The 143,636-nt window shown below is 42.5% G+C and overlaps 4 protein-coding genes across 15 annotated transcripts in view; 1 reads left to right on the plus strand and 3 right to left on the minus strand.

Moving 5' to 3' along the window:
• Positions 1-3,870: 3,870 nt before the first annotated feature.
• LOC102573555 (glutathione S-transferase 3) lies at positions 3,871-22,300 on the minus strand. Of its 3 annotated transcripts, XM_059730347.1 has the most exons (9): positions 22,214-22,295; positions 17,687-18,124; positions 17,194-17,268; positions 16,960-17,066; positions 15,518-15,569; positions 10,581-10,713; positions 9,903-10,044; positions 8,449-8,580; positions 3,871-5,000 (listed from the first exon to the last, which is right to left on the minus strand). In XM_059730347.1, exons 4-9 carry the CDS (start codon positions 17,044-17,046, stop codon positions 4,854-4,856), a joined length of 693 nt encoding a protein of 230 aa, XP_059586330.1. In that variant the 5' UTR covers positions 17,047-17,066; positions 17,194-17,268; positions 17,687-18,124; positions 22,214-22,295; the 3' UTR covers positions 3,871-4,853. The 3 variants fall into 3 exon arrangements, with proteins under 3 accessions (XP_059586330.1, XP_059586321.1, XP_006262469.1); XM_059730338.1 differs by having other exon boundaries at positions 17,194-18,124; XM_006262407.4 differs by lacking the exons at positions 17,194-17,268; positions 17,687-18,124 and having other exon boundaries at positions 22,214-22,300.
• Positions 22,301-26,089: 3,789 nt separating this feature from the next.
• CILK1 (ciliogenesis associated kinase 1) lies at positions 26,090-69,048 on the minus strand. Of its 5 annotated transcripts, none has more exons than XM_019497256.2 (15): positions 68,908-69,047; positions 68,132-68,181; positions 60,406-60,590; positions 57,626-57,680; positions 56,387-56,508; positions 52,361-52,440; positions 49,550-49,682; positions 48,880-49,051; positions 48,194-48,361; positions 40,781-41,086; positions 39,010-39,200; positions 38,195-38,346; positions 34,557-34,685; positions 30,948-31,061; positions 26,090-29,003 (listed from the first exon to the last, which is right to left on the minus strand). In XM_019497256.2, the coding sequence occupies exons 3-15, from the start codon at positions 60,504-60,506 to the stop codon at positions 28,849-28,851; spliced, it is 1,878 nt and encodes a 625-aa protein (XP_019352801.1). In that variant the 5' UTR covers positions 60,507-60,590; positions 68,132-68,181; positions 68,908-69,047; the 3' UTR covers positions 26,090-28,848. The 5 variants fall into 5 exon arrangements, with proteins under 5 accessions (XP_019352801.1, XP_019352792.1, XP_019352817.1 ...); XM_019497247.2 differs by having other exon boundaries at positions 60,406-60,669; XM_019497272.2 differs by lacking the exon at positions 40,781-41,086 and having other exon boundaries at positions 60,406-60,669; positions 68,908-69,048.
• A 3,017-nt stretch (positions 69,049-72,065) lies between these two features.
• On the plus strand, positions 72,066-106,723 carry FBXO9 (F-box protein 9). Of its 4 annotated transcripts, none has more exons than XM_006262409.4 (13): positions 72,066-72,187; positions 78,064-78,141; positions 78,760-78,918; positions 80,316-80,373; positions 91,353-91,452; positions 93,934-94,064; positions 96,555-96,669; positions 97,654-97,772; positions 98,044-98,134; positions 100,602-100,697; positions 102,526-102,619; positions 103,544-103,698; positions 105,235-106,723. In XM_006262409.4, exons 1-13 carry the CDS (start codon positions 72,185-72,187, stop codon positions 105,341-105,343), a joined length of 1,308 nt encoding a protein of 435 aa, XP_006262471.1. In that variant the 5' UTR covers positions 72,066-72,184; the 3' UTR covers positions 105,344-106,723. The 4 variants fall into 4 exon arrangements, with proteins under 4 accessions (XP_006262471.1, XP_006262473.1, XP_019352786.1 ...); XM_006262411.4 differs by having other exon boundaries at positions 78,064-78,096; XM_006262410.4 differs by having other exon boundaries at positions 72,068-72,187; positions 91,353-91,449.
• A 16,567-nt stretch (positions 106,724-123,290) lies between these two features.
• The window catches only part of GCM1 (glial cells missing transcription factor 1), a 20,695-nt gene continuing 349 nt past the window's right edge, over positions 123,291-143,636 (minus strand). For 2 of the 3 annotated variants that reach the window (XM_014605353.3, XM_019497206.2), the window contains exons 2-6: positions 141,509-141,629; positions 139,242-139,494; positions 138,196-138,308; positions 136,944-137,072; positions 123,291-129,386 (exon numbers count right to left, since the gene is read on the minus strand). In XM_014605353.3, the coding sequence (XP_014460839.1) occupies positions 128,643-129,386; positions 136,944-137,072; positions 138,196-138,308; positions 139,242-139,494; positions 141,509-141,610 (1,341 nt within the window). In that variant the 5' untranslated portion in view covers positions 141,611-141,629 and the 3' untranslated portion in view covers positions 123,291-128,642. The remainder of the gene's footprint in view (positions 129,387-136,943; positions 137,073-138,195; positions 138,309-139,241; positions 139,495-141,508; positions 141,630-143,636) is intronic. The other variant, XM_006262412.4, reaches the window with a different exon arrangement.

Raw genomic sequence — 143,636 nt, forward strand, 5'->3', positions numbered from 1 at the left:
GGGGTGCTTATAGCCTGCTGCAGGCAGAGCCTCCTGATGGTGTCCCTGGTTGGCAGCAGGAGCCGACCAGATGTTGTTTGAAGGTGTGTGTCAGATCAGCTCCATGTGTAGCCCCCAGGTCTCAGGTGGTGCTGCATGTCACTGGGGGGCTTTGCAGGCAGCACACCATGAGGACCCCAAGGGCCTGCTGTTGGCTGCTGCTGCTGGTAGAGGCTGTGTGCCATGGGGGGGGGGTAGGTGGGGGACCCCTCCCACACAGTCCCCCTTACCTTTACAGTCCCCCTATATCCACACACAGTTCCCCCATGTCCTTGATTACTGGGGACAGAGCGTGGATCTCAGCCAGCTCTGAGCCACTGCTGCCAACCATGCCCTGCTTCCATTTCCTCCAGTGCTGGAGCAGCAGGGGCATGCAGCAGGCATAGAGATGCTCTCTACAGGTGCTAGAATGCCTCTTTGGTGGACCTAACCTCCAGTTGCTTCGAGGCATGCTGTAGGAGTGCTCCCTGCACCGCTTTTTTTCTGGTGTGTTTTCTTTTGATACTGGTATCAGAGTCTATGCTGCATAGTTGCAGTATGGGGAACATTTTTTCGTTTGTGGCATGCCTCCTGTGTCATTGAAAATTTGTTTGAGATGCTGAAACAGATACATGCTTGCTCGTGTGGATGCGGCCATGGAGGCTAAAGGGTAGATTAGGGGAGTTGTGTGTGTGTGTGGGTGTGTGCGCGCATTTGCACAAGGCAAAGCTTCTTGTAATATCTATTGTTCACAAACTGTAGTAGGTGCTTCTTATGAAAGGGCTCTGTAAATTATGAATAATAGAAACTATGCAAGATAAACTAGTAGTAGGGAATGCCGCCATAACCCTAACACCAGCTTACCTGCTATCTGGATTTTTGTTGTGGGGGGGAGGTTTGGCCATTAGATACCAGCAAATCAATGACCCGCTTCAGGTAATGGTGTTTGGTGTGGAAGAATACCACGCCCATAAATACCAGACCTGACATTTCATAGTAGGAAGGTACAATGGCATGGAGCTGGCATTGATGCTAGCTACAAAGGTGACTTATCTACTGGAGACATGGGATCCATCTGTGATGAACAAAATTTGAGATGAAGGAACGCATGCTGCATTACTATGACCTTTTAGCAGACCTTCTGGTCTGGCAGTAGTGGATTGCTCTGAAGTGAATTCAAATGGCCATTGATAAGAGCTGTAGGTTTATCATGTTCACAAAATAAACCGCCATTGATATAGTGATACCGGTCTCCTAGGACCAGGCCATTCCGGCAGGTAGAGCACGTAAAACACTTCAGATGATAGATGTTGGCTTGTGCCCTCATGACCAGCTCACTAGCAGGAATGGACTGTCCACAAGCACTGCAAGCACCACTGTTTCCAAATAACCCGATGTAGTCATTTTTGCACAGGATCATGCCGCTCTTGGGCTATTCCCCCTCAACAAAAACTCTACTTTGACAAGCTTATTTTTCACTACGTTTTGGCACACTCTTGACTAAAGTCCCTTGGGCCTGAGGCCTACCAACCTATGAGACGTTATGCATTTTTATTACAGCGTCCCTATGGTTAGCAGAAGCAAGATGTCCCTTTTGTGCCTATAATGAGCCAGTACTATTAGCATGTGGAAGTTCTTAATAATTTGAATGATTGTGGTCTTAAGAACAAAAAGCAAACTGCATGCTCTTAGCAGAATCATGTTTGCACCCAGACGTGTTACTTAGTATTCAAATCCACACTCATTACTCATGCTTATTAGTACTTACTCTTAAATTGGTTCTGATGAACCTGAGTCAAGCTACATAAATGATTAGTCAGTACGGCTAAAAATTTCAGCAATCTCCTATTTCTTCTGGCAAGGGGCATCACAGCAGTACATATAACATTTGAGTACTTCTGGACTTCTGGAGACAAGAAGTGAAGCTAAGATTTCTGTCACCAGAAGGACTTTACTGAAAGTAGCTCATTGGACAACGTGTTGAGAGACACTGCAGTCTGCTGAAGGGAAAGCTGGAGGTACTTGAATGTGTTTGCAGTTTTCTCCTATGTACTTCACTGACCATCCTCCCAGCCAAGTTTCCTTTTGCTTTAGAAAGTTGCAGAAACTAAGGACTGCAATATATTCATTTTACAGTCATAAAATCATCAAGGCTACCTAAAGTCCATTAATAATTACCACAAAAGAGCTGCACTAGAGTATGATTCATATGTCAGCTTTTGGTCAGTTATTAGGTATTAGAGAACTTGTAAACAGCAGTGACCTTCGGACTTGCTCTCCTCCTTGGCTATGTAAAAGGTTAGATTTAAATATTGTGGGTTTTATCAACTGGTCCTTCCAAATGGAGGGGACTAGAAGCTGGCAGGCCTGCGTGGGAACAGCACTGCAGTGGGGAATGCTAGCTCTGCAGTTCCCATCTTGCCCCTCTGCCCCCACCTCCTCTTCCACTACACTCTGAAGATTCCCTAGCCAAGGAGGCTGAAACTTGTGGAGAGTGACCCTGCAAACTTTCCTTGGAATGATACTTAGGACAGGTGAGCTCAGTTAGGACTGCAAAGGAGAATAAAACGAAACTGAAGTACAGCAGTATTCAGAAAAGCCTTGTGGCTCAAAGAAACAGTACTGCTGTCTCATCATTATTCCCAAGCCGACAAATGATCCTACACATCAGCTTCTTTCTGCACCTGTGAAGTTGGCACAGATGGTCTGTGGTCTCAGGGATGGTAGTTCAACAACATTTCCTCCTGCATCCCCCAGAATTATTCCAAAAGCTCCTGTTCCTCTCCATCTGTGACAGGCAACACAGCAACACAAAATAGATGCTGCGTATTCAGTCCTGAAGCCTTGGGCACATATTACATTTATAGCACTATACATGATCTTACAGCACTACAGAAAGCTAGTGTGCATACATTCACACTGTCTGCAGCACTACATAGAAGGCAGATCCACCACAAAATAGCACTCTTTTTGTAGCACTACAAGTGATCATGTGTTCAAGGCCTGAAAAACATCCATGGGAGGGGATTAAGGCCGGGGACAGGAAACTGTACACCTCACGTATACAACTCCCCTTCTCTCAGCAGAACACATTTATTTCTTTCAGATGATAATCTGCATTCTCCCATGAATATTTTTCATAAATATTGCTAAAAGACAACCTGTGAGCCACTGAGGCAGCAGCAGACCTTGGGCATTTGGTGAAGTATCCCAGAATATTCCAGTTCTAAGGACACAAGTCAATCTTCCTAGATTTCCTGGAACTCCAGTCTTGGGAAGATAGGTTAGATCAGCATCAAACTGCAAAACCACCTGTCTGAGGAACTGCATACACAAGAGAGAAAGTTCAGCCTACAGAGAAATTGAGAAAAAATGACATACCAGGCTGTTCAAATTTTTATTAAGAGAAGTGAAAAAAAGAAAGAGACCCTTCCCAAATTGAAGTTACAACCAGTATTAGATAGATGGCAGCAGTGAGCCAAGGTAGAGGAGTCCAAACCACCTCCTCTTGAAGATGAAGTCAAAACACTTCCATCATGTTAGTGAGAACAGGTTATTTAAATGCTGACCAGCACTGTACAGGAAGGGTACTTGCTCCCAGTATCACTGCCAGGGAAAAACACCTCTTCTTCACAGCAGCACATCTTTTCCTAATCCACAGCTGTTAGACAAGATGAACAATGTGGGGTGGAGAGGCGGGTGGAAAGGAGGCTTATTTGTGAACTGAGGATACTTAGACACAGTTACAAATATAGAACCCCATGATACCAACATAAAAAGCAGTCTTTCAAAGCATAAGTATATTTTACCTGGCTTGAGAGTTTATAGCAATACTTGAAGTTGTTCTCTGGCTTCTTTTTTTTTTTTTGGCAAAACCAGAGTGAAAACACCACGCGTTTTGGAGCAAGACATGCACGTTAGCTTCTGTTCCTATTCTAAAGCCTTGTTTTTGGGAGAGTAGCAGCAGAATTAGATTTGGTTTCAACCTAGACTTAGTAGGCTCGCTTTAGGAAACACGTGTAATTTGTTTTGCCAGAGCTGGTAGGGACAGTTTATTATCTAAGCTCTTAAATTCACTTAATTCAAAAACTGTTTTCAGTCTGAAGAGAAAGGCAGCCTCCATGTGTAGGCTGCAAGACAGCTTTGATCAACAAATTCAAGACATTACCACCACATAAGAATCAAAGAATTTTTTTTGGTTAGAAAAATGTCTTTCCAATTATTGAATGATTACACAGAAAAAAAAAAATTAACAGATACACTCATGCAATGTTAGCTCACACATCTTAAACTAAGGTTTATTAAGAGGAAGAAAATGTGTTGCTAATATCGTGACTTGATATCATTTCAGCTGATATGCTGGTGTCCCACAAAGGTTGGAAGGTCTAGGATTGCCTTTCTGGCTCTTAGAACTATTCTCATTTTTCCCCATGATTAAATTCACCCTTAAAATATTAAGTTTAAGCTTACAATTGAGACCTCTATCTGTATTTCATTGCAAACCCTGGGTGTTTGTTGATAGAACATCTTTGGGCTGGTAAAAAACTTCTAAGTTTCCTTGGGATGAAGGAGGGGGATGATGGACTCTGCATGCATGTGCTCATTGCACCCAGAACAGGAAGAGAAATTTAACAAAGGTTATATTCAGTAAACTGTTAGTAATTGAGAGTTTTGACTAATTCTCGCATGTTACATACAATGCTGTCAGATACAGTTCAACTAGCTAGTCAGTCAAGGACAGTGCAACTATCTCTGTAGTTTAATAGATTTCTCTCTTACAGAGTTTGAGAGAAAGTATTTGCTAGCATTGAGCTTCTCATTGCTTTTTGAACCAGCTACACACTCGCTTTTACATTATAATACATTTGGAGAACTCTTCTCACAGTCTCCACATATTTATCATCTGGGATAGGTTTCCTTTGGCTTCCAGGTTCCAGAAATTTCTTTATTCTGGGCATGTTGCTTATTCTTGCTTTAAACATCTAAAGAGACAGAACACAGCACAAAGCCATTTAAAGGACTAAAGTGAGGATGGGGTGGGAGGGGGAAGTTACATGAGTGAGTAAAAATCAATTGATTTGACCAACACCTGAATGACCAGCTTTTAATTTAACCTTAGTAGGGACTGTTTAAGTTTTCCAAACGGCTGCTCCCAATGTACTGAGGTGGTTCTTATCCTTTTTAATTTACAAGGCCCGGAGTTTAGCCAAATGAGAAAATCCCTGCAAGAATGGCATTTCTGTATAACCATTTCAGGCAAAGGATGTTTTTACCCTTGAATTGCATGAAAAAATGCTGTTGCATTACACTGAAAGACAAGTCACCACCTGCAATCTTTGTATCTGTTAAGCAGATACAAGAAATGAGGTACAAATTTAATAAGATACAATGGGACTTTAAGAGCCTAGCTGTGAACCACCACTCTTCATGGACTTATTATTGCTATTAATTTCACTGGAACAAAATGATACTAAATGCCCTATCTTTGTTCCCATTCTGGGAGTGTAAATAAGATTTAAACATGAGATAGAAGCATATAAATGATAAACATGGAAATGAGAAAGCTCCTGAGGCATAATCATTATTCATGAGGCATAATCATTATTCATTCCAAAATACTGCCCAAGCTGGTTGCATTTTAAAGATAAAAATAATTGAAAAGGTGCATGGAAATTGAAGTTTTAAAATACAGAGCTCTCAAGTTCCATAATATTAGAGAGAGAGAGAGTGATCTAAAATATTATATATGGAGGTCTTTCATTTTAATCATGGAAAAATGTGGATTTTAGGTTACTTTTTTAAAACTAAAAATAGGGGATTTTTTTAAATCAGAAAAAAACACAAGATCCTTGACCATAACACTGTGAGCTTGCTGATCTAATTTTTTCTGTAGATGATGCCCCCTAAGCAGTTCAAAGGACTGAGATGACATTTGTGCCCTAATGTCTTATTTTACCCAACTATTAAAGATTAAGCTAAGGGCCTTGTTACACATTACAGTGTGAGCCACACAAACGTTGATGGGTGTTAGTGCTAGCTCAAGTTTGGTTCAGGCCAGCAGGAGCCTGGAGGACTGAAAGGTAAGAATCCCCCTGTAGCAGGGTTTGCTGGTGGTGAGAGGGGGCTGAGTGGCAAGTCAACTGAGCAGCAGAGGGCCAGGCTGGAGCTAGCTATATAGGCATTTTTAATGTGTGCTCTGGGATATGGCACCAGGCCCTTTAATTAGCAAGCTGCACTAATTAAAAGTGCCTGTGCATAATGTGTATCAGCATTCACACGCTGAAAAATGGCAGTGGGGTGCTTTGAACTAAAGCTCATCAAACATGTTTTAGTTCAAAGTGCCCCACTGCTATTTTTTCAGCGTGGGGATGCTGATGCATATGACACGGAAGGCTGCTGGAGCGCATCAGTTTCTGTGTTCTGACACGCTCGATTTCTAGCATGTTGGAGCAGGCTCCCCACATGTCTACAGCAGCTCTATAAGCCCAAGGCCTTAGCTGGTCAGGCGTCTAGGCCTGAGAGTCATGAAAAGGGGAGTGGAGGGGGGCTCCTGGTTGCACAGCAGTGGGGCTCCTCAAGTGACAATGAAACTGGGTAAGTGACTCTGCAGGCCTGGGAACAGGAGAAAGCTGCCTGGGGCAGAGGGAAAGGCTTGCTTGTGTAGGCAGGTGTTCCTTATTTCATGGTAAGTCTAGAGAGAGTTTGGGTGTCTGCCACTAGGCTTAGGTGTTTTTGTTTTAAGTTACACTGGTGGTTTAGTCTTGAGCCCAGCTAGGGCAAAGAGCTCAAAGAGCTAATAGCCCCAGAGAGGCTTTAGACAGAGACTGCTAGGGCTAGGGAAACCTGGAGGTCTCAGGTGACCTGAGGGTGGGACCAGAGCTCAAGAGGGGCTAACAGGCCAGGAGGGACCACAGCCAGGGACTACCTGGAGCCCTCTTTAGGCCTAGGAGGGATCAAAGGTCCAAGAGGGACCACTGCCAGAGACAGATAGGGTCAGAGACCTACAAACAGGGAGGCTGGAGCCTAGAAGCCAGGTCCTGTACCATGGACCTGGGCTAAAGGCCCAGCGAGAGCATAAGGGGAGGTGGCTGATAAGGCCAAGATCCCTACAAGGTAAATGATTATAAATAATAACACCTGTGAGGCATGGGGTGTGGTGTAGGGAAGGATGGAGTGACACAAGGAGCCCTTAAAGCTACAGGTGCCCTGCAAATGCATGGACAGGCCAAGAGGACCTACTGAGCTTAAGGGCCAAACTGAAACTAGTAGGGTCTGGGAGGGGCCTGGTAGCAACATGCACGGACTATGGCATGCTCTAAAGCCTGGGGGCAGTCTCTTTTATTTAATCCTCAGTAAGACCATGGAAGGCAAGCAATCAAGCAAGGACTACAGTAGAGACTGAGCTGGTCAGGACTCACATGGCCACCAGGTGTCAGGGTTCCTGAGGCACTGGGGAGGGCAGTGGACCCAGTCCAGGCCAGTGAGGCTGGTGGTGGGGGAGCAGATGGGAAGTTTACACTCAAGGTGTAGCCTAGAGTGGCTACACCTTAATATGGGCTTGACAAAATGGATCATAGATAATCATGTCCTGGATTGATGCAACTTTGAACCACATAATGAGTGCTTAAAACTAGTTTCTGGTGTTAATATGCGGGCAATCCAGGGTTTAAGTGCTTCAGGAGCGACAAAAAATTACCATGTAACAGAGTCCTTAGTCACTGGGGAATTTGGCTTTCCTCCCCAGTCACATTACCCAGACTAGCAATAAATATATCTACATTGTGAAAGTAAAGTAGCTGAATTATCCATAGTTTTTAAAAGTCACATCCTGTTATCCAAAGTGATTTTTTACTGGAAAGCATCTGGGAACTGATAAGAAGTTAAAAATAACTATTTTATAGACTTTACACTGCCTTCTACAAGGCAGTATCCTTGCCATTGAATTCCACAAGTTTGCAAAGAAGTCACACTAAAAATTAGTAGGGTTTGCAAGAGATAATATTCCATTTAGGATTGCACTTGTGCACCCAACATTTTGCCCTGCTCAAGACTCTGAAAAGCATTAGTATCTATGGTTGTAATAAGCCTTCATCTTAACTTAGGAGTCCAGAATAGAAGGAGAACCAGCCCACCTTTATATTAATGGTTTTCAGGGATTTGATTATTTGTCCAAATACCATTTACATGTCTAATATGGGGATAGGATCTGGCTTAGATTTTGGTAGACTTCCACTCCTGCCTGCTGACTGCATTTGTCAGGAAGTAGAGTAGATTACATAACTCTTATCAGAGAGCCACTGTATTAGTCTTTTGGCTTTTAAAAAAATAGTATAACTGCTATATGTGCTCAGGTTTATTTCCCTATGTAGATGGCCAAGAACCATTTCTATCATTCAAACTTGGTGTATTTGTATTTGTTAACATAGCTACCTGTAGCTGAGGGAATTCAGAGAGAACATCACACTTCTTCTCTTCTACCATTAAAATAGCTTCAAACAGATGAATATCTGCCCAGCTGAACTGGTTGCCAACAAGATAGTCTTGGCCATGGTCTCTCAAAACCTGAAAAAAAAAGTTTGATTCACTAAAGAAATGCCACCATGAAAATACGAGCAGCTGTGGCTGGTATCTCTTAGAATGCTTACATCACCAGTCAGTTCACCAGACTGAACTACTTCCTGATGGAAGCACATTAATTTCTTTGCTATCATTTCTTCCAACTGTAGAAAGGGGGAGAACATTAACATGAACTCCTGGAAAGCTGGGTTCAGTTTCTGTTCCAGGACAGGCTTCCTCTGTGACCTGAAGCAAGTCAAATAGGGCCAGATACACAAAAGTAAGTTGCAGGTCAGTACGCTATCTAGTTTTAGTGAGGCAGGGTACACATAACTGAGGTGCCAAAATCCAACTGACAAGCAAGCTTTTTAAAGATCAATATGACTCTGTTGCACATTTTAATCCTTGTAGGGACAACCATGTTCTACAAGTATGTTACTACATTAGATTAGAGCGGGGTGTCAAACTCCTCTGGCCCCTCTTTTGGATGAGTGACATGGGGCCAGTCCATAGGCCAGATTGGGCCAACAGGCCCACGGACCCCCTTCTCCATGCCAGATCCAGTGTCCATAGAACCTGCTCCAAAATCTGCGCTTTTTGTGGTGCACATCCCAGAGTGGCTACAATGGGTGCTCTGGGTGGTGCAGGCATCACGTGTAGCATGGATCCCAGACTGGACAGAACAGGTGCAGGTTCCAGCCACTCTGTGACCCATGCCACACATTGGGCCCCAGATATTGGCTGGTCTGGGACTGTGCCACATGCAGTGCTTGCTCAGGCTGGACCAGGACCCATGTTGCATGGCTGCATGGAGTGCCTGTGGATTGGCTGAAGCAAGCACCGCATATGATGAGTGTCCAAGGAGAGGCATTATGTGTGTTCTCAGAGCACCTGCAATTGGCACTGTGTACAGTAGGATTCCTGTGGGATTGGTCCAGTTCCGTTCAGATCCAGAGATGGCACTGGAGGCCAGATAACGGAGCTCTGTGTGGTGGATCTGGCCAGCAGACTATAAAAGTTTGACTCCTGTGGGTTTGAGGCTTTAAACAACGAAGGACTGTCAAGATAATTTAATGTGACATATGTTACAACTCATTCCACAGAGTCAATTTCTGCATCTAGCCCATGACTTACTACACAGTTAACATTCTGGATGTCTTCTTCTAAATGCTCAATAACTATAACTGGTAATGCTATAGTTATCACAGAGTGCTATCCCACTATCCCTTCCATCCCATTATTTTGGACACTTTTCCAACACCTTATTTTGGATACTTCAATGCTCTCATCATATTACCCTTCAGTGTTTGTTCACTCCTGCCACACACCTTTTCATAGGCTGGAAAGTATCTGTTTGTGGCTTTTTGGACTATTAGGGCATGTTGCTTCTCCTTATCCTCAGCTGATAAGAAAGGGAACATAAGAATTAACTGCATTAGGTCAGTTGTTCCTTCCACATACATGTCAATCCTGAAGAGAAAGGAAAAAAAAAAAAAACAGACTTGATTTTTAAATTAAAATTTAACTCAAATATCTCCCAGAGATTAGACAGACTTCTATCAAAAGCAACATTTTTTAAAAAGTTGCTTTATAATGCTGCTGTGTAACATAATGCTTTCTAAAAGCAACACACTATTTTAAGTCACATTTTGCAGATAAAACACTTCAAGATTGCTTCTCCTTAATATAAAAAAGAAAGATGGTTTCTTAAATATAAAAAAGGAAGACCCATCTCCTAGTGTACCTCTGTCAAATGTTATGCTAGCTAACAAGCTGGAGGGTTGTTCCGTTACAAATCGGAGCACTTGGCCAAAAGGTTCCTGATTTTAAATCAAGATCATTGGAATATAACGATTCTAAAATCTGACCTTTTCTGCAACAGATTAATGCCACTGAGACAAATATACAAGGACTCTATACACCTCAGACATGAGGTATACTTGATAAACCCTAATTCTACGTCAATTATTATATTAGACTGAGTGAAGGTACTGATGTTAAAGTACAGGGCTCTCTCCTTCAGGTCCCTCCCACAGAGGTTGTGCGTTGCTGCTATATAGTTGAGAATAGCTCTGGTCTGCACCAACTTCATCCCATCGATCTCCACCATGGGAACCTGTTGAAACATCAGGGCCCCGTCTATGGAAAGGAAAAGGAAAAGTCATAAACCTACACCAAAGTGATTATTGCACTGAACTACAGTGCTGCAGTTGCCTGCAGGTTAAATCTTATCATGACATGAAATCAGTTACAATTTGGGTGGATGGAAAAGTCTAACGGTGTAGGCCAGGGCCTGTCAACCTACAGCCCATGGACTAGATCCTGCTGGAGCCTGGGAACTTTGGCACCATTAACTGGCAGTGGACCTCACTTTCTCTGTGCAGTGTTGTGGCAAGGCAGCAGAGAGAAGTGGCAACAGCAGCTGGATCCTAGCCCAAGCCTAATTTGAACACAAGCCGGGTCATTCTGCCCCACTGCTGGGAAAAAATACTGCCAAAACTTAGTATATACCATCAACAGTAAATCATTAGGGCTGGTGAGGAACATGAGCAATTTTTACAGTTCAAGAGAGAAAAAAAAAGAAAATAAATGTTTACTGTGGTCCTAACTCATTAAAAAAAAAAAAAAAAAAAATGTCACTGTGGTCACCTGCGGGCAGTTCCCGCTTGCTGCCACTGTGCCCCTCAGTTTCTTTTTTTTTTTTTCTTTTAAAATGCATTCCCCCTCCCTTTCCCCAACCATTTCTGACTTTTTCTTTCCCTCTCTATTCCCTATAGATAAGTATAAGTGAACTAAGACATAGGATAAGCTTCAGCATTTTATTTTGGTAGCAAGTTGTATTTGTTTTTTCTCCTTCTTTATATTGTATAGTTATGTTTATATTGATTTTTACTATTCTATTTTACTGGTACTATATGATTTAGGCCTACATATGTAAGTTAGTATAAGAAATGTCAAGTTTCCATTTTGTTTGTGAAGTCTCCATCCTGCCCCCAGGCCCGGCTGTGTAACCCATGACTCACACCTACCCCACCTATGTAACTTGGTTCATGAATGAATGGGGATGAATGTGGGTGCTAGAGAAACAATGGCAGTAGGTCTAAAAATAGCTCCCTCTGAATGACTGAACCATCAACACCAATACCTGGACCAACAACCCAGCCCTTGGAAGCACCCTCAGCATTCAAGAAACAAAAGATGAGGCAACCCACCATTGTGCCAGGCTGCACAGGCCCAGTAAGAACACCTGGAGCCCTCTGGGACAGGACTGACCTTGCCTGGACAGGCCCTCCCCATAGGAGATCAGAGGTAGTCTGCCCCATAAAAAGGGGTAGTGAAGATTGAATCCTTGGGATGCCCTCTCCATCTGGACCAGCACCATGCCACACCACTTATCCACCCAGAGGCCCTGCCGGCGACCCCACTCTAGACAACACCTACTGGACAAGGACCCCTTTCCAGCCTGGATAGATAGCTATCACCCCCACCCCCTCTTCAACCAAGGACTTGGACTTGGCTTCTCTTCCCTACCTGGACTCCAGCCCTTCCACTGAGTCTCTTTCTCCTGCTGCCATTGTGAGTGTGAGTGTGAGAGAGAGAGAACCAATAACTTCATGGGGCTGCATAGCGTGTTGTCTGTTCAATAAAACTGTTATGTGGACCCCTAAGTTGGGTTTTGCTTTACTGTGGTTTGGCCCTGCTCCAATCTCTGCTCCTCGCCCCTCTAACTTCTGTCATTTCTCCCTCTCCTGCTTCTGGCTCACTGCCACCTCCAGCACCTGTCCTGAGCTCCTCTCTGCCTCCAAACCCCCTCTTTCTTTGCCACTGTCTTATCCCCACTGCCTTTTCCTTTTCCCCTGAGCAACCAGGTTTCTGCCTCAGTTTCTTTCCTGGCTGTCTCCTCCTTGCCACCACTTATCTGCACCCACTGCCCCCCCCCCCCCAATATCTCAGCTGTCTGCCTCAGTTTCCAGCCCCAGTCTACCTTAAGTAAACCCAAGCCTTAGTTCCTCAGCCAGATTCTCTATGGTGCACCGGTTCTAATCTTAGTTCTGGCAACTTTCACTCCCTACACTTTAACTCTCTCTCTCTCACCTTAACCTTCCCCCAAGTATCCCAGGTACCCCAAGCACACACATACATAATGTGCCATCAAAATTAGGAAGTTACCTATGTGTAGGTGGGTTGTATGTGTGTATACTGGTGAGTGTGCACGTGTGTGTGTGTATTTATCTCGTTGTGTGTATGATATATGGATTAGTAATCTATGTATGTGTACTGAGTGTGTGGGTATGGATAATTGATTTTTGTTTAACTTTTGGGGTGTATAGTGTATGTGCTTGAATTAGTGATAGGTATGCATTTGTCTAGGCTAGTTTGAATGCGTATGTGCCTGACTTGGGAGGGAGAGAGAGAGAGAGAGAGTGTGTGCGCGTGCGCATATACAATTGACTTGTGTGTTTGTATATGTGCAATTGTGTCACACCCTCCTGTCTAACAGCGCAATATTGAGATCCTGAGAGTTGGCCTGACCTCACAGGGCAACACCCGCACTGCCGACATCCCCCTTGCTGACAACGCTGCTGCCACCTGTGGGCAGTTGCCATGCCCCCAACAACATCTGGAGGTACACATCACTCATGGTTGCACCCTCTGGCGCTGGGGTCCCTTCACCCCCTGTATCTTCTGTGCCCTCACTGGTGCTCTAGCACTGGGGCCCCTTCACCTCCTGTAGCAGCGCCCCCTCTGGTGCTGGGGCTCTACATGGTAGTGTGCCCCAATGAGGCTTCCTCCCCAATAGCCTCTGCTCCGTCCACTGGTTTCAAACAACAACATAAATACAAGCCCCTGGGCTATAACATAACAACAACAACATTGGAGGTCACACTATGCCTCTTCAAGGAGGCAAGCTTCTCCCTCAACAATGTGTGCCTCCTAGCCTCAGATACTTTAGAAGCTCCTAGAGCCCATTAGTCTTTCCAGCAGCAGAATATGCAACCAAGCATTTCTGAGTAGCATTTCTGCAAGAGCTCCTTCTTCCTTGCTGCTGATGGAGAATTAACTCCCTGCCAGCCCCAGGGCCTATATGTGCCCAGGGCCCTGTTTCCTTCCGGTCAGCTGACTGGGTGCAGGTGCCAACTAATATCCTGATTAGCCTGCTGCCAAGGCTACCCTAGCTCTGTGGAGTCCTGCCTAGCTCTCAGGGCCCCTAAACTAAGCTGCCTTTGCTCTTGAAGAAGCAGGCACACCTTAGTACCCTGCAACACAAACCAAAGCTCACCCAGGAAATAAAGCCTTTGAACACAGAAAATTAAATTCTATAAGTACATACAATGAAACTTTGGTTGTCACAGGATGTGGCAGGCTTTTGCAGCTTATTAAAATCCAGCCCACTTGCTTAGGGAGCAGAAGGATCAGGAGGAAGTAATCACATCTCAAATACTAGTTTTCTGTATGGCACAATGCTTCTCATGAAGAAGTCTAATGAGTTCTGACAGTTATTCTGAAAAGAGCAGGGCAAACATCCAAAAAAATAATCTATCAGGGCCTTATCACTGCAGTTATGAGAAGAGCAGCATTATTTTTTGTTATGGGCCTCAAAAACAGTCACTACATTCAGTTTCAAAACTGACTGTACAGCAAAAAAAAAAAGTTAATTACTTAAATCTGTACAAAATACCACCAGGAGATCACAAAAGCTGCAGGGCCAGACTGCCAGGATAATAAAGATAGACAGTACTGGCTTCATGCTTTGAGCCCATTTGGTCTAATGCAGAGGTACTGAACCCCTGGCCCACAGTACCATGTCATCTGCCCCATTGGGCTCCCCACTGGTCCAGAAATTTGATATTGGGGGAGCAATGGCACTGCTACCAGCTGCCAAATTTTCAGACCCATGCACTGGACTGGGTATCCAATCCCACTGTGCAGGGTCAGGGGTGGTTTTCCCCGGCATGGAAGGGCAGAGCTAGGACCCAGGACCCGATCGTGGTGTGTGGGACCAGGAGGGGGTGGTACTAGGAGCCCAATCCTGGTGTGCAGGGCCAGTGTTGGGCCCTAGGGCTCAATCCCAGTGCTCAGAGCAGCAGAGGGCAGTCTGGCCCCAGTCTGTTGCTGACACATGGGATCAATTCAGCAAACAGACTAGCCTCATGACACTCATTTGGCCCAGACCAAAGCCTTGAGCACCACTGCTTTAACAGTCCATGATGATTAGCGTCCATGATAAAGGGCTGCTCAGATGGAGAGAGGAAACAGGAGGTGACATTGCCAGAACATATGTGTTCTGATTTGTTTTTAGCAAGCTAATCTTTAGAACTCCAATGAGCAGATTCATCTGCAGTGAGTCACAGCAGCTAACTGAAGGGCATGCTTGTCAGTGACAAGCCTGACAACTCCTTTAATTGACCACAGAACTCAGGACTTGGACATACAACATATTTATTATACTGCTGTAATCAGCTTTTGCATTTGTATAAACATGGAGCAAACAGATATTGTCCAGCTCTACCCCAGTTCTCATGGCATACATACCTAGATGTAGTAAAAACACATTGCAATAATTTACGCCAGAATCAGGATAGTTGATTCACTTTCTTTCCAGTATAGTTAATCTGTCTATGGCAAAACAGCTTTTCTTCCCCTCCCCACTCCCTTCCTCCCATCCCAACTTCCATGATATAACAATATAATATAATAATGTCTAATGAAAACAGCTTCTCCAGGATAGTGGCTAGCCTGTCTATGCAGTGCAATTTACCATTGTGTGCAAAACTGACATTACATTAGTTACACTGACATGTTGTGTCCAGGCACTCACATTTTACCTCTTCAATGTATGAAGGAAAAACAATGAATTCTTCCTAAATTCCCCAAGTCTTTGCTTTGTTGCTCTCCTGAATTAAGAGGAACCTGGTCAAGCACTTCAGAAATCTGGACCTACCTTGTAAGAGCTTCTCATATTGTTCTCTTGTTTCAAGTAATTCTTCTTCAAACTGCAGGGGGGGGGCGGAACAAAAGAAAACAAACCACATCTTTTCAGGCAAAGTATGACAATGGAGGGAGGATATGGACACAATGCAGAAACTATGAAGAAGACAACAACTGTATGACAACAGCTGGTGGCAACAAGTGCCAAAGATGTACTAAGTTTTCTGTCTGATGAAGTAGCATTTTTTGGCTCAGAATATGCAACAGATTTCTAGTAGTAGCCACAATGAAAAGAATCCTGGGTTTGGGAATGTAAAATTAGTTATTAATGAGAGAGGTACTACACAGTTACTCCAAAATTGCTGGCATAGATATCATGGGTGCAGACAGACAAATTTTGACCAAGTGTTTGTCTCTTTGTGACACTGTTACCCTGTTTTATTCCAAATCCTTTTATTAGCTACATAGGATAAACTTGGGCCCAAGTTTGGAGGTGTTTTAAGCTCAGCTCAGGGAAAGCACATCAATATAGGAAATAATATGGAACATCAGTTTGCTATTTCTGAACTGGTGTTTAATTTCACTACGGTAATTCACTTGTCAGCTATTTTTATTCTCCCCTCAAAAGATCCTACATGTGCAGATCAGTGTGCCCCAGAGGTGCCAAGTATGTGGGGGCCTGAGGCCCCTGGACCCCCAGGGAAGAGGGCTGTAACCTGAAATCCAGAAAACTTTTGACAAGTCCATCATCTTAGGCCGCCCCCCAGCAAAAATAAAAGTTGGTGCCTATGGTTTGCCCAAAAAGTCCTGTTTGGCCTCTTTGTTTGTTTGTGGCCAAAAGCTTGCCGAGAAGAATTTTTCCAACTATTTGAATTGGTCTAATAAAAGATACTGGATTTACCCAAAGAACCTTGTCTGTCTATGTCCTTAGACCAACACAGCTACAACCTACACCCCTGTCTGGCTTTATACATATATCAATGAAGAACAAAATATTTGTGATGCAACCCACATTCGAAACAAGTCAATCAGATGAAGCAAAAGAAATGTGAGTAGGAAAAGCACAGAAATAACCCCAAACTAACTGCTACGGGCTGGAAGGACAAGTATGAATGATAAGAAAGCAGATAGCCTGGGATATGTTGGGTTATCAGTTTGTTTCTGTTCTGTACAAAGCTGATAGCATGGATCTTGCCACATTACTTACCAGTAAACTGTAAGTATTCAGAAGCAAGATAGATTTTTTTTCATATTTAGAATGTCATAGCCAAAGCCTGAAGGTGCAATTTAAACATGGAGGTTCATCCATCCATATTCACAGATGTCTATTTACTACTTTTGTTTAGTTTGCAGTTTATTCTACCCTGGTTGCTTCGTTTTTGCCCAGGCACTTAATTTTAAGTTCTGGCTGAGGCAGATCTTCAGTTTATTACAGTTAAATATATAAAAACTAACCTCAACTCCAGCAGCTGCCAACAACCAGCGAACTGACTCCATTTTGCCTCTTCCATCGAAGTAGTAAAGTTTGGGTTTTCCAGCCATGATTTCAAGATTCTTGCGACCTGACAAATACATGGAGATGGGTAAAAGTTACTGTTAAGGGATTTTGTAAATTATTTTGAAATTGGTTTTATATGATATTGAAAAATGCTGAATTAGTTTTAGAAAATAATTCACTAAAATACTTACTTGAAATAGGTTGTGTTTATCAATGTACAGCTAAGTTACTTTAATAGTATCGCTGTATTCTTCACGATCTAAGAACTTCAGAAAAAGCATAAGAAAGCATAGATTTTGTAGAGCTGGAGGTTACAGCAAAGGGTCTAACACTAAAGGTAGTATCTTGTAGCCTGCTGTACTAAAGCGCTTTCCATGTAATAGCAAAGTCCTTAGTGGAATTCATAAAAGCTGTGGTGCAGTTAGGGATAAAAGGGGCCATCAGTTCCCCTTCAGTTCCCATCAGAATTTTCATTCTGATAGTGGAATGGCTTCTCCGCCCACCAAAAGAGGAGAGTTTTGCTGCATGTCCTAGACAGTGTCAGATTTGAACAATATCTGGCAAATTCAGAAGTTCACAACAGAAGTTAGTAGGTCCAAATCATTATGTCTACAATCTGATCATGCACAATTTTATGCAGAGATCCCCTGCCTTCAACCATATACAGAAAGTTCTCGGACTTACAACACAATTGGTTCCTGAAAACTGCATCTTGCATCAAAACGTTGTAACTTGGAACCAATTTTCTCATAAGAAATAATGTTATAAATGGGGGATTCGTTCCTGAACCTAGGCCCGATACCCTATTTCCACCAAAAATACCCCAGAATTTTGTACTCAATCAATTATAGATGAGTAATATAGCTACATTAATGTATTTATATTGTAAATAGCAATATTGATTTGGAAGGACTTCTTTGAGGTGACTTTGCTGGACTTTTTGAAAGGTTCTTGGTTGGACTTTTTGAAGGGTTCTTGGCTGGAGTCTTCTCAGGAGTCTTGGCTGCAGGTTTTTCTTGAGTCTTGTCTGCTTTCTTAAAGAAAGTATCCAAGGAAGTTTGGACAGATGTTCTCCAGGAAGATGTGGCGTTGCATCGGAGATCAAGTGTTGTAAAGTTGAAACTGACATCATAAAGTTGAAACAGGGTGTCAATTTATAAATGTAAATGCAAAACGTTGTAACTCGAAACATTGTAAGTCAAGGACTGCGTGTACAAATAAATAAATCTGGAGAAAGTTTAGCTGCCATTCCTGGGGCCCTGGCAATTAACACTGCTGTTACTCATTCTAGCACCAAATTTCCAATCAAGTTACACAATTCACTAAGAATGTATCAATATCCTTCCAACTGACTTACAGTATGCAGTTTATATGCAAGCTTGATGGTCTGTAATGTGTGCAAACAAGTTGTGTGCTGGGGGAGGGAAGGGAGGAAAGAGAGAGAGAGAGAATGCAAACTATAGATTCCATTGTGAGGCAAGACACCTAAATGTTAGTTTGTGCAATGCAAGTTCATCTGTCTACCTAGTTCGGGTTCATATTAAATAAAGAGTAATTTATATTGGATTGTTTTAGTAGGAAGCAGATGAGGAAATAAGCAAACTTCTTAAAATAATTCCAAATACTGATTACAGGATTGTCCTTGGTTATTAAAGATAACCAGCTTTAGTCATCAAACTCATCAAGAGAGAAAATAAGGTGGTAAATCAGGATGATGCTCTAACGTCAGTTCTTATGTCATAGAACTTTGCTGTATGCTCTGTAGCATTTGAACATGAAAGTATGGCATGCTAATGTTCAAGCAAAATGTTTTCTAATGTTTAGTTCTCATTTTGGGGATCCAGGTAATCCAGAATTTAATACAGAGGGAGTCAGACCTCAGGCTGACATGAAACTTAAGCTGCTGAACACAATCTCATTTATTTCTATTAACAGCTTTTATAGTAGGACACAATCTTTCAAACATTTAAATTGCTGCACTATATTGAAATGAGAGTGAAATTGGCTTTTGAGCAGCTTCCCAAAATATTTTTAATTATTATTTCTGAATAGACTAGTGTTTAAGTCTCAGTCGGAGCCAGACTCCATTTGGCATTCAACGGAGAGGAGAGTTTAGGCAGCACTTCTAGGGCAGCTAAATAAATTCATACGGGTAAGTTTCTGCATAAGTGGAGAATGCCTCATTCTGTAAGAATTTTTTCTAGCCCACAGTTGAAGTAATCCTGGCAAAGCATATGCAGGCATGTGAACAAGAGACTACAGTTTTCAAATGTTGCAGTGCTCCTGTGTAAGCCAAGAAAGCAAGTAACCTCTGGAAGACCTTGAGGACAGCTGTACTGTTAGACAGTTGCTTGTTAGTTAAAAAAAGAGCCAAAATACCAAACTTCAGCTGGCCATTAAAGACCCAGGAAAACAATTAAACGAGGATAGTCAAACTCTGCATTTGGTGATATGGTCCAACACCCAAAGAGGTCAATGGAGACAGGAACTCACTCAACCCTAATATTGGAACAAGGTTTAAGTGCATGAGAATCACAAAGCAACAATAGCTATTCACTTGCCTAAGCTGAGTAAAATGCAGAAAGCGAACATCATATGTAATGGAGGTGTTAAAGTATGTTAATAGCTTCCTGGCATTCTTTGGAATAGTTATATACATGAAAACTTTAACTTAAGGCCAGGAAGTGTGCAGAAAAATCAAATTTAGATTATATCCCAACAGTAACTCTATAAGAGAGGTTGTAACTAATGTGGGCATGCCAACAAAAAACAGCCCAACAGAAACATTTGCAAAGTGATGATGCCACCCTCTTATGATCTAAACCCAAATGACTGACACATTAAGTCAGTGGAATGTTTTACCAACTTAATGGGCTTTGGTTCAGGCCCCTAACACAAAGATGGGCCTCAAAGCACAGAGCTTGCCTAGGAAGGAGGGTACTTTATAAGTGTATTTGCTGGATATTACGCTCTCCTTGAGAAATCCATACAGGCCAAAAGGAATTAGCTAAGGAAAGTGGGAAGTTGGGAAATAGCTCTGTATGCTTCACCTCAATTGCCAGAGATTAGTGTCACTAAAACAAAAAAACCCCAAATTAAACCAGGGTATTACTCCTTGCACATGGCAGGCCCTAAACAGATTCTAAGCTGTTCCTAACACAATCAAACATTGGGCTACCTATGCCTCTAAGATTCAGAGGCCAGGTCCCAGCTGTCACAGTCCTATAATCCCACCCATAAGCAATATATTGCCTTTCACGTATGATTAAAAGCTACGCTGAGACAGCCCATAGGGCGAGAGACCTTCAAGTGAGACATCCAGTAGAGCTGTGGCAAGGACTTCTTATCTAGGCCTTCCATAAATCCTAGATAAATCGTCCTCTCCCTGAGCCCTGCTGATCATTGCTCCTTCTCCGTTGCATGCCTTGGCTAATCAGGCAAGGGTTTGAGGCCATCAAACCCATAAAGTTTGGGATTCTGTTTGTGTGGGAGTGCCAAGGCCGCATGTGTGTGTGGGAGAAAGAAGAGTGAAGAAAGGGATATAGATTTGCTTTTTCACTGTGCCCTTGGATCCAGGCAGCAGATGGAAGACCTGCTCTCTGTTCTCCCTACACCAGGAAGCAAACATGAAAAAGCCAGGGAAAAAAAGCCCCCCATAACAGACAATACAGCACTGGGCAACCAAAGAGGAGAACTTGGCTCAAACAGGTCCCATTTTCCAAGGAAAAAAAAAGAACCATGTTGAGGTCTTGCCTCAGTGTCACTCTGCAATCTTGGTGTTAGCAACTGAGAGCAGAACTTGCTAAGGGTTTTCCATTTCACTGATTTCATGCCATTCCTCTCTGAACGTGACACCAAGAGTTGCTGTCCAAGCAGGTCACTCCTGAAGGCTAGTGGGACTGAATTCAGGTAGCCCAGTGGCACAGAACTGTCCCTCCTCTTCAGAGGACAGGTGGCACCTATGCCCATGTGACCAGCAGTAGCAGCAGTACCGCCCATGTTCAGCACAGCTCTGGATGCCCCCAGGCCTCTGCACTGGGGTTAGCTTGCTAGGGGGTGAGTACCATGCAAGGCAGAGGTGCTTCATGGCTCACTGGCAAGCTCTTCTCCTGGGTCAGCCCTAACAGATGGGAGGCAGGAGCAGCAACCTCCATCTTGCAAGAACTCCCTTGGCAAATCCTGAGAATTCACCTGACTCCCAGCTGTCTTTCCTGCCTGGTGCAGTGGGGCTGAACCTGATGATCCCCCCAAGTCCCTTCCAGCCCTGCAATCTATAAATCTAGGAGTAAGTGCAATGCAGGGGGGAGGGGAGGGCTCATGCTGATAAAGCCACTTTAGGGCTTTCTTGTCCAACCAGGTCCGCACCATCAACTCCTGGGTTGGAGGAAAGAAATGAGCACCCCCGGGTGCAGAAGAGCGCTGGAGAGGAGAAGCCAGGCTTACTCCAAGGCTATGAACAGAGGTCACCCTTATCACGATACAAAGTTATACAACGGGACAAGATGTGGCGTGACCAGTGACCAGGATGTCTACGCTCGCACAACTGTCCCAAATCATCTATGCGACAGTGCCCATCTACAGTACATCCCCCTTCATCATGGTGGGCATCTAAATGGTTACAGCCTGATAACATCCGCCCAGCCTAGCCTTGAAAGTGCCCACTGCACAGAGCTCATGGGACGAGGGGAACCAGACAGGGAGAAGAGGAGATGCCAAGAGGATGGACAGAGTGGCAACCCCCCAACCCCAAATCCTACACAGACCCTGCCCACGGCTCCTGAGTGCAACACCCCCAACCCTTCTACAACCCTACACACATCCCCTACACACATCCCAACCCACCCCTACACCCCCCACATACTCCTATACTGCCAACAGCCCCCCACACCCTCCAACAAACATATACACCTGTGCGCACACATCCCCACCCACCTTGGCATCCCCTATGGCCCCAACAGCCCCCCACATACTCCAACAACTCTACACCCCTCCCCACAATCTACCACCCCCCATGCACACAGCCCTACACACACACAGCCACACTCCCCTGCAGACACGCAGCCCTACGCTCCCCCCACTACACACACATCCCTACACCCCGCCAACACCCCTACTACACCGGCCCCTAAAACCCTACATAGTCTCACACACAGCCACACTCCCCTACACGCATGCACCCCGCACCCCCCAACCCTGCACGCACGCACGCACCTGCCGCCTCGGGACGACCAGCCCGTGCCCGCTGCGCCCGCACTAGTGCAGCTCCAGCCGCCCCGCGCCGCTTCCTCCAGCGGGAGTGGGCGGGGGCAGCGGGGTGGGCGGCCAATGGGGAGGCTGGTAATTTGCAAGTGCCGCAAAGGCTTTTGGGAGGCTTTCGGGAGGACAATTTAAGGGAGCTTAGGGGCTCCATCTTTGGAAATAACCAGGGGTAGGGGCGACACGCGCATGCAGACACTCATAGAACAGGATTCTCCACTTTGCTGCCCCCATGTACAAATACCACTTAGCTCGTCATAACTTGGAAATCTTCCCTGCTTGCGAGCTTTATATACTGCACAGGCTTTTAAATAACTTCGGATGTGAGGGCGATCTGGCTGCGACATCTGTCACCCCATTGATCGCCAGGGTTGATTCGGCTGATCTGGCTGGCTAGGCGGGTGTCCCCTTCCTCCCTCACCGCTCCATGTGCGTCCCTCCCGAAGCTGTGCGCTCGGTCGAAGAGGACGACCTTCCCAGACTAGAGGAGTACCGTTCTTCGGTCAAGGGTATACGATAGCTGCGCTCCCCTGCTAGAACCTCCAAACAAGCTCAAGGTCCATTTGTAGGAGAACGTAGGGTAGTCAAGCTTCCAAGACTCCAGACACATCCAAATGAGGCGCTGCATGTGGCAGTCTGCCTTTCTTTTCGCGCTGCTTTGCTTTTACTACACAGGTTTTCTTTTTGATGGTGCATAAATCACCAGATTTAGAGCACAACGGACTGGTTACTGTACTCCTGCCATAAGCATGCTTGGTATATTAAAATAAAAAAGATGTCAAGAAAAACTAGGAGGGTGGTGAAGCACTGGAACAGGCTACCCAGAGAGGTGATGGAAGCTCCATCCTTGCAGGTCTCTACAGGCATGGCTGGACAAAGCCTCAGCTGGAATGAGATAATCAGGGATGGTCCTGCCTTGAGCAGCAGGGTTGGACTAGATGCGTGTTTCTCAACCTTCTCCAGCCCAAGGCACATTTATGTTAAGAACATTTTTGCTCAGCACAGCTGGTAAGGCCTTCCCCATCCCCACACTGAAGAGCTCATTGCCAAGACAAAATTGCTGAGCACATTTTGCTGAGTTGGAGGCAGAGGGGCTGCTGTAAGAACACAAGAATTGCCATTTACTGGGTCAGGACCATAGGTCCAGTCTCTTGTTGCAGCAGCAGAGTGGGTGCTCAAAGGAAGAGTGAATTGGGTATGTCTAGGGTTTTTTCCACTGTACCTCTCCCACTTGTGGCCTCCAGCATTTATTATGCATTGTGTGAACAAGAAGTTTTAAACTTCCTACTTAAGGACTAATGAAGTATTAGTACTTAATGCATATTTGACTTATTGCACAGTGAGAAGTAGGGCTGGAAGGGACCTCCAGAGGTCATCTAGTCCAACCCCCTGCCTGTGGTTCGGATCATCTTTATCCAAACCACCCCATACAAACCATAATCTAAACTCTTTATAATATTACCATCAACCCTGACACAACACAGACTCGCATCCTAACCTGCCACAGGTAAAGCAGGGGAACCACAGCAACCAATATCCTGCTTCTATGACATGTTGTCAATATACGTTCCATATATGATCAAGAGATCCTGTAGAGATGGCCATGCCACCCCCACCTCCTCAAAGAGAAAGGCAACCCCCCCAACAGTTCATACCAATCTGACCACAGGGTGAAATTCCTTCCTGTCTGCAAACACGGTGACTAGTCTGACCCTGAGTGGAAGGGCAAGATCCCCCAGCCAGGAACCTCCAGGTTTTGTTCCAGCAGTAGCATTGGCACACCCCAAAGTCCCCTCCCTTGAGTCAAAGTTCCCAGCCTTTATGTGGATAGCGATGATGTACATAGTGAATATTTAAGACACCATCCGCATTTGTCTCATCCCAAGGGCATACCTATTGCTTAGAGATAGATGGCTTACTATTAAAAATCCTCTTGATGTAGTTTGTCTATAGGGCAAGCATGTCAAATGATGAAGCATTTCTAGTGCATTGTGTTTCCTTATGCAGTGGAACATGTGTTTGTATTATTAAAAATATTTTGCAATAGCTTTTCGATTAACCCCCCAACCATACAGAAAGCTGTAGTCTCCTTAAAAACAACTAATATTAAAGTAAAAATGACCAAGAACATGAATTACTCAAGCAAATAATGAGTTCAGCCAAAACATGTCAACTTTTTTTTTTAAACATGGTTTTTAAAAATGGCTTTGGTAGCATGCCTGAAAGGTAATCAAATTCAGGCTACTGAGATCCAAGAGAAGGGTAAAGTTCTTACACTATATCCCATGGCAACAGCCCCCTCTTGATCATACCTTCAATCTTATAATGGTGTTAAAATGGAACCCCCCGTAATGCATATTGTAAGAGTCTAATCTTCATCTGAGAGAAATGGATCAGAACAAGGTTTGCCTCCAAAGATAGCAATCCCCTAGCCAGAAACAGCCTGTAAAAGGTTAAACGTTGTAAGTAAAAGTTACCCTCAACAGCACTCTAGTAATCAGACATGTTTCCTCCAAGGAGCTGATATCCTCCCCTCCATTATCACCGTCAGAGGCTTCTTCAAAGCCAGCTATACCATCTCAGTCTTGTTTGGGATTAAGGTGGATGAAATGCATGCCAATATAATTAAGCTTCTGGTGCTTCAATGGGGATGTGCCCTCAACTAGCATTGACTTAAGAACATTGCAGCACTTTGCAGCACCCCTGAAGGGATCTCAAGATACTATTGGGGCATGTTATGCACTTCTTCTACATCATGATCTACTGGATGAGGGTGTGTTTCTCTGTGACCTGTTTATATGATGTATGAAAGCCCATCTTTTATCAGATGAGAGACTTAAATATTCCTCATACCCTAAACAATTGCAGTTTAGATTGTGTGTTCTTTTTTTTTTTCAGTGTCTGGAATATTAACCTGGGAAAACCCAGTTTTCTTGCATGCTGATTGTTAATTTATTCATAATTAACCATAATTTCATCATGAAAATGTTTGTTTGACTATGCATTTGCATATATAATAGTCTTAGCCTCAGACAATTAATTTTTCTTAGCATGATATCTTGCAACATTATTGCAACACGTCTTCAACACTAAATTCTGCCCTGATGATATTTATTTATCTATAGCATTTATTTCCCTACAATCTATGCAGGACTGTCAAAACAAATCTGAACTTTCTTGTGTTTGGAGATTCCATTTTCAAATAAAAAATTATTTTGGACGATAGCTTTGAAGTTTCATTAGATGCTCTAAATTCAGGAGAGGGTGGAATCTTGTTGCATTCTTCCACTATAGATAGCTCTTTTGACTAGTGTATTATCAGGATGAACAGGATGAATAAATGCTTTATATCACTTCATGTGAGAGATACAAACTTGAAACACTTAATAAGTAAGATTCAGTCTGATTTCTCCTTGCTCATTAAATTTGCAGGGATTGTCAGTACACATGATATAATGATCCACAGGTTACATGTGTACATCAAGATTGCAAAGTGGACAAAGTATTTAACGAAGAGAAAATATCTTGGGAGCAATAGTAAGGTTTTTAGTGCAACACCCAAAAGGAAGTGAATGCCAAGTTTATTATTTAATACTTATTAAGTATCATTCTTACATACACTACTCTTTAATGCATGTTATTTATATTATTATATACATATTGCTTGTTATCCCATACATATATGATGGAGATGTGATTTTATATGTATTATATACATATGTATTTAATACATTACTCTTATACGTATTTAATATGTATTACTTAAGTGTAATAATAATAATGCGTTAACCTTAATTATGAGAACGTGAATGAAAACATAACACTCAAATCTACATCTCTTCAAGAGTAACTTTATTCTGGGCAGGATTTACACAGAAGGAATGAAACAAACCTTTTTACACAACAAAGCAGTGACAAAACCTAAAATACAACATTTGCTAAATTTTCATTTCAATGTGGTAATTCTATCCCCTTCTTCTCCCGTACATTCAGACACACTCTTCAAATAAATATATTTCCATAAAATGAAGAGAAAACTGTTTCAATAAAGTATTAACAGATGTGAAAACAGCCTAACGGCATTTTGGGGCTATTTTCACTCTATTTCTCCACACTTGAGTTAGATATATCATTTTGATTTCCTTACAAGTAATGACAATGTGAGATCTGACTTCATATGAAAGGTTTTGTGTTACATATAACATATGCATTTGAGAAATGGCAAATGGTAAAATAATTTTAACATTTAAAAGATACACTTAGCATAGCTGCAGAGTTTGCTAGAGGTTAAGTAATGTTTTGTATATGTAAGTTCTTATGGAAATATACTGATTTAGGTCAGATTTTAAAGTAACATGTAGCCTACACTTCTCCATCTAAATGGCACACAGAGAAAAAAATATATTAAAAAATAATTCAACCACATAGTCCTCATTCAAACAAAACCTCTCATTGACTTGAGCAGGCATCTCCCTAAGTGAAGACGACAGAACTGTGCAGACAGGAGGTTTGCTTAGTTAAATGTGCATTGCCTCTGTTTAAAGTTCAAACTAGCATGGGCAACTTTTTAAACATGAACTTCCCTGAAACTGCAGAGATTTACAGGCAGATCCTTTCTGTGTACCTACTAACTTTACAACCTGTCTTGCGGATCTCTTGCCCTAATCTTGAAGCCGTTCTTCAGATCATTTACTGCTTGCCTGAAGATGGACTGGGTTTAAAGGAGGTGTCTACACTGTGAAGGAGGTTTAAAGGAGGTGTCTACACTTGTGGCAGGAGCACACTCAGGGCAAGATGGTTCCTGAGCATGTTCCATCTACCCACTCCCACTTACATGCACCAGTCATGGAAATATGTTAAAAGAAACCACTCCATGCTTGTCCCTTGGGTCACTCTCAGGCATGCCTGAGAAGCCCTAGTTTGGGCTGTCCTACTTCAGGCAAACTGTTGCCAGTGTTGACATACCCCAAGTGGCCTATTCTGACTGGGATATGCATATGTAATTCCCACTACCATTTATGAGAATTTATGGCATGTAATTGCATGACAACAGACTCAGTTTAGAAAGAGACAGATTTGAATAAAGATTTGGATAGGTCCAACATCTCCATTGTTAGCATAAATTCCTCAGATATAAATAAATTAAATTATATCTAAATATAAAATACAGGTTTTGATTTCCACAGAATTGCTGTCTCCATGGTTTTAAGACACTTAAGTATACACTTTTATCCTGTTTCCCACTTGCACATGCCCCTCAATACATGCTCCTAGTGCTGTTTACTTCAAGATGGCTCAGTTCTACTTCCTTACTGAGCACCAACATCACAGCTCTGTTAGCAGGCAGGTGTAATTTTTAAATTAGTGTTGTTAATTGCCACTAAAAAAAATATATTACTATTCAGCCATTCCCAATTTCTTTACTCTCCATGAGAAGAGATCAGGCAAGGCTTCCCAGGACAGATCAGATTTCCTGTCTAATCACTTTGTAAGAAGGGGAATAGGACCCTTATCATACACATGGGGTTTTTTTAAGCCAAAAGTTTACAATTGAATGGACAATCCCCCCTCCATTTTATACCCGCACCTTCTAGCAGCTTCCCTTTGTTGATTACCTGTTGATTTTTCTTCTAATTTCTCTATCATGTTACTTTCTTCTCTACCCAGAGCCAAACTATGTTTGAGGCTGCATATTCAGGAGAGTCAAGCAGACACCAAAAAAGTTAAGCCTGCAGAAAACTCTTTGGTGAACAATAGGATTCTAGCTGCCAAAAATAATCTGGCAAATCACATCCCAAACATAAGCCTAATGTGAGGGAGAAAAGTAGAAGCTGTTTTCCTTCAGGCCAAATGCCCATTGCAGCCAGTGGGGATTTTGCCCACTGCAGGATTGGACCAAGAACTACAAAACTGAGACAAAGCACAGAGTCCAGAGAAAAGTATGTGAACAAAAGCCTGAGAAAGCTACAATATAATTAAACTTTCTACTAATTTAGGACACTTTGGCTTCAAAATAGAGCAAGGTTAGGCCCTTGGTCACTGATTTGATGTCAGTGCAAAGCAAGTGAGAGCAAAACACTAGTATCTAGATGCTACAGGATGGGTCTATAACAATGCTAAGATAATGAAGCTTCACTGACCCTTTGTCTAGTATACAACATTCAGAGCTTAGACATGTTCACAACACAAGATTCAGTGAATGCCCCCTTCTTGCCACTGCACCTTTGTCACAATACTGCACCAGTTTGCTAAAATTATTTGCTTGTATAAAATGTTTGGACCCACTAAAGGAAAAATTTTAATTTTAAAAAAGTTTGTTAAAAAGCTTACTGTATAAAATGCCCCCAAACCCCAAGCCACATATACAAAATGTACTGAATTTAAGAAAATAATTGGATCTAATCATATAATAAAACATTTTTATACAAAAAGGTACAAGATTGCATTGAAATTAATTACTAAAAAAAAATAAGTCTTGAAATATCTTGCTCATAGAAGATAAGAGATCTTCAGTCATGGCAAATTGTCTAACATTAGTCACCATTTCAGAGGAAGTGCATGTTAATTCAACACAAAGTGCTTTCTGCAAGTCACCGGTGAGCTCCATACTTTGAAGACCAGTCAATCCGCCCATGGATTGGTTGAGCTGACGGGGGGAGTGGCATTAGCCCTGGGGTGCTCTTTGAAGATGTACTGTATGACGGTCGCCCAATATGAGATCTGACAGTCTTCAGGCTAGCGTAATCTACAAGGGTGAAAAAGAGAAAAGCAGGCGATAAAAATTCAAGGAGCAGCTCAGCCCAGATTTAGGAATCCTTGAGCACAGGGTGTGGACGCTCATTGTTAGAAGAAGAAACCTTAGAGATATTTCACAGTTTTTCTAAAACACAAAAAAGAAATCAGAAAGAGTGAAACAACAGGGAGTCAAGCTCAAGATCCACACCTGCCTCTGGTCCCCTACTATGACCAGTATCTGCTGGATGCAGCAAGAAGCTGGGTCCAGAGGAACCTGTTTGCAACTCCCCAGTTCTGAGGTCAATCCTATGCTAAACCTGGCCTCAGCATTCCTTAATGCAGCCTCTCTGACAGGGACTGGAGATAGGGGTAGTACCAGGTAGTGAAATGTTCATGCCCTGCTCGCTCCCCCTGGGTGTTGCCTAAAGAGAAGGGCACCTGCTTGACTTGCACTTCCGGGCTGCACACTGCAGTGTCACGGGGTGCAAGGCATTCTAAAAAAAAAAAATCAGGTTTTGTAGAATGGCACTGTTCTTGGCTGCTGGTAAAGAACTGACCCCATTTTTTGCAGCCAAATCACCAATTCTTTTGTCCTCCTGACATGGGCTTCAACAGGAAAAAAAAAAAAAAGGAGTGAAAGCTCCTGACAGCAGCAGCAAATTTCACTGTCGCCTTAGAGGACTACAATTCCTAGAGTGCTCTTCATTCCATGACATGCACTGCCTATGCCTGCTGCTTGCTGCCACCTCGTGGGGAAAGGTGAAAGAGATCCGTCCCAGATGCATTATTCCCATGTTACGCCTAAGGATAGCACTGAGGGGCCACCCTGTTTTTTGCTTGCTGTATCCTCCATCCTGTCAGGGAGTACCAGACTCACTTTTCAGACCCTTCATGTTGCCAGGTGCAGTACATGAAGACGGGAACAGGGAAGGAGACTGTGCCTCCTCTGTATGTTTACACATTGTGCAAGCAGCTACCCCCAGGAATGGTTGGTTCAAATTATTGTATTTACTCAGATTCAGGATAGGTTTTTCCCCTGCATTTTTTCCTGGGATGCCAGAGCTGCCACTGCTGCAATCACTGCTTCATGGCCAGGCCAGAACTAGAATTACCCTGTGCTCCATGCTGGTATGGGGCCAGAGCTATGATGGATGATAAATAACAGAGGGGGCAGAGGCTGGGGCAGGTGGGGGGGACAAATGGCAGTGGTGTAGGCAACAGGAGGTGAAGGCACTGGGGGAAGGTAGGGGGAGGGGGCAGGCACCAAAGGGCAGGCTACTTGCCTCCTGGCCATAGGGGTGGGGGAGATGAATTTAAAGATAACCCACCAATAATTAGATTCTATACATGGAAAACTTATAACAAATTTATTACAACATTTTCCATGCATAGAATCTAATGGGGGGGGGGGGTGTCATCTCGGATTCTAGTAAATACAGTAAATACAGCTGTGGAGAGAGGACATGCAAAGTAGTGCACCCTATGCTGGTACTACATAGTTATGACAGGGATTTTTATTCCCTTACACTGGAGTAAAACAACTTACAGGTGGAGGGTGCATGTTGTGTCTGCTGCAATTTTACACTGGTGTTATTCTCAGCATTCACTTTGTCTTCACACAGGCTGAAAACTAAGAATATCCATGCATTTTCTGGAGTGAATTGGGATGAGAATTTGGGAACTATGCTGTGGTGGGAAGTAATGGTTGAGCATTTGGTGCCACAAGTGCTATGGAGTACAAGTTATCCTTACTTCTGTTTAATCAATGCGTGTAAGGATTTGTATCTATGGGTGTATAACTATGTTATTCTGAAGGTTTAGACCTATTCTGATTTCCCTAGTCATGAATAGCAGCTGAAAGATAAGAGCCTAGAGCTCTAGACACACAGTTCTTCAAGAGCACAGCATTATTGCACAAACGAGCAAAAGCCAAGACAACTAATTCTTCACTTACTTGAGGATGGATCCATAAGCGGAGCTAACTGAACCTTCTGCCCAGCAGAGCCTACTTCCTTTTTCAGAAACGAAGGGATATAACTGCCAGTCAGGCCATTTGAAACTGTGGGCCCTGAAAGAATTTGTTAACGAAAAGCAAAACTTAAAATCAATGCAATGGATCTTAGATAGGGGGCAGAGACCAGACACATTTACTACAGAGCGTATTGAATTTTTACTTGATGGAAAAGTGGAGTGGACATACTACACAGCATTACACTGGAGTAAGTTACTAAGTTATTCCACTTTGGTGTAAATTAGCCGTAAAGAAAATGAGGAGCCTCTTTTTGCTGCTGTAAGGTATACTGATGCACTGGACATTAGTCTGTGCCTTAGTTATTTTAATTCCAGGCTAGCCATTTGCTCAATGCAAAGTAGCTCCCCTGCCACCTACTGACTAGGCCCTGTAATACCACTTACTGCAGGCAGCCTGCTTGGAAGTGATATCTATGTGTTCACTCCTTACTGTGGAGCAAAATCTGGGGTACACTGCTCCGTAATAATCACACCATGTGTCTGCACCCATGTGCACATCTTACTGTGGGTGTTCTGAAGGCACTTCACAAATGGTATATTGGTGGGTCACACTCAGAACTAAGCCAATCCCTCACCTAATGCAAATCAGCAGAGCTCCACTGGGATGTATACAACTATGGAAATTCACTCCACAGTATAATCTCATCTGCCATGTCCTTAACCAAAAGTTTACAGCCACACGGCTTTAAACATTCCAGTAAAAGACATATAGATTGGGCTCCAGGGGAGTTTTTCTTGGAGTTTTTTCCTGCAGCCCAGTTTTAACAATATACTGAGCATCCTTTTTTTGAGAGCTGCTTCTATGTGGCAAGATTAGGTTCTTTGGCTCAGCAAGGATTTCCCTGAAAATCACTAACTGCCTAATGCTTGTCCTGAACAGGGACCTCAGATCTGGCCCTTAGCAAAAACTGCAGGAAACTGACCAACAGAAAATCATAAGGGGTAGGGATAGAAGTTACACATAAACTGGTTTAAGTGATCAGAAACTGGTTTAAACCTGTAGCAGAACATAAGTTCAGTGCACATACACTAGTTTCAAAATATCCAAAACCAGTTTAAGGTAAACCTGTTTGAATGTAGTATCAGACTTAATCAACTCAGGTCAAACATATGGAACTTGTGTCACGGAGACCTTTCCAGTTTAAGTTAAATCACAGTCCTCCAGCATCCCAGCATGCTCTGCAGCCCTGCGCTGGCCTGGGTTGAGCTGTCTGTTCCAGCCAAGCAGGGCTGACCCCACCCCTCTCCTCCTTAGCTGGAGCACTATCTCTGCTCTGGCTGGCTGAGAAAGGGATGGGGGTGTGAAACCCTGCTCTGGAGTGCTGCTAGGTCTGCCTGGCAGGGGGGCAGCAGCCCTTGCCAGGCATCCCCATCCCTCCACCTGCCTTACTGCTCCAGTGGGAGCAGCAGGGGCAGGGCCATACCCTGGTAGCCTGAGCGGAAGTGAGGATTTAATCCCCCCACTGCAGGAGGACAGCACAGACACTGATATGCTCCACTTGTGCACCCAGGGCCAAGGCAGCCAGACACCAGTAGCCTGAGGGGAAGGGGGCAGGTTAACCCCCCGCATTGCAGGCAGCAGCAGCAGGGGCCCCAACATGATGCCCTAGACCAAGTCCCTCCAAAGAGCGGCCATGAGGGGAGATGTGACCTGGCTAGAGGCGGTGGGGGGAGCAGAGCCAGTGCAGGTTACACAACTAACTAGTACACATAAACCAGTTTCAAAATGCCCTAACCGGTTTGAGATAAACCTGGTTGAATATAGTATCAGACTTAACTGACTGAGGTCAAACGGTGCGTCCCCTCCCTTTCCTGGCAGTGAAGCGAACCGTTGTGGTGGGAGGAGGTAAGGCACCTCTCACCCACTGCCTGCTCGTAGCAGTGCTGGGCAATCGGGGCGGGCTGCCATGGCTGCCACTCCTAGGCTGTGGGGCTGGGCTAGACTGGGCTGTGGCAGTCCATTGCACCCCCACCACTGCCCATGCCCCTGGCCTGCAGCAGCCTGTCTGAGCACCTGGCACCACTGCGAGCAGGTAGCGGGTGACAGGTGGTTCACCTCTGCCCACTGCAACAGTTTGCTCTGCTGCCGCTGCCACTGGGAGCGGGAGAGGCATGGGGAGCCATGATGCAGCTGCAGCACACCTGCAAACTGCAGCCCCTGCACAGGGCTGGAGGTGGGAGGCGGCAGGTGCTGCCCCCTGAGGCCACACCAGCCTGGGCCGTGCTGCTGCAGAGGGAGGCAGTGGTGAGCCAGGCTCCGTAACTAGCTCCAGCTTCCCCACACCATTCCCCCTTTGCCTGTAGACAGGCTACATCCCCCTTTCCCATGCTTGGCTAGCCGCTCCTTAGAGGGACTCAGCCCAGGGCGCCATGTTGGTCTCTCACCACTGCTGCCTGCAATGGAGGTATTAAACCCCCACTTCCCTTCAGGCTACTGGTGTCTGGCTGCTGTGGCCCCAGGTGCATGAGTGGTGCCTATCGGTGCCCATGCCATGCCCCCTCCCCTCAGGATTAAGCAGGATTAAGCTCCACTTCCCCTCAGGCTACCAGGGTCTGGCCCCACCCCTGCTCCTGCTGCTGGACCAGTGAGGGGGTAGAGGGCTGAGGACCCCTGGCAGGGCTACTTTTCTCCTCCCCTTTCAGGCAGACCCCGGCAGGGGTCCCTGCAAGCTAGGGTGGGGGTTTAAACCCCTCCCAAATCATACTCAGGCCTGTCCGGGACTAGCCATGTCCCCCCCTCAGCTCAGCTTCCCTCCAGCTGAGGGCTAGCTCTAGCACCCACCAGCTTCTGGCTTAGCCACTGTAGTCATGTGCCTACATTTCCAGAGTCAAAAGTGAATGTCTATTCACTTGCAAATTGGTTCAATTTTTGCAGCTTAGACTAACCTGCAAATGTTGAATCAATTCAGGCTTCAGGTTTTTGAAAGTCTGTCTCTAGCCAAGCAGATTGTTCAAGCTAAAAAACGGGGAACAGATGGGGTTTAGCAAAAAACAAAGGCGTTAGCCTGTACAGACCAAAAGTTTGTGTTTCTGCAATGCAAGACAACTTCAGCAAAATGTATTGCAAAAGATCTAAGCGGTGATGAAAAGTGCATCTCTATCACTCTGACAGTGCTCCCAAGAATAAAGTTTCACTCCAAGACTACTGAAGCAGTTGTAGCTAATATTATCAGATTAGACTGAATGCAAAAATTTCATTTAGTTTATCTGACTGCACTTGTTCTAGTTATTCTTATATGCAGTCAGTTTCTGTCTTGTTTGTGTGAGCTATTACACAGCAGAAGAAAAACAGCCAGCAACTGAAAATAGGCAACAGGAAAGTAAAATTTCACAAAAACTAGCAAGAGGACTCAGGGCTACTGATATTTAAAACTGACCAGATCTCCATCTTCTCAATATCTGAAGGATCAAACCAGGCCTTCTAAGAGTCTGAGATCTAAAACAGGGTAAAGCACCTCTAGGCCATTACAAAAATTCTCACCCTCTCCCGTCAGCAATTCTCTTAGAATGTTTAACTTTTTACAACTTTTACCTGAACTCATCCTGTTGACACCTCCTACCACACCTGATACTTTCCCAGGCAAACCAGAACTGGGCCAAGGATTAGATGAAATAGAATCTTTGCTTGAATTGGAGATGATGCTATTCCTTGTGCTTATTCCTATCGGAGAAAAATAAAGCGTTAATTGGCCATTCTGAAATCTTAGTCTCATATGCAAATATTACATTGTTTTGTATCAGTACAAAAATGTAGTGTGAGCAGATGGTTTGCACACTAGCTTAATGAAAAACCTCTCCAGGCCTGACTGTACAGGGCATGGTAGCTATACGCAGGATACTTTCTATCATTGCACGTCGTGTTGCTACATGTAGGTACATGCCATGTTCCTGGAATGGGCACACTGGCAGAGAGCTCAAGGTATCTGATGGGAAACTAGGCTTTGGCAGATGTTTGATTTTTTGACTTGCTCCTGAAATGTAACAACATGCACAGGCCCTTACTGAGTGTCATTATTCTCACTGAAGTTAAAAGGGACTCAATATTAGAGGGGTCTCTATATTCAGATTCCTTGTAGGATCAGGGTCATGAGATTGTCAAATGTTCTGGTACTGCCTAGGACAGACAGTGCTACATAAATGCAACTTGTGTGAAATACAAACACTTTATGCTACTGTCAGGGTTTTGTTTTTTTTTAAATTTAGAGAAATAGGCAGGATAAGGATTTTACAATATTCAACTCTACTTTCATATTTGTGCAGCTTCTACTGAAATCAACAGAAGTTGTGCCCACAAGATGCACACACATGAAGACATGGTCCATGTATTATTACTTTTGCTGTCTCATGAAGGCAGCATAACATACTTGGATGCTGTGAGACAAATAATAGCAGGCTTGCACTCACCATGTTTAACGTACATTTAGCAGTGTAACTAGTGACCCCAAACTCCATTTAAAAAACTTCTTCTTCCAAGTGTTTAAGGTTCTAACCTGGATGTTACAGTTACATGCACATTTGTACATTACAAAAAAGATTAAGGTTATGCCTACCTGGCATAATGAGAATACAGTAAGTATGCATCAGATTCTCAAGTAGAACTGAATGAACACTTGAAACATTGGTTTCAACCTGTTTTGCTGTGCACTCCCTGATATGTATAGTCAAAACTGTACAGTTATGGAACTCCAGGATTAAAAAAAATAAAATTTAGTGAAAATAAAAGCTAATGAACTGTTCACTTTTCCTCCTGGCTACTTGCAAAACATTAACAAGATGCCCCAAAGCCTTGTGATGCAGACTGAGAAGGCCTTGTCTCATTTAATCCCAACAAAATGAAAGGCTTGTCTCCACAGGAAAATTTATTCTGGCCACTATGAAGCATGAGGTACTACAGATTAGTTATTCCTGATTAACCAACTCCATGTGTGGATGCGCTTATTCTACAATATAGCATCACATTCCATATGAGTTTAGTCCATTTGAAAAAAAATCTTCATGCTGAGTTAATTTATCAGGAGCAGCAATTCCAGAATAACTCTCATGTAGACACACCCAAAGAAACCTAGCATGATGCATTTATGCACAACCCTTCTAAAAAGCACTTATTGTATAAAATTGTTGCATTCTATTCCAACGGTGGCATGGAGACTGCAAAAATTAAGAGGTAAGGGCAAAGGATTCCTTTAAAAAAAGAACAGCAGGGCTTGACTCTACACGCTGCCGAGTACACTTAACTCCTCCAGGTGGCAGGAAAGAAAATGTCCTTCTGCTGCCACCTAACATTGGCTGCTACAGGCAGTATGTATTAGGGCTGTGCAAAATTTCAGCGGCCATTTTGTTTCATATTTGGATGTTTCGACAGTCGGAACACCGAATCCGAAATTAAACGGGCCATCCAAAACGTTTCGGAAATTTTCCAAAACATTTCAGATGTTTCAGAAGCAGGCCTGCAGGGAAAGAGGAAGGGGGAGAAGGAAGAAGAAGGACTGCTCTGATACTGACATTTGTAGCTGGCCAGTGAAAAGGATCTGTTCCTGAGGTCCCTTCCAACCCCAGTGCTGGGGAATCAAACAGGGAGCTGGGGAATCGAACTGGGGGCTGGGGAAATGTTCAGGTCCCTGAACATTCCCCCAGTTCCCAGTTCAATTCCCTAGCTCCCCGATCTTTCCCCCAGCTCTTCTCAGTGGGGTGGGGGCCCCGGGATGATGTGGGATGATGGCAGGCTGCCGTTGCCACCTGGTGATGGCAGCGACTCTGGGCTATTTCCCCAGCTGGCAGAGGCAGTCTGCTGAAACCCTATGCATAGATCTGGGGGCCATATACCCTGGGAAGAGCTGGGGGAAATGATCAGAGAGCTGGGGATGAAACTGGGAGCTCCTGCTGACTGCTGGAGCTGCCCCAGGTCCCAGGCAGTGCACGGCACCCTGCTGAGCCGCACCCGTGCGATGGTGCAGCTGCTGCATGGTTGCTGGGGGGGTGTGGGGGATGATCCTCGTTGTCCTGCGCTGCACAGGGGGCCCCTACTACAAGCCCTCAGAGGCCCCAATTGCCACTGCCAGAGCCGGTGAGTGTAGGGCTTTTTTTGTTTTGTTTTTTGTACTTCACACTCACCGGCTGCAGAGCATGCAGATGACAGCATGCTGCTGTGCAGCCCACGCCAAGTGCTGGGAACAACCCAGTGCTGGAGCTGGCCCCAGCTGGCAGTGGCAGCCTGCTGTCATCCCACATCCAGATCTGGGGCCCGTGCCCCCTGGGAGGGCTGCGGGGCTGTGCCAGACTGTTCCCAAGGAGAGCAGACCCCCGGATCTGTGTGCAGAATGACAGCAGGCTGCTGTTTCTGGCAAGTGATATGCATTTGCTTTGAACAATTTGAGGTGCAGTTTCCCAGAAACTGCTGCACCTATCTCCTTGAAACTTGGCAGGCTTCATGGTCACAGAAGGGGATAGCATTCCTGCACGTTTCATCTGAATCAGGGAAGAAATGACAAAGTTATAGGCAGTTTTGTGATTCCTCATTATAGCTTATGGCTGAAACACCGAAACACTGTCGAAATTCCGAAACCGCTCCAATACAATTTCGGCCAAAACGAAACGGGACAGCGATTCGAAACACCAAAATGAATCGCTGTCCCTCTGAAACACCAAATCTGAAACAAAATGAAACAGCTGTTTTGGACAGCCCTTCGAAATACTGAGATGAAACACTGAATCTGAAACCAGAATGAAACTCAGGCATTTCGCACAGCCCTGGTATGTATCCATGGGGTATCTTGGGGGCATGCTCACCTTCCTCTGATCCAGAAGAGCAGATTAGGATACAAGCAAGCGCCTGATCCATGAATGAGGCACATTTCCTAGCATGCTCTGGCATACCCAAAAGCTAGTCTACAAATCTGTTTGTGCTCCAGGAGAAAAGGGCTGCTCCTGACACTCATCCCTTTTTTGCATGCTGGTAAGACAGACATACCTCTATTTATAGTTAGCTAGAGCTGTCTCTTTGCAGAGTAATTGCTTTAAGTTAACAAGAAAGCTCCTTCCAAACCGTGTCCCCCTTTTTTTTCTTCAAACACAAAACAGTTTCCCTGAGCCCAGGATAAAGCCCCACGTGTCCTTTATCACTTCCCATTGCTGTCAAAAGGTCACGTGAAAGAAGAAAAGATTTCTACTAACCAGGTAAATACCTAGAGTGTTTCAAATAATGCTGTTTGGCTGCAGAAACATGTAATGTAGGGGTGTCTTGCCGTGGAAAGGTAGCATGGGAAGGTGCACTGCTGCCAGAACCTACACTGTCTGAAGGCTTCAGATCCAAAATACTTTCAAATCTGTAACAGAGAGAAACCACCATAAGCCCCAAATTCAAGGAATGCATTTCACTCATGCTAACCTCTTCCTGAATCTCGTCCCCAGGAATTACAACTCACGATGTGTTTGATACTATAAAGATTGAAAATATCACCTTGCAGTTTTGTTAAAATACCTAAGTCACTTAGAAGCCTAAGTCGTCTTTTTAAGAGACCTTAGGTCACTGACAAGTCATTCTGTAACCTCTTCCAATTGCCTCTGACTCAAGGGACTTGCAGCCTAATTCCGAGACACACAATACAGTTCAGCCATGTGGAACATGCTAACATGATGATTCAAGTGTGAAGTGGTAAAGGTGCATTCTGAGAAAGCAGCACTGGAAAGGCTTCCCAGGCTAAGCATATTTGAGAAAAAATTGTGTAAAGAGATCGTGAGCATGGAGTGACTATTCCAAGTGCAGGGGACAGCAAAAAGCCAAGAACAACTGGAGTGTACAAATGTAAAGCACCTGGCACTGACTTATTAGGAGCCATCTAAATATCTATGTAGGAGAGAAAGAAAGGAGGAAAAAAATGAAACCAAGCATCATAGATTCATAGATTTCATAGACATTAGGGCTGGAAAGGACCTTATAAGATCATCAGATTGGAGTAAGGTCTAAAGAGGAGACCAAATCAACTTACCTACAAAGACCTTCATTGGTCTGTCTTTTCTTGTTTTTCAAATCAGTTTTGCTGAGGGAAGAGTTAAAATCCAGGTCTTCCAAATCATCCCAATCTTCAGCCCCTTTCACTGTTTTAGTAATGTGACCCCATCTTTGCCGAGGCTTCGGTTTCAGTTCACCATTTGTATTCTCTACCCCATCTGGAATTTTCTGCCAGTACAATGAAAACACAGTATTTACTTCCTTAGCTGCATGCTGTAAGAGGGTAGGAATCAAGACAGAATTTACTCTCCCCTGACCACAAAGAAAAACAAGAGAGAGAGAGAGATTTTGTATCATCTCTTGTACCACCTTCTGTTTCAACAAGATAGTCTGCAGAAGGATGGAAATCTCAGGTCTCTTTTCTCTAGATTTCTTCTTGAACTATACTACAAAAAGCAACCTTTCTAAGAATGGGAAGGGGGAGTTAAGATTACTTAAGACAGGCTGTAGAATACCTATCATTGGTAGTTTTTAAGAACAGGTTAGACCTTTCTGTACCGTGGGCTGGATGGGCGGGGCCCAACCATCCATGGGTCTGATCTGGCTGTGTTGGGGGAGCGGGGGTTATTCTAGCCCTGATTCAGTCCTGGTGGGGAAGAAGGTATGGCTTGGCACCAACCTGGCCACATAGGAGAGAAATGGGGTGTGGCCCAGTTTCCACCTGGCCACAGAGGACTTGGGAATTTGGTAGCGGGGGGGGGGGGGGGGGGTGGCATATTAATTTCCATGGCTCCTCTACCCCCAAATTTCCCAAGGGAGTCCTGTGGGCCTGATGCCATGTTTTCATGGGCCAGAGCTGGCCTGTAGGCTGAGGGTTAAACATTCCTGGGTTAGACAAACACTTGGCTGAGATTGTTTAAACATGAATGACCCTACCTTGAAGCTCCTTCCAGCCCTAGTATTTTATAATTCTAAGGATCACCTTGTGCTGGATTTCTGCCTTCAGGCTCCATTCTTACGGACATAAAACTGCTAAACTCCCATACATCAGGTGCCAGGATCCATGTGGCATAAACACTAAAACATGCACCAGTACAACTGATTTCTCTTACTGGATTTTGCAGGTGCAAATCCCAGCACCTACCGCCTTAGCAGCTGTTTAAGTGAACATGCATATATTTGCATTTTGTCAAGTTTTGTACATGCTCAAGTGCAAAAGCTACATCTTCACAGTAAAAACTACTACTTATTCTTTTGATATGGTTGGTCCCAACTGTTCTCTCACTTGGGCCAAAGTCTCATGTACACTAAAAGCATTCCACATCACCCTGACATTGTAAATGACATGAAGTAAGCATAAATTACAGGTTCTCTTAAAGTCATTTTTTGATGCCAGAATCACATAAAGTGGCCGTAAAATAAATGTGAGTTCTGCCCATGTATTTAATTTATTTCAGCCTAAGTAAGGACACATGAACAAGTTACCATGAAACAGGAAGAAACCTAGATAAGCTAACTTGCACTTACTGCCAGTTTAGAGAATGTATGTGGACAGTCACCGAGGAGTAGCTGACATGCTACAAGTTGCAATAACATGTTTGTGTGCTTAGATCCCAAGACTCTAGTGATTTCAGGCAGCTGTTTTTGACTTATAACAGGGTGAAGAGAGATAGCCCAGCTATTCTTAACTCCTATTTTACTTCTTCTTATTACAATACAAGGACAACAAATTCATTCATAAAAACACCACCAAAAAAAATCTAATTTATGAAAAATAGGCTCATTGGTTGTTCCAGTTTGCTCCTTACCTGTTGAGGAACCTTATTGTGAATTGCTGGCAGAAGCACCTGGTTAGACTTGTCCTCTCTTACATGATCACTCACTGAGGCATCAATTTTATATGGGTACACCAGGTGCTGGGAAGACTGGCTTTGCAGAAATGCTCTGGATGAAAGACAGGCTTGGGGTTTTGGGGGAGGCTGTGCAGGAGGAGCAGGTTTAATGTGGTGCTGTGCTGGTTTATCATGGAGCTCTTTCTGATGTTTTCCCAGATCCTGAATGCAGTGAGAGGTGCCCAAGGCACGCCCAACTTGGAAGTATGGGTATCGAAGTGCCTAAAACACAGAGGCATCAGTATTCAGTGGAGGAAGCCAGAGTCCCTGACTAAGCTGTCACATGGGATAACTCCCAGGTCAAGTAATACCTGACAAAGGAAAAAGGAAAGAGACAATGGAAGATATACTGCCAAAAAGAATAGTGTAAGGTGCTCTACACACTTAGAGGGGAAAAATAATTTTCTCCAGAAATGAAGAATTTTAAACTTTGGGTGCTGGCACATTCAAACAAACCCAGATCTTGCCTGGTGGAAGGGCAACTTGAGTTAAATACTAATAAGAAAAGTACTCGATAAATTTACATCATCTCAGCACAGACCCTCACTCATGAGCATTGACAATATGATTTTTCAGCTCATGCCATCCAAACCAGCCCCAAGATGAAACTTTTGGAAGAAATGACAAAGGCTGACCAATAGAGCAAACCAATTAGAGGATCCATCAGGAACTGACATTGATCAAGGCTACATTTAAAAATTGCCTAACCAAAACTGCCAAACTGTGTGTACCTAGAGGCTATAGAAACCATTATATGCCATGCTGGGAAGAGCAGTGCGATCAGCTCTTCAACATCATTATGTCCCTGCAACTGTAAGAACTACAGAACAGCTGGCTACCACATGAACAATATCAAAAAAGAGAGATGACTTACTTCCACAGAAGGATTGGATATGACCCACTCAAGCAGAAAAACACTGGTGCATCATTAACAGCCAAAGGCACCAAAAATGACATTCCCTCCACCAAAAATACTGTGCAACAACAGCAAATACAGTAACTCAAGCAAGCAACACAGAGAAATGATTAGTTCAGAAACCTGACTCATGAACACCTTAAATCACCCCAATGTCAGCCTTAACTGCCCCTATCTCTGGCAATGAGTTCAACACATTGATCACATTGATTTCAAAATGATCAAGACTGGCAAGGCTGCTGGACCAGATAAGATACTCCCATAATACATTACAAAGCTTGGAACCACAATGAAAAGATGGCTTCAGTAATTCTAATATTATAAAAGCCGTAGTCTATCTGTCTGTCTGTCTGTCCATAACGCTTTATTCGCATTCTGACTGGCTGATGGAAACAACCAATCAGAGCGCAAATACAGTGTTCAGATAAGAGGTGGCGGCATGGCAGACCGCTGCCACAGGGACACAGGAGACAGAGCGGGGGGGAGAAGGCAACGCAGCCCTGCTCCCATGCCCTGCTCCCTGGAGGCGGTGGCAACGGAGCAGACAGTACGGGGGATGGGGGCAAGGCCAGTGGAGCTGGCCTTGCCCTCCCTGCTTGCTTCTTGGAGGTAGCGACGGCAGGACGGTCAAGATGCCCTGCTCCCTCCAGGCATGGGGGCTGAGGCCAGCACTGCTGGCCTCACCCCCCCCCTTTGCTGCTCCCTTCCAACGTGGGGGGGGAGGGGGAGAAGAAGGCTCAGGCCTATGGGGCGGTGGCAGGCAGGGGAGTAATGGACCGAAATGGGGTAAGAGAAGTCAGCTTGCCTTGGCAGTAAGGGGTGGGGAGCAGCAGACCCGGACCAATGCAGGGGGGAGGGGGAGGGGCATGGGAGGAGTGGACCCAGCCCCGAAATGGTGGCGAGGCCTGACCCCGAAATGGAGGGTGGGCTGGAGTGGCCTGGACTGGCCCTGAAACAGCACCGGAGAAGATGGGAGTGGGGTGGGCCCAACATCAGCCCCACAGCGGTGATGGGGATAGCAAGGGAGCACGCTCAGCCCCAAAATGGAGAGTATGGCCGGGGGGGCGCACTGGGCCCAGCCTGTCCTGGAAATGGCAATGGGGAGGTTTGGGGGAGGGGCGGGTCCACCCCTGCAATGGTGGCGGGTGTGTGGGCCGGGAGCGGTCCAAGGCCCTCGGGGGGGGGGGGGGGGGGGTTTGCGCGGTGGGCTGTGGCCAGCAGCCCGGACACGCCGGGTCGGGGAAGGCAGGCGGCACGCTAGAATTAGGCACGGACGCTTAGCGGTTGATTTAAGATTATTTTACTTACACCGAAGATGGTCGCGGTGCAGGCAGGAAAACTTGCTTGAGTTGCAGTTACAGACAGAAAAGAAGAGAGGCAGACTAGAGTTCCTTCCCATGAACCTTCTAGCCCAATCCGGTTGAAAGCTTTAAACCGCAAGCCCGTCGTGTCAACCGAAGAAAGTAACTCGAAGCAAAGAGCTCTGAATACACTCATACAAAGTTTGCTAGGCTCCGTGGAACTTGCACGCAGGGAAGGGTACGTCGAGGGATCAGGCGGCGACGGGGAGAGGCGAGAGGCTGATCAGACCCCTACAGCCAACTCTAAGGTACACGCGCTGGGTCCGATAGGCTCCGCAGTGCACCTAGAGTTCTCCTCAAGATGTTTACGGAGTCCCCCCTTGCGGGGTTCTCCTCCGGAGTTCTCCAACTTGGGCGGAAACCGCTCAAGCCTCTCATACGGCTAGCAGGCCAATCACTAGCCGCCACGTGGGAATAATTTAGAACTGGCCAATAGTGGGACACAAATTTGCATGTGAATGGCGGGAACTCCTTGCACCGTGCATTTCTCTTTTGCAACCTAGAAATGCACCCTGCAAAGAAAGCTACGAGTGGCGGGAAATAATTTAGCAGTGCCGAAGCACACACAAACAAAAATCACACCCTTGGGTTGTGACAGCGGGGACCTTGGGGTGGGGGGAGCCGGACACAGGCCTGTCCCCGCCCACATCCGCCACCCATCATTCTTGAAGGGCAATTGGCTAGTTAATGCATATATTTCTACAAGGTAGCAGACTTAGAAAAATCTGGAAAAAAGCTGACGTTGTTGCCATCCTGAAACCCAAATAAACCACCAAAGGATCCAAAGAGCTACCAATCCATCTTACTCTGTGTTGCATACAAAATTTTGGAACACATAATCTGGACTAGAACAGAGAACATAATTGATCCCCATCTCCAAAAAGAACTAGCTGGCTTTCAGAAAAAGTGGTGTACCACTGACCAAATTATAATACTTATATCTGACATAGAAAATAAGATTTGAAATGAGGCAGAAAACAGGTGCGATTTTTATTGACCTAAGAACCACCTATGACACTGTATGGCACCAAGTCCTCAAATATAAACTGTATCCTATGATACCTGACTGCAGGCTATGTGCTTTCATCATAAACATGATCTCCAGCAACTCATTACCAGCCAAGGAGAAAAAAGCAAGAGTATAAACTCTGAAGAATGGACAGGGTCAGTGGTAGCACCAATACTTTTCATTGTACGTACTTTAGACTTCCTGCATATAACACCAAAGTGACAAATGTACCCTGACAACCTTGCCATAGTAGCCTAAGAAATAGAGAAGACAGAATTGGAAAAGTTACTGAATACTGACATGGAACTTGTTGTGACGACCTCTACAAATGGCACTTAAATAAAAATGCTGTGCATCAGTAAATCAGTATTAATTATCACCTTCCACCTGGGCAATTGTTGAGCCAAGAGCATGGTGAATATCAGCGTAGGTAACCATGTCCTTCCTCATGAGCATATCCCAGCCTACTTAGGAGTCACATCACACTCAAAAGGTCGGCAGTAAAGTCCCTGAATGGGTAGCTGCCTTAAGTTGTTTAGCCAAAATGTCATAGGGTGCCAACTTCAAGGTGCTTAGAACTCCCACACTTACAATGGTATATGCCCCAGGAAAATGTTGCACTACTGTATGGTTCAGAAGTTGTCGCACTAAAAAGCTCAATGCTACTTAACAGTGCGCTGAGACTTGTAACAGGTTGTACAGTTTACATACAGATCTACTCCCTGTACTCTTAGGCCTCAGACCAAGTGTTACAAGTCATACCCCAACATGATTACCCTAACACCATCGAGGCAAGAGATGGTGAAAATCACCTGTTCCATCAACTGAAGACTCAAACAGATGGAGGCTTAAGAGGCTTAAAAGTCATACAACATTTATATACGAAGCCCACAAGCTCCTGGAAGAGATAGGGGACGCTGAACCAAACCTATGGGCGGCAATGGAGTGGGCTGACTGCTGAGAAAGGTCAGACCTATTCCTACAGAATTTTAAACCAAATGAGTCCCCCATTGGGCACGACCTTGACAGAGAGACCTGGGTCAAGCTAAACAGACTGAGATCTGGATATGGTCTCTTCAAAACAACACTGTACAAGATGAAAATCTTGGACAGCCCCATGTGTGAATGCAGTGTCCAATAAACAGCACAGCACTTAATCAAAAGCTGCAATTTTTACAAATGCCCAAATGGGGCAGATGACGTGTGCGCATTGAGCGATAATACCAAACAGGGGCTCAGATTTGGAAGTCGTTGTCTGATGCAATACGAAAGAAAAAAAGAGAGCGAGCGAAGGTACATTCTAATTTTAGTCAGATTTTTCCCCCCCTTAACACTTTCATAAATCATGAAAATCATGCTAGTTGCAATCATCTAGCATTGATGACATAGAGCTAGGACTAGCGCCCAAGGTCAAAGATAATAAAAAGTCCTTTTTCAAATATATAGGGAGGATGAAGAAGGCACCGGGAAATGTGGGGCCCCTGCAAGATACACTGGGCAATCTGGTGGTTGCACCAGAGGAGAAGGCAGACCTCTTTAACAAATTCTTCACCTCCGTTTTCTTGTGCAGGGACCGGGACATCCCCACCGTGATTCAAGACAGACTCGAGGGGAATGCCTCAAGACCTAAGGTTGAGGAGGACCGGGTTAAAGTGCTTCTGGAGGGGCTGGACTTGTTCAAATCAGCAGGTCCACATGCTCTCCACCCCAGGGTGTTGAGGGAGCTAGCAGGGGTTATTGAAGGGCCCTTGGCATGGCTTTACAAGCGCTTGTGGTGCTTGGGCCAGGTACCAGATGATTGGAAGATAGCCAATGCGGTCCCCATCTTTAAAAAAGGGAGGAGGGAGGACCCGGTCAACTATAGGCCCATCAGTCTTACCTCAATCCTGGGGAAACTCTTTGAGAAGATCATCAAGGAGCACATCTGTGATGGGATGGCATTGGGGATGATGCTGAAGGGCAACCAGCACGATTTCATTAGAGGCAGGTCATGTCAGACCAACCTGATTGCCTTTTACGATCAGGTCACAAAAGCATTGGATGCAGGTGTCACCATGCATGTAGTCTTTCTGGACTTCAGCAAGGCCTTTGACACTGTCTCCCACCCCATCCTCATTAAAAAACTAGGCGACTGTGGCATCGATGCCTACACAGTCAAATGGATTGCAAATTGGCTGAAGGGTCATACTCAGAGGGTGGTGTTGGACGGGTCATATTTGACCTGGGGGGAAGTGGGCAGCGGAGTCCCCCAGGGCTCGGTCCTTGGGCCCGCACTGTTCAATTTCTTTATCAGCGATTTAGATGATGGGGTGAAAAGCAACCTGTTTAAATTTGCTGATGACACCAACATTTGGGGTGAGGTGGGCACGTTAGTAGGGAGAGAAAGACTGCAGAAAGACCTGGATAGGTTGCAGGGGTGGGCTAACAAAAATAGGATGCGTTTCAATACTGACAAACGCAGGGTGCTGCACTTCGGCAGTAGTAACCAGCAGCACACTTATAAGATGGGAAACTCCCTTCTTGAGAGCACGGAGGCAGAAAGGGATCTTGAAGTCATCATTGACTCCAAGATGAACATGGGCCAACAATGCGAGGTCACGGTCGGCTGGGCTAACCGGACCTTATCGTGCATCCGCAGGTGCCTCTCAAGTAGGTCCAAGGAGGTGATCCTCCCCCTCTACGCGACACTGGTCAGGCCACAGCTGGAGTACTGTGTCCAGTTCTGGGCACCCCACTTCAAGGGGGATGTGGACAATATTGAGAGGGTCTAGAGGAGGGCCACCCACATGATCTGGGGACAGCAGGGCAGACCCTACAATGAGAGGCTACGGGACCTGAACCTGTTCAGCCTTCACAAGAGAAGGCTGAGGGGGGACCTGGTGATAAACTCACTAGGGGGGGACCAGAAGGGCTTGGGGGAAACCTTGTTTCCCCTAGCACCCCCGGGATAACAAGGAATAACGGTCACAAAGTGTTGGAGAGTAGGTTTAGATTAGACATCCGTAGGAACTACTTCACAGTAAGGGCGGCTAGGATCTGGAACCAACTTCCAAGGGAAGTGGTGATGGCTCCTACCCTGGGGGTCTTTAAGAAGCGGCTTGATGCCTACCTGACTGGGGTCAATTGAGTCCAGTTTTCCTCCTGCCCAGGCAGGGGGTCGGACTTGAAGATCTACAAGGTACCTTCCAACCCTACTTCTATGATTCTATGATCTTTGCCCTGCTTACAAGGAAATTAAGTAGTTGTGAGTGAACAATAAAGCACTGGTTCATTGTTGCCTAGTGTTGCTTATCCAGGTGCAGTTTTTTACTCCCTAGATCCTATTAACTGGAAGAAGTGTCCACTATCTCCTTGCCTCATAGGTTTTTACCACATTACATTCTTGTCTTACCTGGCTGCAAAGTTCCATTTGCTTATATAACTATTTGTGCTAAATAATTTGAAAATATATTTTTGGATATTCTCATCTGTGAATTTCTCTCCCACTTCTATTTAATAATTTATCTCCCACATTATTCAACACTTTGTGGATATGCTTTCTGTGAGAGACTGGATGCAAAATAACAATCCAGGCCTAGTCTTCATGAAGTCAAAGGAATTTTAACCTTAAGTTCTCTCTAGGTCCCCTGCCTGTTTATTTACTTAGGTCCATAACCTGTAAGGTAATGAATTCCCTCAACCCCACAGAGGTTGAGGAGCTCATTATTTGCAACAGAAGGTGTGACTGCAGCATGAGTGGCCATACCTTAGAAAGCTTTAACCTAGGTAGCACAAATACCAATAGCAAGGAAGACACAGAGCCACAGACTTTAATATGTTTGAGCCTTTTGTATACATATCAAGGGCTCTGAACCCTAGCTCAAGGACTCTGTGGCCTATACAGCTATACACTGAGTGATATGTTATTCAGACTGTCTAGGTTAAGACTGTCCAGAGTAGATATTTTGCAGGGATAGAGTCCTAGCTGTCATAAAAAGATGTGGGGAAAAAAGGAAAGAGTGATGAACAGTCACCAGGTGCTGATAAACAAAATGAAAACCAACCTGACTAGCCGTTGGTCGTTTTTTGGGGTCCCACTGTAGCATATCTCGCATAAGCTGAACCGCCTCACTGCTTGCATTAGGAATTAGTGTTTTCAGGTTGTTAGGTACACACTGGGGCCAACGGAAATTCATGGCAGATGCAAGTTGATAGCCTTCAAGCCAGTCATTCTGAAAGCAATGGTATTCCATTAGAATGTCATATGACATCATGGCTCTTAAATACTACGAGTATTAATTCACAGTATCTTTCATCCAATGATCTCAAGGTGCTTCAGAGTCTTAAAATTCAAAGCTCTAATGTGACAGAGAGCTATTTTACAAGCAGGGAATCTGATGGCAGGATCACATCACCAGTTACTGGCACAAGTGGGATTAGGAGGTAGGAGTCCAACCACTGGAGAGAAATTCACACTCAATTGTAAGTGAAAGTTTAATGCAACAGAACAGACCAAAGGACACCAGAAATACCAACTACCTTTTTTGGTCTTTGATAATGTTCTTTGCTGAACATGTTCAAAACAATTTTAGTGACTTCAAAGAAAATTAAAGTTTTATTACAACTCAGCTCTGAATCAGTACCGGGTATAGCAACAAATATAGAAGATGACCTTCTACCCTATTTCATCAGCATTTTAACATTGCTGGCCTGTGAAACATGACTAAACACTCAACTCTTACTTGGCTACCTTTTTTGGAGTTCCAAGCACTTGGCAAATCTTGAATATAGTGTCGATTTCACTGGCACCTGGGAAAAGAGGCCTCAATGTGTAAACTTCTGCCATTATACAACCAACAGCCCAGATATCAATGGGGGAACTGTAGCTGGTGGACCTCAGGAGAACTTCAGGAGCCCTATACCTGTAAAACAACCACAGTTATGGTATTCACAAATGAGTGCTTCACAACATGGTTATTTCCAAGCAAGTCATGCTGAGTTTTTTGTTCTCTGCTTTGCAGAAACCCAGCAATTTCCAGCCATTAGCAACTGGCTACTAGAGGGGACTGCAGCTCTTTTAGAAATCAGGCTGTTATCTCTAAGTCTCTCTAGCATGCCACATTCTCAGCATGTCCCCTTGACTACATCAGCTCTTCCCTATGCTTCTTAAAGACTGCACATCATGAAACATTTTATGAGAGCTGGAGAATATTTTTCACGTGCCAGTAGTTAAGCAATATTAATTATCTCCAGGTATGGTACTGCTTTTTGTCCCTGTACCACTTACCTTGCACGCACTGAAGATTTTTAATTAGGCTAAATTAAGTGTGATGCGCTACATTTATGGCTCCATAAACACATTATTTTTAACTTCAGTTAAGTATGTCCATCTTACAACATAGCCAAACACCTGCATTTACCATCTTGTAGATACGTAGTCTGTGTAAGGCGGTCTGGATCTGATTTCTCGGGCTAAGCCAAAGTCTGCTATTTTCACAAGTTCTGGTCCCATGCAAAGGAGGTTTTCAGGTTTCAAGTCTCTGTGAAAGAACCCTGCAATTCAAATTAAATATCAGCCTGCACTGCAGCTTAACAACTCTTTGTAGTCTTTTATTTTTCATCAGAATGCCTTCAGATAAGTTGCCACTGCTCTCTGTTGAATAGATCAGAAGATCAAAATGTAAAATAACTTGCTGGTCAATACAGCTTAGTCCAATTGGTATGGATTCAGAGAGAAGTTCAAATTCTTAGGAAATCTGGTCACATATCTACTTTTAAAATTAATGCAATATACATAGTATTACTGTTACTTTTTATTTTAATGGAAAATATGCAAGTAGAATATTAAAATATCTGTATCTGCACCCCTCCATCCCCATTTAATTTAAACAAAATACTGTGCATATAAAAATCAAGGAAAAATTTCTGGACTTCTCTAGCATTTTCTATCTATGAATCTTAGAACACCTGACCATCAGTGGATACTGCAGTGGAGATCAAGTCAGGTACCTGAGATGTAATTCCCTTGAGGCAAACAAGATGGTGTTCCTCGAAAGGTACCTCCCATAAAGGGACTTGTCTCAGGAATGTCAGTTTTAACTTCAGTGGCCAAAGTCTGTCCTGAAATGTCATGCTGCAAAACCATACTTTAGAGAAAGTACAGATTCTCACATGAGGGTAGAGGCTGAAGGATGATTTATGTTAGTGAGTGGCAATGTTCTTTCAGGGGAAAACCAATATAGCTCACCTTGGCTCCTAGATGGGCTGGCGCTAAAGCCTGGATGCTACTGGTTCTCCCCACTGCCCAAATGCAGCATGGCCCAGAGAGCTCCCAGCTGGTCTATGCCATGGCGTAGGTTAAGTTGATCACTATCTGTCTACAGTGCAGCACAGTGCGGGCAAAGTCCCTTGCCATTAAAGCCCACAGTTCTGGGTTGGATCCAGAGGCTCTATGGGCTGGACCCAACCTGAGGGCCATGGGCTGGTGACCCGATTTAGGGTATGTCTACATTATAAAGTGAAGGTGTGATTGTAGCACAAGCTGTCATACCTGTGTCAGCTTAACTTAGCTCCCAACCATCCAGGCCCATAGATACACCATGGACGCAACCTGGGGAAATACTGTGGTTGTTAGCTTGTGGTAAAGCCTGCATGGCCAAGTCATCACTGTTATTGTTAGATCAAGTTACCAAATGTTACAACGACACTTTCATTTTGTTGTAGAAAGACAGCCCTAGATGAGATTTGGGCTGTGTTTAGATGGTATGGCTTCTGAGATGGCTTATTCATTGACAAACTTCTAACTAGAACATTAATGCTTTGTATGGAAAATATGAATTTATGGAGTGTATTTTGAGCTCTGGGTACTGATGTTGTTTAGATTTAGGGCCAGAAAGGCTCAAGGAAGTTAAGAATAGGTACCATGCTCTCTCCCTTTACCTCTCAGGACTGCTGCAGATACAGAAACAGAACCCTGGCTTTGAGACTTCCAGCCTTATACCTTGATCCACAACACTGTCCTGTCTCCCCTGCTGTAAATTTCCAGCTCTTACTTGTGACTGTGATTTGCAACATGTTGCCAGAAAAAATTACAACCCAGTATGCAGGAGGTCAGCATAACAATAAAGCAGCTTTGTCAGAACCAATTAATTCCAGTTCTTGGGTCTACATCATGCTGAGCAAAAATACAAAACATTCTGAAATCTTATGCTTTCTTTGCCAGCATATATTAATGAGGACTTCTGCCCATAGATGAGTATCTGCCCATAGATGATATTAGATTAATAATATAAAAATATGTTGTATGCACCCTTTTGCGAAGGGCAGTGTTTCTTGATTGTTTTGAAGGTTGTGGCCAATAGCCACTAAGTTAACTGTAAGCAAATAAATCTATTAGCATAGGAATGCTTTATAAAGGGACAAATCTAAGTGTATTATTTAAAGTAACTTGGGGGCTTATAATTCCACTTCCAAGGCTCCTACTAATTACTGACCGGAGCTGTTCCTGTGAAGGGTTTGCAGAACCAATGTACTAAGTACAGGGAATCTACAACACAGTGATGCAGAACGAAAAAAACATGACAAATATACAATTAAAAGAAAAAAATGAAATTGCTTGATTAAAATTTTGTTTTACTTTAACTTGTCTTATTAGATCTGGCTGGTACACAAAGTCAATCCTTACTGGTATCCTAAAGGCTGCCTGGAAAATCATGCAAGCTATTTATCACATGGACATTTTACCATCTGTGTATATATACTTGACACTTGCACTAGAGACATAAACATGAAATAAATAGAATGTCCAGCAGAAGTGCCAGAGCAAAAACTCTGAAACCTGAGACCCTCTATTTATCCAATGAACAGCTACAACACAGTTGACTGCAGTCTGAACCTTATTATACTGTCCCACTAACTTAACCTTAGTCCCCTCAGTCCTTACTTGAAAGGGCCATCTGAAAGAGCCCAATCTCTGAGGTCTCTCAAACTTGTTAAGGGAAGTTCCCATTAGCGTTAGCTGTGATAGTTTGATTATGTGGAAACCTATCCACTAGGAACTGGAGAAACATCCAGCAAAGCTGGTTATTATTGCACACCAGGCAACCATCAGATAACAATTCTCCAGTGATTCATCAGTGATCTGAAAATGAACAATTCTGTCCTTTTACGAGAGCCTCTATTAATGCATTAAAACTCAGATTCAAAATACTTAGAGCTAAAATATGGCTTACCATGTTTATGGATAAATGCAAGCCCTTGCAGGATCTGATACATAATATTCCTAACCATTGATTCAGGGAAGAGTTTGTTTCTGTAGGGTAAAAGGTAAAACAGAAATTAATTGGTGTGTTAATACAGCAGTTTATCTTTTATATGAATCTTCAGTAAAAACACCCACTAGAAAAATCCATTCCATGGATACAAGCTGGGCAAGAAGTTGCATAATCTACTGCAAACTTTTAATGAAACAAAAGAGAATCAGGCGCATTCCACAGTTTTGTAGGGATTCAGAGACAGCCTGTCTCAGTTTATTGTATTCACTGTACTTTTTCCACTGGCCTCACTTCTTCAATCTGCAAGGATCAAATATTTTGCTTAGTTTTGCCCTCTAACAGAGAAGGGGCATCTAATTGGCTCTCCCTTCTGTTTTCAGGAAGACATTTCTCTCTGTAGCTGTTGATAGTACAAACAGTCACAACTGCAATATCCTGAAAAAGGATTAGGGCAACAAGTTTAAAGCAACTCTTACTATTGAAGGAAAGAAGAGCTAGACTCACGGGCTAGGTGAGACAAGTACCTCTAGCCCCGCCTCAAGCCATTCCAACACACAGTGACAGTGGCCTTGGGAGATCAGTGATAAGCAACACTGCAAGGAGCCTCGGAGTAATGAAACAAGAGGCCTGAGCATTTTGAAACTCCCTGGGTTTGATTCCACCCCTGAACTTATTCTGACTATCACATATTTTAAAAGTGAAGTCAGCAACCGGAGTCAAACTTTAATACTCATTTTAAGCAAATGGTATTGGAAAAATAAACGAGTTTCTTCGCTTTCCCCTCCAATGTATAAAAATAGTCTTAGCTGACATTCACACACATAATTAAAGCTTAACAGGTTTATGTTTAAAATGCTCAATCATTTAATTATACCATACAATGTCTTTGAAAGTCTTTAAACCATTTGTTTTTTTTATGAGTAAGACACGCATGCTACTTGTAATACCACACAGGAATAAATAAATAGTGTTGTATAATATATACTCTTGAGTCTGCATTTTTTGAGGTTTAGCATTTCATAAATAAGGCCTGATGTCTAGTTACATCTGCAGCTTCATGCAAAGGCTGCCACAACTGGATGTAAAACCAGGCAACATTTGTGCCAGCAAAGCAGTATTTTGGTATTCAAATGTCCATTTGTAAATACATGAATGCAATTCAGTATGCATAATCACAAATGGACAAATGTGCTTGTGAAACTCTATCCTTTCAGATTCCTTATAAAAAAAAAATATGCTTCTCATTCTATCGGGGAATTTTTTAGGACTATTTCAATAATTTGAAAAACTGAACATACCCTTGCTAGAGCTCCTGAACATGAATCACATTTGCACACATTCTTTACTTGTGACCATAATGCATATGCTAAATATTGTTAATGTTCAGGACTGACTGAAAATAGATGTTTTAGTGAGTTTAATTAATTATCCATGGCCATTTTATGCATACTCGTTTTGTATGCAAATATATTCACACAAAAACTGAATGATAATATTATGCTAAATGCCACAATATTCCCAACTGTAAGAGCAGCAGGACAATGGAACAAGTTTTCTAGAGAAGTTGTGGAATCATGGTCACTGGAGATTTCAAGAGGAGGAAGAACTGGCATCTGTCTGGGATAGTTTGGGAGCTACCATGGAGCTGAGGATGGCATCCCAAGTAAAGGACAACAAGAAATTGTTTTTTAGATATATAGGGAGTAAAAGGAAGGCCCAGGGAGGAATGGGACCCCTGCTAAATGGGCAGAAACAATTGGTGACAGACAGGGGGGACAAGGCTGAACTCCTCAATGAGTTCTTTGCCTCAGTGTTCCTAAGCGAGGGGCATGACAAGTCTCTCACTGGGGTTGCAGAGAGGCAGCAGCAAGGCACCAGACTTCCATGCGTAGACCCTGAGATGGTGCAGAGTCACTTGGAAGAACTGGATGCCTTTAAGTCGGCAGGCTCAGATGAGCTCCATCCAAGGGTGCTGAAGGCACTGGCCGACATCATTGCAGAGCCACTGGTGGGAATATTTGAACACTCGTGGCGCACGGGCCAAGTCCCAGAGGACTGGAAAAGGGCCAATGTGGTCCCCATTTTCAAGAAGGGGAGGAAGGAGGACCTGGGCAATTATAGGCTGGTCAGTCTCACCTCCATCCTTGGCAAAGTCTTTGAAAAAATTATCAAGGCTCACATTTGCGGGAGCCCGGCAGGACAAATTATGGTGAGGGGAAACCAGCACGGGTTCGTGGCAAGCAGATCGTGCCTGACCAATCTAGTCTCTTTTTATGACCAGGTTACGAAATGCCTGGACACAGGAGGAGGGGTGGATGTTGTATACTTAGACTTCAGGAAGGCCTTCGATACGGTATCCCACCCCATACTGGTGAACAAGTTAAGAGGCTGTGACTTGGATGACTACACAGTCCGGTGGGTGGCAAACTGGCTGGAGGGTCGCACCCAGAGAGTTGTGGTGGATGGGTCGGCTTTGACCTGGAAGGGTGTGGGCAGTGGGATCCCGCAGGGCTCGGTCCTTGGACCGATACTCTTTAATGTCTTCATCAGCGACTTGGACGAGGGAGTGAAATGTACTCTGTCCAAGTTTGCAGATGACACAAAGCTATGGGGAGAAGTGGACACGCCGGAGGGCAGGGAACAGCTGTAAGCAGACCTGGACAGGTTAGACAAGTGGGCAGAAAACAACAGAATGCAATTCAACAAGGAGAAATGCAAAGTGCTGCACCTAGGGAGGAAAAATGTCCAGCACACCTACAGCCTAGGGAATGACCTGCTGGGTGGCACAGAAGTGGAAAGGGATCTTGGAGTCCTAGTGGACTCTAAGATGAACATGAGTCGGCAGTGTGACGAAGCCATCAGAAAAGCCAACGGCACTTTGTCGTGCATCAGCAGATGCATGACGAATAGGTCCAAGGAGGTGATACTTCCCCTCTATCGGGCGCTGGTCAGACCGCAGTTGGAGTACTGCGTGCAATTCTGGGCGCCGCACTTCAAAAGGGATGCGGATAACCTGGAGAGGGTCCAGAGAAGGGCCACTCGTATGGTTAAGGGCCTGCAGAACAAGCCCTACGAGGAGAGACTAGAGAAACTGGACCTTTTCAGCCTCCGCAAGAGAAGGTTGAGAGGCGACCTGGAGGCTGCCTGTAAGTTCATCACAGGGGCACAGAAGGGAATTGGCGAGTATTTATTCACCAAGGCGCCCCCCGGGGGTAACAAGAAACAATGGCCACAAGCTAGCAGAGAGCAGATTTAGATTGGACATTAGGAAGAACTTCTTCACAGTTCGAGTGGCCAAGGTCTGGAACGGGCTCCCAAGGGAGGTGGTGCTCTCCCCTACCCTGGGGGTCTTCAAGAGGAGGTTAGATAAGCATCTAGCTGGGGTCAGCTAGACCCAGCACTCTTTCCTGCCTATGCAGGGGGTCGGACTCGATGAGCTATTGAGGTCTCTTCCGACCCTAACATCTATGAATCTATGAATCAATGAACCCCAAATCTGTAGAGGGCTGGATTAAATGCCACATAATGCCCCTTCCATCCCTATGATTCTATCAACATTTATTTTTAATATCCATTTAATAAATCAGTCAAACCAACAAGAAATGGTCAATATCAGGAATTTTAGCTATGCTAGGTAAGAAACCTATTGTAGAAAAGCTGCACCAGTATAAGCAAGGCCTAACACCATTGTGATTTATATTGGGGCAGCATATACACACTGGGGGTTGGTATCAGATGTAGTTAAACTGGTGCCACACCCTCTAAAGTATATAAAGCAGAGCAAGGCTTACACTTTATCCTGTAACGTACTACTTTAAGACTGCATTTGACACCTAACAAAAGCACAGCATCTTTCAAAAGACAACACAGGCACTAAAAATAAAGAGCATGAACTCTTTTTAAGTGAATGAATACTTTTATAAGTATGAATGTTTGACAGAATGTGTCACACGCTTGTAAGAAGACATGACAGAATTCACATACCTTTCTTTCATTAATTGATAAAGGTTTTCCTTCATGTATTCAAATATAAAATACAGATGATCATTTTCCCTGATAACTTCTTTCAATTTCACCACATTGGTATGGTTTAATTTCTTCAAAGACTAGAAGCATAAAATACAAAAAGAATTTAGGGACCTAGAACTATCATATATATATCTACTTATGGGAAAAATTTCATATTGTTTTTATAGAAGCCCTTGTTTAAAAAGCTGCTTAAATTTTCCAAGTAGTGGGTAGCTCCACCGTGAAGGCCATAGTCCCCAAATTAATTATTGCATGCACATATGTGCAAGAGCTCCATTTTGTGTGTGTAATCTGACTGCTGTAAACACATTCATTTTTATTTTGGCTCCATTGACCAATCAGGCGCAATCAACTGGAACAACATTAAGTATCTTAATAGTTGTGTTTTTTTCCCACCCCAGCTTCCCACCCTACTACTGCACCTGTGCTAGTAAATGTCAGGTTGGACTTTGAACTCAATTTAACTTTGCTTTCTGAAGAAAAAACTCTTTGGGTCTTTCCCCAACCTTCCCACGTTTTCAATAACCAGTAGCAGCAATAAGTATAGACAAGCCTGTCTGAAGCCAAATTGGAAGAAAAGTGATTTGCACTGCACCATCGCCATTCCAGTTGAGCTGCACTAGTACCAGCCACATTTGGAAATCAAAGAAAAGCAGTTAGCATTGACATTCTGAGCGTGCACCAAAACGTTTATGGCAGCAGGACCATACATTCAAAATTGGGTCTCCACATCAATTGTCCACAAACAGGCATTACTTCTGTGGAAAGGTGTATATGCACAGAGGGTATTGATGAGCAAACGGCATGTGTACATAGGCTCTAGAATACACAATGAAATACACACTTAAACCCCCAGAGCTCCTGTTACAATTGCTGCAGAGTAGCCACACCAGAATTCCGACAGCTACCCTCTGCCTTGAGAAGCTACTCTTGTTCATAGCTTGCTGACTGGTGTTCATTGAATCTGGCAGCAGCTTTCAAATGATTTTTTACATGAATACAAAATAGTGTTGATGGGTTTAAGAAAGTTTGAGAAATAGCGTGAACTACCCACATTGTGCTCTACAGCCCTTACTGTCAGGATGGAGGGCTACTCAATGAAGGGGTCAGAAAATATTTTATGGCACCCAGACACACCACAGAGGATCAATTTTTTTTAAAAAGGGAAAAAAAATCTGAAGAATTAACAGGTACCTTAACTTCTCGAAGATTCATGCATTCTTCCCAAGAATAAAATTTTCTCTTCATCCTGTGTGAGTAGAGGCAAAGGCAAGTAGTAATAGGGTCAGTGTCAGCTACAATCTGAGCTCCATAAATCACACTACTTCCCAGTGCCTCAGGTTCCCCATCTGAAAAAGGGGATATTGTTATTTCCTTGGTTAAAGCAGTTTGTCCCTACAGGTGAGGTGTGCTGTAGATGAGTTAGGTATTACTGTTCTATAAAGGGGTAGTAGTTTTCATGCGTTTCTTAATGCTAAACAATTTTAATCTTGAACGAATAAGAAAAAAGACTTTTGGTAGGCACACACAACTAAAAGGTGGGAGAGTTTGATTTTAAAAAATGTAAATAGCAAAACAGCTAAATCAGATTCATAATGGTGAAGCCAATTTATTCAAATCAAAAGAAATCTCTTCAGAGAACTAGAGTGAGTCCCTACTTTTTTTTCTCCTCCATCATGATCACTTCATGGTCATCGTACTTCTTTTTAGACCTCAATTTTCTCACTTTTTAGCATCCAGGTTTTCTGCACAGTTTAATTTTTTACTTTGTTTATTCTTCCTCAAATGAACTGATCAAGATATATTTGCATTTCCAGTTTCATCTCTTCTTCCAAACTAGAAAATAGCTTTGCTTTACCAGAGATGCACGTTTAATAAAGATGATTAACTGGTTACTTCAAATACACAATGTTTTCTATCACTATGTTACAACTGTGTGAACATGCTGTATCACATACTACCTAGGTAAAATAGTCATGCTTGTCTGAATTCATTTTGGCACCATAGAGGAAGGGTGTCAAATATAAAGCTCCCAGAGCGGCTGGGAATTGGTGGCGGTTTAAAACCCTGCAGCTCCTTAAGAATTCCCTAGTCTGGAGCCCTGTTTCAGCACTGGTGGAGCAAGCAACAGTGGCATAAGCACCTGCGATTCCCTGAGCTGAAATACTGGTTTAGGCAGCCACAGGAGTTCACAATAATGCCACTCACCCTGCCAGCAGAGGTGGGTCCAGATGTAGCTTTTGAGCAGTCCCATGGTCCTGACCTGGCCTGGGAAGCAGGGGGGAGGGAGGAGCAGAGGAAGGGGGGAAGGGAGGTGTGGCACACTAAAGGAGTTTGACACCTCTGGTGTAGCTGTCTCTGGTGTTTTTACCATGGCAACTTCACTAGCATGGACAGAATCCAATTGAGTGAATTTGTACTTGTGTGCCCAAGAGAGTATGTATCACTTCAATAAGAAATCTGGCATTTTCATCTTTAAATGGTTGCTTTTGTTTTCTCCTGCATTGATGGTCCTACGTCAGCAGTTCTAATGTTCTATTATTGCTTCTTAACTCTTAATTCCTTTCAATTCCTGATGTACAATAAATTAGGGCAAGTGCACAAAGTATCTTTTCCATTGTGCTGACCTACTGCAGAGGCCATCTTCAGTAATGATGAAAAACTGAAACATCTGGCAAGGTTTCTGGACAATGCTCCCTCTTCCCTCCCCGCCTCAAAAACCAAGCCTTGTACTAAACTGGATTTAGATGCCATGTTACAAATGTCGTGGATAAAATAGTGAAAAACATTTCAAATGTTTTTCAGCTAACCTGTGTTACCACATGAGTAATAACAAGACAGTTGTAGTTTTTAACCATGGGAACTGATAGAGGGAAACCCCTTGACAAAATGGCACCTGCCTGTCTTCAATAGAATCATAAAATTATGTTTAACACAGTTTAAAATTAAACTTTCCCCCCACCAGGTGAATACACAGACTTTTTTTTAAGATGGATATAGAAAGCATTGTGAAAATGGCTGTAGCTTATACAAATCTCTGTAGCCTGTGCCTGTATAAGAAGTTAAAAATATACATTTTCCCTAGTAAAGATAAAGCCTCTATTGTTTTTAATTAGAGGTATAGGTAACATAATGAAATCTCAGCCTGTGACTATGTTTTGTTTTTTTTTTTTTAATAGAAGTGGACCTGTTTTTTAAGCCACACACAATCTTACCTAAAAACAATTGATAACTGGTCCTTTTAGAAACTGTCTTTTTAAAAAAATGGGAGATCTGAAAATGAAAGTTTTCAAATTCTGGGCTTAATTACACTATTGAAAAGTCTGGTGTCAATGTAAAATAATTTCAGTGTTAAAATTTTAATAGCTCCTTCATACTGAGCCAAATTCTCACCGTGACTGGGTCATTCTGCCATGGAAACATTTTGAACATGAAGACTTCATTTAGAATGGAACAATAAGAGCAACGTACAACATGGCATGTAACAGACGGGATCAAAAGACACACTTACCTTTTCAGAACAAGAAACATTTGGGGTATGATAAAACAGAATGCGCTGAGGTAAATTTGTTTAATGGATCTGAACCGTCCAAGGGTCGGGTCAAATTGGTAAACTGCCACTTAACTTGAGGCACATTAAAATATCTAATTCATTCACAACTTTATATTTTCCTGCACCTATTCACATGATGGAATTTGTACTGGTAGCTTTGTTTTCTACAAGCATGAATCTTTACTCATCACACCTAAGATAACTAAGATAGTAGCATGAGAAGAAGAGAGTGTATTTTACAACGTTGTGTAAGGGTATCTCAGTTAACTTCTTGTTGCAGTAATTATATCAAGAAGGATCTAGGCTATATTGCAGTAAATTCCAAGCATACAAGTTATGTATGTTCTGTACATATGATGCATATTTATCTGTGTGCGCCAATCTAATACAATCTCTTTCAGTAACAGGTCAAATAACTTACTTCTTGATGGCAATTAGCTCTCCGGATTCAATGCTTCTCCCTAGGAGGACGGAGCCGTATGTTCCATCGCCAAGCTGTTTGATAGTTGTATATCTATTCATGATGTGGATCCTTTAGCTGCAAATTCATTTCAGTCCTTTGGATACACTTCCCTGTGTTCCTCCTCTGAGTGTAACCAGTTCTTTCTGTGGCAGCATAAATACAGAGCACTCAGGACCCCATGAAAAGCTGCAAGAATCATGTTTTCAAGGCTTAGCCTTTGGTCTGGAAGCACAGAACACAGTCCATTTGAGTTGTGTATTCTTCTGAGGTCATTTGTTTGAAGTCTCTTTCTTCTTGAAGACATTCGTGAACACAAAGTGGGTTCTTCACTTAGTTATCTACTGATAAAGGGCCAGATAGTACCTGGCTTGAAATGGGTGTGGGCAGAGGAGGGCTCTCACTCCTTAGTCCATTCCCCTCTCTTTCTACCCAGAAGCCAGCTGCAATTGCAGGGTCACCACTTCACAGCAGTCTTGCTAAGAGCTGAAATGGATGGCCATAGGTGATACTACAATTACTAAGGCTCAGTGAGTTCTTGTGGGCTGAGAAAAGAAGTGCCACACCAAAAAGACTGAACACCTCTAAAATGGCAAGGCTTTTTCTCTAGCAAAGACAACCAACCAGGAGTCTGTCTGATAAATCTTTCCCTAACTTCTCAAACTGTCTTTTCATGTCAGAGGTACAGCCTTATATATATTCACAAGAGAAAAAAAAAATCAGTAGACAAAGAACAAGATGCCACAAAATAGGTAGGGTCAAATTTATCCAGGGGTGGTTACACTATGGATGCCTGTGGCTATAGAAATACTTTACATATCCAGATTAACTGACAGACCCATTGTCCTGACACAGCGTGAATGGCAGAATCGCTGAAAAGATAGAATATCTTGCCTAGTCCAACTTCTCCCAATGTTATATTAGATACTAAATGTTTAGATTTAGTTATAAAGGAATAACTATAACCTACACCATGAAAATTAGCCATCCTCTTCAAATAAACTTGAGCAGAACATCTGTAATATTGACTGCATTTATGACGGTCTTCGTTGCAATTACAATCGGCTCTATGCTTTCTTACGCCCTGGATAATGTCTTTTGTCATTTGTGTATTGTGTGTTAATTCAGCTGAACATCAGCAGTTTTAAATCTTTGTTCCCTTTGCTGTCCTACCTGGGATAACCAAATGACTATTATAGTGATGGTGAGAACAGCAACTCAACCTCCTGTGTTTCTTCATTTAGCAATAACAGCCCATGTTGTTCAACTTTGTCATGGTCATCAACAAGGATCCAGGTTCTCTCCGATTTAAAAAAAAAAAATCCCCAAATTTCGATTTAAAAAAAGTAACCCCAAATCCACATTTTTCCATGATTAAAATGAAACACCACTTTATATATATATATATTATTTGTTCAGCAACTGTCAACTGAAAAGCTGTCAAGATAATTTATCAGCCCGCCCCCCCCACACAAAATATGCTCGTCTGCCCTTTTAGATAAAAAGTGAAAATATTCATTATATTCCACTCACATAGTTTATGGGTTATACTAAAGGAGTGGGATAATCAAAAATCTATATATTAGTGGTGTTTCATTTTAATCACAGAAAAATGTGGATTTGGGGTTACTTTTCTTAATTTGAAATTTGGGGATTTTTTTAAATCAGATAAAACCCAGATCCCTGGTCATCAGTAAATAGGCCCACTGATGTTCATGCCAACATAACCATTAAGCATGTTACTTATAACAAATGATAAAGGTGTCAGACAAACAGTTCCCTTTCCCTTTTTCAGTAATGAAACACTGCCTGAAACAGATGCTTCTGCATCCCTACCTGATCCACTGATGCACTCAGGTGGGAAAAATACCAGGAAGGCTGATGCACTCAGGTGGGAAAAATACCAGGAAGTCTATGATATGTTAAGGCTATTTTTGTCAGTTTATGGAGGAGAGAGAGAAACTATCACCAGCTATAAGAGAAGACTTGTACTCTCTCGTTCAGCAGAACTTGCCTCGGAACCACATTTTGCTGAACAATTTTACAGAAGCTCCCCTACAAAAAAGTTTACCCTTAAAAATTGAAGTCAAATACAAGCAATATGGACAATTTTCACAGCATAAAAATGGTTCCAGTAGGTGTGAGTTGCTCACTTATCTCATTTACATTTCCTTTAGCAGTGAAAATATCAATTTAAATGCCAACTCACATTTCATTCAAGAAAAGATTAGCAAATATGCATATCCTACAATCCTTTCTCCTGATAAAGACTGGAAATTTTACATACTAGTAATTAAAACAAAAAAAGCTACCACCAGAGGGACTAATGATTGCATTATTCAATGCATTTAATTAAAAAATTATAGATAGTAAATCAGATTAAACTACCATATAATTTCCAGCCAGCTATACATATACTAGTGAATAGCCCATCAAGAATGATGGGGTGGGGGGAAGCTTGCCCCGCCATCCGCTCCGTCCCCATCTGCCACCACCCTGCGCTGCTGCTGCCTCCAACACCGCTGGCTTCATCCCCCCCAGCCCTGCTCCTCAGAGGTGGCGGACCATCACCATTACGGTGGGAATGGAGCAGGGCTGGCCTTGCCCCCCGCTCCGTCCCCTCTGTCCCTGACATCATGGTGGCACTCCATACTCTGATTAGTTGTTTCACTAACCAAACAGAATGCTCCAAGAGTGTTATGGACGGACAGACAGACATACTAAGCCCTTTATTATATAAGAATACTGCAGAATACCTACACAAATATGCTGCAGGGACCTCAACAGAAACTGGGTCTGCTCTATTTGCCAGCTTGTTATGGACAGTTCAAAGCCATGTCTATATCAGTTTATGAGGCTTCAAAGAACAATTTTCTTTTTGGTCTCTTTTGCACTTGCCTAAGCATGGCATTAGGTACCTAACTTTAGGCATTCACATGTGCAAACTCTGATTGTACCACTTACTTGTACAAGTATAACAAAGAGTTGTGGCAGTACTCTAACTCTGGAATTCCAGTGTCTCAGACGCTGATCTCTCAATATCCAGGTCAAACGACTAAGAAAACTCCTAGCTCTTTCTACAAATGTAATAAATGCAATAAATATTAAGTATGGCTTGAGAGATGACTTTCTACTATAACACTGGACAGAAATATAGCTTGAAGCTGGTGGGCCTCATGGAGCTCCTAGCAGGTGTCTTTCTCATGGAGGGTTTTGATGTAGTACAGTAAACTGGTTAATTCATGACTCTAAAGGAAAGACAAATAAAGGTGAATTATCCAGTAGTGTCCAATTACTGGTTGGGGGATAATGGGAGTCAGACCAACAATGAATTCGCCACAGTGCCCAATTATCCAATAGATTAATTTACCAGTTTCCTGTAATTACTTGGATGCAAGCTGAGACCTCATGCTGCATCCAGCCTCCGCTGGGTATCATTTAGCTAAATGTGCTCATGGTCCTTCCCTCCAAAAGTATCTTCAAGTGAAGAGTGGAAGAGCTGTACTACTTTCCACTTGGGTCTGAAGGGATTTCAAGGGAGTATACCCAGAAGATTTATAATTACAGCAACAGCTTCCCATCCCATGGCAGCCTTCCTTGTTCTGCCATGGAGGAAATCTAAAAGCACTGAAACAGATACTCACACATTAGAAATAATACTCCTCCCTCATATATAACTGCAGGGAAGGAAGGAACGCTGGGACCCAAATCTGCCGATAAGAATCGGGGGGTTTCAGTGAGCCATAAAGTTGAATATGTGCCAAAAGTGTGGTCTTGTTGCAAAAAAAGCCAACATATGGGATCGTATTAAGAGGAGTGTCATTTGCAAATCAAAGAAAGTGATTCTCCTGCTCTATTCAGCACTGGTGAAGCCTCGCCTGGAGTACTGTGTCCAGTTTTAGGTCCCACATTTCAAGCAGGATAGGGACAGACTGAACAGAATCTAACAAGGTGACAAAAATTATTAGAGGCCTGGGAAACATGAGGAAAGGCTGAAAGAACTAGGGTAATTTGTTGGGAGAAGAGAAGACTAGGGGGTGATTTGATAACAGTCTTCACATAGCTGAAGCAAGATTATAGAGAGGATGGAGATGGGCTTTTCTCTTTGGCTACAAAGGATAGGACTCAGAGCAATAGTCTCAAACCACAGCAGAGGAAATTTAGGCTGGAAATGAGCAAGACCTGTCTTACTATGAGAGGGGGTAAGTATTGCAACAGGCTGCCTAACAAGGTTGTGGAATATTCATCCCTCGAAATTTTAAGAGCAGGTTTGACAGGAACATAACTGGGGTGGTTTAAATCAGGGATGACCTTGCCCTGAGCTAGATTACCTCATGAAGTCCCTTCCAGCCCTAATTTCCTGTAATCCTATGATTCCTATTTCCTTTATGTTCTGTTATGCCCATAAGGAGTTGACAATATCCCTATAAACCTCTTTCAGTTACAGAGAAGGAATTAGTTATAACATTTCAAAAACTAAGGTCAGAAAATTGAGAAATCCTGATAGAAAAACTCCCATTTAATGGAGCACGTGGCAGTAATTTTCTGCAGGCCAGTTTGAGGTAACCTGAAGTCCACTGGAGTTCTGGGTACTTAGCATCTTTGGGGTGGGGGTGGGGGAGTAGGGGAAGAATCAAGCACAAGGGGATCAAGTTGGGCAACTAATAACTGGAACTATAATTGACTAACAATTTCAAAAATATCCACCAGTGGTTTTAACATGGAGACAGATATACACACTGCAGGGTCACTGGGTAGATGAATACAAAAGGTGTTGGTTTGAGGATTTTAATCTTTGCTGCTAACATCATTTTAGTCTTCATGAAGGGAAAAAATATAAATCAACTAACCCAATGTCTACATTGATTTAAGAAAAATTGTATTGATTTTAGTTATTGATAAGGAATTATTGAAATATTTATAGTACATTTCCCTTTCACCATTTAAATCCTTTTTTACCTTTTTAGTTTTCTCTTCTTGAACTAAGAGAAGACTCTAAGCATCCCTCCAGGATGTCTCACCACAAGTAATTAGAGGTGCACCAATACACTGGTCCAACATCAGATTGGCACACATATAAATAAAATTGACTGTATTGGAAATCGGCACGATGCAGCTGATAATTTGGCCAATAAATGCCCATGTGTGCAGGTTGCCACAGCACAGCACACAGGTGGCAAAGAGCAGAGCCTGGCAGCATGGAGAGCTGCGTGCAGCTGATAGGTCCATTGTGGTGAAAAGGAAGTGGGGAGGGAAGGAGCATGGGAGGGAAGATCAATGCCACCCGTGGTGAGGGAGGGAGTGGGAATGGGCAGATGCTGCCGAGTCGGGGCAGGGTGCAGGACAGAGTGTGGCTTGTTTGGAGGGTGCGGCTCCCGCCACTGCTTACACCCCAGGAGGGCTTGTGGGGAGGAGGGGGCAGGCTATGTGTCCTTGGATCTGTGTGGGGCGGGGGAGGTGGGCTGCAGCTGTGGGCTGGAGCCAGGGCTGTGCTGGGCTCTTCTCAGCGGGGATTTGGCTTGGGGCAGGTAGCGCTGGGAGTGAGGCATGGGGGGGGGGGCTGCAGCCACCCCAAATTTTGCCATAGCTCCCCCTCCCAGTGCTGCCACCGACTGCCCTGAGCCCAGCCTCCGCTGAGAAAAGCCCGATGCAGCCCCAGCTTCAGGCCACAGCTGCAGCCTGCCTGCCCTGCCCGGTACAGATCTGGGGGCACACTCTCCATCCCACCCCCCCGTGCCATGCTGGGGTACAACCAGCGGCAGCAGCCGCCCCTTTCCCCCACTCTCCCCAGACAAGCCGTGGCACTGTCCCATGCCCTGCCTGGGCAGTCTGCTTCTACCCCACTCTCTACCTCCCTCACCACAGGGGGTGTTGATCTGCCCTCCACCCCCCCCCCCAAGCCCCTTCTCTCCCACCCCCATCCACCACAATGGACTTATCAGCTGCATGCAGCTGTATCAGAAATCAGATTAGTAATGGCCATTATGCCTCCTTAAAAATCAGCTATTGGTATCAGCCCCCAAAATCTCTATCAGTGCACCCCTACAAGTAATGTCATCCTGAAGTCACTGCAACCTGGCAAAGCAAAAGGGTATGTCTATAGTGAGCAGCCAGCAGGATAAGACCCTAACTGCTTTCACATTTTCTTAGTCATATTCACTGGTTCTCATGCAGGAAAGATAAACTTCATGGGATTTTATTTTTGGCTTGTAATTAAACAAAAAAAAAAGTTCTCACTGTAATTAAAATAAATTACTTAAAGTTTTTATTTAAGCTTTACAGAGGTTTCTTTAAAACAACCGCACTCCCCAACTAAAAGTCTGGCCTAAGTCAATTGGAAGAGTCCCTTTAATAATTGAGCAGCATTTTGAAGATGTACACTCCTCTGTAGATCTTAACTATGTTATTAAAAGGCATTGTGAACTTAAATTTAAGCTTGAATAATTATCTGAAATAATATACAGGCAAATAAACACCCTCTCTGATATCTGAAAGAATGCATTACCTCCATGAAAATTTCACAGTGAAACTGACTAGAAACAAAAGTGAAACTAACATTTTTGAGGTTCATTGTTCGATTTTATACATTTCTCAGGTCTGACAAACAGCATTGATAAATTCAACATTCTTTCAAAAGCAATAATCTCAGGTGGTAGGAGTAATATGTATAAAGAAATGTGTTCTTTACATCATTCTGTTTTTAAGACTACATTATCCTTTAAGGTAAGCTACTGTCACTGTGTATACAGTCCTTTTCAGCTATAAATATGGAAAACATTGAACAAACCAGTGGGGAAAAAAAACCAATTCAGAATTAAAAGCTTTCAGACACTGATAAAGTTGCCAAAGTATGAGTCCGTATCTCTGAGCTTATTTGTATGGTTTTCAGATAACAATGTTAGCTACAATACAAAAAGCAACTACAAGATTTTTTTCCTTAAAAAAACATATGCAATCATTATTTCAGAGCCCTACCCTGCAAGCATCTGTGCCCACAAATAATCCCATCAAAATCACTGACCTGGATGAAGGACTACTTACACATATAACTGACATAACTGTCACATAACTGACTCCCCAGCCCAGCCCAGCCCAGCCCACAAAAGTTGGTTTACTTTTCATTCCATCCAGGAAGAGCACACAGCAACTGCTGCAGCTTCCTCAGCCTGACGAAGGGTTTTTGAACCCGAAAGCTTGCTTAATAACTATTCTCCAACCATTTGGGTTGGTCTAATAAAAGATATCAAATTCACCCAAGGAACCTTGTCTGCCTATATCCTTAGACCAACACGGCTACAACTTAAACCCCTACTTACACACATAAAATTTACCTAGATATTTCTAAAAGTTCTTTAGAAAGCACAGGAAATTTTTAAACAAATGTTAAGGCTATCAAGCTGGATTCCTGAGATACATGTACTGATGAATATTCCTTCTCTGTTTAACACATAAATCCTTCTAAAAAAACCTCTTAAGCGAGACATTTCTAATGCTAATATTTTCAATATATTTTTATTTGCAGTTAAACCTTGCACAGATAAAGAGAATTGTATTAATACTATACTTTTGATTAATAGCTTTATAAAAAAGCTGGTAATCAACTCTAAAAAACAGGAACTGATGTTATCCAAGCTGCTGTTTATAATGAACAGACCTACCATTTAATTGTCATTTGAAAAACATTTACCTTTGGTGAAGACAGCCCATTTTATGGTAGTCACTCAATGCCATACAGCTCTAGAAAAACAAGCATTCAACTCTGTTATAAAAGATTCTCTGGACTAGTGCCTAAGCACAGCAAGCAACATAATGCAAAGAAATGAAGTTTCAGAAAGTCATTTTTTAAGAAAAAGAAAAACAACACGAATATATACTTGAGTGATAATAGTTGCAGCTCTCTCAGCACTTTCCTGAGTAATTTTCATATACTCTTACATAAAATGAGGTCCTAGTCCGTCAAAAACACCATCAGCAAATCAAATGAAAAATGGTTGCTACCAAACAAGAAATAGGAGTCGAAATAGGAGTCCTGAAGTCCCTCCCTTAGCAGATGCAGGCCTAGTCAGAAAAACTTTCATATACAGCTATCTTGTAAAGATGACCAGAAAAGTCCTAAAAGCACAGGGGAAAAGCAGCTGATTTTAAAAGACAGTGAACATACAAACCCAGCTATGGGAGTCAGGGAGAGATGCACACAACTGTGGCAAAGAAAAAAAAAAAAAAGCAAGCCAGAGGATTAACCTGATTCTCAAGAGCCACTAAATCTGTCAAGTCTGGTGTCATTTATGATCCCCATACTTCTTCCCTAGGCATTTTTAATTGTCCAGAGTCTCTGTGAGTGCCATGAATCCCTTCTGAAGTCACAGACAAGCTGGCAAGAGGAGAGGACGGCCTGTACAACACGCTCTGTACAAATGCAACAAAGCAGTATTATTAGTTAGGCTTAATATACACAGTACAAACCCTGCTAGAAGGAGCCATGCAGTCCATCTGAGAGAAGCCAGAGCTGACTGAACTGTGCCATCCTCCCTAGCTGGGAATTGGGGAAGAGGAAAGGGGTGGGGAGGATGGCTATGGGGAAGGAAGTGATTTTCCACCCACCAACAGTAAAGCAAACAAAGGCAATGCAGCCACTAACCAGGGACAACCAGGAGCTTTCCCTAGTGAAAGCAACCCAGGAGCTCCCCTCTCTGGCCTTTTCTTTCCAGTGCTCTCCCTCAAGGCTGGAAGGGGTTTACCAAAGGCAAGACTAAGTGTAAGATATTTTTTCCAAGTTAGAAAAAAAATCCTTATCCAGCTGGGTTCTTCATATCCCCAAGACCAAGTTAAATATTGAAGCAACCACCTAATACAACAAATGAATGATCTGATTCAGCAGAATAAATATTTTACAATCACACAGGCCCCAGTTGCACAATAAACTGCTCCAGGTATCATCTGCACGCAGGATTAAGCCTCTAATATAGCTGTACAAATGCAAAGGACCTGATCCTTCATTGCTTGAGTACCAGAAGCTCCATCGAGCCAAATTAAGTAGAGAGTCAGAGAAGACAACATTAATAGCAAGCAATTAATATCACCCCCTTTGCCAGGCACTACTGTCTTACTGTCTTTTTCTCCAACTCCTCCTGCCTTTCTCCATTTTCTCCTGACTTTTTCTTGAAATGGATAACAGAGACATTTTCCATCTTCAGTCATGCCAGTATCTATGCTGAACTTGAAACTCAGGAGCAGCGTACATGCTCAGACTTCTGAGCAATATTTTATGAGAATGAATCCTGCAATGGAATTCAGACATAAAAAGTTTGGCGCCCTACAATGCAGGGACTTCTAGTGAATAAGTTGCTTCATGGTGGCTTTCTCAAACTGATTTAATTTGAAGATGTGATAGAATCTCCAGAAATGTAATTCAAAGATCTGGGAAGTTAGACTTGGTATCAATATACCTTGGCCTTTATAGTATTTAATTTTTTTTTTAAATTGAGCCCACAGATCATTCTTAAATGATGCCAGCTGGAGCAGGTTATGCTTATTAAAGGGAAAAATTTAGCATTAAATCATTCCTATAACATCAAATGTATAAATGTATTTATTTGTACATTATAATTAGCAATCTTATTATCCCACTCCTTTAGCATAACCCATAAACTATGTGAGTGGAATATAATGAATGTTTTCAGTTTTCATCTAAAAGGACAGACAAGCATATTTTGTGTGGGGGGGTCTGATAAATTATCTTGACAGCTTAGAAAGCTAGAATATACACAACAACCATATCAGCTGCTTTTCAGAGTTATCTGAAATGCTCAGTTGCCTGTAACAGGATCACATCTTCTAGGGACTATTTATAATTGCACTACTAAGTTTTACTGTTAGTAACTCCATAATAGAAACTTACTTATTTTACTCAAACACGTAATGTGGCTCATTGAGACAGGACTCTTCATACTGTGACATGAATGCTGACTTGTGAGAGCTTCTCTCAGAAGTATTTGAAAGCTCTTAAGAAAGAGAAAAAGATGCATAAACCTTGGCTACGAAAATGTATGTTTAACACTACATTTCAACAAAGTTAGGTCTGGAGTGGCCCTGCAACTTGTGCCACTCAGACACACCCCGGTCTCTGCATATGGTGGTCCAGCATGGGAACAGGCTGCCTAGAGAAGCTGTGGAATCTCCATCCTTGGAAACTTTCAGGGAATGCAGGTTGGATGCACACTTGGCTGACAGGGTGGGTTAGGCAGGGATGACTCTGCCTTGAGCTGGGGGCTGGACTAGATGACCGTGTGAGTCCCTTCCAGCCCAACTTTCCTATGAAGCTATCAGCAAAGCCACTGGGATCTGGGCAGTTACAGGGATCCGCCTACAGAAGCCATGCAGCCCCAGGACCTTTTAGAGGCCAATGCCAAGGGCTCAGTCCCTCTCCCTCACTAGAAGTTCAGGTGAGGGCTATGAGGGAGCTGGCGGGGCAGGCAGCCTGGCCTGTTCTGAAAGCCTGGGCAAAGGGCAGGACTGGTCATCTCTGGTTTGACAGGGCATCTGCTGCAGGGGCCAAGGCTTGCTGAGAGCACAAACAGAAATCACAGAAGAGGGGTCAGATTTTTACCCAATCAGCCATTTTTGAAGTTGCCTGCAGTTAGGGTTGCCAACGCTCCCAGATTGGCCAGGAGTCTACCAGAGTCAGCATCAATCTCCCAGTGACTGCTGAAAGCAATCCAGATCAATATTGTGAATGGGTTGGAAAGTACAATTAATGACATTACATCATGTTGGAAAAAAAAATTCTCCCTGAATAGCTTCAGTCAGAGTTGGCAACCCTATCTGCAGCCTGCACTTGTGTTTGGTCACAGGTATAAACTGTTTTCTGTGGCCAGATTGGACAAAACATGTCACTTATGTTTGCATCTGGAGGCAGCAGGAACACTTTGCAGATCCTCCTCAGCAGAAACCCCTGAGATCATGGCAGGGGTGGGCCAGATGTGGCCCACCAGGCCATTTTATCCAGCCCACAGGGCCCCTAAAAAAAATTCAGAAAATTAATAGTTATCTGCCCCTGGCTGCCTGTCATGCAGCCCTCAATGGCTTGCCGAAACTCAGTAAGCAGCCCTCTAACCAAAATAATTGCCCGCCCCTGGATTATGGGCTAGCAGGCATCTGAGGGGAGAACATTATATCCCCCCACCATTGTTCCCAGGCCACTGACAAGGCCCATGAGTCTAAGCGCAAAGGCGGGTCAGCGAGCTCCAGCCCCTTCCTACAAATCCCTGGGGGCAGCCCAGGTTCTGCCCCATGACAGCGAGTAGCAGCCCCAGCCCAGCATGCACCGCGCCACCCACCCTCCAAGAGCTTGGGGCGGGACTACACTTCCCGGCATGTCCCGCTCCGCCGAATCCTAGGGATGAGGGGTTTCCCAGCATGCACCATTTCGCCTTGCGCCCAGTGTGCCAAGGCGACTGCGTTTCCCGGCAGGCTGCGCGGCCGCCAGGGGCCAATCGGAGAGCGGGGCGGTGCTCTGGCTCCTGTCTCGCTGCTGGCGGGGCATGTTTGGCCGCGGTCTTGGCTGCTCTAGGTCCTCCCGCCCCTCACTCTTCGAGAAGATGGCTGCCGTACGCCGGGCCCGCAGTGACTCCCGCTGCGTGGTGCGCTTCTCTGACCGAGAACTCTGCTAAGCCCCTGCGGGGCGGGACACGAGCCGGGCGGGGGCCGCACCCCCGGGCAGCAGCGCCGGAGCGAGCGCAGCATGGTGAGCCCGGGGCCGGGCCGCGTCTCCCGGCCGCTCTGGGAGGCCGCCGCTTCTCGCCCCTTCCCTAGCCCCACCCGAGCCCGGCGGGAACGGCCGCCCCCCCCCCCCCCCCGGCTGTTACAACGGTAAACAATCCGGGCACTTACTTAAACTGTCCCGTCCCCCCCGGCTGTTGCGGCGCCCTCGGCCGGGGCCGAGCCTGAAGGAAAGAGGGGACCCACGTGCGGAGCAGCTGGACGGCAAGTAAAGGAGAGGGCAGCGCCAGGGTGACGGAGGAGGTCCAGAAACGGTGCCAGAGGCGAGGGTTTCCGAGGGTGGCAGCTTTTACTGAGCCGGTGATATGGCTAGGGTAGGGTTAGAGGAGCTTGGGATCGCGAAACGGGAGGTCCCTGCCTTGTCCGTCAAAGAACGGCTTAAGCTCGTCTAGCTCGACCCCAGCTACGTCTCTGGTCCAGTAAAAGCTGTCGCCCTGGAATGCCCTCATCTCTCACGGCACTAATGGGCCATCACCCTAAGAAATCTTTGCTTATCTGTGGGAAGGTCGTAATATTCTTGGGGCTCTGTCTAACTGGGCCCAGATCATAAAAGCTCCTTAGGTGCACAGAGCAGGTAAAAGTGTTAATTGGAGCATGCAGTAGCCAGGGAAAGGCCCATGGGGATCCTCTAAATCTGCGACCGTGTCACAGACACAACCCCTTTGGACTTGAAGACAAATAGTTCACCTAAAGTTTGCTTTCATCCCCAAATGGTCTAGTGGTTGTGGGTGATGCAAAGACTACCTTTTGCGTTGGATCAGCTGAGCCTGGTGTTAACTGTACCGGGGAACCTGTATGTCAGTAACCTCAGTCTTTACTTCAGTACTGTTAAACTCTAGTTGGGAGTTGCTAGGCTGCTGTACCGTTTAAGGGAAAAAACCTGGACTTATAGCTTGCAAAACAATATCAACTTGAACTCTGAACATGAACAAGCTCTTTGGATATGACAAGTTTAAACAGAGCTTTGTAAACAAATGCATGAGTTAACCTGACCCACGTGTTTTTACAGGGCATAATCCGAAACAAGTTGGCTCACGGTTACCAGGTTTCCCCACTTGGTTGTTTCTTTTGCTAGTTTTTATTGATATGGACCTCATAAACTCATTAGACAGTTGTATAGTTGTGTTAAAGTGGTTCCGGGTGAAAATGCCTTTAAGCAGCATGATAACGTCCTTATTATGTTGCTAGTATAGAGACAGGAATAGAATGGATAATTTGGCAGTGAAGTTAGTAAGGGAAAGGCTAACAAGAGAGAAGCTCATGTTTACCTCTGCAGAGGAGGCGAGGTTAAATAATCGGGAAAACAGTCTTGTGTGAACTCCAGAACATTGCAGAGCTTCACATTACATTGATATTTCAGTTTCAGTTTCTCAAAGTGGGAGAAGAAACATCATATTACTGAACTGATTCTCAATCAATTCACAAGATAAACCCTGAGATTTTAAATATGAAATCATAAATTTAAAAGCATTCACCTGTTGTGGTCTTTCTGAGTTCTTTGCACCTGAAGAATTGTTCTGCAGTCAAAAAGTGGAAGCTAAGAGCTCTCATTTTCTGAGGAGCACCTTGAGTCCAAAATGGTTGAGAACCACAAATTGGAGATCATTTACTAGATCATGTACTATGTGCAGACACAAGTGACTGGTCAGAATTTTAGCTAAAAGATCTCTTAAACTTGCGGCTAGTCAGATGGGCTTTGCACAGGCCTGGAAGTTCAGATGGGGCAGGCTCAGGTGTTTGGACTGTGTGTGAGCTGTTTAAGGTCTTTTCCTATAAAATGGCTCAGGCAACACTGACTGATATTCTGAGAGTTCAGTGACCAGTGTAAAAACTTGGTAGCCAAGACAAAAGTTGACAATATGAAGTAGTGTGAAAGGACAGTTGAGTAGTGGATTACTCAATTTAGATTTTACATTTAGGTATTTTTGTTCCAGAAAGCTTTCAGTGGTAAAATTCTTTTAACTTCACCACCGTTATATTTTGCTATTGTGTAATTTTTAATAGGTTTAAGTGGTTTAACAAGAATGCCCCTTTTCCTGGAAATCAGTGCGCATACCCACTGTATTTACAGGCTGCGTAGGTGCTTAGATACTGTATTTATGGGGTATTCCAAGTCCAGTCCACAAGTTGCATTGACCGAGAAATAACAGTGTCTAATTAGATGTATAAAGCAGAGTTTAAGGAAAACACAAATTTCCAAGTGAAGCTTCTGACTCTGAAAGCTAGAAAAACTGTTTTAGATTATAAATTATCTAGAAATAATCATCTTCCTGGTAGCTTTTTTAAAAGTATTGAACATTGAGATTCAAAAAAATGCAATTTGAATGTCAGATCGCAAACTGAAAATGAATTGATTCAGTGTCATTTACTCCGTGGAAGCTGTGCATACTGCAGTGCAAGTTCTGAAAAATATCAGCAGTCCTGGGACACAGTCATTCAGATATAGACAAGAGCAACCTGTATGGATGACAGACCAGCCCAGCAGACCCATTGTAATCTAGGACACTAGACACACATGCTGTAGCCAAACTTTAGAGTGGCCAGTTATTAGTTGCATTCAGATACTACATTCAACATCTCCCAAAAACTAGATGATAGATCAAGATAAAGCATTAACTTGCTTCCTCCTGCGTTTTTGCAGAGCTAGATATATGGGTTGAGTCAGTGTATACTCAGCTTAAATTGGAATGGAACCCAACTTTTAGTCAAGGCCAAATCTCCTTTCTAAGGCCATCTGGCTAAACATTGATGTTTTAACGCTACAATTCTAGTAGCAACTGGACATTGATTTTAATATTTAAATTTTGATCTTGTGTATTAAAACAGCCATTTGGAAAAGTGAGTGTTAACATATTTTTGATGTATTGAAATACAGAACTGATTTAAGTAGTTGTCTATTTTTTGTACTGTATTTTTAGTACTCTTCTGAAATATTTGTTGAGACTGTGTTTTGTTTTGTTTTTTTTAGAGTGGGTGAGCTCTAGTAGTGGTATGTTGTTGTCGTCGTTGTTTTCTCGCCTGCCGCCCCCCCCCCCCCCCCCCCCCCCAATTTCAGGATTATGTCTTTCACTGAACCAGATTTTCCCTCCTAATGTAAACCTAACATTCAAACTGTGGCTTTAAGGTCTTAATTTGCAATAGCTGTAATCGTCAGTAAAACTAAAGTTTCATTTTGTTCAGTCATTGTTTGCAATATATATCTTATGATTGACTCCCCAATATTAGTCTGTTTTTTGTGCTCTGTTTATAAGCATTAATTACAGTTTTGTTTTGTTTTTAAAACAATAGCTAGATTTTATTTTTTTTAAAGGTCCTTAAGTCTCAAGCACTTTTAGTAAAAACAGTTTGTTTGATGTGGAGGTTGCACTGTGTCTCATTCATTGTGTATTCTTTGGTTTATTAAAGACCCTTGCACTTAAGCTTAATATGTAGCATTTCCAAAAGCCATGCTAACGAGATCTGCATGTTGGTACACACTTCCTATGCTGTGCTAATCAAAATAAAACCTGTTCTTGGTTGACATATACTTACCTATTTCAGTTTTACTTGCATAGTTGTGTGTAGTTTTTGTTTTTTTAAAGGACACAAGTTACATGGTTAATTTTTGAAACTTAGTAAAGATTTAAAAATGTTTGTAAACCTTATTCAATAATATAGTGTGGGGATTCCTGTTTTCATTAGTAATAGCTTTTTAAGTTTTCAGTTTCAAGTATGTGACCATTTCTCTTCCCTTGCATTGGAGAGAGACTGAACAGAGTAAGCTAAAGAACTTTTCTCTTAAGAAGCCATGATATTGCCAGAACAAATAGCTGTTTCCTACTATGTGCGCAAAATAAAGCAGGCAGAGAAAACAGTCCCATGTCATGGTTTTTTTGGTAGTGGTCTTCTTGTTATTTAAGGTATCTCAACCGTGATCACCAGAATTTTGGGCCATGCTTTGATATTGTTCAGCAATATTGTCCATCAGAATACTACCTTCTGTCACTCATAACCAGGGAACCAGGTTTTCCATTTCCCATGGAAAAACAGAGAAAGCCATGGATTTCCCCTTTTTATCAGAGAAAACGCGGATTTCTCCTTTTAGCAGAGAAACCCACGGATTCCCCACATTTGCAAAGAGCTCTTCAGGCTGGTTGAGCTCCTGCAACAGGGCAGGAAACCTGGCCCTGCCTGCAGGGGGAAGGGTGGGGCCTGAGGCCCTCAGTCAGCCAAGGCACACCTGGGCTTAGCTCAGCCTCACTCTTTGCTCCTGGAGCCTGTGTGTGTGGCTTGTTGGGGGCCTGGGACCCCTCTGGCAGGGTGGGGTGGGTTTGTAGGTCACAGCTAGGGGGCACTAACAGGGCTGGGAGGAGCCAGGAGCTGGCCCCACCCCTGCCCGAGCAGGTGGCATCAGTGGAGGAGCTGGCTCTGCTGCAGTTGCCTGCTGTTGGGGGCAGGGAACTGCAGACTTGGCTTCCTGGCCCCATAGTCCTGGCAGCTGGGGGCCCCCTCTGGCAGGGACTGTGGGGCAGGGACTGTGGGGGGGGGGGGGCGGGGGCAAGAGGCACAAATAGGGAGCGGGGGCTGTTGTGGGGGCACTTGAGGGACACCAGCAGGGCTGAGGTATGCTTTGGGGTACCATCGGGGGGAGGGGGGGCTTTTAATTTTAACAACAGATTTTGGGGGTTTTGTCAAATAATTTTTTGTTTTTGTTTTTTTAATCGGAGAAAACCAGGAGCCCTGCTCATAACTTTAGAGTGCATCTTTCCCTCTTCCAGTTTGATTTCATAGTTGTAACATCACAATACCACTTGCATCTCTGCAGTCATTTATGATATGCCTAGTGGGTACAGAAAATGCAAGACGGATTCAGGTCTTGTTAGCAGAATTCCTTTAGTGAACACTGCTTGCCTGCAGTGTCTTAAAATGCTTCTTGATTAATGTGACACACTAAAGCTATAGCAAATATGCCAATATTAATTTTATATTGGATTATTTCACTTACATCATGTTTGAAATCCGATTAGGATTTTCATCCAGAATTGGAGGGATTCTTCAGATAAACTCTTTAAAAATGGGGAGAATGGGATATTCCAGATTGCTAGCCTCAATGAAAGATGGTTGATTTACATTTCGAACTAGCAACGAAGCTTTTGATTCTGGCTCTTCTGTTTGGGATGTAAACTTTCACAATGCAGACCAATGCACTTTGTGGGGTATTACATTTGCAGTGCAAAGGAAAACAGTAAGTAGAAGAGAATTAGGTGGCACTTTTTACATTTCAGGGTGATGCTGCTAAGCATTTTGCCACTGGATGCTGAACCAATTGTTCAGGCACTGTTTTAGCTGCATATATATATAAAGGTGATTTACAACTAAGTTGCAAAGGAACACTTGGTACATTTATATGTATGGTAAAATGCACCAAGTATTCCTTTGCGACTTAGTTGTAAAGCACCTTTATAAGCAGGACTGCTGTGTTGAACTTTTTAAATGAGTGAAGACAAACCAAATGTGCAGTCAGTTTCCTCTAGAAAGTTATGACTAATTTTCATGAGGTATGAAGTTTGCAAGCAATCTGATTTTTGTGGAGTTAAATATCTTTTTCATGATAACTATATGGCAGCTAAGTAGTCCTGACACTGGCCAATTGAAGTCAAACACAAAAGCATTCTTTTCATTAACAGTTTAATAACAGACCTGACACAGTTGAATTACTTGTACATATCAACAGGAACATGTGGATGGGGAGGGAAATATATCTAATTTTTTTTAAGTGAGATTCTGTGAAGCTGGTGCTATGTAGAAGTGTTAGAGATGCATATACAGGCTGTATATTCATGTCTTACTGTTCTCTACTAGGCAGAAGCTGAAGAAGATTGTCACTCTGATCTGGTAAGAACTGATGACAATGAAAGGCCTGGTGAAGCCAATCTTCAGGTGTGTTTCACACTACAATTTTTGCTAAAAGTACAGCTTCGCCATGACATCAGCAAGTGTACTCCTCAGTCGTATCTAGTTATCTCTGCTTTACTGACATTTCATATCTGTTAGCACCTCAGGGCCACATGCACCAACATTTTTTGGGTCTTACTCATGCTTGAGAATCACCAAATTGTTAAGATTAATTATAGGGCCAAATCCAGACCTGTTTGTTACCTGTGCGGTCACCCTGGAAATTGTTTCTTCAGACAAGCTTGTTTTAATAATTAATACTGATCTATAGTGGATCTATAGTGAAGAGTAACTGTCTTCCATGGTATAAAGCTGGTATTACAATTTTATCCATTCTGTAAGTAAAGCATATTGTGTTCTGATTGTTGTTTGTTTGTTTGTTTTTGAAGGGTTATGTTTCTACATTTTTAGACCAAAAACATCTTTGGAGTTAAGGTTAAAGTGTACCTTCAGCATGTGTTTGAAAGAATTACAGTAATGGCGAATTCCTCAGGTTACAGTCTATTGTACCATAATACTTTCCATGTGAACAAGGGGAGGAATACCCATAAACAAGTGTGGAAAATCCATCTATGACTTGTAACTTTTTTTTTTTTTTTTTAGGCAGAGCTCCAAATGTTCCGAGCTCAGTGGATGTTTGAACTTACTCCAGGAGTGAGTTCTAATGGATCAGACACTCCGCCATGCAGGGCATCAATACGAGGGCCTGGAGGAAAGACTATAGATACCAAAGGAAAGCAGGAACTAGCAAAAGAGGAGAAGGTAGGAAAAAGATTGCTCCTTTTGTCAGTAGGCAGCCACTTTAGTTTTTGGCAGTGTCTATAACACTGATGCTGGTTAAACCAGTAACCTTTAAACCACGGACCAAGATTCTTTACTCTTTTCTCATACTTTTTGCTATAGACCCCTAAGCACATACCATCTTTTCTGATTCATGATTAGTTTTTGCCTCTTGCACCAAATCTACCTTAAAAAAACAAACTCCAGACCATCATCAGTTGTATTTCTATATAAAAATGTGTTACAAGTAGGTACGAAACAGCCAAAGAGCTTGAGTTAAGTCAATCACTAGTACGTTCTAATAAAGCAGCTATTTGGAGCATATTCTCTCCCATTCTTAAAAGGAGAGAAAGGTGGGGAAGGATGGGCATCAGAAAACAAAGTCCACTTCTTCACTTGTCTCCTGAGTTTCTTACATATTTCCTTTCTTGCTCCAGCCTTTTGCGACAGTTTGCAAAGAACTTGCAAGAGCACATTGCAGTAGTATGGTCCCTGTGATATTCTTGATGTTCCAGCACCCATATTTTTTTGTTGGTCTTATGTTTCTTTAATATGGCAGGCAAGCTAAAGCACAGACCCTGCAAAGTGGCAATCTTCTCTAGGTAACACTGTGGACTTCAACTTGTATCTACTACAGGCTGTCTTCCCCTTTTGCTAACCACAACTATCACAGGTGCCTTGTTCTACACCCAGAACTGCCAAGTATTTTTAGAACACTATTGAATTACTTGAGAATCAAAATGTCACTGCAAGTAAGCAAATGGTATATTTTATCATAGCCTAATCTTCATCCCTCCACCCCTTACCCACTCCTGTTCCCAGCTTTGGTGAAATGGGAACATTTTCCATCCGTTCTTGAAAAGCCATGAAGCTTTAGAACAGTGATTCTCAGCCACTGTGCCACAAGATCTTTTTAAGAGCGTTGCTCAATGTTAACTAAATAGGAACCCATAGTGTCAAACATTGACCTGTTGTGGTCTTTCTGAGTTCTTTGTAACAGAAAAATTGTTCTCTTATTTTTTCTGTAGTAAAAAAAGAGGTAGCAAAGAGCTGGCCTTTTCTGAGGGGAATCCTGAGTCTATAGAGGTGGGGAACAACTGCTTTAGAAAGTTAGATTGTGTAATAGGAAGGGTTTAATTTCCTAATCAAATTAAATCAAATTATTTTGGAACTGGAATAAAATCAGAATTAGACTTGCTCTGGGCTGGCTGGGAAATTCAGCTATAGCTAATAGAATCTGAATATCCCTCCACATTAGTTACATGCAGACATGTTATGGCAGTCTTCATTCTATGTACACTTGCCATGTTAGCTGATAATTCTGGCAAGTGCTGGGTATTTGTAATAAGTCACTGGTTTTGTGTTAATTTATTTTACAGGCAAAAGAACTGTTTCTGAAAGCAGTAGAACAAGAGCAAAATGGGGCCCTTTATGAAGGTAACACTCCTGTACTAATTTAAGAATTGCATATCTAGTATTTCTTACATACAGCTGATAAGCTATTTGTTTTACCTGCTGTATTGAGAAACTTTAGCAATGCGCTCTTAATTAATAGCTAGAGAACTGTAAAGAGTAATTTTAAGAAAAAATTTGGATCATTGAAGCACCTCATAACTAAATTAACTTGCTATAAAAGTAGTAAGCAGTGTTGAAGAGAAAGTAAATATGAACTTATTTACTGTCTGTCACAACATAAGAACTAGGGGTTATAAAATGAAATTAGTAGGTAGCAAGTTTAAAACTAACAAAAGGAATGTCTTTCATACAGCATGTAATTTAAAGTGTGAAACTCATTGCCTCAAGGTGCTTTGGAGGCTGATGTTTTAAATTAGATTCAAAAGAGATTAGTCAAGTTTGTGGGTTTTTTAGGGTGGGGAAGCCTGTGTATCACTAGCTATTGAGCAGGCGAGCTAGGGATACGAGCACAGGAGCTAGGGATACAGCCTCTGAAATCAGAACTTCCTAGACTTTAAATGCTGGAGGCTAAAAGTGGGAGAGGAACAGTTGGGGTTGGTGGGGAGGGGAAGGAAACCCTGGTCATACCCAGTTCACAGTCCCTTCTAGCACCCAGTCTGTCACTGTGACAGGCCTATCTGTGCCAAAGCTCATGGACTGTGGCCCATCACAAGAACTGTGAGCCTCCCTTAATAAGAGAGGCCACATCAACTAATTACTTGGGACAACAAAAAAGAAAATGGGAACAGGAGTGAGGTCACAGGTTAATAAGAGATTCAGAAGGGGACACAGAGCAGAGCACACTGGCCCATCCGCACAGCCCCTGAAGGAGTTGAGGGAGCCTTTGGACACCGACCACTGAAACTCTACCTGGAGACATGAGCGGAGACTGTGACACACGGTACTGGGCAAGATGGACCTATGTTCTGACCTAGTAAATGGCAGTTATGTTCTTACCTTAAGCTCAAGTAGTTCAAAACTCTGAATGTGAAGAAAGTATTATGAAGCCAGGCTAAGACTAAAATCTCAAAGGACTGGGAAAGGGTTCCAGCTTAAACACTTTTTTCTTCTTAAAGTGGGGAGCCTTCCAACCCTGCTGCTCTGCTCAGTGCTATCTACTGTCGTGTCCTTCTGCTCTCCCCTCACACCATGCACACACAAATAAGTAGTTACTTGGATATACAGGATGTTTCTATAGTCAAAAGTGAGTGAAAGGTAAAAGCTGGTATTTTCCAGGAGGTAACTGAAATGGGCCCTAAATTTTCTTTCCATTTCCACACTAGTCTATAAGCTGGAAACAGTCCCCAGACATGCCAGGACTTTAGTTTTTCATATTCAGTAGGTTTTTGCCTTTTACAGGCTCAGTCTTAGACCGGTTTCATTGCATTTGTACTGCCAAGCTGAGAAGTAGCATAAAATCATGTGACAAGGACATTTTCATTCTTTAGCACTAGCCATGCCTATTTTCAGTGTAACAGATTACATTTTTCCTGAGCACTTTTCCTGTTGCCCTAATAGCAAATCTGATGATCTTGTTTCTTTCATTACATCTGCAATTTGGCAAGAACTGCATAGCCTCTGCATGTCTTACAGTAAAGTGCCATTATGTGATGTACCATGTTCAGCGCTTATGTGGGTACACTTACCTGATTAAAGTTAAATCTGTTTATGTTAAATGTATCAAGTGTCTCCAAAAATTGAAGTTTCCCCTGTCAGGACAAAGAAGAATTAAACTGCCCTTTGACAGCCTGCTGCTGTTCCTGTTTCCTGTGGTACAAAAGTGGGAAAGAATTGACAAAACGCTTGTAGAAGGGGAATGTATATAGGCCCAGTTCAAAGTATTTACACATGCCTTAGTTCAAATGTTTAGTCCAGCTGAAGTCTGAGCTATTTGTCAGGTTATAACTTAAGGCGGCTATAAGATGTAATTTAAGGTTGGGCACATCCTTGGGTATGTTGCTAGATTGTGGCCTTCCCTAGACCATGGATCACAATTCCTGAAGAGTCATATAGTAGCTTGAAGGTGAAAAGGCCTGATAGGACATGTTAGTTAAAAACTTTGCATACAAAATATAAATTCAACTGATTAACCATTCTTCATGTCCTAGAAGACTACCAAGTTGACTCAGATGAGAGCCCTTCAAACACTTTTTGTTATATACTTTGTGATGAGACAGAAAACAAGCTGCACAAGCATCTGTATATATGTATATTCCTCACAAAACAGGACCAGTCTTGTTACTCTGCTAATGTGCAACAAAGTGCACTCCGCCTGTTAGATCTCATATCCTTTTGCACCTGTGTTTCTGCTGCTTGGCCTGCGCACAACCACTCTGATTCTGATCTGCTGCCTTGCTGCCTAGGGCTCATGAACCTTGGCAGGCTTCACTATCTTACAAGACCAGTCTGGTGTATGTGTGCAGAGCAGGTCTAATCCCACACAGTTTTACAGTTTATTCTCAGCTCACCAGTTAAAAATCAGTCTTCTGGGATGAGAGATTAATTTTGAATCCTGGCTGCAGTCTGTTTTGAAGCTTATAAGTGATTCCCACCCGGGCTCTCATTCCTAGAATAGTCGTAACCAGCAGGTTGTTCAGGATTCTGGGTTGGTCTTTCAGTCTATCCTGAAGATGTTCCACTTCATATAAATTTATGGGCCAAAGGGATAAATTGGGGCCAAGGGGATCACTACAGCCTCATGTCCAAGGCATTTACCTGGAAAGGGAGATTCTGCTTACTGTCCCTACGCCAAGGAACGTTTATGTAAAGTGTCACAGCTTTGCTGTAACAGGAAAAGCTAGACACCCCAGAATACCCAAAAACTTAGAAGTTGACAATTTCTGCTAGGAAGTAATAGAGTCTTTGCTTTAAGAAAGTAGTGACATGTCCTTCTGGCTTGCTTGGCTGGAAAAAAAAAAAAAATCACAGTCTGTCTTAAGCACCTAACTTCAGGAAAGGGTTCCCAACTGAATTTGGAATGCACGGAGGTTTCTCTGACCCAGAATTAAATGCCCAACTGTCTTATAGACATCTGGTTAGACCCCATCCCTTTCCTTCAGCTGTTTAAGCCAGCCAGTAGGAAAAGTTATGCCCTCTGCTGGATGGCTTCTTGAAATCCTTTTTAGGAGTTTAACTGTTGAGGAACTGTATATGGCAAACCTTTGGGTTATAAATTCCACTAAGCAACAAAGCATCTCAAAGTTGAGTGTTAATTCCTGTGTTCCCTATGCTGATTGCATGTTGCATCTGTCATTCAGTCTCTGGAGCTTGGTTCTAGCTACTGGGTAATTTGAAGACTGATTGTTGGCTTAGAAAGCAAAATATTATAGAGGTAAAAAGTGATTCAGCAACTTTGAAAGCTTCAAACTAGGAACACTTCAGAACATATTGTACTTAGAATCATAGCCATAGTACACTATGTTCAGAAATTATCTCAGCTAGAAGCTTTCAAAAGTTGTAACAATATTTAGAAGCCAAATATTTCATACTGAAAAATGAACCATAAGCCTTGAAAAGTCAGTAAGAGTTGATTTAAGTTGGCAGTATTTCATATACTTCCCAGCATCTTATTTATTTCTACAAAACGAGCAACATAAGGCACAAGCATCTACAGTAAACTCCAAGCTACAAAAAAAAAGCAGCATATCAAATAATTGCTCTGTTCTATTTAAGTGGCTGACAGGTAGTCTCTGAAAGTTCAGGAAAAGCAACAAATTTAGGTAGTACTTGGGATTATCTGGCTTCAGTTTGATCTGTTATAGAGTTTTGCACATGAAAAGCAGTAGCAAAAAGGAGGCAGCTTTTGAGGAGGTTGGTGTATTGCAAACTCATGAATAGTTCTGTGGCACTGAGAGTGGTCAGATAACACACACCCATAACATGGCATCTGTTGCTCTTCGATAACTATTTTCCTATACAAGGCTGTTGCTGAGAGGACCTGAAAATATATACTAATACTTTCACAGATCTGTTACAAGTAGTGAACTGCATTAAAAGCTATCCCTTGAATAGATTTTTGCATTATTCTTAGAGAAGTTTCTTTATAGGAACTTTCACACTTTGGGAAGTTGTGCATTCTGTCTTATGATGACTAGCTCTTTGAATAAAATACTGAATTTGTGTGCTTTCAATTTCACTTTCCATTCCTGGATTCTAAGCAGTTTGGGGTAGGGGTTATTTTTAAATCTCAATCAATCATTGATAAACTGCTGATATGACTTTTCTTTTCTTTTTGTAAGTCATATACTTGAGCCGTGTTCTCCTCTAGGACAGAACTTTTCCATGCAGGGGACAGAAGTGTGAGAACTGGGAAAAGACTTGGGTGCTTTGGAAGTGTCCAGGGATCTTTAATGTAAAACTGAGGTGCCCCCAGTGTTAGGGGTAGCTGTACGGGCATTTCAGGACCACAATTTTGGGTTTAAGTTAAACTTATTTGCCCCCTCTTGGAATAGGCTCCTAGATGGCTTGAAATTTACCAGCACTTCAGAGCCCCCTTTTTTTTAAAATAGCTCATCAATAAGGTGTGCATACTGTTACAGCTCACTGAATTGCTGTATTAGGGTCCCACTCAGGCTACTACTGATCTGAGGTGGCACCACCCCCTTTTTTATCCAGGTCACTGGGACACTACTTTGTGAGAAACTGTTTCTCTTTTTGATGCTGGAACCTTGCATTGAAAATGCCCTACAGCCTGGGCTGACCCCCTCCAGACATGTCTGACCTTTAGTTGTGTGGCTTGTGACTTTCAGTTTACCTGTCCAGGAACATATGATAGCTGAAGCACATAATACAGGTTTTGCCAAAGTGATTCAAAAGCTGTGGCACCTTAGACCAGTAGTTTTTTCCTTTGGCCTACAAGCAACGTTTGAGCAGGCAACATCGCAAACAGCAGCACTTTACTCAGTCAGCTTGAACAAGTGTTCTGTGTAGAAAGAAATGTGTTCTGTGTCTACAGATCTCCTGCTTTCTCATTTTGGTAATAATCTTCTTACATCTTCCCTACACCCTTCTTAACACCAACCCTCTTCATTCTCTGTACCCAACAGACCTCTTTTTCTAACCTCATCTAACCCAGTCAGAGTGGAGTTATAAAAATCCAAAGCAGACCTCTGTTGCATGCATTGAGAGATGAGTAGGTTTCAGTTACAGTCACAACTGGCATCAATAGCCAGGTCCTGGAAGAAGCCCCTTGAATCAGGAGAGATGATGCAGGGGCTTGTATCTGTTGCACTGCCAAAGAATTTGGCATCTTCTCTGGATGAAGCTGTCATGTCAGCCCCATCAACAGCCAGCTATTAAAACCTTCTAGGACCTCTTCTCAAGAATTACTGAAACCTTAGGTATGAGAGCATGGACAGACTCTTAAATTCTCAGCTTTCAAGTGCTGTCACGAATTGCCAGTGCTCCCATTAATCTGATTATTGAGGACTGACTGGATCAAACAAAGGGACGCAACCCCCTCCTAACCTAGATACAGATATCTGTAGCACAAGGTTTCTTGGGCTCAAGCTCACTTTGTTAGATGCTGTTAAAGGATGTGCATAAAGTATTGAGAGAGAAATTTGAATACAAAAGAAAGAACGCAGTGTGGGAAGGAGGAGAAGAAAGGTGGGGGCCTATGCTGGTGGAATCAAACAAGCAAGCAGTTAAACCCATGGACAAGTTGGGGTTCTGATCAGCTGCAGCTCTTTATGCCCTTCAAATTTAGGAAGTATTTCACTATATTGGTAGCATACCCAAGGAGGAAGGGAGGGCTAGTCTGTGTAGACATCAGGAATTCAGGCAAGCTTCCACTGTACTCTTTGCCTGTCTGCACTTTCAGGTGAACTACAAGAAAAAATTACTTGAACTTCTTTGCGCTGAGATGGAGTAAGAGCTGAGATAAATTCCACTATAGTGAAAGCTTACCTATCAGAGAACAGATTCCTCTTACAGGATAGACGAGTGATTGGAATAAAGCATGTTAACAGAAGTCAGGGACTTTCTGCAGAACATTTTATAAGGGAAAGTTAAGCACTGATTTAGTTTTGACTACTATGTAGTCACTGAAAGCATACAAACTCACTTGTTTTTTAGTTAAGCCTTCATGCCCTGTTATTGCTTTAATATGCTAGTTTATCCGTAACTTTACTTCATTACTAAAAGAATTCCAACTTGGATAAGGACTATGCAATAAATTTGTCAGACCTCACCCAACACCAGCACAAATCTAACCCCCCCATTCCCCTACAAAGTCTATTATTAAGTATCCTATTACGTCCCCATGGTGCTAAAGTAGTGGCTGCATCCTGGTTGTCTGAAGTGAGGTACCAAACTTCTAGAGGAGACATGAGCTTAAGATATTTGTGCTCAAAGTCCATGGGCTGGATTTATTTGATGGTAGTTAAAATATGGATTTTTCCTTCAGCTCCACATGGCAACAATGTGTATGCATCATTCACTGATATTGTCAGTTTCTGCCCCCTCTTATTCAAAAGTAGCCAGGATGCACAAGGGCTTTTTGCATACATACCCACCAATTTGAGAATTGACTCCAGCAGAAAACTTCATATCAACATTCTAGTTGCCCTTAAACACAGAAGAATAAATGACTATCAGCTCAACCAAAAGGATGAACACTTCAGGGATTTGTGGCTCGCGGAGCCTTATATCCCCAGATGGATAAGATGGTTTCTGAGTATTAACTTAGCTTCGTTCTTCACAAAAACAAATTGTGAGCAAGGACGGGAGCTATACTCTGGACCTATCCAGAGTCCATTAGTATTATACTGATATAGTTGGATCTCAAAAACCTCTCCTAATATGCACCGTACGCACCCCCGTTTTGTATCTGCTGCTTAAAGATGTTATTGCAGTAAGAGTGATAGCACTTTGAGTGACGTGGTTTGAGTAGGTGGACACAACGAGTATAAAAAAAATACAATGAAAAGCATCAGCCTGGTAAGCAAGTTGACAGAGGGTATAGGTCCAAAATCTTCCAAAAATTGTGGATCTTTTATGCTGACACAGTAAAGATGTGAACAGTTAAATGATTAATAGTTTAGCCAATAAGCCCAGTGATAACTGGTTGTAGCTTACCGGTTATCATTTAGCATGGGGCAGGGTGTAGTCCGGTAGGGAAGTGTAGGGGAGAAGGAAAGCTGTGCAGTGCCCCAGCAGGAACCAGAAGGCAGCAGGGCAGGTGGGAGAGAGGAAGGGGAGGGGGGACTAGTACCTGTAGCTAGGCTCTGTGGGCCCTGGAGTAGTTGCAGCTTCTCCGCCACCTGCCAATTTGCAGCACTGCAGTACTTGTCCCTATGCCTGGATAGATACAGCACCTTCTGTTCCTGTAGCAGCTGTTACTAGAGGTGCTTGCACACACCCCCACCTAGGCTGGACCTACAGCTGCTGTCGGGGCTGGCAGGGGCTAGGACTATGTAAGGGGGCATGGGATGGCATCCCCAGGCCTGTGATTCAGCCCTATGGCTATGCCCAGACCCAGAGATGACCCACCCAGTTTGTTTTGAGGCATAGCCCTAGGGAACTGCTGAGTCCCTGTTGTATGGGTGGGGGGGAGGTTGGAAGCACCTCACTGGTCCTTGGCCAGAGCAGCCCCACATGGACCAGGCTGGGGTTTGCAATACCAATTAATTGTTTAACCTTTGTAATTACAACAGGTTAAATGGCTAGTTTTTAAAATCAGTATTTACATCCTTAATACATAGATACCTTGTTATGCTATCATTAGCTTGTACACATTTGATTGTATTGGTTAGTTGCATTTCCTGATTACATATTTATTGTCAGGGATGTATGCCCTGGCAGGGTTAAAAATGGTAGATGCTGGGGAGGGTATGACAAGAGAGAGATCACTCTAGATCGGGGTGGCCAGAGTTACTCACCCTAGGAGCCACATCCAATCCTCCACCAAAGCTAGAGAGCGAGGGGATGGAAAGTGCTGAGCGACCCGGAGTGGAGGTGACCACCACTCCTGCCTTGCACTGCTGAGCCACTCCAGCTTTCCCCGCAGGGAGCATGCCCCAGGATAAGTGGCATGGCTGCAGCCCCCACCCCTGGGAGCCTGGTGTCCCTTAGAGCTGTCCTAGGGAGAAGTGGGTGGGGCTTTGGCAGAGAAGCCCCAGAGAGCTGCAAGTACTGTGCTGGCAAGCTGTGCACGACTTGTGAGCCACGGTTTGACCACTGTGGCTCTTGATATACCTTATTCATGTGCTCTTCTAAAACAGCTACTCCTGCCACTGTCTGAGGATACTGGGCTACGTGGCCCCACTATGGCACTTATGTTCTTGACAATAATTATATGCCAAGCATGTTCCCACAGTTAGGGAATACTGGGATTCTAAGCCAGAAGTTGGAACTTATTTTGGCTGGAGGGCTGCATAATGAGTTTTAGTGAGCTGTGAAGGGCTGCAAGAAACATTTTCAAAACATATTTTTGTCCTGATGTGTGTGTGTTTGCATAGTGTTTGCAGGTGACTGCATAATAGCTCAAAATAAAGTTTTACTCTTGTGTACTCTGTGTGTGTAGGGTTTGTGGTTGTTTGCAGAGGGGTGTGGGGGGATGGAGTGTGGGGTTTGTGGGGGTGCGTGAGAGGGGTATAGTGAAGTATGCGTGTGGGGAGCCGCCTCCTCCACATGCCCCCCATGGTGCACAGCTCCTGCAACCGCTGGCATCAACAGCAACTGGCAGCAGACCCTGTGGTGCTCATAGCCCACGCAGGTGGAGCCCCAGCAACTCAGCTCCAGCTAGTTCTGGGAACTGCACATGGTGGCCAGGAGGATGTGCACATGAGCAGCGTGGAGCCGTGTGATGGAATTGGGATGACCTGGGTTCTTTGCTCCTGCCATCCCTTGGGTGCAAGCTCCACATTCCCACCGGCCCCACACTCTGTGTTCCCACCCAGCTCTAGCATCCCACTGTCTGCCCCCATTTTCCTACCTGCTGCTCAGAGTGCTGCAGTAGGGACACAAGGAGGAGCTGCTGGAGTCCAGAGGAGCTGGGTAGTTCCCCAAGCACCTGCAACAGTGGCAGCAGCAGCCCTACCCAGAAGCTGTGCACACTGGGCGGGCCTGAGACTGGGGCCTTCCTATGTATGAGGGTGGGAATGTAGCATACAGCACTGACTGGAGTAGGTGGGGCTCAGCCCCATGTGGAGCATGACAGGCAGCTGCAGGCTGGGCCAGCTACAGTTAATTTGTGGGCACCTGCCTTTGGGGTGGATGAAATAGCCTGGTGGGCTGTATTCTGATTGCAGGCCATATTTTGTCCATCCCTGATCTAAGCTGCTTTTATTCAATCTCAGCACATCATTAATTTAACTTGTTTTAGGTTTTTGTTATCTTGTTCAGCACAGAGCTTAAACAGGCAGGTATAATGTATCACTACTCTACAGTTCCCTATTTAGTTCCAGCAGCTACAGCTCACTCGCATACCATCTCTTTAAAAGGCTTCACTAATTTAACTCTTTTAGCCTGCCCAACAAGGCCTGCATCTTGTCCAGGCTTTTTTTTACCCTTCAGTCAAATAGGTTTAGCTGGATGTAATTACTTTTACCAACTCTTAATGCTCATTCCACCAGAGCTCAAGGAGCATCCTCTTCTTGCTTCCAAAAATCTACAAGGCAGTTAGCTACAACAGCATGTGTAATACAAGAAAGATCATTCACTTGATTTGATGAATTTCAGTAGAAGTATGTGTGTATACTAGATTTGGGAGATTCAGTAAAAGTGGGTGTGTCAATAGGTTCTCAGTATGTGTCCCAAATGTCATCATGTATCTTGAAAGAATGCTGTTTGCCAGTCACCTTCAATGAGATTCTAAAACCTGCTTTTATAAGTCTTCAGCACACACAAGCTTCTGATTTGAGGAAACCATGGGAGGGATTTGGCCACTGGCACATGTGCATGTCCCTGAAGAGTTGAGTTGGATTTCACATGCCCCTGCAATGGGATCTGTAATGGTTACACTTGCTGAACTGTAGTTACAATAAAAGTTAGGTAACTATTCTTTCTATGTAGCAGCATGATTTTCCCATCTAGTTCAGAGACAATATTGCTATGAGCCTCGAGTTAGCGGATTCTTCTAATTTTAGACATCCATTTTCTCTGGGTACTACAAACAGAAGGGAGTGTTCTCTGTTTACCTGCCAATCCTGGAATCTTACCTGCTGAAGGGGAGAGAGAAGCAAAGGCCCTCTTGAAATTTCCATTGGTTTCCTTGCTTCTTTTGCACTTTTAAGTGAAACCTCCTTAGTGCCTTTCCTTGCCTACTTTCGTGGTTATTCCTTTGCCAGTCAGCATTAGTGAAGTTGACTTACTACATATGCATGCCCCCAATGTCAAGAGGGCACTGAATAGCACCCGTCTTCACTCTGCTGCAGTTTTTTAATATTCTGAACATCTGAAAGCTTCAGCTACTGGAAGCCCATAGTGTGTAATCGCTGTCCGTCTACTCGTACTCTGTTCATATTTGGAAAAGTGTTGCAACCCTGTAGCTTAGCATCCAAGATAAGATTTATGGAGTGCTCAGTAACTTTGAAAATAAAATGGAGGCCTTTGTAAAATAAGAATATATGACTTAGCTCATCCATTTTGGTTAACATCATGGCTCATTTTTAGCCAGAGAATTGATTCTGTACATGCCGATAGCTTTCATAGATGTGAACTTTCTTCTTCAAGTGTACAAATAGCTTTTAAGGTCCTGAAAATTAAAGTATTTAGCAAGGCTGTCTTCCTTGCTCAAGTTTAGTTAACATGTTAATCAGTTTAGTTTTAAGTTGTTTAGTAAAGAAACTAGTAGCCAGGAAGGTGTGGGAGTTAATGTTGCTCCACTCTACATCCCAAAGCTTGGCTTTATTTTAGCTGTAATTGTTGCAGTTTGCTACAGACAAGCTGTCAAGCAACCCAATGTTGATACAGTGGGCATTAAACAAGTTTCATGTAATAAATATTATCTTTATTTTCAGCCATCAAGTTTTATCGTCTAGCCATGCAACTTGTACCTGATATAGAGTTTAAGATCACCTACACACGGTTGCCGGACAGTGATGGAATTGGAAAGAGGTAGTAAGTATGAGAGTGTGCGCTATTCAGAATCAGACTTAGGCATTTTATTTCTAGTGTACATATACTTGCTATAGTGCCACCCATGTGTTTATAAAGTTAGCAAAAGCTTGAAAAACAGCCCTGTTGAATTTATTTTAGTACTATAGAAGGTTCTGCAGACCCTTTAATGGGCATAGGAGCCATTAAAGAAGAAGTGATGTGAGGGTCAGTGTTTAATGCTTTTAGAATCAATTAAAAAACAAAACAACCCCCCCCCCCCAAACTTATCCCGAATGATTAAAATGGCTTAGTAAACAGTAGTGATTTAGCAATTTAAACATGTAACACCCATCTTATTACTTTGTATTTTACATTTCAGATTTGTCAGTTGTACAGCTAAAGTAATCTTTAGGTTAGTACAAGTTAAGCTAATTTTTTTTTAAAGGTACTCTATATTATCAGAGTTTGTCTGCACAGAAGCAGTTTACATCAGAGCAGGGGTAGGCAACCTTTGACCTTAGTATCTGGCTGCTTGTGTTGGAGTTGGATGGACAGGCCCTAATACTCCACCACCACTACTGTTTCTCCCCGTGGTAGCACAGGGAGAGCACCTGCAGCAAAGCTGCCTTCATCTGAATACCGCAAAGGCCCCACATCCACAAGCTGTATCCAGAGGTTCTGTAGGTCAGATCCAGTCTGCAGACCATACGTTGATGACCTGTTCATTAGAAGTACTGTCTTTGAGCTACCACAACCACAGCATGAAACATCCCTTTGAGCAATTGGATTAGCAACTGAGGAGTTGTAATTTGAACTGCTCTGTCCTCATAATTAGATCCAATATCAGCAACCCTTGAGCTTCAGACAAGTTTTTGTCCCAAACTAGGGTAAAAGCTAGGTAGATTACACTTAAACCAGCACTTACCTCAGCTAGGATGTGTGTGAACAGGAGCTAAGTTGGGAGAAGAACCTCATGTTATAGCTTGAGCCAACAGAAAAAAAAAAAAACCATAGAAGATTCTGTTCTTGTAGGCAGATAAAGATACAGCTGGGAAGCATCCTTACAAAAAAAGGAAATAGAAGAGCTCAGGTGTTTTTCTGGGTATCTAAGTTAGTATTCTTATTATAATATTGAATGCCTTGCCAGCACAAGCTGTTTAGTACAAGTCCACAAAGTAGGAACGTGCTTGGTTGCAAAGTCTTATAACTTCTTTAGATTCCTCACCTTTTCCCAGTTATTCACCTTTACTCCTTTCAATCTAGTACCAACTATGTAAGCTTCTTAAATAGTTTTTAATAGCTCCTCCCTGACTCCAGGTGGAGCCAGCTTCTGCTGCTTCCCCCCTTATATGTTTTATAAAAGTGCCATAATTTTAACTGATTAAATAGCAATACAGCTATTAGTATTTCTGCTTTCTAAACTGAAAACTTGTATAAGTTCTCTACATCATTGCAAGGGAAAGAGCTACATTTAACTAAAATGCATTATTGAATTGGCTGTCTCTCCTGCTAATGCAAGGTGAGTCACAACTGTTTTATCAATTTTCCCTCTCTTGCATGGCAATATGTTACTGTGGTTTAAAGTGTGTCAGACTCACTAGCAGCTTGCTTTTAAAAATATTTTAAGAGCCTTTTATCAGCTCTGTAGCTATATAGAGATCTCCCCCCAAGTTTCCCTAGTTAAACTTTCTTATAGCACAACCAAGCTAAAAGAGAATTAAAAGTAATTCCCTGAAATTCTTGCACCTGTGCTATTTTGACAGCTATCTTCTTATTAAGAAGAGCCATGTGTGAGTGGTTACTTGCATTCATCTGTGTACGACAGCCTCATTATAAAGAACCCAGATTTAATCTTTGGATTGCATTAATGTTTTTCAGTGTATTAGGAATGTATATTTACTAATTAATAGTAATTAGTTTCTACTGCAATCTTGTTTACTAACAATTTACACTTTAGTATGTTTAATGGCCCGATGCTGAACAAGACTTGTCAAATCATTTCTTCTAGGGGATAGGTGGTGAGGAAATCCACAAAGGGGTACAGTTACCTCATACAAATGGTCAAAAAATTCCTTAGCTGCTTTAAATGCCACCTTGAGTTATGTGTTATAAAAATATAACTTTCCACTAGTATTGCTGTTATTTTTTTCACATAGATCATCTTGGAGAACAAACAGTAGTTTCCTATTTGCCTCTTATGTTCTAGTACAGTTCTCCAGTGACTGCTTTGCAAAAGTTGCAGGTGAACATGTCAGTTTGAAAAAAGAAACTGTTTAGTTTTGAATGTTTCAATTACTATCAAACTCCTGTTTTAGCAAAACCTAAACAAACTGCATTGGATTTCTGAAATTTAATTTAAAGGGAAATTAGATTTGGATTAAAAACTCTTAAATACAAATCAGAAATACTTAGGAAAAAGTTAGTTTGAAGAGTAAATAAGTATATCAGTTATGTTTTTTTCCAGTCTTACATTTTGTGTGATGTTTTTTCTCCTTTCTGTAGCATTGAGGATAATGAAGATGATGGCAAGATGGCTGATCTTTTGTCCTATTTCCAGCAGCAGCTCACTCTTCAGGAATTTTCAGTCAAACTTTGTCAGCCTGAGCTTGATGTCAGTCAGACTCATATCTCAGGTGTGAGATCTGTTATGTAACAGATACATGTAACATAACATTGTAGAGGAGAAATGTTTGGAGATATTTAAGCCCAACTTCATTAGACCATTCCTTGTAAAATTTACATTTGCCTTACTAGTAAGTGATTTAAAGTATCTAGTTGATCATCATTATTATAACTAGAAATATTGCAAAAATGCATATCAACTGGTTAAATAACTCTTCATGTCCTTGTCTCAGTGCTGCAAGCTACTTACTGTGGGCAGATGTTATATAGAGCACTTCAAAGGATCAGAGCCACACTTTGAAATTTGCTTATTTCAAGTGACGTATCTTTGGAACTAGCCAGTTATCAGTCTTGAGAAGGACAGAATTTGTTTAGAGATGTGAAATAGTTCCCTTTTTCCTGGCATATGTTAGTCTGCTACAGTTTCATAAGTATGAATAAAAGTGGCTTGTGTTATGGAATACTATATATTTTACATTTGGTGGTGTAGTGTTTCTGATCCTTTTTATCAAATAAATGTTTTCATAGTTGTTTATAAATGAATACATTCATACACAGATTAAAATACTGTATCCAGGGGACCTTTTTTTAATATTACCAAGGATATTTGAGTGCTTCCAATCTTAAAATGGAAATAATTTGGGAGGGATCTATTTTGTACAGGGCAAGCACGTGCTCTCTGAAAATCAGGCCCCTATACAATATTCTATATGGCCCTTGTAATCACAAGTCACTTTTCAGAATCTTGGCATGATTTCTTCCTCATCTTCTCAAGGAAGCAAAATAAACCTATGTGATCTCTCCAAGTCAAGCACAAGGAAAACAGGACTTCATTAAAACTATGGCACTGTTTGTATTATTATCGTCATCATCATCATCTTTCACTCAGACCATTTGGAACAACTGTTTCTTCTCCAGACGTTCTTGTACAAAGCTATCAAGAAGTTGTGTTCCTGTATCAGAAGACTAACTATCAGGAATTCCAGGCTTAACCAGAGGAGGGCTGAAAGCTATTTCCCCTTTAGTCTTTTTGCTGTTTTGCTATTATTCTGTTTTGCTGTGTTGGTTAGACTGAAGTCACTTCATCAGCTGGTATGGTCACTGTTGGTCACTTCTGCAGCAGTTACACACCCCTTGAGTCCTTGATTAGAAAGTAGCAAGGATGTGGGAAAGAAAAGAATCTGCTGTATGGTTGACCCACCCCATATCCTGTGATCATTTTTTTTTGTTAATAGCATTAGCACCGAAAGCTAGACTCAGGATCTAAATGAACTACATACTATAATGATCTAAATGAACTACTAAATGATCTAAATGAACTACTATACTATATGTACATAAGAGCTGTCAGCTTATAGCTTATTTCCCCTTCATTGGTGTATGTGTATACTTTATTGAAAGCAATTTTATAGCATCTTTATGTGTATATATAGCTATCATCTGTACTGCAATATCAGATTTATAGTTGCTAGCATAAGCAGGATTTTCTGAAGTATGCTACTAATGGTATTTACAAAAGTACCATCTACTGTATTAAAATCTAATTTTCCAAATGCAGGGAAGGCATGATTCCTGTGCTGAATTTAAATATCCAAAGTCCTGATGACTATATGAAATAATCTTGTGTCAAAATAATCAGCATCCTCCCCCTTCCCTTCCACCCACCCTATGGGAAAATCCAAACTAAAAGAATGTTTTTCTCTTCTAGAAAGCAATTAGTGTGTGAAAGTATTTTAAATTTTAGTAAAAAACTTTGCAGTCTTAAGTACAGAATCTGTTAGTGGTGGCTACTGCTATACCCCCTGTACTTTGCCAGGTGTTATCATCAGAGGAGCTCTCAGCATTTTAGACCAAACATCTCAATTGCCCTAGTCAATAAATAAAAGATGTGTATATATAAGAATTTTTCCTCCCACAGGCCATAGAAAACAGCAGCTGTTAAAAACCTATAGCAACACCTTCAATATGCAGATATTGTACTAAAGATAATACCTAGGTGAAACTGCAGAGAGACTCTTAGGGAGGCAGAAAGCAATCGGGGCAATTGTTATGTAGCGTCTTCCATCCAAGCAATGACTTGGCTTAGTTTGTGATATCAGTGCATCACTTTTGATATAAGATGGTTGCATGGAACAAGCAGTTGTTTAAATTAAATGTTGTTTTATCAGCCATTTTGCATGTATAAGGAACTTATTATATGCTAACGCCTGTGGCTTCATAAAGTCAACTGATATAATAGTTGTCCCCTGAAACTACATGCATTTATAATCTAAAACCATGCTATAAAATGTTTTCCTTTGATTTATAATATGATAATATGAAATCTTGTACCATACTTTATGTAATTAGTAGACTATTCCCATTCAAATGCCAGTGGACAATTGTTCTCTAACTACTTCTGGAAGACTAGGTTTTAGTTACTCCAAAAGATAGGGGTTAGAGAAATAAGTTCTTTGCTACTCATGTTACCTTCTGATCTTTTGATTATTTTCTGTTCACAGTGCTGCCTATGGAAGTACTAATGTACATTTTTCGATGGGTGGTTTCCAGTGACCTGGACCTACGGTCATTAGAACAATTATCTCTGGTCTGTAGAGGATTTTACATTTGTGCCAGGTACAGATTAAACTTTTTTTTCTGCAGTAAGATATTGTCTCCTGTTCTCAAGGTTCAAGAACAAAGATCTAACAACCTACCCTTTAATCCCATTCTTTAAAGTGGTTATTAAACGAAGAATGTAGTCAAGAGACACTTATATAGAAAACTTACCATTTTTAGAAATTTGAAAATTTCAGGTGGCAATTACTTTTAATGTTGTTTATAAAAACATAACAAACAAAGTTAATCTCAGTACATTAACAGCATAAAATAATGTTTATTCCCATGTAAAGAGTTTGACTTGTCAAAGTATATGAAAGTCCACTAGACAGAGACCTGTAATAAATTTACAGATCAGATTATCCTGTGTAAATTTTTTTTGCTATTCGACTGCTGTATCTTTTGGTCTAAATTCTGCTTGCCTAACTCGTGCAATCCCATATTAAAATCCTGACAATTCTAATTAGGTGCTTGAATACTTTACTGAATATTATGGCATAACTATCTGGATGAAGTATTTGGATGGACAAACTACTTCTAATAGTTTTTGATTTTTGAATGAAGGTTGTAAGGAGTCATCAGATGCATGACATCCCTGCAGGTGCCCCTATTTAGCCATCACAGTGCTTAGAAATTAAGTACCTTTCCCCAGAAGAATGTTCCAAAGAGGCAGAATTAGGTGCTTAGCATCTTCATGTAGTCAAGTAGCAACTCTTCATCAGTGTTGTCAGGATGACATACTGACGTTTGAGACGTCACTCGGATTGAATTATGATATTGTATTTTGAGAAGAGAAAATGGCTTTCTGACTTCTTAACGATTCTAAGTACTATCACTAGGTGAATTAGGAATTAAGAAATCTAAGCACCGAAGAAAACAGTTTTTACATGTGTCCCTACCCCATTCACCATTATATTATTAAAGTCACTTTGTGTTGTTCTTATTTTGATAGAGGAGTTCAGCCACATGCAGTTAACCTATGATTATTACTTTTCTTATTAGGGATCCTGAAATCTGGCGTCAGGCCTGTTTGAAAGTATGGGGCAGGAGCTGTAATAAACTTGTTCCCTATTCCTCCTGGAGGGAAATGTTTTTGGAAAGACCTCGTGTTCGATTTGATGGTAAGATTTATTTTTGGTAATTCAGATGACTTTGCTTCCGTTCGTGATTGTGCTAAGAATAAGGTTGCATATAAGACAACAAATGTTAGACCATATCTGAATTCAGTTTTCTTTTGAATATTCAGAATGTCTTTAAAATCAGTTCTTCCTCTTTAGATAACACGATGTAGCTGGAAACTTATAAATCCATAGTTTCCAAGCTTTTAAGTTTGTATGATTAAGATTATATATATTTCAGGTTATTACTTTCTTGTTCTTTCCACTTCTGTAGGTGTTTATATCAGCAAGACCACGTACATACGTCAAGGAGAGCAGTCTTTAGATGGTTTCTATAGGGCATGGCACCAAGTGGAATATTACAGGTATAACTGTATTAAATACAGGTCACAGACAGGCATGCATTCCTATTGATAAGAATATTTAAAATTCTTACCAGTAGAAAAATAGGCTGGGAGCTGTAGCGTTCTAGGTCCCTGGTAGGCGGGGTACACAGGTGAGTTCTTCAGCCAACGGATGCTGTCTGGGCCACCCCTGTCCATAGGGGAGCCCAGCACTTGACAGCCTGCCTTCTCCCTTGCCTGGGAAGGGGGCAGGCTGTTAATAGGTAGCCCCCGGGTTTTTAAATTGTTGAGTGTGCAGCCCAGATGGGCTGCACATAGAGAGATTTAAAGCCAGGGGCATAGGGAATCGGACAAGTAGAACCTCCCCCATTCTAGTTCCTAGCTCCCCAGCTTCTAAATTGCTGGATGGCACACACTGCATCAAAACCCCATAGGGCCAAATCTGGAAGAACCTGCCTGCCCCAGTTCCCAGCACTGCTGCCTTTAAAATTACAGCCCCTGCCACCAAGCTGGGTGGTACAGGCAGCTGGGGGAAGCCAGCAGGGTCCAGAATTCTGTTTCCCAATTCTGACGTTACCATCCCTCTTGCCCAGCTGGCAGTCCCTGACTTGGGGAAGAGGCAGGGAAGAACAGTAGCTGCTGCCTTCCCTTCCTGGACCCATTCAGGAGGGAAGGGGAGCAGCAGGGCAAAGTCCCCAGCCCATTCCCCAAACTGGTTAGTCTTCAATCTAGGGAAGAGGTAGAGAGCATTGCCCTGTTGCTTCCCTCCAGGACCGGTTCAGGAGGGGACTGTACAGGTTTTTCTTGTGAAAGAGTTTCTCTCACAAGGAAGATCTTCCAGGTTAACACCTGAAAGATCTTTCTCCTGAAAGGGGCATGTTTCCCTCATGAGAAATTAAATGAACACTTGCATGCTTGCAGTTCCCACTGGGAGAGCAGTGATTTCTCCTTGTAGAAATGTAGCACCTGTGGCCTGAATGGCCTGAATGTGATGTCTCTAAGTACTTTCTAAGTACTTTCATTAATGTGTTGCAAACAATTGTTCTGCTGATTTCTGTGAAACTAGAGTTCACCTGTGCACTGTAGGTATCTAAGCACTCTTGTGTTTCTAAGATTGGGGCCTCAAGGAATAATAGAGCGCGTCAGTAGAGATGGGTGTAAAAACACATTCCTTCATTTGCATCTCCTCTTCATGTGGCTGTAAATAGTGAATGTTGCCCATGGAATTTTCCCTCTTTCCAAAATTATTCCTACCTTTAAGTGTCCATAGTAATAATGCTTAGCAAAGGAAAGATCAGTGATTTAACAGGGATTAGCTTTATACCTATTCAGAATAATCTGGCAGCAGATTTAGATGGGATTTTTTTTTTTCAACCTCCTTAGATTTCTGAGATCATTTTACCCATTCACAGGGATGCCTTTCTTAACCTACTGTATCTTCTCATTGTACTGGTCCCATAAACATGTTTTCTGCTGCTGGATCTTCTGATTGGATAATATCTCATCTCCAGGTTTTCACCAAATCCTTCGGTTATCTATATAATCTGAAAAATATCAGTGGGACTTTCTGAATTTTAACATCTCAATTCTGAGACTCAGGGTGCAGATGAATTATCAAACACATGTTTTCATATTAACAGGACTTAAAATCTAATCATAGTTACCTCAGTAGATTCTGGGGGAGAGGAGTTTCCCCAAAGTGATTTGAGTTTCATTTTGATTTCTGGTTAGTAGTTCCTTTTCTAGATCCTTTATCTGATTAAAGAGGACACAAGGGGTGCATCTACATGAGATACTGACTGTGCAGTAGCCTAATAATACTGCACAGTAGCGTGTCACAGCACAGACAGTGCTAATATGCTACTGCACAGTATTATTAGGCTACTGTTCAGTAGCATCACTTAAAAGACATATGCTGACGTAAATCTGCAGTAACCGCTGTGTAACAGTATCTCGTGTAGTGCCCAAGGTCCCAGCTTCTGTCCCTGGGCAGAACTTAGCATGGTTTTGATTTTTTGGCGTCTGATGACCTGTTTCTATGGTTTTGGCAATATATGATTAATCTGTCCTACCTATACTTTCTTGAGATGATCCCTATATAAGAAAGAATAAGATAAACTACAGTAAAATCCCTGTTATCCAGCATGAGTCGGGAATGGGGGGTGCCAGATATCTAAAAATGCCGGTTACCTGAGGAGCGTGGGTTTCTGGATGGATGTGGAGCGGGGAGGGCAAAGGAGGAAAGAGTGGTGGCGGCCGAACGTGGAGCAGGGCATGGGGGCTCGCAATGGCCACACACAGAGCAACAACCTTGCAGGGTGGTAGGCGGTGGCGGTAGTCACCACATGCGAGTTTCCCCTCACCCCGCGTTCAGCTGGCCGGCTGGAAATTCTGGTTAGTAGAGTGTTCCAGATAGTAGAATGCCAGATAACGGATTTTACTGTACCTCTGTTCTTTAGATTTATATTGTACAACTGTGTTTTTGCAGATATATGAGATTCTTTCCGGATGGTCAAGTTATGATGCTAACAACTCCTGAAGATCCTCAATCAATTGTTCCTCGTTTACGGACTAAAAATACAAGGTGTGTTGAAATTTCAGATTTGACTTTCTATTTGCTTCAGTTTGCCCACTCAGCTGCCCACATATCTTGGTTTCTACGTATTTCTGAAGACCTGGTCAGCTCACCTTATCCTCTGATCTTTGGCTTGGTAAAAAGCTTAATAGAAATATCATTAAGAATAGGAAACTGTTGTGCTTGAATATGTCCTTTTAAAGGATTATTATGCAGGCGTAATTTGGAAGAATCTTGACAGATTGAAGAATTGGGCTAGTTAATAGGATGAAGTTCAATGCAGACAAATGCAAGGTGTTACATCTTGGGAGGAATAATCAAAAACACAGAAAATTGGTGACACCTGCTTGGATGGCAGCACTATGGAAAAGGACTTGGGAGTCTTGGTAGACCATAGACTCAAGATGGGTCTGCAGTGTGATGTAGCCACACAAAAGCAAATGAAATTTTTGGGGTGCATCAAGGGAAGCTGTGTGAGAGAGACATGGTAGGTGATAGTGCCTCTGTACTCAGCACTGAGTACTGTATATAGTTCTGGGCTCCACATTTTTAAAAAGAGGTGGAGAAATTAGGGTCCTGAGGTGAACAACAAAGATGATCAAGGGCTTGGAAGGCAAGTCACGTGAGGAAGAGGCTAAAGGGGCTAGACATTTTCAGCTTTTGGAAAAGGAGTTAAAGTGGGGACATAGTAGCAGTGTTCAAATACTTGAAGGACTGCCATAAAGAATAGGGAAAGCACCTTTTCTGTCTTGCTACAGAGAGGAGGATGCAGACTGATGGCTGGAAGTTGCAGCCAAGTAAGTTTAGATTGGAGATCCAGAAAGACTTCTTCATTGTTAGAATAGTGAGACAGTGGAATAGACTGCCTAGGGAAGTTGTGGACTCTCCATCACTGGAAGTGTTCAAGAAGAGGTTGGATAGCTACTGGTCAGGGATGATCTAGGTGTAACTATACCTGTGTCTTACTGTAGGTATTTTCCATGCTTCTGGGTTTTGCTGGTTGCCCCTGCCCCTCTCTCTCCCTCTTTTCAGCTACATGTGTCAAGGTGTTTTTCAGCCTTCCCAAAGGCTGGGGACTTTGACTGGGGTTTGCCAGTGCTCCTGTTGCGAGCAAAGGCTAGACGGTCTTCCCCTTCTCTTAGAATCAGACCAATTGCCATGTTTGAGGTCAGGAAAGCATTTTACCCCATGGTCAGATTGGTATGGACTATGGGGTTTTTTGCCTCCCTCTAGTGGGGGATGTGGTCTTCTACCTAGGATCTCTTAAGTATATATATCAATAACATTTCATAGAAGCAAGGCATTGGCTGCTGTGTGGTTCCCCTGCTTTACCTATAGCAGGTTATGGTGTTAGGTCTGTGTTGTGTCACGGTTGACAATAGTCTTATGCAGAGTTTAAATATGGTTTGGATAGGGGTGATCCTGCCTCAGGCAGGGGTTGGACTAGATGACCTCTGGAGGTCCCTTCCAGCCCTACTTTTCTGTGATTTTATGAATACCTACTTCCTGCTCTTTACCACTTAATGGCTGGAGTCAGACATTTCGTTGCAGGATCAAGGCTAGGAGAAAACCTGGAAAAACTTAGAGGCAGTAGATGCAAGAGCTCTGAATACTTGCACTGTTTCAGAATTCATTTAAAAGAAAGGCAAGAAGGAAGATGAAAGCTAGTACAGAAAGTCTGTCTGAATAACAGTACATTTTTCAGAGGGAGTTGAAGGAATCAAAGGAAATGGATTAATTTAACAGAATCAAGGGCCTGTTTACATGAATTTTTTAAAAATTAAAATTAGTAGTAGTCTAACATTATCTACTTGACATCCTCCCTTTAACTTTTCAGAACTGATGCAATCTTGTTTGGCCATTATCGCCTTTCCCAGGATACGGACAATCAAACCAAAGTATTTGCTGTAATAATGAAGAAGAAAGAAGAGGTGGGTACTAAAGATATCATGTGGTGATATGAGAGGAGAGTAAGGAGAAGTTTGTTCTGTGTTTTTTAATGAAGGCTTCCATCTGTCTTTTAAGGCCACATGATTTGCAGTATACTGGAGATTGCCATACACTTTTATCAGTACTTATAATGTACTTGACTTAGGTGGTTTCTTTTACTACCCTAGATTGGTTAGTAAGTGGAACTAATGTCTACAAAAGTATTCTTGCTTACTGAAGCTAGAAAGCTCTCTGCATTAATATAGGTTAAGTGTTCTGTAAGATAGCTACTTAGCTTACACTTGGACAGCAGTACTCCTCCATAAGGACTGTACTGCTTACTTCATCTGAAGCTTAACTGTTGCATAAGGTGACATCTCTCAGCCCCAGAGATAATTTCCATAGTCTTGCTAAATTGCTAAAAAGGAAATGGATAGGCAAAGGTGGGAGAAATGCTTTTCTGCGGTCACCTTTCATCTTTTGAGACTTTTATTTCTGAAGCATTAAATACATATATTTAGTAAATGCTTTTCATGAATTTAATGGAGGATAATTTTATAATGGTTAGCAACAAAAGTATTCACTTGGTAAAAAACAAACAAACATGTTAAGTAGTTTGAAAATAGTTACAAGGTTAGGTACTGTATGCCAGCTAACACAGTTGTTTTTCCTCTCAAATCTGATAGTGCTGAGTCCTCTACATTTTCCTTTATTTCCATGGAAGCCTCATTCAGATGTAACTTGATGCGATGTAAACATTATCATTATCATCATCATTATTATTATTTCAAACAGTTACTGCTTGTTCCTAGACTTTGTTAGGTATGAACCACCATAGTTCATGATCTGTACTCACATCATTTAAAACATTAAAGCACAGAAGTGTTTTATGTTCTTTGTTACTAAACTTTCAATTTGTTGTACAGAAACCAATTGACTACCACAAATACAGGTACTTCCGTCGTGTTCCTGTGCAAGAAACAGATCACAGTTTTCATGTAGGATTACAGCTGTGTTCCAGTGGCCGCCAGAGATTCAACAAACTTGTTTGGATACATCACTCTTGTCACATAACTTACAGGTAAGTAAATAACCTGATAAAACAGGAAGTGCTTATGTGTTCAGTGCTAATACAAGAAACTGTAAAAAGAAGGGAGAAGGGAGTGCAGAAAGCAGAGGTCTAAATAAAAAAAAGTTTTTAGAATATAAATGGTGTAAGGAAGGGGGAAGAAAAAGGAGGTCCTGCAGAGAGAGGCAAGGTGAGTAGATGAGAGAAACAAAATAGTTAACCCGTTGAGGGATATAGGGGTTGTAAAAGCTAATCCAGGTAATGGGATGAGAACTCTCCCCTTGGTTAGACTTTAACTTTTGTATTCTAATCACTGCTTTCTGTTTAGAAGCTCTGTTTCATTAGATGCTGAGAAACAACTGCAGGAAGTTAGCTTCTGCTTTTGAAAGCTTTTGTATTTCAGATTTAATTAGTTTGTAAGGTGCTAATTTACCCTGACTTCTACCTGATTTCATAATAGCTCGGATTTCACACAAGGCATTAAGTGAGGAGGCTGTCAGTGTGTCCAAGAGAACATACTCAGGAATCTAACATATTGAGAATGACATGGTATTTCTTTTATCTCTGTTCCACGTTAATGGTTACACGGACAACTTGAAACCAACTTTGTCTAGATTCATGTCAAATATAGGCAATTAACAGACGTTCATTTCTACAGGGGGGAAATTTCTGAGAAATTTTTACCAGTAGAAATCTTTTTTTGGGAGAGGGAGCAGGGAGAGAGAGGAGCAGTGAGAAAAAGCCCCCAGCTGACTTCTCACACCAGAGTTTTTGGAGTGAGAAGCAGGTAGGGGGTTTGTGGAACTGCTGCTTCCACTTGGCTCCTGGTGCCCAAACAGAACGAGTGGTGGAGGAGAATCCCCTACCTGTTTCTCACACAAGAGGCCCGGTGTATGAAGAGCCAGGGGGAGGAGCTGGTGGCTGAACCTCCCTTTCCCTCCCCTCCCATTCTGTGAGAGGGGCTAGAGCAGCTGCCCCTTTGCACCTTCTCCATACCAGGGTGACTGTGGTCTCTCAGAAAGGCACATGAGCCTTTCCCCTGGCTCTGCCCTTCCTAGTCTCCAGGAAGAGTTAAAATGGGGGAAAGTGTACAAAGGTTCATTCCCCACTGGGAGAAGCTCTCCCAGGCCAGCTTCCACCTGGTACAAATCAGCTTATTTTTCTCCTGGAACCACTATTTTCAGTCCAAAAGAAAGAGCTTGAATGTTTGTATGTTTTGGTGTCTACCAGGAGAACAGAAATTCTCCCAGTAGAAATGGAATGTCTGTACAGGGCCTTAAATGTATGCCACTTAACTGTTAATATTCTTGGGTAGGCCAGCCTTCTGTCTTTTTTCCAAATTCTGAAACCCGTAACAGGATTAGAAAAAATGTGGTACAGTTTGAAGTGTTGGCTAGTAAGTACCTTGCCCAAAAGAGCAGTTGAGGTTTTTATGGTTAGCATGTGCATCTAATGGCTGTTTTGTGATCAGTATTATGAAGGTACAAATATGCTCTTGAAGGATTTAAATAGCAGTTTATATTTAATATACTCTAATATTCTTTGCAGATCCACTGGTGAGACAGCAGTCACCACGTTTGATATTGACAAGATGTACACCCCTTTGTTCTTTGCACGAGTAAAGAGTTTCACTGCATTCTCAGAAAAGCCTCTCTAAAACACATCTCCTCCTGCTACTCTTGCATGAATAAGAAGTTGTAGCAAATGAGCACTTAAGTTATCAATGTGTATATATGAAATTAATTTTAAAATTCTGGGAATCTTTGGAAGATATATACTGGTATTACATTCTGTTTGATTATGGGTGGCTGGGTTCTTTTATTGTTTTGAAATTAAGCTTTTTGAATTCTTTTAAATGTGTTTATGTGGTGAAAAGACTTTGTTATTAAAGTTTTTTTATTATGTCTTTTTTTTTTGCAAGCCAGTTTATAAACCATTTTCTCTAAAAACATTGAATCTCCATTTACGTTTGCACCTGTGCACTTCACCCATCTTTAACTTCAGGAAGAATTGTAATGGAAAGTCTCACTGTACATGTGACAGTGAGTGTACATGCTCTGGTCAAGGCTCAAAATGGGGAAGGAAAAAATTGTCCTACATTTGTTTAAAAGTTTGTGAGACCTATAAGGACTTTAAAATAAATGTTTCCTTTTAAATAAATGTATTTTGTTTGCCTTTTAAGAAGTGACATTAGGTATAAACATCAGCCTTGTGAATAACAAATCAAGGCAAGCAAACCAGAAGCAGTGTAAAGTATAGGTGGAAAGTTCAACCAAACCACTGTGAGGGCTGCACTATAAATATCGTCTTGACACTAGTTCACTAGAGCCTACTGAGAGGATGATGGATGTGGGCATCAGGAGGCAGCCACCCACAGCTGGTTTTTCTCTTCTCCATAATCTGGGGAAGGACATATGAAGAATGCATGGCTCTATGGAGGTGGTGTCACTGTGCAGAGGTGATTAGTGCAACACTGAATTGTGCAGAATTTGACTATACATTGTTCTGATTTATTGTGCAAATAGGAACAGGGCTCACTCAACAATGTTTGTCTTTTGTTAATAATCCTTCACTTTACCTTGCTGCAGATGCTGTAAATCCATTGGGCATTTGTCATACTCCCTAAATTTAACTTTTAGGGCTGCTACAGATGTTTCAGGTACTTTGTGCTGCTTATGATAATATGTACCCTGAGGTCTGGTGCAGGTCCTGGATGTTGCTTCTCCTGCGTTAAGAGCTTGGGGGTTTGGTGCAGATGATACTGTTATGCCGCTTATTATAGATGTACCTTGGGTTCAAAAACAACTAAAGCGTCTACATGTTTTTGATATACTGGATTTGTGTAAGATTTGTTTTTCCCTTGAAGCCATTTCTTATAATTTACTTTTGAACAACTCATGTCAAAATAATGGCCTTGAATTCAGGATTCAAATACAGAAAAACTGTCGGAAGAATTTGTTCCATAATTTAAGGTGTACCTTTGCAAGAAGCTAATTGGTTAAAATGCATAAATAAACTTAACATTTTGACCACAGAATGCATTGCTATTTCTTAGTATGCCAAGCAGTTTCATTAATAGCTCTTATTTTTCACATGGTAAAATGTGTTCTTTACTTAATGAGAATACACAAAACGTTGCATTTAAAAGGCCTTGTGGTGGCAACCTGACTGATAAGAGGAAAATAAAAATATATCACATGTGCAAAACATTAGTTTTCAAGACAATGAATGAAAGATCAGATCACTATATGTGAAGGAGTTGCTACGCAATTACCCTCTTTGGCTTAGGATTTTAAAGTAAGGGTAGGACTCAGATTAACTTTGGCTGGCACACAAGTGCTACCACATGTAGAGGAAATATAGAACAGGAAAGATACGCCACCTTTTTGTTCAGATTCACTGGTTCTTGATTTTGTTGAATAGTAGCACTACTCGTATAGTAACACTTGAGTAACACTACACAATATGTAACACATGAGTAACACTATTTGTTGCACATCATTATAAGTTTTGAGATTTTTGATTTGTACAACAAAAGCCGCCTTACAGTTTTGAAGTGTTTTAAGGGTGTCCTTACACATTACAACTTGCAGGTGGTATTGAAATTAGCATGTGCTATGAGCAGTTGCACATTAAAGCCTAATACCCTTCTAAGGTGCAGAGCTCTGAGTTGTTGCTAGAGGGCTGGCAGTCAGGAGTGCTCCTAGAAGCTGCCAAGTCTTCCCTATAGCTGCACAGCTTCCTGGTTTTTCAGCTGCTCCTGCTCATCTGTTCCCCTCCTCCCCACACCCCCACAGCTCCCCACTGTTCCTCAGATGTCTGGTTCTCCCTGTCAGATGAGAGCAGTGAAGATCTGGATGATAGATTGTCCACATGGGAGAGGGGCACCTGGGAACAGTGTATTGTGGTATTAGCCCCATGGAACAGATTGATGTTGCTGTACCATGCGCTGCCTAAAACTAGTTGGAAATAATCCTTGCCTATAGAGGTGTAACTTCGAGACACATAGCAGGTATGCAGCTAATTTTTTTTCTTCCTTAACAGGTGGACATGCTCATCTTTAGAGCATTTAACATATGGGACATTTAACTTCTAACAGCACCCTAAGACATTACATGATGGTGGCCTGCTACTTCTAGCCTATGTATATCTGGGGAAAACAAGATGTGCACATGCACTGCTGCATGTTAACAGCTAGATTTCAGAAATCACTGGTGCAACTTCACAGCAGAAATGCTGTCTTTTCCATATCAAGAAAACCCTGCAACCCTTCTCCTCCCACTGGGAAATGATCAGTATACTCTTCACCCACAGGGGAAGGCCAAGCCAGTTTGCATTTCAAAATGTTTTATCAGCATTGAAGGCTACCATTAAAAGTGCATTTGAATCCAGCAAAAAGACTGATTCTTTGCTCCTATATTTCTATTCTTCCTTTATTTCTTTTATAGCATAACTATAGTTAAGGATTTTTAATGTCCCATTGCCATATTAGTTAGAGCTATAGTATCAGCAGTACAGACAAGGGCATGGACATGCCCGTTAGGTGAGTGCCCTTTCAGGAGATGTGCCAAATAGCATAGGTAGAAACATGGTGTTGCATTTACTTGCAAATACATCTTTGCTCAATTAAACACTCCTGGTTTCAGTATCTGAAAGCAAATCTATGCTTCGTGTTATGCACAGAGAGGCCTGAGAACCTGGATTTTTATAGTGCCTGGAAGCCTTTCCTGAATGCTTGAGCAGACAAGCCTAGAAGCTTTTCCTTAATACTTGAGCAGCCTAGCGAAAGACTTGATTCTTGACAGGTTGTCCTGGTTTAGGAACATTTCCCAACTTATTTTAGTTCATCTGTTGAGTCTAATTGGTTCAAAATGCATTATGGCCCCTGTCACTGACCAATCTAATAGATTATTCTATTCCCTGAAGCAGTTACCCCATTTTGTTAAACCTAGCATTCTTCTCATCCTTTACCTAGCAGAGACAATGTTTTATATAATACATTGTGCTAATGACCCAGCCTTGGGCATATGTAAATTCTCAGCACTACTGCTGACTACTGACTTTGGAACCTGGACCCAAGCTACTCACAGTGGGATTGTTAGAGTTTCTCGGTGAAATAATAAGTAAATCCTACTTAAATTAGTTTTAAAAACCCCAAAACTCATTCCCTGGCTAGCTAATGCACACATTCCCCTGGAGTTTTATGCAAGTAAAACTTTCAGAACAGTTTTTAAGTGCAAGAGAATGTTAAAATGCAGCTGACTAGATTAGTCTATTTTTATTGCTCAAGCTGGGGAAAAAAATGAAAAAAGGAAACGCATCTAACCTAGTTTTCATTAGTTATTAAAATAAAAATAATTCCATTAAAATTAGTACCAGATATAAGGGAATATCAGTTGCAATTCAATAGTGTAATGTCTGCTTAGAATAAAACTGGCTGCTTTTTAAAAAAAAAAAAGTTGTACACAATTTTTACTAAGAAGTAGAGCATCTGGTGACTGATTTTTCTTTTTTTAAATCAATTCAAAATTGCTAGTGTTGAAGAATGACATTTCTGGTGCCTTGGCTGCCAGGAAACGCCCCCCCCCCTCCCCCCAAATAAAACATAACAGTTGTTTCCAGTTTTTTTTAATAATGCAAGAACAGCAATTGTATTTTCTTCGGTCAGAGGTGGCTTTAGTGAGAATCTCATTTTGAAACAACTTTAGAAACATTTTGCTGTTACCCATGTACTCACACTCAGAAGTAGGCAGGTTATATTTCTAGGAAATCAGGACAATCAGATGAAATGCAGGCCAGAGCTTAGTGTTAAGAATATTTTATAGGGAGAGGGAAAAAAAAGTGATGAAAGATCATTTCTCTTGCAGGGGTGGGGAGAAAATGCTTTTCCTTTTAGCACCTATTTCATGTTTCAGTGGGTGTAGGAAAGGGAACGTTCTTTGAGAAATGATCTTGTGGTTAAGATGTGGGTCTGGGACTGGAGGTGGCTCTATCTTTTGTGCACGCGCTGCTACAACATAGTATATTGCTTTCCTGTCACTAGGTGGTGCTCCAAACTTTGCGATTGCCCATTGTATAGGCTGCTTTATCATACATTTGCAATTTAAGTTCTTTGGAATACATGTCTTTGCTCAGAATCACTGCTTTGAAAATAAGCAAGAGAGCATTCCAAAAAAAAAGTGAGAACACAGTCAGTTATGGCTCTGCCCGTAGTCTGGCCCTAGGCAAGGACTATGCACTCAACTCCAGAGAACCCTGCACTATTAAATGTCTTCATGGTGTCACGACCTCACCATACCACACATATACAGCTTCCCTCCTTGTCGCTGCTTTTGACCAGATAGAAGGACACGGGGGAGAGGGTAGACAACAGACACTGCAAGCTAGGTACCTAAACCCTACCATGAGTCTAGGTATCTGCCTCCAGGAGTGGAATCCCAATTCCTGAGGTTGGCATTTAATTCATTGAAGCAGAGATTGAACCAAAAGTCTTCTCTATCCTAGGGAAGTGCCCTAATCACTAGGTTAGAGACATTTTCATTCTTGTTCTCTTACTTTGTTTCTGGCCCAATGAATATGTAAAGAGCCCATACACAGCAGAATAGTCTATAATGCCCTGGAGCCTGATGCAAGGGGGGTGGGATGGGGATGCTCTAATCCCCTCAAGTGAAGGATGCATCTGAACCTGTCTTTAACATCCTGGGTGAATCCTAACTTACTGGATAAGAGGAGCATGTGGCCTCCATCTGCCACCTTTTAGAAGAAAGTACTGATTCTCTTCAGTTTTTGAGAAAAGGGATTTGGGCACCTACCATCATGAGAGGAGGGGCCTTGTCTGTGAATTCCAAGTGAAAAAAGATGCGTGGTAACTTTCAAGGCTCATGTGAAGTGATTTCATGGCCTTCCCATCTATCCCTGGATAGCATATACCCAGGACCATCAGCATATTTGGCTATAATTGGCTCCCTCGTGAGCTGTTTCAGCATGATTGAATTTGATGTCCCTGGGAGTAGTCCTTTGAGAACACTGCTGGTGGGGTGATGCAAGGACCTGCTCAGTGCTGGCACCTATGCCATCCTGTAGGCAAACAGCATTTCAGTCTCCAGGACCACTAAAATGCATATTTGCGCAAGAGAGATTTGTGTGGTTATTTTATTAGGATAACAGTCACTAAGCACTAAAAGTTTCTTTTTTTTCTGTTTTCCTTTTGCATTCATAAAATCATAGGGTTGGAAGGGCCTCGAGGGTCACCTGGTCCAACCCTCTGCATGAATGCAGGAATGCTTCTCCTAGATCATCTCTGCCCCATGCTTATCCAGTCTCCTCTTGAAAACTTCCAGTGAAAGAGATTCCACAAGTTGCCTGGGCCACTGCCTTGCTGTTCCAGCAGTAAGGGAGTTTTCCCTGAGATCTAATATAAACCTACTGTGCTGGGACTTACTGTTTCATGTTCTGCCTTCTGCAGACAGCTGCCCTCCCCCTTCTTCGTGGCAGTCTTTCAGTCTTCTTTTCTCCAAGAGAAACATACTTTTAGTTTCCTCAACCTTTTCTCATAGCACTTGACTTCCAATCCATTTATCATTTTTGTGTCCTGGCTGTGGACCCCCTCTCACTTCTCCATATTGTTTTAAAATAAAATGTAGAGCCAAAAACTGCACACAGTATTCTAGATGAGACCTAACCCGTGAGAGCAGAGTGGGCCATAACTATGCTGTGTGCGGTTTAACTCCAGACTGGTTTTTACAGCTTTACTAATCTGGCAGCGGACAAGTTGCATCATTCTGCATACAGAAATGTTGTGTAGTTTCACATAACCAGAGCAACTCTGGGCCCCAATCCTGCAATCTGTAAAACATGGGAAGACTACTAAATCCATGCAGCACACCACTGTCTTCAGGGGGGCTTTGCTCTGACATACAGGTTCATCTGGTGGACTGTCCTTCTACAACAAAAATACTTTGGGCTGCTCTAAGAGGGGCCAAATCAGAAGCAAAGTTTTCTTTGAGTACCTGGATTTTCTTCAACGATTGGTTCCTCCCCATCCATTACTCTAATCATGTAAACATCTTTACGATTAAATCAATTCCTATTAAAATAAGTGGGTCACAGGTGCTCAGTACCTTTCAGGATCCAGTCAGTCCCTAAACTTCCAGTTTGCTACTCTTCACCATTTGAGTGGTAGAGAGCTGCTGGAGACTTTAGGACCCCACAATGTCTTATAGACTACAACATCTTTATATTAATCCAAAAATAAAATATGAAATTATCTTGTTCTCCAAGAGTTATTGGTCTGGAAAAGAAAGGAGTGTTAAGAGTTGCAGGATGGGAAGATTTAATACCATTTTGAATTCGGTTCTTCTGAATGCAGGGGAACCCTGCATTCAGAAGAGTGTCATTTGCAATTTTTAAATATGGGGCTAGAGGTTTCATAGTTGTTAGGGGCTGGAAGGAACCTTACAGATCATTTTCAGTGATTTTTAGCCTGCTTTGGCCAAGTAAGCTTTGTCTGTACTAGAATTGCAGGTTTATTAGTCAGTGGAGATTACAGAGCTAATAGACCTCATACTTTTTTCTAACAATACAGCACCTGCAATAGATAATGCCTAAAAATACAAGCCTTATGAATACTAGTAGGTTGGGGATCCCCTGGCCCATAAATCGAATACCATACAAATAAGAGAGTTCAGTGTACTAAAAATGCTCTTAAGTACACCTTTTAGTAACTGACTGTGTCTAAACAGGCAGTAGTTTAAAGGGCAAAAATATAGAAAATGTGAATTAGACATATTGGATTGAGTTTGTATTTTCCAGTGATGGGAGACAGTGGCAATAAGGGTGCAAAGGTCACTCTTATTCATTCTTTAATACAAATAAGAAATTCCCAAGGAGTAGAGTTGTTCAATCCAAAACTTGCTGCCTTTAAGCAGGTATCTGCTTTAAGGATTTCAGCTTAAAAAAAGCTTGCAGAACTTGAAAGGCTACAAAAATACAAAGATGAGATGAATGTTTGTCTGGGTATGTGACAAAGCAGGGGATCAGGTTTTACTACTTTGTTTTCAAGGCGCTCTAATTAAGAGGTCTTTTATGGGAGCAAGATCATGCATTGGATAGTAAGTGAATATTATTATCAGACTTTACACACAAAATTTCATCAAGAAGGGCACTTTACTAATCAGTTACTCATCTATGAGCTCTGAAAAACCAATTTTTTAAATTATTCTATGGAATTCATTCCTCCATTTTCCCCATCAGACCTTGAAAAATCCCTTGATCTGACAATTATAACCTAATGTCACTTCACAGCACAGTATCTTCATCCCAGTTTCGCAGACAAGAAATGAGACACAGGCTAGATGTCCAGCTTTCTTTGATTTTTAAGGTATTTGTGTTCCTGTATTGCTGAACTGCTTTTAAAAATTCTATTTACAGAAAGGTGAAAGAACAGATAATAAAGGAAGTAAAGGCTCTAAATAAGGTCTTAAGCAAATTTAGTCACTTAAACTCAGAATTGCAGCCCTGAAAATCCCCACGCAGTTGCTGACTAACCATGGAAGTGCCTCAGTTGGTCATTCAAATTTGTCAGGCTCCCAAAGTTCTTGGTTTTGACAGGGTCAAAAGCATGGCACTTAATTCCTGCCTAACCCTGATCCAGAGGCATAAACTGGGTGGTCCTCTGCCTACCTACTCTGAGGGGCTTTGTGCAAGAGGTATTATTCTCCTGGCCTGCCTACAGGAATGGGCCGCACACAGCTGGAAGAAGAGATGCTAAGGAAAAAACCCTTTTATATAATAGATTTCATAGATTTTTAGGGTCAGAAGGGATCTCAGTAGATCATCACGTCTGACCCCCTGCTCTGGGCAGGAAAGAGTGCTGGGGTCAGATGACCCCAGCTAGGTGCTTGTCGAGTCTCATAGACCTCCAAGGTAAAATAGAGTACCACCTCCCTTGGAAGCCTATTCCAGATTTTGGCAACCCTCACCATAAAGAAATTTTTCCTAATGTCTAATCTAAATCTGCTCTCTGTTAGTTTATGGCCAGTGTTGCTAGTAACCCCAAGGAGCGCCCTGGTAAACAGAGTATCTCCCTGTTCCTTGCTACCCACCTCTCCCCCAACCCCAATGAATTTGTAGACATCCACAAGATACCCTCTCAACCTTCTTTTGCAGAGATTCAGGTCCCGCAATCTCTCCTTGTAGGATCTTACCTGCAGGCCTATAATCATATGAGTAGCCCTCCTCTGGACCCTCAAGGTTATCCACATCCCTTTTGAAGTGCAGTGCCCAGAACTGGACACAGTACTCCATCTGCAGTGCCGCATAAAGGGGAAGTATCACCTGCTTAGACCTGGTTGTGATGCACCTTCTAATGCATGAGAGAGTGTGGTTAGCTTTACTTATCACTTCATCACATTTACAACTCATGTTCATTTTGAGTTGACTATGACTCTGAGTTCCCTTTCTGCTGCTGTGCTGCTTAAAAAGTCACCTCCCAGTCTGTAGGTGTTTTGTTGATTCTTTCTCCCTAGATGCAACATTTTGCATCCTTGTTAAACTGCATCCTATTCTGTTCTCCCACATTCCCAACCTGTCCAAATCCAGCTGAATCTGCTCCCTGCCCTCCAGTGTGTTTACTTTGCCCCATAAATTGGTACCATCTATGAATTTGGACAGGGCATTGTCTCCATGCCCTCATCCAAGTCACTGATGAAGATCTTGAATGAAACTGGTCCAAGGACTGAGCCCTGGGGAACTCCATTGCCCACATTTTTCCAGGGTGAAAATGACCTGTCCACCACCACCCTCTGGGTACACTCCATAAGCCAATTCTCCATCCACCTGACTGTAGTAATCACAACTGCTTAATTTACTGCTACATCACAACCGCTTAATTTATTTATAAGAATGGGAAGCAACACTGTATCAAAGGCCTTTTTAAAATCCAAGGAGATGATATCTATCTCAACTCCTGCTTCTAAGCATTTTGTGACCTTGTCGTAAAAAGAAACCAGGTTAGTCAGGTAGGATCTACCTGCTATGAAGCCATGCTGATTGCCCTTCAGCATTATTTTTCCTACTGGACTCCCACAAATGTGATCCTTAATAATGTTTTTAAAGGTTTTCCCAAGGATAGAGGTGAGGCTAACTGGCCTATAGTTACCCGGATCATCCTTTCTCCCCTTCTTGAAAACAGGGACCACACTGGCCCTTTTCCAGTCCTCTGGGACCCATCCTGAGCACCATGAGTGCTCAAACAACCTCATCAGTGGTTCTGCTTTGACACCGCCCAATTCCTTCAGCACCCTTGGATGAAGATCATCCGGGCCTGCTGACTTAAACACGTCCAGCCCCTCCAAATGCCCCTTCACTAGGTCAGTGCTAACTGTTGGTGGGTTGGAGTCCCTCTTGTGCTTGTCTATAGCCCCTTTGGGAGATATGTCTTTATCCGTGTTCAGGAATACAGATGCAAAGAACTCATTTAGGAGCTCAGCTTTGTGCCTCCTATCTGTTACCAATTGCCTTAGTCTGTCTTGTAGGGGTCCTATGTTGCCATGCACCTTCTTTTTGCTCCTTATGTACCTAAAGAAGAAATTGCTGTTGTCTTTTTGTTGCCAGCCTGAGTTCTATTGCTGCTTTGGGCTTCCTAACTGACTCCCTGCAAGTGTGAGTAGCAGGTATACTCCTCCTTGGTGGCTTCCTCCTGCTTCCACAGTCTGTATGCTTCTCTTTGCCCCCCCCCCCCAGGCTCTCCTGGATTTCCCTGCTCAGCCAAGAGGGTCTCTTGGCCCTTTTGCCCCCCTTTATGTGCAATAGGATTGTCCTCTTCTGTGCCCAAAGGATTGTTCCCTTGAGGAATGACCAACCTTCCTGGACTCCCATCTCACCAATGCTCTTGCCCTTCAGTTCCTTGCTTACTAATCTCCTGAGCAAATTGAAGTTAGCCTTTCTGACATCTAGCATTTTTGCCCTACTAGTTATCTTTTCCACCTTTCACCGGATAGTGAATTCTAACAAATTGGTGGTCGCTATCCCCTAGGTTTCCCTGTATCTGCAGATCATCCAACAGATCATCCCCTGTAGCAAGCACTATGTCCAGTAAGGCATTTCCCCCAGTGGGACTATATACATCCTGCATTAGGTAAAGGTCCTATATGCTGGTTAGGAACCTATGTAAATGGGCAGAACTGGCTGATTGCTTCTCCCAGCAGATGTCAGGGTAGTTTAGGTCACCCATGACAACCATGTCCCTTGAGTGTACCACCTCTGAGAGCTGCCTCGAGAATTCCCCCTACTACCAAGTCCCTTTTATCCTGACCCCCTTGTATTCTGACTCACAGTACCTCAATTTGACCCTCTTCCAATCCCATCTTGATTATTGAAGACATGTATTGCTCCTTAACATAGAGAGCAATGCCCCTTTCCCCCCACTCTATCTCATCTGTACAGCCCATAACCCTCAATGCCTACTGACCAATCATGGGTTGAGTCCCACCAGGTTTCTGTTAACCCAACCAAGTCAAAATCTTTGCTTGCAAGCAGGAATGTGAGTTCCTCCTGCTTGTTCCCCATGCTCCTAGCATCAGTATAGAGACACCTAAGCCCCACAATGGGTGCCTTTGTTACCTCCCTGTCCTGATGCCTAACAGGCCCCTTAGTACTTATGTGCACTGTTCCAGCACATGGCTTGTGGTTCATTGAGCCTAGGTTCACCCTATGTTCAACATCCCCATCCCCTGATGAACCTAGTTGAAAGCCCTGCATGGGAGATCAGCCAACCTGCAAGAGAACAGATGCTTACCTTTTAAAGAGAGATGTAGACCACAATGTCCCAGCATGCCCCTTTCATGGAAGTGCAGATCGTAATTCCCCAACCAGATAAGAAGATTTTCCAACCAGATAATTTGCTGGTTGAATGATCTCCCTCAGGATGTGGGAAATGGCTTCAGTTCAGTTTATCCCTTTGCCTATAGGTGTCAAGCTGCAGAGACTGGAGCAGTTGTGAGCATGTGTAGAAGCAACAAAAGAAGCACTGAGACAAGTTAAAGGGAGAGGCATTGTAGGTTAGTCTCTTTTCTCAGAGTCAGGTGGCAGCTGAGCCAAAGGATTTTTGGTTTTCAGTTTAATCCCTTTATGCTGTAACCTTAAATGACCTTTCAAGAAGTTTCAGTCTCTTGACTAGTATCTTTTAGTTTGCAATTTGGAGGTTGCAGTATTTTTTTTCCCACAGAACCAAGAACCAAGTATATATTCTTAAAATACATGCTTTAAATAGTTCACCATCCCACACAGGAAAGTGAATGAAAAATAGCATGGCCACAATCATGAAGGAGATGGAGAGGCTGTTTTAAGGGAAAGATGCAAGACCACACTGGATAGTGTAAAGAATGACCAATTATTTATTATTTAAACGTCCACACTGACCTGGTCCTCTCTCAAGTTATTTTTGCTGGTGTAAGTAAAATGCCATAAAAAAATGAGCTTTGCCTTCAAGACTACAGGCAATACTTGGACTTACGACATATTTGGTTCCTGAAAACTGTGTCTTAAGTCGAAACGTTGTAACTCAGAACTGTTTTTCCCATAGGAAACAATGTTATAAATGGGGATTGGTTCCTGAACCAAGGCCCAATACCCTGTTTTCACCAAAAATACCCCAGAAATTTGTACCGAATCAATTACAGATGAATAATATAGCTACATTAATGCATTTATATTGTAAATAGCAATCATATTGATTTAGAGGACCTCTTTGAGGTGATTTTGCTGGACTTTTTGAAGGGTTCTTGGCTGGAGTCTTGGCTGCAGGCTTTTTTGGAGTCTTGTCTGCTTTCTTAAAGAAAGTGTCTAAGCAAGTTTGGACAGATGTTCTCCAGGGAGATGAGCAATGCAGCAAACTTGTTTGCTGACGTGGAGTCAGATCAAGCCTTGGAAAGTTGAAACTGATGTCAAAGTTGAAACAGGGTGTCAATTTATAAATGTTGTAAGTGAGAAACATTGTAACTCAAAATGTTGTAAGTCGAGGAAGGCCTGTACTCTGCATATTGTTTTCTTTATTTTCTAAACTTGTTTTAAATCAAGAAGTTTGAGAAAAATTGTATGATAAAGCTAACCTGTGAGAATCAGTTTGAAGAAAGGTCACTCTAGATCAAGGACATTTGGACTATTCACTTGGATGTATCCCCAGAAAAATTACCACAAATCGGAGGGAGTTCAGAGACCAATATCAAAATTGCCAGGGGCTGGACAGATTGACTTATGATACAAGTGGTAAAAATGTACTGCACTGAGAAAAGACATTGGCATTAAGAGTGTTACTGCACAATAGAGCTTATGTCTCCAACTGAAATGTACAACTTCCTTTAGGCCCAAACTTATGAAAACAATTAAATGCTCCATTAACCCTCTTCTTCAAGATGCATGAGAAGGTGGTACAAGAAAAAACAAACTGCAAGTTCTGTAAAAACTAAGAGAAACACTGCTGAAATTTTGCTTCACACACAAACTTCTTTCTATCCCTATGATAATAGGACTGGGATGGCCATCATGGTTCACTGCCCTCTGTCAGTGCAACTTGTCATTTTCTCTGTGCCCATCATAATTCCACATCAGGACTTCTCGTTGCATTTTCCATCAGCTATATAGGATGACCTAATGACAAAAGGTATGGAAAGTAATTTCTTCTAGTTGAGAGATAGTGCAATAAACACAGAGACCTACTTCTCATCCTTATTTCCAACTGCAACTCTACAGTGGAAGAGGCAAACAATGCAGGAGGGGACTAACACTAGGTTGTTGAAGTAAGCCAATATGAAAATACACAACAACTATGTTGCAAGATGCAAATACACAACAAATACGTGAACGGTACTGATGTGGGGGCACAACAGACATTTGGGTCTATTGCAAGGCCTGGTGCTTCGATGAGGATGGGAGTTCATTAGCCAGCTTCATTCACCTGCAAATCTACCAACATCATATATGCCATCATCTGTATACAATGTCTATGTCAGACAGACAGGGCAATCTCTTCATACAAGAACAAATGAACACCTATCTTGAAATCTGCTGCAAAAAAGACACAAAAGTCTGAGACAGAATACTTCAGCCTTTCTGCACACTCCATCCCTGATCTCAGGATTGCTGTTCTCAAGCAGAAATCATTTAGAAAACAGTTTGAATGGGAACTTGCAGACTGTTGTCGAACTGCTTGTATGCCTTTCTCAGCATTTCCCATTCTCTTGTCCCCTCACTCTCCCTCCTTTCTTACCTATTGTAGTTAATCACTCACTCCACTTTATACTCTGCTCCATGCTGTCATTTCACAGCATCTGATTAAATGAATTTGGGTTTACAAAAGCTTGTGCTCTCTCTCTCTCTTTATATACACATATATCTTATTTTGTTAGTTTATAAAGTTGCAAAACTACCCTGCCTTCTGTCTGACCTCAAACTAACATGGCTAACTACTTCTATTAGCAACTTCAATGCCACTTAAAGGAAGGATTCTGTAAGTCATTTTTTAAGTTTTCCAATTCATTTAAAAGTTAATTACTCATAAGCTGACTGTCAAATTAACTATAAAACCCTATAACTAAAACTATAAAAATATAAATGAACTTTTTTTTTTTTTAACAAACCCCACATCAGCAGGGAACAACAGTTCATAGATTCATAGATGCTAGAGTCATAAGGGACCTCAACAAATCATCGAGTCCCACCCCCTGTCTAGGCAGGTAAGAGAGTGCTGGGTTCAGATGACCCCAGGCAGATGCCTATCCAGCCTTCTCTTAAAGACCCCCAAAGCAGGGGAGAGCACCACCTCCCTTGGAAGCCCATTCCAAATTTTGGCCACCCTTACCATGAAGAAGTTTTTCCTGTTATCCAGCCTAAATCTGGTCTCTGTCAGTTTGTCACTATTGTTCCTTGTTACCCCAAGAGGTGCCCTGGTGAACAGAACCTTGCTGTGTCCCCCTAATGAATTTGTAGGAGGCCACAAGGTCACCTCTCAGCCTTCTCTTGAAAAGGCTGAAGAGGTCCAGGTCCCTCAGTCTCTCCCCATAAGGTTTGTCCTGTAAGCCCCTAACCATATGAGTGGCCCTCCTCTGGACCCTCTTGAGTCTATCAACATCCTTTCTGAAGTATGGTGCCCAAAACTGGGCGCAGTACTCCAACTGTGGTCTGACCAATGCCGCATAGAGAGGAAGTATTACCTCCTTGGATCCATTTGTCATGCATCTGCTGATGCGTGATAAAGTGCGGTTAGCTTTGCTGATGATTTCGTCACACTGACGACTCCTGTTCATCTTGGAGTCCACTATGACTCTGAGATCCCTTTCCACTTCTGTACTGCTGAGAGGGTCACTTCCCAGCCAGTAGGTGTGCTGGATATTTTTGCACCCTAGGTGCAGCACTCTGCACTTGTCCTTGTTGTACTACATCCTATTGTGTAAGTGCCCACTTTTCTAACCTGTCCAGATCTGCCTGCAATTGTTCCCTACCCTCCGGAGTGTGCACTTCACCCCACAATTTAGTATCATCCACAAACCTGGACAGAGCACACTTCACACCTACATCCAAGTTACTGATGAAGATATTGAAGAGTACAGGTCCAAGGACTGAACCCTGTGGGACCCCACTACCCACATCCTTCTAGGGTGATACCGTCCTGTCTACTACCACTCTCTGGGTGCGACTGCTAAGCCAATTTGCCACCCACCAGACTGTGTAAATATATGTGTCACAGCCTCTTAATTTATTTATGGGAATGGGATGAGATACTGTATTGAAAGCCTTGCTAAAATCCAAGAAAATGACATCCACCTCTACTCCTGCATCTAAGCATTTTGTATCCCTGTCATAGAATGAAACCAGATTGGTCAGGCATGATTTACCTGCTACAAATCCATGCTGGTTTCCTTCCTGCATTATTTTTCCCACTGGACTCCCACAAATATGATCCTTCATAATCTTTTCAAAGACCTTTCCAAGGATGGACGTGAGATTGACTGGCCTATAATTACTTGGATCCTCTTTCCTCCAGGGCCAGTGTGGAAAATAGGGACCACACTGGCCCTTTTCCAGTCCTCTGGGACCTGACCCAAGTGCCACGAGTGCTCAAAGAGCCATGCCAGTGGTTCTGCTATGACACCGGCCAATTCCTTCAGTACTCTCAGATGCAGCTCATCCGGGCCTGCTGACTAAAACAGATCCAGTCCATCCAAGTGACTCTGAACCAAGTCAGCGTTGACAGCTGGTAGGCTGGTGTTCCTCTCATGTCTGTCTAAGAGCCCATTAAGAGACTTATCTTGAGCACTGTTCAGGAACACTGAGGCAAAAAAATCATTGAACAGCTCATCCTTGTCTCCCCTGTCTGTTACTAATTGCTCCTTCTTGTTCAGTAGGGGTCCTATGCTGCCCTGCATCTTCCTTTTACTCCCTACATACCTAAAAAAAGACTTTTTGTTGTCCTTAATTTGTGTTGCCAGCCTCAGCTCTGTAGTTGCTTTGGCTTTTCTAACTGCCTCCCTGCAAGTGCAGGCCAAGTGGGTATGCTCCGTGGTAGCTTCCCCCTGCTTCCACTGCCTATATGCCTTCTTTTTTGCCCTTAGGCTCCCCTGGATTTCCCTGTTTAGCAAGGAAGTTTTTTGGCTCCTTTCCCCCTTTTCCCTTGTACTGGGATCGTCTCTTTCTGCACCCAAAGGATCGCTTCCTTTAGGAACGACCACTCTTCCTGGACTCCCATCTTGCCAATACTCTTCTCCTGCAGTGCGTCGTTGACTAGACTCCTAAGCACACTGAAGTTAGCCTTCCTAAAGTCAGGCACTTCCACCCTACTAGTTATCTTACCCACCCTACATCATATGGCGAGTTTGATTGATTGGTGGTCACTGTCCCCAAGGTGACCATGAATCTGCAGCTCCCCTACCAGGTCATCCCCTGTAACCAACACCAAGTTCAGTAAGGCATTCCCCCTAGTGGGACTGTATACCTCCTACATTAGGTGAAGGTCCTGAACACAGGTTAAGAACCTACATGAATGGTTAGATTTGGCTGACTACCCCGCCCCAGCAAATGTCAGGGTAGTTTAGGTCCCCCATGACAACCATGTCCCTAGGCTGTACAGCCTCTGAGAGCTGCCTCAAGAATCCCAAGTCTGGCTTTTCCTTTTGTTGTGGTGGTGTGTAGCAGAACCCCACCACCAAGTCCCTTTTCTCTTGACCACCATGTATCCTAACCCACAATGCCTCAACTTTCTCCTCCTCTGATCCCATTTTGATTTGGGTAGATGTATAATGCTCCTTTTCATAGAGAGCAACCCCACTCCCTTTCCTCCCTACTCTGTCCCTTCTGTACAACCTGTAGTCCGCAACATGTACCACCCAGTCATGGGTAGGGTCCCACCAGGTTTCCATTAGCCCCACTAAATCAAAGTTATTGTCTGTGCCATTCATGGACCATGCTTTCTTGCAGATCACTGTGACCTGGCTCCTGATTCAGTGTTCAAACACCTCAGAGGATGCCTGGCCATACTAATGGGCTGTGTAGAAGAAGAAAAAGAATTATCACTGGACTCACAACATATTGAGCACCGCTGCTCTTCTCCTGCCTTCTTGCTGATACTGGCTTCTGATGGGGAAGAGCTTAGGTGTGCACAAGACGGAGCTCTGAGGTATTATTTCAGACTGGGGAATTTGGCAAGGGAAGGGAAATGAGGTAAAGTCACAGTGAGGTTGGAGACTTTGTGAAGTTTTTGCTGTTGGGAATATGTATCAAGCTATAAATAAGCACAACTCCACACCTTAGCTTTCATCACTCACTTAAATCAAACCCCGTTTATTTTGCCTATGCTTTATCCACTATTCATCCATACACAAATTTTATCATCCAAACTTTGCATATACCTGCCACTGAAGACACATTCCTATCTTGCTCCATGTAAGCTCCAAACCAAGCAATTTACCTCCAGCCCATCCCAACAGTCTGATTGTTTTCTTAGATTCCAGTTCTTTCCCAACAGGCAAGTCCCCTCCCTCTGTACCAGCACTCAGCTGCTGCTGCAGTCAGTCAAAAAGGTTCTGAGTACTGAACAGGTAATCTCCCCCAGCACTTGATGCTGATTTTGTTGCTCTCAGCAGTTTCTCAAGAGACCACAGACCCGTAGATGATGATTACCTGGACTCCAGCTTTACCCTCCTTCACAGTTACGCTCCTGACTGTGCTGTACAGGCATTTGTTAAGACACATTTGTTCATGCAAAGCAGCTGGTTCTCATTAGTAAATGGGTCTGTGGACTACCTCAATAGTATATAAACATGTGATCTGACTAATCAATAATTTGTAATATTGATGAGAGAAATATTTGATCTTTTCTTAATGCTATGCATAGAACTTTCCTTTTTTTTCCTTGTAGATTAACACAAGGTTGATAGATGACTGCACAGCTTTCAGGCACAATCTATTTTTTGGGGATTTGACACACTTTTCTCAAAAGAAGCAGCACAAAGTTTCCTTCCAAGTGTACAGAGAGTTGTTTAGTGCCTTGTAGGTCAGACCCTTATCTAACAGTTCCCATCAAACACAAAAAGTCAGGAACAGCAAATGCAAACTTCTGGTGTCAATGTTAATTTTATTTATGACTAGTTGTCTCCAGAGACACAAGTACATTGGGTGAATATCAGTCACAGCAGACTTAGAAATGTGTCCCTTTTGATACAATTATCAAGTAATGTAAATAACTGCAAACTTAGATCTTGGTATAACTGGTTTTGAGAAATGAAAAACAGATTCCACTGAAACAAACCCTTCTGCATACAGACCTTATTTTTCTCCCTTACTAATAACAATGAAGGAAGAATGAAAGCCCTCATGCACTAAAATTCAATGTAGCTTTAGGACATTTTTTGGCTTGGCCTGTGTCTAAAGTAAATGATAGGCATTTGTGTTAAGTAATATCTTTGAAAGATATGTCAACATGAATGTGACGCACGGTTACACAAAGATACCAAGTAGTCTGCTATTGGCTTCTTAACCAACTAGAACAAAGGCACTTAATGTTGAATCTCACCTGATTGCTTTGTTGCATTGTGTTTTTCTAAAAAAAGGAGAAGGCCCATTATATTTGGAAACTACACCAGTTCTAGGAATCCTGAGATAGGTGTTAGGCCAGAGGGCTGAGTACCTCTTATGGTAATTCCTAATCATTTATAGTGCTCTTAAAACCTACCCCTATGCTGTTTTGTATCAAATAATTAGCACACCTAGTTCCATCAGAGAAGTTTGTCGGACTTTCCAGCCCTTTATGCTTTAAAACACTCTGCTGCTTTCCACCCCAATTTTTTCTCACCTCACTCAAAATCTCACATTGTAATCACTACACTCCCATCGGGGGCAGATCTGGGGGTGGAGAGGGTGCACTGGTGCAGTTGCACCCCGATTTGATTCCTGCTCCACCCAGTGTTAAATCCAACTTCCTGGAAGTGGCAGCAGCATTTCTGTTCAGGCAGTTGTAAGTGGAGTTCATGGCTCATTAAATTATAACTGATTCCTTCATTCCACAGGTGTTAATGCCCCTTTCTCCTTTCAGTGGTCCTGATGTTCCACTAAACAATCTAGCTATCTGTTAGCTGCTCCTAGTAAGGTAGCTCCTATTTCACAGCCCTGCAGACTGTTTTTAAATGCATTCCATAAAATTGTATTTGTTTTTGCTTTGATCTTAAGATGGATAATATAGCCCTGGGCCCGTGGCATATTAATAAAGCTTCTAGTTTCTTTTTACCTGTAGAAAAATAGGTTTTGTGTTATAAGTAATGATGTGCCACACCATCTACATCCTGCTTTTCAAAACCCTAGTTCCACCCATGCCTCCCACCCAAGGGAAGATGGACCTGAATAAGGGCATTCAGATGTGCCTCAGAGCTTGTCCAACATCTTTCCCAACCATACAGTTTGTCCAATTAAACATACCACAAAGAAACTCCCTTGCCTGTCATTCCTTTCTTAGCCATTATCAAGTCCAATGGAGAAAAGGAGGGGGCAGGGGAGTGGGGAAGGAGGAAAGGGAAGAGGGCTTTTTAGAGTTTGCTTGCAGTCACAAGGGAAATGCATTAAATAGTCCCACCTTAACCCACTATGTGCAATTCCCTTAAAGCCAAACCATCACTTAAACTAGCAGCAGAGCACAATTTCCAGAGAGATCTAGGATGAGTGGAAATAACAAGGTATTCAAACCTTGTGATGTGTAAATTACTCTGATAGAGCTATTTGGAGTCATAGTATCATAGTAGCTAGGGTCAGGAGGGACCTGATCAGATCATCTAGCCTGACCCCCTGCCACAGGCAGGAATGAATGCTGGCTTCACAAGACCCCAGACAGGTGATCATCTAACCTCTTTTTTAAGTTGCCCAAGGTAGGGGCGAGGACCACTTCCCTGGGAAGCTGGTTCCAGATTCTGGCCACCCTAACTGTAAAATATTGCCTTCTGATCTCTAATCTAAACCTATTCTCCATCAGCTTATTACTATTGTTCCTTGTCACCCCAGGTGGTGCTGGGGAGAATAGGGCTCTTCCTATTTGCTGATGATCTCCCTGATGAATTTGTAGGCAGCCACCAGGTTCCCCCTCAGCCTCCTCTTGCCGAGCCTGAATAGGTTCAGGTCCCTCAGTCCCTCCTCATACGGCCTGTCCTGCTGCCCTCCCACCAAATGGGTGGCCCTCCTCTGAACCCTCTCCAGGCTGGCCACATCCTTTTTAAAGTGCGGTGCCCAGTACTGGATGCAGTACTTCTGCTGCAACCTGACCAATGTTGCATAGGGGGGACCGGCTTGAGATGCATCTTTGGATGCATGACAAGGTATGGCTGGCCTTGCTGGCTGCGGTCTGGCATTGGTGGCTTATGTTCATCTTGGAGTCAATAGTGACTCCAAGATCCCTTTCCGCCTCTGTGCTTTCAAGAAGGGAATTCCCCAGCCTGTATGTATGCTATGGATCTCTTCTCTCAAGGTGCAGCACCCTGCATTTGTCTACGTTAAAGGATTCATGTCCTGCAGTTGTTGGACTTTTTTCACAAATGGTCTACATCACAAGCAGGATGCAAACTATTTTTTTTAAGAATTAAGGACCACATTTAGCAACACCATTTCAAAATCATCTTATAATTCTGTATTCAGATTAAAGTGCAGTTCTACTTTGCAAAGGCAGAAAATAGTATGTAGAAATTGGAACACTTGATTAAACCAAATCATTCTCAGGTGCAAGAGTAGGGTCTAGGTTGAAAGGAAGGATGGAAGGAAGAAGGAAAGTGGTTGGAGTATTTCTTGGCTGGAGAACATTGAAGGCCTGGTGTCATGTCCTTGTTCTGCCACAGGAGTTCTGGAACACCTTTAGCAAACCATTTTGTGGTCTTGTAATTCCTAATTTGTAAAATGAGGGTAAAAGCACTCCCCTACCCAGCATGAGCATACATATTAAAACTGTGAGGTCTTCAGTTACTATGTTAATGGTGACTCTGTGGGTGTATCTACACATGTAATTAATGTGACTGAATAAATTCTGGTGCAATTTGAGTCAGAGTAAACTAATCCATCACTGTCTACACATGCACTTACGTGCAGTAATTTACTCCACTGTTGGATAGTACTTGTGTCTGATGGGACTGTCAGACAGTGCAGTAAATTGGTCTACATCGGCCTAATTGATGCGCATGTATAGATGGTGACGCTTTATTGCACAGCAAGTGCCTACTGTGCAGTAAAATGCATGTGTAGGAGTGCCCTGTTATACCTAAAATAGGTAGAGAACTAGGTTGTGAGAGTCTCCCCTTTAAATGCTGTATAAACTAAAAGTTGTGAAACATTTATGCAGCTGTAAGACACAGTTTAATTATACACAAGACAATTTGCTACAGCAACAGAGAGACTTACGCGTGTGAGGAAAAGGCACAGAGCATGTAGCACAAGAAAAGGAACCGTGCAGTATAGGCATGTTCAATAAAGCTTAGAAAGCAGTTCAATGCCTCAGTACTTTGATCCATGGAGCATTTAGCCCATGAGAAATGTTTTTGTTTCTAACTGCACTGCATCTCTGCTTCTTTCGTTTACTAATAATAGCCTTCTAACTCTACTATGAATCTTAAAACTATTTTCTGCCACCTTCAATAAGGTTATAAAGGATTTATGCCATGACCTTCTCAGGTGAATGTAACCCCAACAAGTATTTTCATGATGCTTCTCTGTCTACAGATTATCTTCAGAAAAATGTAAGCATTGTTCTGTTTGTCTGCCTGTGTGATGTAGTCTGTTGTGTTCCAGTTAAAGGACAACCCCTCTGCTCCTCAACTGTGTGTACTTTTTCACCCTGGATCCTCAGCCATGTGGGCAATTTTAAATTTAACTGAACTACCTCAGAGTTCATTGCCAAGAATTTAGAATTAGACTATATAATGTAAATATGATGATTCTAATTTAACAATATCTATATACTTTTTCAGAGAATATATCACTAATAAATGGAATTTTGCAAAAGTCCCAATGCAGTGTGCCATACAGTGAACCAGATCATTAGGAGCTTGGCCGTGTCCTGTTCCAATGTGCTGATCATACTGTTTAAATACAGGAAAATTTAGTACAGAAAATGTTGAGTGGACTACTTGATACTACAAGCCTGCAGATCTGCAGGCTGTGAGACACGATCTTTAATTAAACTTAGCCTAGAAAATTTCATATTTCTAGCCCTGATGAAAAATCAAAATAAAAAGTACACTGATATATTAGGATGGTAGTTGTTATGGACTGGAGGGAAGCTTTCTGAGTTAGTCTACAATGAGAGAGGTGACTGCTACAATATGAAGTATATGTAGGCGCATACCAAATATACATCATAAAAAACCACTATGGATCCTTGTGTTTCCAAACTGTAGCATAAATTTTGAAACATTCTGTAAGTATATATTATCCTGCTCTTGTAAATGTCTCTAAACTCCACCCTTATGACAGGATTGTTTCCATAGTAACTAAAGTATTTAAAAGTGGAAAAGGCAGAGGCAATCTAAAGAGATGAAGTCAAGCAAATAAAAAACAAATGATCAAACTGAACCTGTTTGACAGACACCAAATATGTCATGGAATGGGGTACTATTAAGTTTTTATTACCATTTGTTTTGTAATACTCTCCTCCCTGACTCATGCCAATAAAATCTTTACTGCATGGCACACTATAACATATCATTTGGAGAATTGCTTGTTTAGAATAGGGAGGGGAGATGGGTTGAAATGATGAAGTCTGTGTTTAGACCCCTAAGTTCTGGGGTGTTTAAACAGGGGAGGGGATGGAATAGGGGAAAGATGTACTAAAGGGCTTGCTAGAGCCTTAAATGACAGAAAGAGTAGCTTAAAAGCAATAGGAGGAATCAGTAAGGCAAGCTGCATGGAAATGTCCATAAATTGGGTAGGTAACATACCCACAGGGGTGAAGTAGCGCAGGGGTGGCCAACCTGTGTGCCACATACGGCTTGGGCAGCCTTTTGGTGTGGCACACAGCAGACTTGGGAGAGTTCAGGCAGCAGAAAACAGGGCAGTTGAGTGGGCAGGAAGAAGAAAGCAAAGATCAGGCAGGGATCACAGGGCAGAGACAGAAAGCAGGGGAAGGGGATTGGAGTGTCACAGGGCATGGGCAGAAATCTGCTTTGGCAGGGGAAGGGGATTGGAACGGCACTTAGAGATGTGAGGCAAATTTGTGGCATGTCTGCCCAAGAGATTGTCCCCCAGTGGAGTAGGGGATAAACTGAACTATGTTTTGGCTCCCCTGCCCTGGTGTACAAAGATGTACAAGGGAGCTGTACCCCTTCATCCCACTTCCTGCAATATACCAATGCAGAGGGGGCACAAAGTGAAGGTAAAATGCTATCCAAATTAGAACAGGGAGTACAGAATCCAGCCCCGGAGGGAAGGAAACTCAAATATGATCATCTCAAAGGACAGAGATTAAAAAACATTTCATTGTTGCAGTAATCCAGACTGGGGTACTTTTGCTCTTCTTCAGAGTCCCATTCAGTTCCTTTCATGGGCAGTGAATGCTGACGTACAGTGTTCATAACAAGGTAAGGATCCTCTTGGGAGAGATGGTACAAGGAGGGAGGGATGTAGCTGCTGTTATAGTTCATGTGTGATTTTCCTTCATAAAAATCCTCTCCACATAGGCCTATATTAGGCCTGAAGGGGTAGTAGCCAGCCTTTGTTGTATTTGGTACAGTAGGAACATGCTGTAGAGTGGATTCAATACAGTTTTGAGAAGAAAGGATTTCACGATGCAAATCAGTCAAAGGCAAAGCAGAGTCATTGCAGCATTTTTCATTGCATGGATTTCTTCCCAAAACTCTGTTTTTATTCCAACTTTGTGGCTCTTCATAGCCAACATATGTATTACAGACAGAAGGTCTAGATTGGCTTCCAGTATCACATCCTCCACTGCCAACGTCTTTGTACTTGTCATAGAGTGTGTTAGATCTTGTAACCTGAGAGTGCTCGGTAAGATATGGGGAGCTTCCAAAGCCATAGTTTTTTGCAAGAGACAAACTGGTACTTAGCATGTGCTCTTGTGGGGGTTTGTCTAGTAAGTGTCTGTTGAAATTACTGGGTGATATATAGTCTTCCTGACTGGAAAGATGTAAAGTCAGAGCTTCTTGACTCTGAATCTCATCTGCCAAAGACTTAAGAAAGAAAAATGCAGTTTAATAACATGAACAAAAAATCTACACTTAATCCAGACTGATAAATTCTGTAACTACAAATAACAGGACCCTGTTAGAGTGCCAGTACTTTTTTCCCTCCTTGTGTTATATTATTGATTTGCTTTATCATGCATAATAGTCAAGAATTGCTCTATTATTTTTCTGTAGTCAAAAGACAAGTGAAGTGAAACTAAAAGAAGTGGCATTTTCCAAGGGCTTTGAGTATAAGCTCATAGTACATATATAGAAAATTTTAATTGGAAAGGCCAAGAAACCCATCCAAACATGGTGTGTCTACCTTACTACTAGTATTTGTCCTTTCAAACAGTGGAGCAGGATTAGGTCTCCAAATGATAATCCACTGTATAAGAAATCTAGACCTTAGTGAAAAGGGAAGGATGGTTTAGTGAACAGAGCATTAATCTTGGATCTGTGATACCTAAGTTCTTTGTTTTGTAACAGTCTTCCTACATGATCTTGGGCAAGTCACTTAGGGGTATGTCCAAAGGGACTTTGGCACTGAATACCCTAACTTCTAGCTCTCTGCTGCTTAGGGCAATGATCCTCAACTAGGGTGTCATTGCACCTTGGGGTTCTGTGAGATCCCTTAAAGGTGCTGTAGTGTGCTGTGTAATAGTATGGTTAGATGGGCAAACACCTATCTATGATTCACAAGATAAACAACTCCTGACCAAGATAAACACAGAGATTTCAGAAACTTTATAAGATTAATTCAAAAGATTTCAAATATGAATCCATAGTGTAAAAACATTCTGACCTGTTGTGAGCTTTCTAAGTGATTTCCAACAGAAGAATTGCTCTATTATTTGTATATGATCAAGAAAATAAGTGAAAGCTAAGAGGGCTTTAAGTCTAACAAGGTTGAAAATCACTGGCTTAGTGTAAGAATTTAGCTTCTGTCTTAGCTTCCTGTACATGGGACTTGGAATACCAAACAGCTGAATGGATGAACTGCCTAACCTTGCCAATCACAGGGATAACAGAGACCTGGTAGGACTCTACCCACAATTGGACCATAGCCATAAAGGGCTACACCCTGCATAGAAGGGATTGCATAGGGAAAAAATGTGGTGGTGTAGTTCTATATGTAAAGGAGCAGTACACCTCCTTGGAAACCAAAATTGGTACTAAGGAAGGGCGACTTGAGACCCTCTGGGTCAAGATATGGGGGGGCGGGAATGCAGCAAAAGGGAGCTAACTGTAGGAATATATTACAGACCTCCGAATCAAGTTGAGGAGCTAGATCTGGAAATCTCCAGAGAACTGGAAGAGGCTGCAAAAGCACAAGACATGGTTCACATGAGTAATTTTAAACTACCCAGACATCTCCTGGGAAGAGCCCTCAGCCAGATCTAACTGGTTGCATATATTCCTTGTATCAATGAGCTCTACCTGTCTCAGGATGTACTCAGGCTGATCAGAGCAAATGTGCTCCTAAATTTAGTTTTGGCCAAGGGAGATGACCTGGTGAGTGATCTGAGGATAGAGGGTAACCTAGGTAACAGTGACCATGACACTATCACTTTCACTGTCCATAGTAGGGCTGGGAAATCTGTCAGTAAGGTACAAATTCTTCATAGATTTCATAGATTTCATAGACATTCGGGCTGGAAGGGGCACCGAAGGATCATCGAGTCCAGCCTCCTGCCCCAGGGGCAGGAAGTCAGCAGGGATCATAGGATCCCAGCAAGATAAGCATACAAATGTGTCTTGAAGGCGTTCAAAGTGGGTGCTTGAACCACCTCCGGCGGCAGTCTATTCCAAACCTTGGAGGCTCGGACAGTGAAGAAGCTCTTCCTTATGTCCAGCCTGAATTGGTCGCGGTGGAGTTTGTGACCATTCGATCTTGTCATCCCTTGGGGCGCTCTGGTGAACAGACATTCCCCCAGATCCTGGTGAACACCCCTGATAAACTTATAGGTGGCCATCAGATCGCCCCTGAGCCTGCGCTTTTCCAGGCTGAAGAGTCTCACAGCTCTCAGCCTGTCATCGTAAGGTCTGTTTTCCTGACCTCTGATCATGTGCGTGGCTCTCCTCTGTGCTCTCTCAAGCTTCTCCACATCCTTTTTGAATTGTGGAGCCCAAAACTGAATGCAATACTCCAGCTGCAGCCTCACCAAGGCCGAGTACAATGGGACAATGACGTCCTGGGATTTGCTTGAGAAGCATCTATGGATGCAAGCCAGCGTTTGCGTCTTGACTTTAAAAAAGCTGACTTCAATAAGCTAAGGGCTTTTGTGAATAATGCCCTATGGGATTGTGGACTGGAGGGAAAGAGTGTGCATGAACAGCTGTTGTTTCTGAAGGACACGATCCTCGGTGCACAGAAGTTGTCCAAACCTGTATGCAAAAAAGGTGGCACAGGGGCCGGGAGGCGATCTCGGCTCAATAGGGAAGTCACAGATATTCTGAAAAAGAAAAGGGAGGCTTACGAATGATGGAAGCTAGGAATTGGCCCCAAGGAGAACTACATACCATTGGCCCACACCTGTAGGGGGCAGATTAGAAAAGCAAAGGCAGTGCCCAAATTCAGGTTAGCAACTGAAATCAAGGACAATAAGAAGGCCTTCTGTATGTAGGTAACAGGAGGAAAACCAGTGGAAACGTGGGGCCACTGCTTAATGCATCTGGACATCTGATCATTGACACAAAGGAGAAAACAACTCCTGAACAAGTACTTTGCATCAGTATTCCATCAATCTAAGAGTGGTAGCCTGCTGAATGCAAATATGACACAAAATATTCACAGTAGGGATGATCACCCACCAACAGTCAGTGTTGAGCTGGTGAAAGAACAGCTATAGAGGCTGGATAGCTATAAGTCAGCAGGATCACATGAACTCCATCTGAGAGTGCTGAAAGAAGTAGCTGAAGTGATCACAGGCCCACTGGCAAAACTCTCTGAGAATTCGTGGTGCTCAGGAGAGGTCCCAGAAGACTGGAAGAGGACCAATGTTGTGCCTATCTTCAAGAAGGGGAGGAGAGAAGACCCAGGGAACTACAGGCTGATCAGCCTGACCTCAATCCCAAGAAAAATCCTCAAAATTCTCAAGGAGTCCATATGCGATAAGTTAGTGGAAGGCAAAATTCTGAACAACAGCCAGAACGGTTTTGTCATGGGTAAGTCATGTTTGACTAACCTCATCTCTTTCTATGACCAGGTTACTCACCACCTGGATAACGGAGATGAGGTCAACCTCATTTATTTGGACTTTAGGAAGGCCTTTGACTTGGTGTCCCATGAGGCTCTCAAGGTAAAACTAGGGGACTATGGGCTCAACAATTCAATGGTCAGATGGGTGGAAAACTGCCTGTGGCATCAGACCCAGAGACTACTAATAGACAGATCTGTGTTGACCTGGTGGAAGGTAGCCAGTTGGGTCCCCCAGGGTTCGGTACTTGGACCAGTACTTTTCAACATCTTCACCAATGATTTGGATGTAGGGGTGAAAAGCATACTGGCATAGTTCACTGATGACAGTAAGCCATGGGGAAGTGCGGCCATGCATCAGGGTAGGCTGTCGATCCAGCCGGACCAAGACAGATTAGTTAGATGGGCAGACCAGAACCAGGTGCTGTTCAACACTGAGAAGTATCAAGTGCTCCATCTGGGGAGGAAAGTTCTGCAACAAACTTACAGGCTCAGTGGTGCTACGCTAGCTAGCACCACATCTGAAAGGGACCTGGGGGTCATAATTGACCATAAAATGAAGAGAGCCATCAGTGTAATGCTATAATTAGCAGAGGAAACAATATGCTGGCATGAATCGACCGATGCATCGCAAGCAATACTAAGGACGTTATTCTCCCACTCTACTCAGCATTGGTGAGGTCGCAGCTGGAGTACTGCATCCAGTTCTGGGCACCACACTTCAAGAAGGATGTGGAGAAGCTTGAGAGAGTCCAGAGAAGAGCCACTCATATGATTAAAGGCCTGAAGAGCAAGCCATATAAGGAAAGGCTGATAGATATGGGACTGTTCAGCCAAGAAAGGAGAAGACTTCAGGGGGATTTGGTGGCAGCTTACGAATATATCAGGGATGAGCATCAGGGGCTAGCAAACAACAGTTCACCAAAGTGCCCTGTGGAAAACCAAGAGCAATGGTCATAAATTCCTACAAGAAGGTTTCAGACTAGATATAAGGAAAAACTTCTTCATGGTTCGTGTGACCAAACTTTGGGGGTGGTGCAGGCACCTACCCTGGAGATCTTCAAAAGGAGACCTGGCGCACACTTTGCTGGGGTTATATGACCCCAGCAGTCTTTCCTGCCCAGAGCAGGGGGGCTGGACCTGATGATCTCATGAGGTCACTTCCAGCCCTAAACTTCTGTGACTCTGTAAACAGCAAAGAGGCTGCTCAAAGATAATTCAAGGGAACCACTACTCAAACATAATTTAGTTCCTAGATCCAGCCCAGAGGCAGTCATCTTCCCCACACTGAAATTCTCATCATCAAACTTCTCCTGGAGCTGTGCCCCTAATCCAGGTCAGCCCTTTCTCACACAAAACCTACCCTTGCTATCCCAGTGGTTAGAAAATCACCTGGGAGAAGATTTTGTAAATTTCTGCTCAGGCTGATTTGAGGCATAGATTTAAACTAAGATCTCCCCCATCCCAGAAGAGTGTCCTAGCCATAAGGATATTCAGGGGAAAGTCTTTCTTGGTCTCTCCTCCTGAAGTTGTATATAAGTAACTATTTATTAGTAAAATAGAACATTAGTACAATAGTACAATACAAAACTTCAATTGGAAAAGTCAAGAACCCCATCTAAATCTGTTCTTTTCCTTTGAACTAACATTTGTTCTACCAAACAGTGGAGAGAGAGAGAGAAGATTGAGTGTACAGCTCTGTGGTTAGGAGACATGCCCAGGAAAGGGGATATTTATTTATGGATCAGCCTATAGAAAAGCAATACTTACAAATAAAATTGCTCTTCTAATAAATTTATTGCAGTCTAATTAACTTGTTTCTACAGAATTTGGTAAAATTGAATAGGAAGTTTTTCTAATTAAATTGTTGTTACCTTTTAAATGGACCTTTTCAGCCTAATAAAAGGGCTATTCCTTACACCTTTATAACAATCTTCCTTCTTATTTTTAACTGAATTATTTTCCTCTCTGTAAAATCCTGAGCTTTACATACACATTTCATTTGATGGAAGAGCAGTGTGCTGAAATTACTTGGCTAGGCATAATTTGCAATCTCTTTAACAACTCTAATTATTGGATTATAATTTTATGAAGCTTAATTCCTTGTGGTACATTTACTCTTTATATACACTAGTGATTTGTCCTTACAGGCTTTTCTTTCACATTTTACTGCTGTACGCCTGTAATTATAGCAACTTTATGACTTGTTGGATCCAGGAGTAGAATAGATGTCTTTAGATATTCTGAAAAGTCCTTTCATAGCATCTGATGGATTAGACTGTTGCCTACAGAAGTGCACGTCTCTTTAAACTAGCTAGTTGGTGAGGTGCCAGCCTGCCATACCTTCCACCTTCAGATCTGTGGAGACTTTCTTTGAAAAAATTAAGTCTCCTGTATTGTCACTAGATCACTGTCCTTCCTTAGTCAAAGAACAAATGATATTACATGGGCAATTTTTAAAAACATGCTCTGTCTCTCATATGTGTCAATGCATGCATGCATGTGTACATACACATATACATTTTGTAAAATGATATCTTTTGAAAGTTTATAAATTTTTTAAAACTATATAGAGCACTTTTAAGCAATCATATATATTCTATAGTTCTCCTTCATGGTACATTATAACAGCTTTAAAATATAATCTCTTTTAGAAATTTTTATCAGATTAAGTATCAGATTCCTCATCTTGAGTCAAAATCCTTAGTTTGTGATGTGACAGGTGGTTGTTACAGGAATTATCATTGTACGACAGAGTGTTATATCAAGGGAGGAGTGGACAGCAGAAGCATATTTGCTTCAGATAAATAAAGAGCAAAATTCTTAGCTGAGGTAAATTGGTGCAACTCCAAATCAAAGGGGCTGCTACACCCATTTAAACCAGGTGAAGAACTGGCCTGAAGAGCTTGTACTGAGCTTGACATCAAAACTGACATGAACTTTAATAAGACTCAAGAAGTGGACAAAGTGAGTTTGGCCTGAGTTAGCAGGTTCAGGCACATGGGAAATACAGCAAATGGGACCCACTTCTATGTGGTTACTTTGGAGCAAAGTGTGCAAAATGCACCTGCACAAATTAGGATAGGATTAAATCACCAACATGAGACTTTCCAGTCTAAATAGATCTCTTAAATTTTTAAACAGTGGATTGTTGGTGGTATATTTGCATTGCAAGCCAATTTATCCTGCTTCTTGGGTGGGTTTTGCCACACTCACTGAGCTCCATGGCTAGGCTGCTACTGAATACCAAAGTCCGTTTAAAGTTAGAACAGGTATGACAACTCTACATTGCTGTGACTGCAGTGTAGACATACAACTGATTTCTTAAAAGCTTGCATCCCCTAGTTCTTGCATCAGATGCTAGCTGCCATAGCACTATGTATTCTCTCCTTTTTTTACTGGGAATAATTTTGATCTTCATATACAGTGTTTAAAATTAGGGAAAAAGATTGAGGTCTTCTGTATTTAGACTAGTGCTTGTCCAAGGTTTGCTCAATTAAGTTACTGCCTGAACATAGCTTCCAGTTTCAAACATTCATTTCTGGGCCTTTTTTTTTTCTGCATGAGTAAAACAACCTATGCTTGATAATTAATGCCTAACAAAAGGGGCAGTGCCATTAAGCCTACCATCTTAAAATATCAACATTGATCACACCAGATACAAGATCACTCACTTGTCATGTTTCATTGTAAACAGATTAAGATCTTGACAAACATCAATAAGGAACCAACAGGCATGTTTTTGAGAGAGGACTTCTGAACTGAGACATACTTTGCATAAAAAACATCAGGTCTTTGTATATTTGATATAAACTTTACAGATAGAGCTTTACAATGAGAACTGCAACACAATTTGTGCTTGCTGGAATAGGAAATGTAGTGCATTCATAAACCTCTAAAGATCTCTTTAAAATTGGGCAAGAATATTAATTTAGCTGGGTTATACTTTCAAAAGTCAAGCCTTTACTGTCATTCTCCTTATATTATTCTTTATAATTAATAAATGCCATAGACTATGGACTATGGTTGTGTTACAATGCCATAACTGCATGCCTCCAGGGGCAATCAAGGAAAGGAGCAGCTTTTGAGAGGCAGAGGCACAATTCCCTCTCTTGTGTCAGGGTCGAATTTGCTGTTGGTGGGTATCCAAGGTAAAATGCACGTTGCTTAGTTAAGCTGATCAGAGTCCAGGTGGTGCATCCAAGGCTCTGCTCAGTTTACATTTGTCTGCTCCTGGGAGGATAGAAATAGGGGTGTGGAGCTTGCTTACTCCCAGAACTGAGGTTCAGGAAGCCCAGGGCACAGGTACATAGGAAAGGGATGAGCAGGTGCTGCATGTTGCATGTATCAATAGTAAAGGTTACCTCAGGCTCCCGAGTTTTTTTTAGTCTTGGAGAAGTGGGGGAAACAACTGTAAGTGCTTTTTGGAGTGATCTTCTTGCTTCTGCTTCTAGCTTGGTTTCTGGTCTTGGGTGATCATGTGCTCCTTTGGACTTTAGCAAGGAACATGAAAAATGAAGATAAAAACAGAGCTTAAGTAGTACCTGTAGTGTATAGGGTCCATGGTATGTGCATAAAATCCTGACATGGGTTGGGTGATCCAGTGGATTTTACCTCATGAAACGTATTTACGTTCAGTGTAAGTCACAGGTAAAAATTAGTGGGCTGATCTGTTGCTGGTGAACGTTTTCTGAATTCCCAAAATCTTTGCACAGTGTTTACATATAGAGCAGGCTTTCCTCAATAGACAGTAGGCTTGCAGGCTAGATTTGCAGCTGGTCACAGTCAAAGAGTGGGCTTTGTCTGTACTATACAAGAGTGGCCAGTTCTATTAGCTCTTTACTGTAGTGAAGACATGCCTATCTTTCAGAACAAGAAATATAAAGTATGATCAATTATGACATTATTATTCCTTATTTCCTTCTACCCTCCTTTTGAGCTGTTGGCTACAGAAACTTGCGTACCTTAATCATACTATCCCAATAGGCCTTGGCTTGGGTAGCAGTTTCACTTTGATTTTTAGGTATACAAGTACCTTTGAGGTATCCCCAGTTTACAGATGGGGAACTAAGCTAATAATACTTTGCTCCCTCACAAGGGTACTTTAAAGATTGCGGGATGCTCCGCTGTCATAAGGACTTAGAAGAAAATCCTGTACATTTTCTAAATGGTCAGAGCAAAGCTTTAAAAACAAGCTCTTCAACTCAACAAGGATCGGGATCATTAACTAAATGTTTGAGGTGTATTAATGCTTAATCCAGTATTGTGAGCTATCATAGACTTTTAGATACCACCACTTACTGCTCTAAGCAATCCCCCTTCCTAGATGGTGTTCCTGAGAAACATGTGACAGTAACAAACCATTTCTGACCCTGCAAGGGTTTTCAAGTTCAGCTTGTGCTCTATAGCTTATTAGGGCCTTGTCCAAAGTCCCTCACAGTCCATGGGAGTTTACAGAAACCCATTCATTTTGATGATCTTTGCAATAGGCCCTTTACGAAAGAGTATAATGAACATAGTAGCAAATGTTGTTAGCTGAAACAAATGCATGATTTTAGATGATCTGATAAAGTATCTTTTGAACTCACCTTAGATAAAACTGAGTGTTCTACTAACCTGAAAAAATATGAATGGTCCTTCATGCCTCCAGAAGTTAGTGACAGGATAACCACCATGACCTCGACAAGAAATAAGCTTCAAAGGCCCATTGCAGTTTGGACAGCATTTCCCTAGAACAAGGGCAGTGAGAAACATTTTCTTATCCAGCAGTCAGAGGAATGTTTTCTGTGACTAACTCCCTGGGGTGGATTGCTATTTTTTTTGTGCTTGGGGGCTCAGAAGCTTAGTTTGTAGAAGTATGCAGAAAACCTTCACACATTGGCACTGACTAATTCTTATCTTTCTCCTGTTAAAGGTGACCTGCAGATACCATTACTAAGACTTGTATATTTATCCTTTTTGGTTTTTACTGACATATAAAGAAAGACTTTAATCTTCAAGGGTATTTTGTCATTTTTTTTTAAGTAAGACATATCAGGAATATTACATCTTTTCTGGTTTTGCTGGAATCAAATCAGAAATTAAATCACATCCAACAGTTTAACTGAAGGCTGTAACAAAAGCTTCCTTTATGTTTATTAGTCACCGAGTGGCTAACAAGCCAAACAATCAAAAAGACCGTTAAACCATCCTAACTAAAAATGATTTCCCTCATCAATTATTAAACTTCTGATCTCCTGTTTTTTGTGATGTTACTTTTTCACTAATTTCAAGAACAAAGGGAGAAAAGTCAAAAGCCCAGTTCTTTTCCTTTAGAGGTGGCCTTTAAGTAAAAAAATAATTTCCCATGGAAGTGGGATTCCTATGCAAATGAATAAAGTAAGTACTCAGTTGCATCAGGCTGGAAATTAGGGCATAGTTAAAACATGGTAGGAAGTACATAGCAACCAGTCAAGAAAACCGCAGCAGGAAACAAGAAGGAAACAAAACAAAAAACAATGTTTTTCAAAATATTGAAATTGTACTTAATAACACAGTATAAGGTTGAGAAGGGGTGTCAAAGGATCTAACAGGTCTCTTTCTCCTCTGGTTTCTATTGTATTAATTTATTAACTAGTATATTAATAACAGAGGTGTTACTATCTCCACAGCGTCATACTTACTCTGCTGTTTTTGCCTAGCTTTATCACATATGGCTGGTCTCAAATAGATCTTCCTCCCATCAGGAGTTGAGCATTCATTGCTGCAAACCACCACACCGAGACAGGACTTTTTTAAGATACGGGAGTTGTGATTGTTGGTGTTTCTCATTGCCCAACTACTGTGGTGCCGCTGAGCATTTTTATCATCCGAGCTATAGATATGCTTTACATAGGAATCTGGCCATTCTTGAAACCAATCTCTTTGTTTCACATCCTGTTAAGAACCCAAAGAATGCCACATTTTAGGCTAGGAAATAAAACCGTTTCCCAGTTGGAGAACATAAGACCCTCTGCTGAAGTTTGTCACTGTGGTGGTATAACAAGGCCCTACATAAAGGTCAATGGGTTATAGTAAGAGTTGCCAGCGAAGGCTTGGGGATGACTGGGGAAAGGGAGGTGCCTGTAGTTTCTCAGTGCTCCAGTGGACCCCTCCAGGTGCCAGAACATGCTATTGGCCTTTGGCCTTGTTCCAACGTACAATCCAGTGCAGATCAGCCGTTTGAATCTACTTTATAAAGTCCTCATATCTTGCAATTTTTAACTGGTTTATTTCCTTAGGATTCATGACAGAAGTCCTTATTCATTGTTCTTAAGATCTGTCTATAACATTTGGAATTGTACCCAAGCATGTGGTTTGGCTCAGTTTCATGAGCTGCAGGGTAAGCACTGATAGATTCAAACTTCCCCAACGTTTGTGGGGCTTCAGATTCCGGTGTTTTGTTTAGGCTATTCTTTGTAATGCTAACATCAGTCTTTTTAAAATGAAAAATATAGGACATCTTGGTCTGGCTTCATGTTACAGACTGAGCAAAAAGTCTATTTGGTAAAGAACAGGAAAAAACACATGAAAAGAAGGACATTTTAAGAAGTCATTTGTTAGATATCACCTCATGGCTTACAAGCTGTGCAAGAGGAAAATATCAGTGGGCTAAAAGGAGCTTACAGACCCTCTGTTGCTTTTGTGGGGGGTGAAAAACTGGTGGAAATGGGGATAGAAGGGCTGGGCAGGACTTGCTGATCCAAACTACCTGAGGCTACGGTGGCAGTGGAGTCAAGAACTCAGGGCAGAGGGACTTTTTTTTTGTTCTTTCAGTGCTCCTCTGGCTGGTACCTAGATTGAAAGGAGAAGGAAGCCTTCTGATTTGAAGGCAGATGCAACCACAGTTAAGCTTGGAGAAGGGGAGGGTTTGGGGGGGACTAGAACCAGGATTCTTTGGGCAAGAAGTCTGGATACAGGATGTGGACTGGGAATAAGAGCTGGACTTTGGGGAGTTGCAAACTGAGATGAGCAGCCAGGGGCTGAGAGGTGAAGGACAAGGTTGGTGGGCCAAGAATGGGACAAGGACCCTTGCAGGTAGGTCAGAGCGTAAGATCCTAGAACCTGAAACTGCGGCTGGGGAAGACTGGGGAACCAGGAGAGGTGATTTTCTTGGCCAGGAGACTGGGGACTTGGATAAGAGCTGAGGAGGTCATTATTTCTCAGCAAATATCTGTGAAGCAGAGTTCCCAACCGTGTAAGCCAAACTGTTTATGGGTAGCCACTAACTGTGTGTTATTTGTTATTTGTGTGCCCAACTTGACACCATGGGCTTTGATTGTAGAAGATGCAGCTGAAGTTAAGGAATGCTCTGCTTTGAATATAGAACATGCTATATATGCTAAGTACTCAGAAAAAATCAAATGTTGGGTATCTCAATTTGGTACCTACAATTATTGGACACATTTGATCTCAATCTTTCTGTGCCTTATCATCTGTAAAGTGAGGATAACAATGCCTCTTCATCTCACAGGAGTGCCACAAAAAGAAATTCCTTGTTTAGATAGCACTTAAGTACTATGGTCCTAAGCCTGCAATGAAATGAGTATTTCTCTATTTAGAATAATATGAAGTACACAAAGCATGGGGATTCATACTGTAAAATAAGCATAAAACAAAATAATAAATAGTAACTCTGCCCATTCAGTGGTCTAGAAAGCTAGTAAATCTACATTTTTACTCTTCCTTATAATATGTATCTCTTCCAAAGGAAAAATGTCTCCGAGCATAAAAGTTTTGGCAAATATTTCAGCTTTTTTACATGTATGTCTCACGTTGATGGAATGCTCTAGAGCATGCTTCCTAGAAAAGCAGTGAAGAGAAAAGATATATGGATGATTTACAAGGTATCTCAGAAAGACCATAACTGGATGAATTTGTAAATAAAAGATTTTCTAAAACGCACACGTACCTGAGGAAGTTTGACGTCATTGATATCCCAACTTGTTGTTTCTCCATTTTGAGAAGCAGAGTCCTCCTGTTCCATGACAATGTCATCTGGCGCTTTCAGCATTTCTGAATTCCCCCTGAAACTTAACAAGAAAAGCTATTGTAGCTGCTTTTGAAGTTGCCTAGCTGTCACCCTCTCAAGCAGTTTACAACCAGGAAGCTGTTTCCTGAAGCTAAATTAGAGAGAGACTGCCTATTAAAGATAAAATCAGTGTTCTGATGCTAGAAAAACTTGTTCCATTTTAAGTTTTGCAAGCAGACAAAGCAATGGAAAATATAGCTTAGAGATAAAATGTGATCTTATGGCGGCATCGTTAACAGAAAGTAGGCTGGGAGTTTATCAACTGTTTTGCTTTGCTCATTCTTCTCTGATACCAGATTTATATTACTTTTAACTCAGTTGATCTACTCTTTGTAAATGAGATCAGAATCAGGCCCAAAATTTCCAGCAGTTATATAGCTGAAGAGCTCAGCACTTTTTAAGGGCTCTTTTCTGTTGTTGCTTATGCACTAGATTTTTCACATACTATACATTACAAAGGTGAGGCGCAATAGGTGACTGCTGTATCATTTACACTGAAATGATTCTCAGTCATTCTGAAAATAGCTTGCAGCTCTGAGAACTTATTGATTATATAAGGGATGGGAAATGTACAAAAAGGGGCAGAACTACACAGGCTTCATGCATTTTTCTATTTCAGCTTGCAGGATAAAAAAGGCCTTTTCACCAAAAATAAGTGTATCTCCTGGATTGTGTATTTGTATACTGCTTTTCAGGCAGCATTTCTGTACCAGCAAAGTATAATACTATATCATCAGCAACTACACACATGCCTTTCCTTGGGAGACACCATTATTTTGGAGAGAGAAGTAAATCTGAGAATGATCAGCCGGATCCTCAGCTGGTATAAACTGAAATGGCTTGATTGATTTTAATGGCGTTACACCAATTTACCCCAAATCAGGATCCCATGTTGTATAGTGAGATAGGAAACAAAGTTTATTTGATTTTTTGCTCTTTCATGCAGTTCATAAATGATTATATTAAATTTATATTAGGCAATGTTCCGTAGTAGTTAGAATAGGGTATTGGGACTCATTTTCTTATCGCTAGCCTTGGCTCTGCAAGTGAGTCAATATAAAATCCTGGAAAAAAAATCCTAGCTTCTGTGTGTCTTGCTTTACCCATCTAAAAATGGTGATCACCTTAACAATCACATCTTTGATCGGTCTGTATCATGAGGGTTAGTTTCTGAATGCTTACAAAGCACTTTGGAATCAGAACTCATGATAGAGGTGATATCTTTTATGGGACCAACTAGATTTTTGCAAAAAAAAAAATATTGCAAGCTTTCAGGCACAAGCACCCTTCTTCAGGTGCAGGAGAAAAGATTGTAAAAGTTCTGGTTACCTAAATACCTGACAACCTGGGTACCTGACACAAAGTGCTTTGAGATTCTTTGCTATAAGGTGCTATGAAAAATATAGTCAAAGCACTACTACCCCAACAGGTAAATCTGATTATATCAATGATAAAATGGTAAAATATTGAAAAGTGCTGGCATTCACTCTAAAGTGCATTAAAAATGACAAATGGTAGTTAACATTAATTGCTTTCAGATTTCCATGGGCAAATTAAATTTTACTAGGCAACTAAGTCATTACTGTTTCAGAAATGATGTTACTAGCATGATCTTGTGTAAGGAAAGAAAGCTTTTCTACAGAGAAGTTACAAGAGGCTGTAAAAACATCAGGTCTTTGTATATTCTCATATTACACTCTTATTACACCAAGGGCCAATATACTGAGCACTGAAGAGGGGGACAATAATATTAGAAGAGACACCCTAAAATGACGGTAACAGTAGAAAACAGAATTGAAACTGCTAAACAACTATCCTTGAATATTTCTTGCCCTTGGATATTATACGACTTGTTACATGATTCAGACAGATAGTCCCATTGTTTTAAAATGAGCTGGTTTGGAAAGTGAAAGAAACTATAACAATTTGCAGTGGAGTATATCTCTTTTATCTTGCTTGGCCAAAGAGTAAAATATAATTAAATATTACTTCAAAGTTCAGTGAAAGA

The sequence above is a fragment of the Alligator mississippiensis genome, chromosome 1 (genome assembly GCF_030867095.1).
Source record: "Alligator mississippiensis isolate rAllMis1 chromosome 1, rAllMis1, whole genome shotgun sequence".
Lineage (NCBI taxonomy): Eukaryota > Metazoa > Chordata > Crocodylia > Alligatoridae > Alligator > Alligator mississippiensis.

Bases quoted from the DNA above. Each gene is read 5' to 3' on its own strand.
- CILK1 (XM_019497267.2), bottom strand. From the start codon at position 60,506: ATGAATAGATATACAACTATCAAACAGCTTGGCGATGGAACATACGGC. The intron at 57,681-60,405 runs GTAAGTTATTTG...CTACTCACACAG, and splicing joins GAGCTAATTGCCATCAAGAA to GATGAAGAGAAAATTTTATT. The intron at 41,087-48,193 runs GTTGGTTTTCAT...TCTGTGTTTTAG, and splicing joins AACGACCAACGGCTAGTCAG to GCACTTCGATACCCATACTT.
- FBXO9 (XM_006262409.4), top strand. The intron at 78,142-78,759 runs GTGTGTTTCACA...TTTTTTTTTTAG, and splicing joins CTGGTGAAGCCAATCTTCAG to GCAGAGCTCCAAATGTTCCG. The intron at 94,065-96,554 runs GTGTGAGATCTG...TTCTGTTCACAG, and splicing joins CAGTCAGACTCATATCTCAG to TGCTGCCTATGGAAGTACTA.
- LOC102573555 (XM_006262407.4), bottom strand. From the start codon at position 17,046: ATGGCTGGAAAACCCAAACTTTACTACTTCGATGGAAGAGGCAAAATG. The intron at 10,045-10,580 runs GTACTTTAACAT...CTTTCTCTTCAG, and splicing joins GACCTGAAGGAGAGAGCCCT to GATTGACATGTATGTGGAAG. The intron at 8,581-9,902 runs GTGTGTGGCAGG...TTTTTTTTTCAG, and splicing joins ACTTTCCAGCCTATGAAAAG to GTTTTGAGAGACCATGGCCA.